This window comes from Patiria miniata, unplaced genomic scaffold (genome assembly GCF_015706575.1).
Source record: "Patiria miniata isolate m_02_andy unplaced genomic scaffold, ASM1570657v1 HiC_scaffold_2, whole genome shotgun sequence".
Taxonomy (NCBI): Eukaryota; Metazoa; Echinodermata; class Asteroidea; order Valvatida; family Asterinidae; genus Patiria; species Patiria miniata.
Genome location: NW_024037058.1, coordinates 9,690,278 through 9,805,626, shown reverse-complemented (window position 1 = coordinate 9,805,626; position 115,349 = coordinate 9,690,278). Strand labels below are relative to the sequence as shown.

The window sequence follows — 115,349 nt, the reverse complement described above, 5'->3', positions numbered from 1 at the left end:
TACAGAGAAGCGAGGTTTTGAAAAATTTCCCCAAACCACTTGTACGGCACGAGGAAGGATGGATGACTCATATTTCATCAAAAAAATGCAAGAAAAAAAATCTCTGACTGCGATTTCTGGCCTGAAAACAAGCCCTCTGTTTGCGGCTACCGTACTGTAGGGCGCCCCCAACGGGCTTTAATTGAGTTTTTGCTCTTTCCGACCCCAAATTACCCCCCCCCCCCCCCCTTGTTCGCTCGAAATTGCTGTGATCGGACGACGGTCCATCGGCCCTATTCAGATTTTGGGCGCATTTGTTGCGGAACCGCCATTGGTGACCCCTTTTGAAACGCTGCCCCCCCCCCCCAGGTTCCGCCCCCCTGAAAAAAAACACCCCGCAAACATTTGACAAACAAACGTGGAAGGCGCCATTTTGAAACTACAGGTAGCAGACCAGTAAATAAACTTCCATAGACCCCAATGGTAAATGCTCCCACTTCAAAAATTCGGGAAAAATACTCACAACTCTCCAAGGTGTTCGAGACGCACATCAAATTAAAGCTTATGTCATCATCTTTCATTTTCTTTTCAATTTTCGGGGGGTCAACTGATGACTTTTAGGGGAAATTTCCATCTGAAGATGATCACCCCTGAAAATAGTCCTGAAGCCCATCGCCATTTTGAAAAACGATGCCTACACTCCATTGCAAAATAGAGCGCTTTTAGGGTCCAAATTACATCAAAATTACACAGAATTGCAAGCTCCCAGTCCTGTGCACGGCTTCCACCCATATTGTTTACAAACCCTCAAGTTCATGGCCCAAAGCATGCCCAAATACCGAAGATTTTGAGGGCATGCAAATCGTGATTTGGCCGGCGCAGGCAATTTCGGACCGATTTACTGGTCTGCACCCTCATACAACTTTTTTACAAGGTTAAAAAGCGCAGTTTGTGTTCAAAATACCATAACTGGAAAAGAACATGAGCGATTTGAATAATTCTCTCCCTAGAAGAAAGCTTTTGATTGGGATTTCATATCCTAGATCTGGAAAGCGCTACATGCAGAACTTTTAATTAAAAAATATAGGGGGAACCATTTCGGGTTTTTTAATCGCCATGCATGTATTTAGCTAAAACAACATTGTAAATTTAGGTCGATTGCAGACTAAGACGGAATGGCAGAGTAAATGAGTTGCCCTTTTATGTGGTGCTATCATAGAGCTATTTTTGTATTCTACAAGAGTCAGGGCACTTATAGAAACTGGTTTTACATTTTTCTATATTGATGCGTTGCTTCTCTATCAGCGAAAAGGAATGGGAGGGGGTTATGGCCACGCCCCCTCCTATACAGGTTGTTCATGTCTGGCGGGCACCTTCCACCACTGAAAATGTCTGGCAGTGGCCATTCATGATACCTGGGACTAGGCCCAACATTCCAGTAGGTTTCACTGGGTTAACTCACCAGCTGATCTAGCTCAATTTTGTGGCCCCTTTCTCATGACCCTCCTGACCATACCCACCACAGTGTGCCCGGCAGACGTCCATTTCTTTACATTGGTATGCATGTGGATCATTGCTGCATACATGAAAATTGGTTAACTTTCCAGCTAGGCTGACCCCCCCCCCCCCCCCCGGCTCCCGCTCTACTATACGTCTTGGATGAAAAGTGAGCTCGTACAAAAGCCTCGAGGGCTGATCGTGACTGCTGTTCTATTCTGCTTTGAACAACCTGATTGAACAACTGGTCTTCATAATATAGGTTTTTCCGGCCATTTCGTGAAATGTTCATTCACTTCTGAAAATCGGTCATTCGTTTTCGTGTGAATTTGATGCAGGTGTTGAATCCCATTTCAATAAAATTCAACGAAAGTTCAATCGTTTTCATCGTCCGTGCATTCGGTTTTGAGAAACAGACGGCCAATCACGTTACCTGTGCATTCATTAATTTACGCAAGCATACCTTTTCTAAATTGATTTCAGGTTCAAATTTGATTGACGGTCACGGTGAAAAAGAAACCCCTAATTGTATCTGGTACGGTGCCGATGGCATTAAACTAAAAGTGAAATAGAATGGGGAATGTTTGAAATCGCCCTCTAAAAGCGAAAAAGAAGTCTTGTAAACGAATCTGAATGGACATAAACGAAAGGTGCTGCTCAATCACTAAATGGATTGAACTGAAATGGAATCGAATGCTCTGGTAGCGATAATGAAAAGCATATTCAGAGCGATTCTAGTCTCAAATTCAGACGAAAATGAATGACCGATTTTCAGAAGTGAATGAACATTTTAGGAAATTGGCCGGGAAAACCTATATAGCTTCTTGAAATCAAGTGCAGTTTAAAGGGCCAATGACATGTCTATCCTTAGAAAAGCACCTTTGTGTCCCATTAAACTTATTTTAAATTTTCGTTTTGCCATTTTCAAGGGGTAACTTGGCCCTTTTGGTATTTATGTATTGGTATTAAATATTTTACATCATGGGCCCTTAATTCGAGATTTAAACATACTCCAAAGTGGAGCAAACACATATATCAAAATATTCTTTGATTGGCCCCGCAACGACACTTGCAACATCCCGGCTGTGGGTATATAAGCAACCCTCATCATTGAAACGATGAAGCTATAACGAAGGGGGTTTATTTTTATAGCTCCATCATTAAAAAAAAAAGGACAGAAAGTCTTGTATTATTCACAGTGCAGCTTTTTTTTTTCTTTTTTTTTGACACCATGATGACTTTGACCCCAGTTTGGTCATGTGAAATATTGGGGCTGGGTCCGTCACTTTTGACAAAGTTTGGTTGAAACCGGTCAAATATGTAGGAGCAATAGACGATGTGAACTTTTGTTACCAATTAACTAACTAACTGACCTACAGACTAACAGAGAGACATGCGTACTTCTAGAGCTGCTATCCGAAGCTTAAAAAATGACAACCTCTTGTCTTGGGGGATCTCGATCAAGCCCTCCGGCCCCCCCTCCCCCCAAAAAAAACCCTTGTGCGCGCCAATTCTTTAAATGTGCAATGGAAAGACACCAATCTTTTATGTTGGCTTGGAAATTACAATTTGATGCTCCTTATTTTTATATTTTTCATTATTTTTTTAGTGGGAACGGTGGCTCATTCTTTGCCCCCAAATAAAACATCCAACTTATCATGACGGCAGTGCCTGTAGCCGAAGCGTGAACGAAACCGAGGTTACATAAATGTCCCTGGACGCAGAAAGTCAAGGGATGTCTCCTAGTCTGGTACCTCAAAATGTCAAAAATAAACCATCAACTTCAGTACACAGGTTTCTGGGAACCGCGTAGTGTAAAGCATGTGACGTTTATATGAAAACTCCCCATCTGGTTCTCGTAGTTCTGAGTTAAATTTAGCTTCTGCGATATTATTGTCCCGACTGTCATGAGGTAAGGAATTTCCATACATTTATGGTGACATTTTTCCAAGAAAATTAGTCAACTGTTAGCGTTAGGTTCATTATTGTTTATATTGTCGCCAATTTACGAATGGTCCAATTTTCGGACGCTCGATCGACTACGGTACCAAGGCCTCGTCCCCAGTGCTTACATTATTTCCAACGGTTACACCTCTATGTTCCGACACCCCTATGTTCCGACTGCACATATTCCTATTCCTATGCCTAACCCTAACCCTAACCCTAACCCTAACCCTGACCCTAACCGGGAGTACACAGTCTTATGTGAGTGTTGTCGGAACATAGGGGTGTCTAGCCCGACTGCGTCTGGCCGTACAGTACTATCGCAAGCTCTGTAGTACGGCCAGACGCTGAATGCTTCCAAAAAGACTGAATTTTTTTGGCCGCTGATGTAGCGATTTTGCTACATCTTTTGATCGAGATTATCTTTTCATCCAGGACAAACATTTCCACAGTTAAGGTTCTTAGTCGTAGAGCAACTCATACCTTTTCGAAAAAACGTTCTTTGGTCTCAATATTTTCATCCATCTGGCCAAAAGACGACTTTCAGTCATCATCTTCCACAAATATCGTCCCGAAAATGCTCCCCCATGCGATTTCAAAATGGCGGCCGCGCTGTAACTCATGAATATGCATGAAAAGTCTGTGACGTATGATCTCGTGTTTTTGGACGTGAGTGCGGCGGCGCCGTACGTACATGTACGTACATGTACATTACTTGTAGACAACAGCCCAGTACAACAGCCCAGTACGTGCATGCACCACAATGTACGTCCGCGCGGCGGTGTGCATGCACGTACTGGGCTGTTGTCTACAAGTAATGTACATGTACATATATGTACGTACGGCGCCGCCGCACGCACGTCCAAAAACACGAGGTCATACGTCACAGATTTTTCATGCATAATCATTAGTTACAGCGCGGCCGCCATTTTGAAATCGCATGGGGGAGCATTTTCGGGACGATATTTGTGGAAGATGATGACTGAAAGTCGTCTTTTGGCCAGATGGATGAAAATATTGAGACCAAAGAACGTTTTTTCGAAAAGGTATGAGTTGCTCTACGACTAAGAACCTTAACTGTGGAAATGTTTGTCCTGGATGAAAAGATAATCTCGATCAAAAGATGTAGCAAAATCGCTACTTCAGCGGCCAAAAAAATTCAGTCTTTTTGGAAGCATTCAGCGTCTGGCCGTACTACAGAGCTTGCGATAGTACTGTACGGCCAGACGCAGTCGGGCTAAGGGGTGTCGGAACATAGAGCAGTCACCTTTCCAACCGTGTTTCCAATAGTAAACCCTGGATAGTAAACTTTCTTCCTGTATCCTGATTTGATATCGCAATTGGCTAGTAATGGATTTTTATCATGTACTTGGTGTTGTTATTCACAACGTGCAGTACGTGTTTTCACGATCATTCGTCCATGCCTTCTCAAAAACATTCCTTTCCTTTTCCAATTTGTTCATATTAATATGAAATGTGATACTGCATGTTGTCTCGATAAGATCGTAACAGTTTAATTAAATAAATCGCGTTTTCGTAACTCACGCTGTGCTCGCGCTGCGACGAATTGACTCTGTTTTTACCCCAGACACCGCATACAAAAACGAACGATAATGTAACGCACATGCAGGCACCAGACTATTCCTCATTTGCATACGTGTTCAAAAATCTTGCACATGCAAATGATCCAATACCAGGGTGAGAGAGCAGGTAGTGATGGGCGCGTACTGCTCGACACCCTGGGGTCGAGGTTGCTATGGTACTGCTGGGCCTAGCCCCAATAAATGGCCAATTTACTGGACTACCTCCGTAAATAAAGGCCACACTTCCACCATGTACAAAAACATGACGAACTTTGTCAAATTTTGATTTTCACATTTAGGCTTAGTTTGTAGTTTATTTTTGATTGTGTACTAAAATAAAGCCTATTGGGCTTTTATAGTTTCATATCCTAGATTTTGAAAGTGCTACATGCAGAACTTCATTAATTAACAAAATGGTCCTAAAATTTGGGTTTCCTGTTTTTGACTCACCCTGTACATGTACACTACATATTAAGCCTCAACTGTTGTTGACGTCGTTATTGTGAACTGGAAAGAATGAGTGCCAAGCTTCATGAAGGAAAGGACTATTATTAAGAGAGCAGGCATACTGAGTTGAAAAGCCAGGTGGTGTTACTACATATGAATGAACCATGAGTTACTACGAGAATGATGCCGTGCAGACTCCTCTATTTGGAGAAAGACAAACCAGGGTAAGACCTTAAATCCAGCTCTTGGTTCCTTATGTGTGAACATTTTAGCAAATTTTGGCAAAGTTGGATTTTTGTGTCAAAAACTTACTCTCTTGAAGATGCCAGATATGGAAAATGGTTTACATTTGGAGGCAATCTTCATTTTGTCAAGTGCTACATTGGAGTGAGCTGAAATCTTCAGGGGATTCCTTCCTGGGCTCTTGAACTTTCGTGTGAACACTTCGGCAAACTTTGCAAGTTGGATTATTGGGTCAAAAGTTGAATTTTTTTATGATGCCTGATATAGAAAACGTTTTCAATTTGTTGGCATTTGGTTAATGACAACTTTTTTCACTGGATTAATTAATTTAACATTGAAACTGATATTGTAGTCAGCTGAACTCTTCAAGGGATTCATTTCTGGACTCTAGGCACATTTCATCAATTTTTGGGCAGATTTTGTGAAGTTGGATTTTGGGGTCAAAAATTGATGACCGCGTATATATGGAAAACTGTTTAAATTCGGGACATTTGGGTAAAAAATTGAAATGTTTGTTTTCTCCCCGGATCCTGACTGTAGTGAGCTGAAATCTCTCAGGAATTCATTTCTGGCCTCTACTCACCTTGTGTGAACATTTGACTGAATTTCGTGAAGTAGGATTTTTGGGCCAAAAATCAGTATTTTTGATGACCGCTGATATGGAAAACTTTTTTCGATTTGGGACATTTGGGTAAAAAACTAAATGGTTTTTTTTCTCCCTGGATCTTGACTGTAGTGAGCTGAAATCTCTCGGGAATTCATTTCTTGCCTCTCCTTACTCTGTGTGAACATTTGACTTAATTTCGTGAAGTTAGATTTTTGGGCCAAAAATCAACTTGTTTTTGATGACAGCGGATATGGAAAACTTTTCAGATTTGGGACATTTGGGTTAAAAACTAAAGTATTTGTTTCTCCCTGGATCCTGACTGTAGTGAGCTGAAATTTCTTGAAACTTCATTTCTGGCCTCCAACCACCTTGTGTGAACATTCGACTTAAACATCATTTTCGAGTTTGGAGTCATTAAATCAGCTATTCTGAGCTATAGAATCGTATACATGTAGGCTGCAATATTGATAAGGAGATGAAAAAGTGGGAGACAGTTCCGGGCACTCTGTGGTGTGATCTAATGCAATTTCTGACCAATTTAACCAATTTCTTTTAGCAAAAGATTACCATTTAAACATCATTTTCAAGTTTGGAGTCATTGAATCAGCTATTTTGAGCTATAGAATCATATATAGGCTACAATTTTTATTCGGAGGTAAGCAAAGGAGCAGGGTACAAACGATACATGACATCTCCCCACTTTAAAAAGTGGGTGAACTTGTATTTTGAATAATCAGCTTCTTTGGGTTGCCTTTGTTTAATAGTTTTTTTTTCTAAATTATAGGTGTCCTGGCTTTAAGTAGTCTCAGGGTAAGCAAGGAATGTACCCTAACCCAGCTCAATCCAACATGACCCATTTCTTTTACATATATGTCCATTTGGTCATGTTGGATGGAGCAGTAAACCTCAAGTATATATTTCTGTTGATCTGTCAACTGAATTAAAAAAAAATTCAGAGTGGGATTCTGTTGGGTCTGTTGGATCCAGCAGCAAACAGAAAGTAAGGCACAGTTGGATTCTGTTGGATTGAGTGTGCCAGTCATTATATTTTCAGGTAACCAACAACTTGGCTAGTTGGGTTGTGTTGGACTGTGTTGGATTGAGCAGGCAGTAACCGTTGGACTGTGTTGGATTGAGCAGGCAGTAACTGTCGGACTGTTGGATTTAGTAGTGTAGTCCTGGGAACTACTTTTGGGTTTATTAAAGACTGTTAAATCAAATTTTTGAATTTCGTGGGTTTTTTTTTCTTTCCTGCAGGACCGAGTCATAAATCTGTCACTAGGAGTCGTTACAGCTATTCTAGTAACAGTGAGTACAATTTAAAAAAAATTTTATTGGGGAATTTTATCGGTACCATCTGTCGATGGGGGTGCTGTATAAAACCGAAGGTAATGCACACCAACAGACAATATGTGGTGCTTTTCAGGGGATACATGCGTGAAATTAAAAAAAGGCACCCAGCACAGCCAATTTCACTAAAAAGGGCACAACTTCTTTTTAAAAAGGGTACTTGTTAAGGAAAAAAAAGGACACTTCTTATAAAAAAGGGCATTCTTTATAAAAAAAAATTGAGGGCGGGGGGTTTAAACGCTGGTGAAGAAGGGGATTTAAATGGAAAAGGGCAGTCTGTACCAAATATTGGGAGGGTAAATACCAAGTCGTCCTGGACAAGTTGTCCAGTCCTAATTAAAGTCACAAGTACTTCAATGAACTGTGTCACACATGTTCAGTCAGTGCAACTGTTCCAAATCATCGACAGTTCCGGATCACTTGATGAAATGAGAATTAATTCAAGGCCGGGTAACCAAACTTTTTTTTTTCGAGACATTGTCTTCACCAATTCGAAGGTCTATCATTTTGCAATTGTCGGGGAAAAGAAGTTTTGGAAATGGCTCAAAGATTACCCACGATCCAGTTCGGCAAATGCTTGTTTTGCTGACCTAAGAAAGGAAGTGCGTAAAGGCAAAAATCTGGGTTCCTCTAGAACGTACATGTATGGCCAGCATGTATCGTTTTTTTCCTAAACTGTATCAGGTTTTCTTGTTTTCTCTCTCAAAATAACCTTAGGTATCACTGAGTAATAATGCTTGTGGCATGTGAATTCAATCAAAAATGTTGCCGTAGTTGCCGAAACATTTGTATCCCTGCGTGCAACAGTTGCCTATCACCCATGCACACGATGAATTTTGTATACAATTTACATGCTACGGCGTGACACACATGTGTGATGAATTTGTACATGTACCACGTAGCACACAGTGTGAGTGATCTAGAAGTGTCGAGGGTTCAGTCCTGTACAAAAGCCGTGATTTCTTTCCCTCTATGTTGAGTCTGTGTGAACATATTTGTTTTAAACATATTTGTTTTAACTTGAAGAAGAGGAATTTTACTATGAAATGATGTCACTGGTACACAGAAACTCCAAACATTGACTGGTGTTCAGTGTTTGTATAAAACGTGATCCAGAACGGTCGCACTGACTGTAGTCAATCAGTGCGACAGTCACAACACTTGAAATCTTGTCCCTTGGTCACATAATACATGTAGACTGAATGACAAGGCATTTACCATTGCTGGCCTACCGGTACATTGTGGAATAATTCCTATTTTTGTTCATATTTCTTTTCTTCAGGTCACGCTTGTCAGTGCTTTCATTTTTCCTGACTGGCCTCCCTCCATTGTCAACATTGCCTTTGCGTTTGTAATCGTCTTAGTTTGTGGAGGAAATCTTCTATTGGTAATTATCTCTTGCTGTTAAGTAAATATGTGTTTTAAACAGTGATTTCAGTAATGGTTGAGTCTTTTGTTCTGGACCATCACTATTTATTTTGACATTGTGCCGCTCGTTCGTGAAGCGATACAGTGGAGAATGTTTCCCTGAAATTTTCAGCCGCCGGTGCACATCGCATGCACGTGGCTTGTTGCCGGCTACACAGAGCAGTCACGCACGCTATACCACATGATATGGACAGAATTGGCCAGTTTCCCGTCAAGACTAACGTTGTACATAGTGGTCAGCACGACTTAAATTCCCCATTATTTTTAAGAACCATTCACCTTAAAATATTTTTTTTACATTAAAGGGAATGTACATCATTGGCTTTTGTTGTAATTTTCAGAAATGAACTATTTGAGGGGTTAGTATAATAGATCAAATATTGTTACACTAACATGTTTGAAGTTTTGTGCTCGAAAATGCCGGAAAAACCAAGAAAAACAAAAATGTTCAAGCAGTCTGGTTCCCTGACTCCACTAAAGATGAAATAGATCAATATTTATAGATGCCGGAAAATTGTAAGGTAAGGGAACCTGTCTAGCCTGCCTGCACCCGTTCATGAACATGTAACCAATAGCAAACTAAATTTGGACTGAAAAAATGGTAAATTTGGATCAGTAGTTGAAAAATAGTTAGGTTTTTCCAACGGTGGTCGGCCGACCATCGTTGGAAATGTATACAAAAATACTATTTTCTAGAAAATGACTTCACACCAGGTGCCATAATTTTACAGGATGCTTCATACTCTCATTCACCAACATCCTAGTAAAGTATTTCGTAAAAACTTGGTAGTTTTATTTTTCGATGTTTACAAATGTTGTATATTCCCTTTAAGTAAGGCAAGTTTCTATTATTTTGGGGCCAGTTGTGAGAGCTTTCATGGCGCAAATGAAAACAATTCTGGCTGAAAATGGTTTGAACACTCTAGTCAATCAGCACTAAACAAATGTGCAAAATACACAAATCTTGTGACCTACAGACCCTATTTTTGAAAGGCTTGTAATCAGAAGCAGAGCTTTTTTTTTGGGGGGGGGGGGGCCTAATGTAATACTATTAGCAGATTGGCTGCCTTTGGAGAGAGACATGCATCAGTACATTTTGTATACATTTCTGGACATCATCATCAGAGCCAGAAAAACAATGCTTTACTCTTCGAATGATTGTCATTGCTTCAAGTTATGATTTTTTGTGTGTGTTCGGGGCTTAATCAATTTTCTATCTTAAATAAATTAATTACTAAAACGTAAAAAAAAAATAGAAAATATTTCTTATACACTTTATCAGTGTTACGGAACCATTTGCCCGACGGATCTTCCTGTTTTAATTTCTGTGAAGATTTCAAGGGCATTTTGCACCGCAGTTCTATAGAAGGGCAACAAAATTAACCTTTTAATGATCCAAAATGCCACAAAATGCCAAAATCATTTTGAAGCTTTATTCTGTATTTTATTGCAATTTAGTTTATTTCTGTTCAACAGTTCAGCTGACTTTTTTAAATTAAGGCCAAAAAAAAAAATAAGTCGGTCTCTGGTCAGCGCGCGCGTCGATTTTAAGCATGCGCGTCGATCTTTTTTTTTCCCAAAATGGTCCGCGGTAGCTCCAACAGTGCCCTCTATTTCCGCACCTCCTCAATTATTTTTACCAAAGAGCACCAAGGAATGGGAAATTGCACCAAGGCAAATGATCAAAGCACCAAGGCAAATTATGAAGGACACCAATGTACATGTGGACACCAAAAAAGCAAAATAGTACCCACCTTGTCTGTACAAGCCAAGCTTGAAGAAAAAAAAAAAAAAGCCGCGTGGCCGCGTCAATTCCGGAACTTTGGTCTGACCAGAGACCGAATATTTATTTTTTTTGGCCTAATAAGGATTAGTTGATAAGTACACCTGTCCGAGTCTGTCTGACAAAATGATGTTTAGAGCCAATTTCCTCTATAGCAGATAAGTAGTATTAATATAGGTTTTCCGGGCCAATTTTCAGTCTGAATTTGAGAATCGCTACCAGAGCATTCGATTCCATTTCAGTTCAATCAATTAAGTGATTGAGAAGCACATTTCGTTTAAGTCCATTCAGATTCGTGTACAAGACTTCTGTTTCGCTTTTAGAGGGCGATTTTTAAACATTCACCAATCAATTTCCCTTTTAGTTTAATGCCATCGGCACCAGATGCAATTAGGGGTTTCTGTTTCATTAACCGTCAATCAAATTAGCTGTACATGAAATCAATTTAGAAAAGGTATGCTTGCGTAAATAAATGCGCAGGTAACGTAATTGGCCGTCTGTTTCCAAGAACCGAATGCACGGACAATGAAAACGTTTAAACTTTCGTTGAATTGAAATAGGATTCAAGACGTTCAAATTCAGATGAAAATGAATCACCTATTTTCAGAAGTGAATGAACATTTCAGGAAATTGGCCAGGAAAACCTATATCTTTTTTGGAAATCATTGTAGTTACTACATGTAACTGGAATATTTTATAACAATTTAAATCCACTTTATGTTTATAACTTTTATTAGGCCACAAAAAAACAAATAGTTCTACTTCCGATTACACGCCATTTGAAAATAGGGTAAGTAAGTAAGGTATTTTTTTTCTTTTTTGTTATGTTGATCATATGCAGGTGTCTGCATATAGTCAAGGGTCAAATGTAATACTTGATGATTTTTTTTTTAAATTTTTCTCATTCCCCCCCCCCCCAATAAAAATAGGGTAGGGGCTGTCAAAATAGGGTAGGTAGGGTGCCCGGAAGTAGAACTATTAATTTATTTGGCCTGATGTACATGTACATGGTTGAATTGTCCAAACATATGTCTGACGCCATGGAACTGCCCAGATAATTTCGATCCGGTAAGTTCCATATTTTTATCGTCTGTTCTATTTTCCTGCAGATATACTGGTACAGAGAGGGGGACGTAGCACCCAAGTTCCGCGGTCTGATCTACTACAATGCTGCCACTGTCTTATTCCTGTGTGTCTGTGCGAACTTGTATATTCACGAAGTTGAAAAATCGCCAAAAACTCCCTCCACGACTTGCTAACTGACAATATTTGCGGTGAGTGGTATTGCATATTTGCTTGGTGTTTATTGCACTTTGCATTTATGTATTTGGGGAATGTCATATTTAAGTGTCATTGATGTGAGTGTTGTTGGATGAGCTAGTAAGGGCGTGCATGGGAGCCTGGTTCCCCGAATACCCATGCATAGCTGCCAACTAGTACGATTTTTTCGTAATTATTACGAATTGTTTGTTAAATTTCGAAAATACGATTTGCCACTAAAACATTACGAATTTCCCATTTTCTACCTAACAAAAAAAAAATACTTGTAAAGTATCGTTTTTGACCGAAAACTTCTGGCGAAATGTCCCGATAATGGATGGACTGGTGACAAGTCTAATAAGAATGCAGTCAAGCACCTGATAGACATCAATGCAGTGTGCGCAGTGGAGTACTTGAGGACCAGACTGAAAATATTTTTCAATGGTGTGTCATTTGTGTGCATCTCGTGGATGTGTGGTTGTGTGTACTGTATGTGAGTACTTTTCAGTGACGATCGTGAGCACATTTAGTCGCTTATTGCCGGGATGAGACCCATCAGTGCGAGATTTTAATCGTGGAATTTAATAAGAGTATGGTTGGAATAATTGGTAATAGAGTTTGAGTTTGTCACAACGGACAGAAAAGATAAATCAGCATGCGTTTGCAAGGTATGTTGGCGGCAGGGGGGGGCGGAAGGGGTAACGCCCTCAACGTTGAAATTGATCTCATTTCCCCCTCGCAACGTGGGCAGTTCGAAGCTCCGTCGTTAACGCACGTAGCTCCGTGCACATGTATTTACACGGAACCGGGTGCTCGCGAGGGGTCACGTACGTATACATCAACATCTGGTGCGCGTGCCGGTGCAGCGCTGAGTAAATGGCAGAAACCATTTTCTCAAACAAACCCTGGAAAAAACTGTCAAATATCTAGAGGATGTACGGAGCGATTTTTGTGAAACTTCCAGGAACAAAAGATCAATCCTTAAAAATTACGATCAGAGAAAAAAATCAGAGGATGAACGATACAATTTTTCAAATTATGTCGATATTTGTAGCCGTTTCAGGGGAGACATTTTGTAATGAATTTCCCACCTAGACACATTCAAAGCAGTTAAGCACGTTGATCCTGGCATTAATCAATCACAAATGTTCGCTAATGTTTTTACGCATTTTTATATAAATTAAGCAATCGTATCAATTGGAATTACTCGTTGAACCTATGCTGTCATGTTTTCAATGCTGAAAGAGAGAGCATTTCAACATTAAAAATGGTTTCCTTTTTTTTTAAACAACGCTCACCTGTTTTAAAAATGGAATGTATACAAAGAGAATAGTCCGCGATTTTTTGGTCTGGAACCCAGACCCCTTCCGCCCCCCCCCCCCCCCCCCCCCTGGTTGGCGGGATATTTCTATTGCAGACGTTGGCCCTAAATCATTGTGTGTAAAAACATGATACGAACTCGAAACTCCACATCGATAGCATGCATCTCCAAAAAAATATGCGCACATGTTATTGTTGGTATTATTTATTTGACTTCAACAAACAAATACAGACATTAAAACAAAATTAATTCAATTTTTTATTTTTTTTAATTTTTTTTATTTTTTATTTTTTTTTTAATTATCTTTTGGCCTACAGTACATTATTCAAGAACAAGAAGGGTATTAACATGTATGTGTACATGTAAACCATGTACCTGTACTCGATGTTGGTAAAGCTTTTGATAAAACGAGAAGTTGAAAATGACCGCGCGGGTTGATTACTAATTGGGATTTTGAAAAGTTGGCAGCTATGCCCATGCCCTGATGTCAGGAACCGGTTCCAGATTATGGGATAGGGCACCCGTAACTAACTTTACAAATCACTCAGGAACTTTTTAGAAAGTGACCAAAAAAAATCGTTTTGAATGCCATTCGTCTTTGTGGGGAATTTTCAAAATGAAAACAGGCTACATGGAAAACCAAAACAGATGTGATGGTTATGATGCATTTTAACACGCTCGTGAAAGTTGCACTTTGCACCATATAACATGTAATTAAAGCTGTAAAGCCCTTCAGACAATATCCAGGATTTGGTGTTGGTGTTAATCTCAATAGTGTACCTTGTTTCCGTACTACCTCTTAATGCACACCACTACAGGGCGAGTCCAAAAAAACCGAAACCCAAATGTTGGGACCATTGTTTTAGGGAAGTTCTGCATGTAGCATTTTCAAAATCTAGGATATGAAAGTCCAATTCATAAGCTTTCTTTTAATACAAGAATCATTCAAATCACTTATGTACTTTTCATGTTATGGAATTTTAAACACAACCACCATTTTAAGGTTCTGTCCACGGATCACCAAAAAGGTGTGCGCTCTTCTAGCAAAAAGAAAACAATTCACACACATCACTATGTGATTTGTTTTTCATTTTGCTGAAAGAACCCTGAACTTTTTTGGCGATCAGTGGACAGAACCTTAAAACGGTGCTTGTGATTAAAATTCCGTAACTTAAAAAGTACATGAGTGATTTGAATGATTCTTGTACTAAAAGAAAGCTTTGTTAATGTTGCTTGCATCGTGACTTTGGGCTTGATCCCTGGCTGTGGCATACAGGTTTATAGCTTCATAGTAGCGCCCCTTGAACTAAGACATTGACAAAAAGGGGAACCGCCAACACAAGGCTGGATAGCTCAGTTGGTTGAGCACCAGAACGGCAATCCGGAGGTCGCAGGTTCAAACTCAGCTCCAGCCAATTTCTTTGTTCAGTCAATTTAAAATTGGATGACATCATTCCCTAAAATATGTAAATTATGTCAAATTGATGACAAGGAGTTTCCTTCTGTTTTCTTTATCTTCAAACAGAAACTCGACAGAAGATACATGTAGGATCCAATGTGTTACACATATGAGCATTGATTGAGTTGATATCAGAACTCGCTTTGGTTCAAAGTCTATTCTTTTCTGATTTTTAGCAATGCGTGTAGGTACCATCATTGCTTACATCAATAAGATCAGGCAAGCCGAGTGAAGTTAGCCCCACACCAGTCTATGGGCCTCATGCATGAGTCGGCCATATTGAATTGAAAGTGAGGTCATATCTTCATTATTTGGAGCTTATGAAGAGAAGTTAAAGCAAGTAAATTACTAATTAATTCAAGTCTGCTTCAAGGAATCATTTAAAACTTGTAATTAAACATTCCCTAATGTTTTAAGCCAGATTTAACAAAAACAATGTCATTATTGAAACAAGGCTGCATAAATAGTCTGGCGCCATCCAATTCAACAGTTAAAAATTTATGAAGTACATTCAGGGAACTTGACAAAAATGGCCAGCTCGTGCATAAGGCCCATATAGCACGAGTGGCAGTCGGTCAATGAAATACATACAATGAGGACACTAGGCTATGCAGAGTGTACAAATTCTATTCAACTGCTTCAGTGCATCTGTCCATTGGAAGTCTTTCATGCATCTGGTCTACACAATGGGCTGGATGTAGCCCATTCGCTGGCATTATAATGGAGTAATCCTATACAATAACACTGCCCGGTTGCTTCATGTAACAGTCAGTCAGTGAGGAAGGTATGCTTGGGAACACTTGGCTGGACCTCTTCGACAAGCACAAAAACAAATCAATGATTCTAATATGTTTTTCCAAGGTTTTTCTGAGTTACATGTACTCTGCCTTAAAAACAATTGAGTGCTAATGAGAAGTGATAGGTGTGGGGTGAAGATAGGTGTGCTGTCCCCATCAATACTTCCACTGAACAATAGAAAATGGCCATTGATATTTTGGGGGCCAAAAATGCCGTACCCATCCTTCTCCCTGATTCACCCATAACATGTAGGACAAAGTGACCGTGGAAAGGTCATGTGCGGCAAGGATGTAAATTCTCCTACAATTGCCTGATTCAGGGTTATTTTCCCCGAAGTATCTCTAAAATATTCATTTATACCATACGTGTGTGTATGATTTTCTTTATACATGTATCTCAAATTTCAGGCAAAAATGTCATAGTCATTTACCTGCTGCTCCCTGCTTGTGTAGCAGTGGTTTTTGTGTAGCGATTGGTGGGTGGGGCATTATGGGTGCAACCCCCCCCCCCCAACTTTTCCCAAAAGTGAAGAAGAAAAACAAGACCAAAAGCAATTAAGGGATATGAAGTTTACATCAACATAAAAGTAGAAACTACCTCAAAGTGGCTTAAAAATAAACAGACATATCAATGTATGTTTGTGTCATGAACAGTGCCCCCTTTGGAAAATTACGGCAACCTCTCCCCCCCCCCCCCCCCTCATGTCTCCATGCTGTTATTGACAAAGGCTTGACAGACTGTTCTATGTGTATGCACCATTGCCAATCAAATTGGTACAGTGGCAATTTACATGTGACTTAATTACTTTAAAACCCTCCTACTATTTAAGAGGTCACAAACGGTCAACACTTTCTTCCTCACCTCCTGGCACACTGTGTACAAACCAATGGGGGTCTTGACCAATATTGACCCAAGTAATAACAAGACTGACAATGCATGTTTCCATAGGAGGGTTTTAATGAGAATTTGGCAGATGAGGCTCGGTGCCAAAATGTTTTTTTTTATTGTGGAGAAGAATTTTAAAAGGAGAATATTTATAGCAAGTTTTCCATGTTTTTTTCACTCAAAACTGTTACTTCCACATGGAAATTAAACACGCCTGAATTGTCAATGTTGGGAAATATTTCAAGTGCTCTTTTCAAAGATCCTTCTTTCAATTTGTATCAAATATGTTCACTTACATACTCTTTATTTCCATATCTTTGGTCTAAATGAAATCATGTTTTATGTTCAACTTTGTGTGTACTGTATGATGTATTAATACATACACAGTGGTTCATTCGTTTTTATGCAATGCCTTAATTTGCGGTCTATTATATTAAATTTCTTTGTAAATGTATATATTTCAGATATATTTTAATTTGCAAACTTTAAAATCACGTCTTATATTGTACTAAATGTGCATGTACATGCCAACTGTTGTTGTTTAACAAAAACAAATGCACACAACATATCCTTATGATTTTAAAAGTTTGAGCCTTGCAGTATTTGAAATTGATTTATGTAGCTTGAAAATTCAACCACGAAGTGTTTGAATACAAAGGGAATTTTCTTTGACAGAAATGTGCAATTTCTTTTATTGTTATGAGACGATATAATAGCCTAGAGTAGGAACTGCATATGTGCCATTCGTTGATAATAGAAAGTGTTAAAGTTAGAGGATCTAATCTTCAACCACTGGAGAGGTTTCCTCTTAAGGCAAAGACTTTGATGGGATAGAAATACCAGGTTCTCCCAATTGTATGGTTTATTTGTTTCAAGACACCCCGGACGATCAATATATTTGCAATATGGCAGCATTTATTTTGTATTTTAAAACAAATGATCCTTCAGGCAAGTTAAAAAATAATAATTTCTCGAAAGGAGGAGGCTGTTACAACTGATAATGATGATAACCAACGGATAACGTATCACCAACCGATAATGTAACAACAATTGACCGATACTGTATCACTAACAGATAATGTAACGCAAATAATACCGATAGTGTAGTAAATGTAATAAAGTATCGGTCAATTTGTGTTACAGTATCAGTAAACCGATAATGTGAAAAAAATTGACTGTTAGTGAAGTAAGATTTACTACACTTTCAGTCAATTTTTGTTACATTATGGGTTAGTGATACAGTATCGGTCATTTTTTGTTACATTATCGGTTGATGATAGTTATCCTTTTGTTATTATATTATCAGTTGTAACAGAGGCTTTTCTTCACAAAGATGGTGAATTTCCCTAGATGGCAGATGGATTCGTCCATTTCTCATTTTGCTGATACATGTACTTAGGTGTTCAAAGAGTTTTTACCCATTCTTCCAGATTTTGAAAACTGCATACCTAAGCTACAAATTTGCTGGAAACAAATAAAAAGACAAAAACCAGATACATGTACTTTGAATTACACATGGATGTTTGGACACATGGATGGAAATGTCCACAAAGATTTACGTAGCTGTAAGAAAAAAAGGTGATCATGTGTTACAAATATAATATACTTAGTAGAAAATCTCAGTGTGATGCCAAACTGTCCTGTCACTCCTAAGAGTCTTCGCTGTTCTATGAAGTGAAAAAAAAAAAAAAAAAATCTGGAATTTCTTTTTATTTTGAGTATTAATTTAGTGCATTATGAACTTCAGTACAGAGTCGACTCGTTCCTTAGGTGATTTTCGATACATTTATTTTTATTATTTTTTTTTTAAATTTATTTTTTAATGTTTGCATAAAAAGTTTAACATACTGATATTAAGATATGTGACAGAGGGGTACCCCCCAACCTCCTATACACACCTTACACCATTGTTACCTAACACATCCACGTATAGATCTCAAAAGAATTCGTGAGATTCTGGTAACACAATGACCAACACAAAAGAGGGGGGGGGGGTCCCTCTGTCACATATCGTGATATCAGAATACAATGCAGTGTCGTAAAAGTTACTGTAGTGAATGTGGATCAGACCTACATGAACGTTTCTTCCAGAACTAGGTTTGTGGTAGCACTGTATAAATCAGTTTGGTGCTAAAAGGTCCTTATACATGTACATCACTCCGAGGATTGCTGGCAAATGCCCACAGCTTAGATTTTAGGCCTTAAAAAATTAGTTTTTTTATGTCATTGTCAAAGCAGCTTCTGTTCATTGAAAAATTGCATCTAGTAAGTAAGAAGAGCGTTCTACTTTTGGCTGCTAAAGTTGACAATTCAAATAATTTTCTCTTAATAAATAAAGATCTTTTGGCTAAATTTTCCAATAAGGATCTGGATGTAATGAGACCTTGTGTCGGTTCCGATGGTTTGATATGATGTGTAGAACACATTTTGAATGTTCATTTTCATTTCAACCTCCGCGCTCTTAAAGCCTTCTTGAAGATAAATCCTTAGTGATCTTCGCTGGCGGCAATCGTGCATTTGCCCCAAGAAGGCGGAATTAATGGTCTGAACGTCGGTGGGGTCTTGAATCTTCTCAAAACCACTCAAGTCTAATTTCCACGGTGCTACCACAACCTCTTGTTGGAAACAGGTGCATGTATTACAATAATGGTAATTATGATTATACAAAGTCTAAAGACGATGTATAAAGTGAAAAAAAATGTATGTGAAATGCACGTTATGGTAAATCGTGGATTCAAAGTGATGTAAGTGGGGAACAGTTCGTCTGGCCAGCTGTGACCCGATCGCGACACGGTGGCTATCGGACATGGACCTCGACATATTTTGATTCGGTGTTGCACATACCATAGTGTCCCTTTCCCAATGCATATACAGAGTGGCAGTATGGCGCGTATTTACATCAAACCATGGCTTGTTCCCGAGACGTCAAACTCTCACCACTTCGCGCCGGTATTATTTTTGCCGAAAATTTCTATTTTTTGCAAAAGGCAAAATATTTGCCAGCCAACTTCTGATATGCAGCCAAACGCCAAAAATACTGATTCGCAAGAGTAATTTCAACAATATTTGTACGATATTTCTTGCCGAAACCTATACGTTTTAATACTCCGGGATGTGGACTGGAGCGTACATGGAAAAACAATAGGCCGTGCACGACGCCCAATAAAAGTTCAACACACTACCCGTCCCCACAGACTTCACAGACTTGGTGTGTTTGTGATGTGTACAAAAGACACGAGGGATTATTGTGTTCAGACGTCACCCGGAGGCGATTCGAGGCAATATTGACGTCTTAACCCGTCAGCCGTGCCTGTGATAACAAAAACCAAGCCAGTGCCTGTTATCACGTCCTCCGAAGCGAACTGGTTAATCGTGCCAAAATTCTTCACAAAGTATTGAGAAGAACGATTAAGAACTCGAATCCACCACTTACCGACGTGTCTATTTCTTCAACATAAGCACTGAAATGTATATGTACGATACATGTATACTCAAACTAAAGACGTATCGTGTAAAAGAAAAAAAAATATCTGTAAATTTGAAATGTAATGTGAAATGTACTATACGAATAAAATTATGAAAACACTTTTATTTGAAATGTTCCTTTTGATTTTGTAGATTTTGTAAAAAAATGAAGAATATACCCAAATATGGGAATAAATATATACTCGGCAGGGATTAACAAATTATGCAAATTACAATGTAAGGTATATTTGGGTCAAAATTAAGGGTGGCATGCACCTACATTTTCTTCTCCATCCTTTGACTGATGATCTGACATGGTTGCCTGCTATTACCAAAAATGCCATCCAAAGTGTAATACATGTATTCTACGTTGGCTGGTCTAGGAAGAGAAGGCCGTTTCCTCTTGAAGATTGCACCTTCGCAGAAGAACCTTAGTTTTGCATTCAAGATGCTCATTTGAAAACTGCATTATATTTAGCACCATATCCCGGAAGGAAGTGTGAACATTTAATGTGATTTTTTTGTGCCTTTTTTTTAATAGCAGAGAGCATTATGTTGGACATGCAAAAAAAATACAAAAATATACCATGTAAATTCTTTTTTTCATGTAAATAAATTTACATTAAGTACACTCGCAATTCCTTACCTCAGTGAGTACTGAATGACACATACTTTGAACTGAAAACAAAAACAGGAACAAAGGGGTATTATTGTTAGGCCCAGCGACCCTCAATCTTCGGGCGCCATTGACTTTCAATTTGTTGCTAGAACACCAATAACTTATCCTGCCGAAAGAAAGTAAACCGTATCAAAATATGCGTGACAGAAATACCGCAATGCATGGCCTCGTATAATAATGAAACCCTCTGTCACAGACATGCCTTGCGCCCGTGAATGGGCTCAAAATTACGCACTGAAGATATGAGAAATAATTATTTGGAGGAATTGTGCCTTTGATGATGAAGCATGAAATTTGGCATTGTTGTTAGAAGATACATGTTGTAGGATTTTGGCGGTGTAGGGCCTTCTCGGAAAATGCTGTTTTGTAAAATGGCGGCCATTTTTGTCACGGGGTTAATCTGCAATATGGCAAATGAGACGGATCCCCCCCCCCCCCCCCCCAAGTGCCCTGTGATTAGTCCGTGTCTGATGGATCATGCGCTGTCACGTGAATGTCACGTAAGACCAAAGAGTGACACGAAGCGAGGAAACAACTCAGAACAACTGGCTCAAATAATGTGAAATACTCACAAAGACTGCTCCAACAGCATCTACGCAGTAATATTTATTTATTTATTCCATTTCATGCCAGGCTGTTTTCCATTGTGGCCCTGCATGCATTCAAAACTATTTAAAAATGTAAGGTGAAGTTAAACTAAAAGTAAAAGGGAAAAGTATGTCGGGGGGCGCATGAAGTCATATGCTAATTATTTGTAATAGGGAAAATCCCGTACCCCTACAATAAGGATCTTTACAAACGCTCGCCTCATGTCAGCAGTGATACTGCGTTTTCTGTCTGTGTTGCCTTTGGGCGTATGGTCACCGTCTGAATTGAGCCTGGCCACTTTGCTTTGTTGTGTGTTCAATGAAGCGTGGAGTGACACATACCCAACAAAATCCACCTGCCCATTCAACCCCACACGTGAGTGTATAAAATCACGTAGGCCTTGTGGTGCACTTTCCCGGCCCGCTGATATACAAAACGTTGTTTTTTTTGGATTATTTTGTTGACCCGTACCGAGCCGGATTTCCCTGTATAAACGTCTGAGAGAAGTAGGGGGATATATACGCTTCGTTGCGGTACGTCATCCCAATCTACAGTTGGATTGGAATTCAGATGCTTGTTGGAAAAGTTGGGGAGTGGTTTAATACTTGGACGTATCCGTACCTTACGTGAACTATATAGCGGCCAGCAACACTGCCTCTGGTTGGTCAGCACCGTCATCACCAATATGGATAAACGTCACTCGGCACTACAGGCAAGTGTAAACAGTAAAACAAGCTGACATGCTGGTGTTTGCCATTTCATGTTTGTAAACGAATATTCAAAGTGTGTTACATAAAATATTACAACACAGTGCTAGCTATGCAAACAGCTGCCGAGTTGTGAAAGTTGATCATGCAAGTCCAGTCACTCCTTACTACCGAGTGAAAATAAATCATCAGAAAGTGTTTAAAAATTCCCACCTTAGGCCCCCCCCCAAAAAAAAATAAGTCGGTCTCTGGTCAGCGCGCGCGTCGATTTTAATCATGCGCGCCGATCTTTTTTTTTCCAAAATGTTTTTTACCAAAGAGCACCAAGGAATGGGAAATTGCACCAAGGCAAATGATCGAAAGCACCAAGGCAAATTATGGAGGACACCAATATACATGAGGACACCAACAAAGCAAAATAGTACCCACCTTGTATGTACAATTCAAGCTTGAAGAAAAAAACAGAAAGAAAGAAAAAAAAAGCCGCGTGGCCGCGCGTCAATTCCGGAACTTTGGTCTGACAAGAGACCGAATATTTTTTTTTTGGCCTTAGGTGGGTAAATATATACACCCTAGCTATTTCAACGGCCAAGTTGAAAGTTGGGACCTTGGGTGCTTAGGAACATGCAAAACGAAATCAGGCCAACTTTACTCACTCTTTAGCCAGCTCCCCCAAATTTTCATTGTGTAAAGTAAAGGTCCCAAGTGTTTCAACAACTTATATATAGTTTGAAGACTGAATTCAATTTAAAGGAGACCTTCTTCGATATTTTGCACATTGGAGGGAAGTCAAGTGATTTCAAAATGAGGCTAAAGACTAGACTGGTTAATGTCCAACCATGGTCCAACTGTTTGAAAAAGCTTACCTCTTAATTCAGTGTCATATACATGTAGTCTGGTGGCTGATTACGGCGATATGTGTAGAAATAGAGACTAGTACCAGACATGCCAGATGTTTCTTATGGCACAGTTGATTGCAGACTGGGACCTGGAGTGCTCTGAAACTTGCAAAACTAAATCAGACCAACTTTACTCACTCTTTAGCCAGCACAAAAATTCCATTGGGCAAAGAAAAGGTCCTCAGTGTTTCACCAACCAAGTTTGCAGACTCTATTAATTTTTTAAAGGAGACTTTTCTTCAATATTTTGCACATGAGAGGGAAGTCAAGTGTTTTCAAGATGAAGCTAAAAGACTAGATTGGTACATGTCCAACCATGCATGGTCCAACTGTTTGAAAAGGCTAACCTCTTCATTCAGTGTCTTTAGTCTGGTGGCTAACTATGAAAAAATATGTAGTACATGTAAATAGAGACTGGTTCCCGTTTCATGTCACATGTTTCTTTTTGGCACAGTTGATTGATGTAGTACTGAAGTGGTGTTGGACTGGTTGTTTCAGGTGCCAGTCTATCTTCTTGTATTGCATTTGAGTTTTGGGACTGTCATTCCTTCCTCCATACTCATAGTGAGAGTCCCACTTTTTCGGACTAGAGTCAACCTTAAACTTTTCTAAGAACACAGTAAGAGATTCAAGCCAATGACCTGAAATTCGAAACATGATATCATTATAGACCCCCGAATCAATGTATATCTTGACGTTACTTTAATGCTTGTATCCAAATTATAGGCGTCTTGAATAAGTAATTTCTAACTATTCATAAGATGGATGTTTTTGCATCGGGGTGATTGTAAATCAAATTACATGTAGGTTTTGCCCTTCACCGACGTTTAAACACTATACTCAGTGTGTTACCTCCTGAGTGAAAGTTGGAAACATCTTTTTTGGCGGGAACTCGAACCCACAACCTCCTGCTTTCTAGTGCAGACGGTCTTACCACTCAAACCGCCGAGCTAACGGGATCGGTTGGCTGGTTCAACTCTGATGTAGCAGCGGCTACCACATTAACTATTCATAAGATGGAATTTTTGCGTCGGGGTGATGAAAATCAAATTAGGTTTTGCCCATCACCGACGTATAAACACTGTATACTCAAAACATCAGTTGATACTCAATTCCCTCTTAATATAACGATTTGTAAAATATATATTATCAATTCCAATATCTTCCCAAATTGTCAAAACTGGATACTCTGGGACTATAAGAACTCCAAATCATTGATTATGGGGGAAATTCTTCCAAGGTTAGCGAAAAAAACACACTTAATTTTGACTTTGCACAGCGACGTTATGACCATTTCTGGTACACCGAGATATAACAGTTGAACATCCATAACTCAAGTATCTTCACTCCCAAATGGTTTAAAGGGAAAATACAACATTTGCAAACATCAAAAAATAAAACTACCAAATCATTTTGAAATACCTTGCTGGACTGTTAGTGAATGACAGTGTAAAGCATCCTGTAAAATCATGGCACCTGGTCATTTTCAAGAAAACTGGTATTTTTGTATCAATTTCCAACGCTGATCGGCCGATCAGCGTTGGAAAAAACTGGCTTTTTTTCCAAATACTGGCCCCAGTTGACCATCGCACTTGTTTGCAATCGATTACACACCTATGAACGGGTACAAGCCAGCTAGACTGGTTCCCTGACCTTACAATTCCCCAATATATGTAAACTGCTCTGTTTCTTCTTAAATGGAGTCAGGGAACCGGACTACAGGAAAATGATTGTTTTTCTTGGCTTTTATAGCATTTTCGAACCCAAAACCTCAAAAAAGTCAATGTAACTATATTTGCTATATATTTCCAACCCCCCAATTCCATCCATTTCTGAAAATTACAGCAAAAGCAAATGATGTATATTCCCTTTAAATTTTACATGTGATGTCACGTACAGCGCAAAGAAAACAAAAACTTTCATCTTAGCAGTTATTCTTAAATCTTTAACTTGAGTCTTAAGATGGTGGCCTATTTGATTTCTGGACCGAGGTCGTATTTATTGTGATTGTAGAATTTGGAGAGAAAAAAATCGTAATTTTAACACTTTTAACCTGATGAAATGAACGGCAGTTTGATCTCTGCACAGGAATTCAAATTAGGTTTTGCCCTTCACCGGCGACGTATAAACACTGTATACTCAGTGTGTTGCTATGTACGTAAATCAGATTCGAACCAGCCAACCGATCCCGTTAGCTCGGTGGTCGAGAGGTAAGACATCTGCACTAGAACGTGGGTTCGAGTCCCACCCGAGTGATTTTTTCCAACTTTCACTCAGGAGGTAACACACTGAGTATACAGTGTTTATACGTCGGTGAAGGGCAAAACGTAATTTGATTTACATCATTCCGACGCAAAAAAAATCCATCTTAATATGCGCAAGAATTAGAAGTAAGTCCGCCATCTCTGATAAAAGGAACCATTGAGCAGACTCAGGCTAAATTCAGACAGTCATCTGAAAGACTATTGCAAAGTCTGGGTGAGCACTCCCGGATACGGTTTACAAATTCCCGGATTCTGATTCTCCTTTATAGATAGATGAAAGAGTTGCATTATTCACGGTCGTCTAATGAGGATATATAGACCTATTCCTCCCTCTATTCAGTGTACTCTTGATCTTTGTGCGTTGCACAATCTCGACTCAACGGACCGTGGAAGTTGGCCTTTGAACAACTGAGTTGCGATCGGCTTCTGTGAAAACACTGTTCAAAGTGACTCAGTGTAGATTTATACTGACTATTGTGCTATTTTGAAGTTGTCTCTTTTTGTTGTACAACTACATGTATATGCAGGACGTAGAGCAAATATTTAACGGTGCGTAGGATCACTAAATTTTGCTCTTCTGACGTTCGTTATATATGGTGTGAAGGAATGGCTCCAACTTTTTTTAGTAGGGTGAACAACAACTCCAACCTGTTGAAGTTTTAGCTCAGTGGGGTCCATATATTTTGAGAAAATGGTGGAAATATGCAATTTTGTTCGTAACTGGATTTCGTACGTTGCTATTAAACGTACGTAAAAAGGTGCGCCCTCCTTCAGTTGTTTTTTATTCTTCACATGAGGCGTTCTGGCAAAATGTGACAGAGCTACATGAGCAGAGGTTAAAAATGAGGGTTTGTGGGTATCAAGAAAGAGAAGAAAATGCTCCTTACAATCCCTTGAGCTCGTTTTTATCGACATGTCTAAGGGGCGTTTAAAGTTTTGACTTTTTGTGTTTTCGTGAAAATGGAAGGCACGTTTTTCCCATGATTTTTATACTGTGTAGCAGACATAATCAAAGATCAAAAAATCTTAAAATTGAAAAAGAAAATATCCCCATTCGGTTTTTGCATTGTTCTTCACTATGCCTTGTACAATACATTAACAAATTTAAGAAAAATAGAAAGAAAAATATTAAAAACAAATATAAATGAAAAATATGTTTCCAAAACTTAATGAATAAATGAAATACATAAATTAAATATATGAATATATAAAATTACATAATTAAGTATTTGAATATATAAAAATACATATTGAATAATGGAGGACGAAAAACGGACATCCTGCTGTCCGAGTTGCAAAAAAGCAAATTAAACGTTTTCGAAGATTCCGGTTTTCAGCCTTAATTCCTTCTTTCTGCTGAAAGCATTTAGATTTTTGTCCTACATGCGCGGAGAAGAAGTGACAACTGCTCTTCGATCGAACGCTGATATGTACTTAGGCTATGTGCATTTCGGCTTGGCATTTAATCAGATTTTACTATAATCTGGCCATCTTTTTTTCTGCTTCGGTGATGCGTGTCACTTGAGGGACCTTTTCTTACTGCACCATTTCTTACTTTGCTTCGTGTTGGCTTCAATCCTGACGCATTAAAAATAAATCCACCTCAATGCACAATTCACGTTTAATGGAATGCCGTTCGAAAGCAGCCGTATAAAGCCTTTACAATTCAATCTGTTGGCTTTGTGATGCATGTAGGCCATCAACCTGGTAGGTTTGGTTGGTATTAAATGAGGGGAATAATGCTCATTGTGATTTTTGGCAAGGTATGCGCCCTTGTAGTTGGAAACTATGTGATAGCATTGCAGCGGTGGCGGCTTTTTGGGTGTTATCGCCTAAAAAAAAAATGGTGGCCAAAACATGCTTGTTACCCGCATATAATTAATCCGGTAACAAGCATATTGGCGGCCATTTTGCAAAAGAAAATCAAAAGTGATAACACCCAAAAAACTGCCACCGCTCACATTGCAAAGCTATCTCACATTTTCCAACTGGATGTGCATACCTTGACAAAAATCGCTAGTATGAGTATTACTCCTTTCGATCAAATGATACCGGTGGCCCAGTTTTTTGATCGAAGCTGACTTAATGCAGACAAGTAAAGACGCTGAGTTGACACAGACACCAATAAGTACCTGCACTTCGAAATATTTTCAGTATTTTCACTCTTCAGTGTGCCCATGACATGCCACCAAGACGAAATTAGAAATAAATAACATATAACAAAGATAAAACTTGATTTGTCGTTTTTCACTCTCTGTTTTTTTTTTTTTTTGTATTTTTTTTGGGGGGGGGGGGTGGGGTGGGGGTGGTATTATTAAACCAGCAATGATTTAACCAGGAGCGTTTTCAGGCGCGGTTCTATGGGGGGGGGGGGGGGGGGGAGGGGCTGGGGGGGGGGCTGTAGCCCCCCAAAATTTTGTCTAGCCCCCCAAAATAAATTCCGTAAAAAAAAAATTGCATTAGCAAAAAGAAGGATTGTGATGTACATGCGAACAGTCTCCCCCTAAAGAAGAAATAGCCGTGACAAGGGTGCATTAGTTAATATAGTGTAAATAATTTTAGGATTTTATTGGCGCTCCCCATTGAAAATATGGCAGGATCCCCCCCCCCCCCTGCCCCCCCCCCCTCCCCCCACCTATTGATTTTCGGAGGCCTAAGTGTCAGGAAAAAATAACCGGTCTACATTTCAGCACGCCTCCCTGAAAAAATCTGGATCCACCCCCCCCCCCCCCAAATATTTGTTTTAGAACCGCGCCTGAGCGTTTTCTCTTCGAAGATGATCCCTATATGGAGTTAGTTCTGAAGCTCATCGTCAATTTGAGAAATAACCCTCTCTCCATTTGAGTGGCTTTCTGGTTTATTATATTTAAAAAATATTTATTATTTCTGGTACTGGAACCAAGGATTCCTCAAAAGTGCCCAAGGCACTGTAGCTCGAAAGCCTGAGGAAACATGCAGAGAGAATGAAATGAGAAGATAGTGACAGTTTTAGAGGTGGGAGGAAAACCCCAGAAGAATATTCTGAGGAAATTTCACGGAATCAGGTAGGGACTGAAAACCCAATCCACATGTGGACCACGGCAGGAATCGCACCTGACCCCCGAAAGTACATTTTCATCCATATTATTTTCAGAAATACAAGTTCAAAGTCCCCTTCTGGGCTTTGAATCTTACCCGCTACATACCCCGAAGTGCAGACAGAAAAACACCTCATTAAAGATATAGTCCATCATTTGTAATTTGTGCATTTTGTTCGTTTGAAGCGACAAAAGTGTTCAAAATCTAATGAAGGATACTGAACAACAAACCTGATGAAGTTTCAGCTCAGCTTCAGTTGTATATTCCGAGAAAAACAGCATTCTAGGATCTCAATTCAAATCAAAAGTTGCTGAATCATGTTTTGAATTGGGCCTGAATTCAGCGTCCGAGACACGTTCTCACTGAGCCGGTTGCAGCTATACGCGATGTCGCGCACTGATCCGACGAATTATAGCAACCGCACGCGCGTGTGCGTCATGCCGATGCTTGCGCGCGCTTCGCCGAATAACAAAACGAACTACTAATTAAAATTTTCCTACGGTGCGTCTTAAGACGCACCATTGGAAAGGCCTTCCTTTGTTGATTGCTTCAAAATGACAGCTTGCCAGAAAGAATAATTTCACAGGGAGTTTAGTCCACTTTATCTTTCAACCAAGTATGTTTTTCAACAATAATTACGCCAGTTACTTTTCGGATGGATGCAAATGATGGACTATAGCTTTAAGAAAGGACCACTGCATGGGTTACAAACCATTGTTGTTGTTTTGTTGTCGGGTGAGGTAATTTTTGGCCTATTTACCGCTCTGTTACCTTCGGCGGTGGCGCTTCACAATGACCGCGGCGCTCTCAAACTACTTACGGTGGGAATACGGAGAGTATAGGCCTATTAAGTGTGCATAGGGTCCAATATTTTGACGGAACCTCAAGGGCAAAATAGGTCAACGGTTGTTTTGTGGACGCCTGACCTCAAGTATTCAATTTTGACGTTGTTGAAAAGCAGAAACGTATTAAAACGATTGTTAAAAAAAAAGATCGGTTATTTTTTTATGGTTCTTTGAAAGGAGAAAATCAGTATCTAAATTCCTCGGAAGCCTGTGGAAAATGTACTTTTCGGATAGCTTAGAAGAGCAGAAAAATAGAAACCTCGAAGGCCTTCGATCTGCGTGGATGTCTGCTGCTCTAAGAAGAAGAAAACAAGTACCAGTGCACAATAAGCTCTGGTGAGAAATGTGACGCCGATGGCACATTATGGAGCACTATATTTTAGTCTGGTTCCCAGACCAAAAGATTCTGACTATTCCTGATGAATCTTCAGTAATACATTGTATTACAATTTACGTCACATGACTAAAACGGGAGGAATTCCTTATTTTTCCGAAAATGTCCGAAGTTTGCCGAGTTCCGTCGACAATCGGATAGCGTCCGAGTATTTCCGAGTATAATATAGGCCTAGGTTTAATTAACTGCTAATTGCTGCTAATTGCTTATTAAAAACTTTTTAAAATGAGTCGATAATTAATATTCATTGCTTTTATTAAGAAAGCTTGAAATTCAACGACGATTTTGTGCATCAAGTACACTCGGATCGTACGGGCGAACTTTTTGCTGCGTCATGAACTATTTTGAATTTAACGATCGTAACCGAGATTTTCCAAAATTCGGTCTTCATTCGGCTCCGCCTGCTAACAGTGCTATTTGGGTGCCTAATTTTGAAGATTCCAGATCAACATCAGTCAATGTTATCTTACAGAAATATCAAACTGTATTATCATAACTGTATGATATTACGAAGCAAGTGTTTTGTTTACAAATTTGATCAGAACATTAAAAGCTTTAAGTGATAAAGCGAAATCGGAAACGAAGCCGAGCTTTGAAAAAGGGCCGTCAATGTCGTCATATTTATTTTTAGCCACGGAGGCTGCCTGACCTAAACGTGAGCGTCGGGAATAATTGTCAGGTCTAGGGAACCAGACTAACTATATTTTTGGTCAATTTTCATTTACTCCTTGTGGATACCGCGTCCATGCACTACAAAAAATACCACGTGACTATACCATTACTGCACATAATCTTGCCTTCGTTTACAAAAACGTACACATTTTCATAAACAACTTTACGAATTTTTACAAATAAATTTGTTTAGAGTGCATTTACTGACGACGGCATGACATTTGCTCAATTTCCGGTTAAATCGATTTCTCTGCGCATCGATCGAGACATAATAGGGCGTTTTCCCGATAACTTTTGTTAAGGGTGTACGACGGCATGGCATTAAATTCTTGGTCAAATATGTTTGGTCAATTTTCGGGGACTTACAGACCGACCGACTGGCCGACCGAACACCAAGTGACATGTAGATGCTCCTGCCAGAGCTATAGAAACGGAAGTCCACTTTTCATCCATAATATTCACAGCGTCACGGCACTCTTTGTGGATAGCTCATCTACAAGGCGGACACTTTTTTCCTTTGCTTTTATATACAAAACAATGGTTCCCATTTGGTCCATGATATGACTGCAGGAGTGAAAGAATGGTGGTACAACGACGACAAAACAACCTTTAAAAATGCAAGGCACAATACAATGTATGCATTTTTCAAGTTCATGCATTCATTCGGATGACCTTTTAATGAACGCTATATAAACTTGAAATACTCGCAAAGTTGATGAAAATATAATGGGAGTAATCTATTATACTTTCGTGCTTAAGGCCATTATTTTTTTTATGTGGAATGGCGTTCTATTTCTCTGATCGCCACACCAACATGGAACGCAGCAAATAATCGCCCTAAGGTAGATCCTTACTCACCTTGATAAAATCACGTCCTTCTTTGTACCAGTTCCATTCGAGAAAAAAAATTACTTCCTTGCTCAGGGGAAATCCTCTATAGTTCTGTCGGTCACATTATGTCAAGAACCCATATCCTTAATTGTGCTAAGAGAGAATTACATGCCCGACCTGCCCGTCTTTTTTTCGTCACTTCGATGTGTCCCGTTAACCCATAGCCCTACAAACAGGGCTGTAAATGGCTCTCGTTTTATAGCGTTGGTCTTATTACTGATGTTATTAATAAGACCAATGTCAAAAGACAGCCATCTACAGCCCTGTTTGAAGGGCTACCGTTGACCTTGCTTTATATTATATATTTGTGTGTGTGGAACAATATGATCTTAAAGACTGTTGAACATGACTGTTGACATGCATATAATTAAACGAAAAGCAACTTCGGCAGCCCTGCTACTGTTTGAATGGTTACACACCTATGTCCCGACACACATGTTCCGACATTATGTTCCGACCGATCGTGTTCCTTACCCTATCCCTAGCCCCAAACGGGCTAACACAATATTATGTGCGGGTTGGCGGAACATAGGAGTGTCGGAACATTGGGGTATCGGGACATAGAGTAGGCATCGTTTGAACAGTCTCAGACAGTCAAAAGTTCCATCGACTTCCCTGCCATGTCTTTATAGTCACAAACAGTCAGATCATATTTCAAGCAAGCACTCTGACTATTCAAATTCAGTCAGAACCAGTGGGAAGTATTGGCTTCCCCATTTGTACTAACGTGCTCTCCTTAATAATTTGAACAACAGAGACTAGGGAAGTTCAAAGGTTGACTGCGGAATGGGGATGTATTTCTGTGTCCTTGGATTGGCTTTTAGTAGCGATCTAAGGATCGCCAAAGCACCATGGAAGGTCGAAGTTGGGCCACTCACCATCATGCATGCAACCCCATTAAAAGTTGTCAAGTACGGTATTTGCTCCTCGGTATCTTTTGCCTGACCCGAAGGGCCAGCCAACTGTATCTAATTCTACCTCCATGGCACTACCGACTGACCGACTGATGACTGACTGACGGACTGACCGACGGACCGACTGACCGACTGACTGACCGAACCACACATCCACCCACATACACAACCACCACCCACATACCCACCCACCGACTGACCCACCCACTGTAAGTTTAATCACTACTATTTTTTCTCCCCAACAGGAATGGCGGCAAAACACCCTTTTGGTCATCCTCACAGTTGTCATGGCGACATCTCACCTGTCACGTGTTTCTGGATACCCAAGTGGTCCACCTATTGATTCTTATCCCGAACTCTGTTCAAACATGCTGCCATCTGGTCATTCGGGGTCACCGAGTGAACCTCCATCACCATATTTCGTGTCCTTCAACGAAACAGAATATACGCCTGGGCAGCTTTTAGAAGGTAAACACAATCACAGCATATTTCATTGCATGTATTTTGTTTTGATTAATCTACTAAAAAGACAGTGCTGTGAAGGGTTATAGGGGTGTTCGGGCGAATTTAGCGGGTGTGACGTGGTTGGGGACTTACGTTGGCTAACTACCCCCACTTTCGTCTGATGATTTACAGCTCTCTTAAAGGCCTGGAATGCGCCCAAGTGGGCCACAAAACGCGTTTTAAACGAAATGATATTAAATGAAAAGAGCATTTAAAAGTAGAATATAAACGTCCACACAATCATCCTTTGCAAACTGGGCGTTTTGTATTATTCTTGCGAGAACAAATTTTGGGGGTCAAAAGGCTCCGAAAACTCGAGCTTTTCTCGGAAACGGTAAGACATTAGGCTTTTTTCCGTTCAACCAGACCTTTAAAATAATATAAGTCTTGGACTTTGAATTTATTGACTTCAACCCCCCCCCCCCCCCCCACGGAATTCTTGTTATCTCGTAGTCCGGGATAACAACCGCTATAAATGACAGATTTCGGAAATACATTGCAGTAGGACATAATAATTACAATTTAGAGGTAAACTTTTGATCACAACTCTAGAGAATTTTGTACCTGTAATTTGCGACCGAAACTCCGGTCTTCAGCAGGATGACTCGGATTTTGCATCCTTGACCTTACGGACATGTAATCCCAACACCGAGCCATAGACTCCTGGGAGTTTGTACCGTCTCCCGACTCCCGTTCCGGTTTAGAGAAGGTTTGTATTGGCTCTGATGTAGGCTGCCTCCTTCGCCCTCCTTTCAAAGTATCGTGCGTCTATGTCTAAATGTTTACTTAGGAAACGTCAACGTGATGGCCTGGTGATTCTATATAGATAGGTTGAGAAACCTCCGAAGTGGACGAACTGGGGCGACGGTGCTCCGAAACCTAGTCTTGAGGGACCTCTCGGTCTCTCCAATGTAGGATTCTGTACACTGGCCTTGCCTGATCTGTCCGTGACAAGGGATTTGGTAGATCACTCCAGTGTGGTCGTAGCTGTTTTATCCTTTGGTGATACGAGAAGTGAAGGAGGCAGCCTACACCAGAGCCTACAAACCTTCTCTATTGGTGATACGAGAAGTGAAGGAGGCAGCCTACACCAGAGCCTACAAACCTTCTCTAAACCGGGACGCGCGGTAAAAACTCACAGGGGGCGATGTTGGGATCCAGGTGTCCGTAAGGTCAAGGATATGCAACGTCCTTGATTGTTTACCTCTGAATATATTACTAACACAGATGAAATGTCACGCTCATACCATAATAATTATTTGCATATACGGTTAGGCGGATCGGAGCTAAAGGCAATTAATTTACATTTCTCGGATTGCCGCGAGAAACTATTCTTTGCGTTGACTGTATGGAAAGTGGTTTCGTTTCTTCCCCTCTTATTATTTTGCCTTGAGAACGACACAGCTAGTGTCCCACTAATAGTGAGGTACATTAGTAACAAAAATGCTAAGGATCGTTACACAGTGGACAAAAGCACCATTTTTTCACCAAAGCATCTCCATGGTATACCTTTTCGAAAAAAAGACGGACGCAAAAAATTGGATGATGGAAAGGGCATGTATGACGTTATTATGACGTCATCAGCTAATTATTACATGAAAAAATATAAATTAATAATAATCTTCAGAACTGCAAGCATCTCAACAACAAATTTGGTATCAAATTAAAGGGGACAACAAGATCTTTCATTTGAGTGGTATGTCATTGGGATGGAATATAGTTGAGGGTGATTTTGTGGGTCAAAAAAACCTTTTTGGTCAAAAGACCTGTTTTTTCCGGCTAAAATCATGGATTTTGGGTAGTCACTTTGACACCTGGTTTTAACATGCAAACAGTATGTGGTATTGTGAGATGTTGTTTTTAAGTCAGAGAGAAAGGCTCAAATTCTATGCCAAAAGATTTTTTGTAATTGATTATTAGTATCTTAAATGTTTAAACTTGTTCCAAAGATAAGCGGAGAAGTGAGGTACCAATAGTGATAAAATCGTGACACGGGTGGACAAAAGCACCATTTTCACACCAAAGCATCTCCATTATTTACCTTTTCGAAAACAAGGTAGGATACAAAAATTGGATGATGGGAAGGGCCATTTATTACATCATTATGACGTCATCGGCTAATTATTACACACTTATACATTAAAATGGAGATATTAGTTAGGAATAAGCCATGGATCGTTTTTTTTCATTTAATATACGTTTCTGAGATCAAGGAAAGCTGTGCAGTTACCAATTTTGTTCTTAGTTCTTTAAAAGATTTAAATACAAATAGTTTGATAAAATGAGGGATGTTTTCTAATTTAATGTATTATATTAAACATGTATGTACATGTACATTTGACTCTCGCTCCTATCCCCTGTTGTGATCAATGATTCGTTAAAATGCAATGTCTTACGTCGTGATTATCTCATAAATGTTACCTCAGGAATGATGCCACAAGGCATTATTTTCCACAAAAGTTTCTACTTTCCCTTCGGCTCCGTATTCTACATCAACTGGCAATGCATTTATTGCCCTAAACCCTTCAACATTAGCCAGGAATTGAGCATATACTTCTCTGGCGTTACAATTTAAACCTTTTTGTGGACAACGTAGTATTTCTGGTGTAGTTTGCATGCAGATAATGCAAGCAGTCCAATCCATGATGACTGTCCTGAAATACGATAGTAACTGTTCACATAAGCAATAAAAAGGTAGAATGTTCAAACCAATTATACGTTCGAATGTTGCAAAATAATACGTTTTGTGGAAGTTTGTAAACTTGCAAAGGTATATTTTACGCAAGATGAATTATATCTACAATTTCTACGAAGACTTCTGTTCATTTTTACCAAAATCTCTAATAATTAATAAACAAGACTACAGATGAAGCTTATTTAAAGATTATTTATTTGCACGATCTCAGTCGCAATCCAGCTTTGTGTAAACAAGAAAGGATAAACTACTCACACAGTGGCCCTTCAGAGATGCTCTGCCCGTGTCACACAGAAGATGATGTCAGATGGATAGATGGATGGAATAGGATAGACGGTCCATCAACGACAAGGATAGTGTATTTAATCGAGAAACACACTATCGAACCTTCGGACTATTGAATCTTATTTTCAAGCCCGCTGGAACAAAGTTTTGCCAGGGGGTGCTGGAATTTCTAAAGGACGGACAAAATTAATGCTAACGCGGAGCACAAAGCCCTTACGGCGTGGCTTAAAGGGCCCCTAAAAGCTTTGGAATATGGATGCTCTGTGGTGCAATATGAGGCGATTCCTGGCCACTTTCATATGACTTTTTTAGCAAAGGTTTTTTTGAGATTATAAAGAAAATTAATTTTACTTTTTTGTTTAGAATATACTGTTGCTCTTATGACGTTTCTACTGTACTGAAAAGTCGAAAACCCTGTATTTTTTATCTCCATTTTTTGTTCCATTTAATTCTGGACAAAGAATTGTATCATTATGCATGACATCGCACGTAAATATAATGGTTGCTAGGCTGCTTTCTTACATTTAGTAAATTCCGTCGTGTATGTTTTTTTCCCCCGAGCCCTTACGGTGTGAGGCCACAGGGCCAGGGGCCTGCTTTAAGGCCCCTGAAAATGTTGGATTCTGGATGCACTGTGATGAAATATACTGAAGTATATACTTAAACTTATAAAACCCGAAAGGGTGTTTTTTGGTTCAAGTTAAAACAAAATGGTTCCACTGGAAGCGGGTGAATTTCTGTTCATAAAAATATTCACATAGGCCTAAACGATGTAGCTCTTGATATATTTGCAGTGTTATTTGTTTGTTACAGGGAATGGCAAATATAAAAGACTAACAGACCAAATGCATCTTTATGTTTATGATCGGTAGGTGGCAAGTTTGCGGCTAGGCAAGGATTTATCGGTCTACTGAGTTTTTATGAGGAAAAACTTGCAAAGGGTAACACATGAATAGCTTTTTTATTAAAACGAAACTACACTGGAACTAGTTTCAATGGAAGCCCGTCCCACTCCTATTAGGTTGGGATGTGTGTGAACCTTAATATTTGTTAATGTTGAGTACAGAATGCTAGCAACGTCAATGAAATTTTTAAATGAAAAGAAAAACCTTCAGGGGAAAGGTATGAACTTTGCCCCTATTGAAAGATTGAATGAAAAAAATTGTGACAAGCATAATCAACTTTGCCACCATTGTCATGGAAAAGGTTATTTTTTTCAGGTCAAAGCTTCCATAATGGCGGAAATATCATAGACATGTCATGATTTTAGATACATTGAGAGAAATATCGATTCTGCACTGCCTGAAAATTTAGAAAATACCTCCTCCTGATATTTTACAGTGTTACTTTGTGCTAGACGTTCGAAGCGCCGCGCTAAGCCGCGGCAAAACTAGAAACGAACAAAACGAGGGAGATATTTTTAGAGCAAGCATAATGTATAGCGCAGCGGCGCAATTTCAACGTCGTAGAACACTGCTGGCTGGAACACATTTTTGCCCGGGAGTAGGGGGTGCTTAAGCATATTTCAGCACCCCAATCCAAAAAGTTGGGGGTGTTGCAGCACCCACAGCACCCCCCGTTCCCGCGGGCTTGTTATTTTCGTCTCGGACTATTGAACCTTCGGACTGATTAACCTTATTCTAAATTCGGACTATCGAACCTTCGGATAAATAAACCTTCAGACTGATGAACCTTCGGATTAATGAACCTTCGGACTTTTGCATCAAATGTTCGGATTAACGAACCTTATTTCATTTTCGGACTAACGAACCCCCCTTATGGAAATTTTGTGCATTTGAACTATCGAACCTTCGGACTAAAGAACCTTCGGACTATTGGACCTTCGGACTATCGAGCCCCCGTTTGTAATACATTGTTAAAAGACGTATCATCACCATTTCCGGCCACTCTGTTAATCTATTTCAGGTTACCACGTTCCTTTCTGTCTGGCTCCTAACCCATACCTCATTACCCGTAATATACAACACATATAAGAATGTTACGTCTTCCAGCTATAGTAAATGGTCAAAACAAATGGACGTGGTAAAGACCAAATTCAAGGAGCCGCACAATGTCACACAATTTATTTTCTGCGTGACAAATACCGTCATTGTAGCACTTTTGTCCATAATAAAAAATGCTTAGATTTTTCAAGAAAATTTGAAAATAGTGACGTCACTGCAACAGCAAATCAGCTTATTGTTACTTTTAAGTAACAATAAGCTGATTTGCTGTTGCAGTGACGTCACTATTTTCAAATGTCACTGATTATATCACTCTTCAATTCCCTGACCCTCAAAATGTCAAATTAATTACTTGGAATCTCATCACAACGCTTTACGACCTTATTTTCTACAATTAATTACTGTACGAACTTGGTAGTATATTGTGACGTCATTATTACGTCATAAAGTACCCTTCCTGTCATCTGATTTTTTACATCCTACCCTATTTTTGATCGTAACACATTGCCAAAGCATTGGTGAAAAAATGGTGCTTTTAAATACCATGTAACGATCCTTAGCATTTTTGTTACAAATGTAGTTCGCTATAAGATGCCTCACTTTTCCGCTTATCTTTGGAACAAGTTTAAACATATTTATGATACTAATAATCAATTACAAAAACTCTGGCATAGAATTTGAACTTTTCTCTCTAACTTAAAAACAACATCTCACAATACCACATACTGTTTGCATGTTTAAACAAAGTGTCAATGTGACTACCCAAAATCCATGATTTTAGCCTAAAAACATGTCTTTTGACCAAAAAAGTTTTTTTTTGACCCACAAAATCACCCTCAACTATATTCCACCCCCATGACACACCACTCAAATGAAAGAGCTTGCTGTCCCCTTTAATTTGATACCACATTTGTTGTTGTAATGCTTGTAGTTCTGAAGATTATTATTAATTTATATTTTTTTCATGTAATTATTAGCTGATGACGTCATAATGACGTCATACATGCTCTTCCCATCATCCAATTTTTTGCGTCCGTCTTTTTTTCGAAAAGGTATACCATGGAGATGCTTTGGTGAAAAAATGGTGCTTTTGTCCACTGTGTCACGATTTTTTCACTAAGGTACCTCACTATAACATTTCGAAATTAATGACAAAGAACACACTCTGTGATATCTGCAACGCATATAGGACTGATGCTTGAGATTTGGGGGGCCCGTTGGCGACAATTGTATAAATTCGAGGAGCTTTTTTAAGTACCATTTATTTTATAAATTCCATCTTATGAATACCGGGTCATTGTCACGCGAACCCGGATACGAATACAATGCCAGCAGCATGCCTAATCCTTCAACTTGCCAAAATCCATTATCGGCACTGGCCATTGTTGATGATTTTGCCTGTATTTGCCTCGGCATTCTAGGTCGAAGGTTGTTTTGGGGGACACCCAGGCAAACTATGTCGTCTGCTTCACTTGTAAATATAGTTTTGTCACTGAAACCAGATCAGTAATGTTTGAAATCGGAGGATATGCTGTGATCGTTAGTCATTGGGAATATTTTGTGCCGCCAATCATTCCTCTGTACTTACTTCGTGTTCAAGTTTTTCACCATCTTTAATCTTCCTATAATATCAACGACACTGCCACTGACGTCACACTTGGACACTATCAAGATAGGGCAATCTCTGCGTTATGCACATTCATGATGTCCAGGACTTTAGAGAATTGGTTATAATATTATAACAAGGAATAATGGTTGGCAGCTCATTCGTGGACTGGTTGAAAGTGGTCCGGACTTCCAACCAGCTGATCTGAGTTCGAATCTCAGTGAGCGTTTTTCACTTCTTCTCATTTTACCTTTTAATTAACTAATGTGAGGAAGGAACATTACAAGACGTAGGCTAAAGCCTATGTTGGGTTTGTGTTGTGGAGAACGAGGCATTAGATATGCATGTGATGTACCAATCAGAAGATGGGAAGCGGATGTCGTTTGGGGGGAAAAAGATTCGCACCCGGGCAGCCACCATGCAGAGACCCGCTCACTAAAGCTGGGGCATTGGTGGTTGACACTGGGGCAGACACTAGTTTATGAAATAGACCATTGCGAATGCCATGGTCTACGATATGTGAACAGATTCGCTGATTAATTAGGCAAAACAACCGCCTCTTGACCTCTAAATTTTGACCAATAAGCGGGCCCTTTCTATATCGGGTCTTCGGTCATTCACATTGCGCGTCATAGACAGTGGATAACAAACAACCCGTGTAACGCACTCTGTATCATTTTACGCAATATGCGCCCGGCTGTTGTTGCATTACGAAACACTGCATTCGAATTGACCAATCAAACCATTTCGTCCTGATTTGGGAATGAAATGACGTCACAATTTAGTAAAGTCGACTCTGATTGGCTGGCGCGTGGCTTGCATAAATCTGCATGTCTAGACATATCAGACGTTATACTTGCTCGTACCCCCGCCCTGCAAACAGGACAGGGCGGGGGTACAAGCGAAACGTTATACAGGAGGATTGGCTCCGTGGATAACGGGCGATACTCAAACTAAGCAGACACGAGGATCACGTGATGGCTAATTGAACGCTCTCGTGATGCAAGTTTCGCTTACACACTCTAAAAACAACTTAGTCAAAATATTGACTAGTTTTCCCAGTTATTGGAAATTGAATAGGAATTTAGTTAAACATGCAAAGTTCAATACTATGACTAGAAACGTAGTTGGGTTCGACTCCAATTTCAGTTATTTGCCTAACTACTTTTCCAAAGTCAATAATACTGACTGGAAAAATCTAGTCAGATTGACTGATTTTCAGTTGCACCCAGCTGACCCTGAATGGCTAGTCCAATTTGACTGGTTTCTAGTCAAATCTGACTAATGCTTTTTTAGAGTGCACAATGTTTGAGGTAATCAAACGCACCCATTACAACATCGTTACGACTCCTACAAGCAATTTGATTGATGTAACGACATTACAGGATTTTCTGTCACCGAAGCATTATGTTGGTCCAATATGCCTACACTGAGGGGCGTTCATGATGAACTTGCTACGCTTTTAAAAGTGCGCTTGTTGTTTGTGCCCTTAGGGCCGCCACGTTGAACCAAAATCATCTAGTAACCTCCCAGGAGCAGAGAGTGCGGTGCGTCCAAAGCAGAGAATGCGGTGCTGCGCTCTTTGTTAACCGAACAAAGACGGGAAAGTGCAGCCGTGCAGTCACCAGCGCTATACCAATTTATTTGTTGCCTATAATAGTAGGCTATTATACCGTCCAAAAAGTTGTTCAAGACATACATCAAATAAAACTGTGCTTTTTGCTCTTTCACATACTTGGTTTTTTTTTCCCCGGGGGTTGGGGGAGGTTAACCGATGACTTATGGGTGATTTATCATTTCGCAGTCGATCAGCCACGAAAACAGTTCAAAAGCCCATCGCCGTGAATTTTGATCCCTCCATTCCATTGCAAGAAACAACGACTTTGGTCCCACTTCATCCCAAATCTCAACGAAATACAGGCTGAGTAAAAAAAAAAAAAAACGAAACCCAAATGTCGGGCCAATTGTTTTAGTGAAGTTCTGCATGTAGCACTTTTCAAATCTATAGGATATGAAAGCCACATTAATAAGCTTTCTTTTAGTACAAGAATTATTCAAATCACCTATGTACTTTTCAAGTTACGGAGTTTTAAACACATCCGCCGTTTTAAGGTTCTGCATGTCCACGGATCACAAAAAAAGGTCAGTGTTCTTTCAGCAAAACGAAACAAATCACATAAGGAGGTGTGTATTTTGTTTTCGTTTTGCTGAAAGAACACACCTTTTTTTGTGATCCGTGGACAGAACTTTAAAACGGTGTTTTTTATGGTTCTTGTACTAAAAGAAAGCTTAGAATTGGGCTTTCATATCCTAAAAGTGCTACATGCAGAACTTCACTAAAACAATGGGCCCGACATTTGGGTTTCGACATCAGTTTATAGTTTGGGCCCTTCAATTGTGTTTACAAACCCTTGAGCTTATTTAAACCTCGTGATGCAGTAATAACATGTTAGTTCGACGTGGTGGGTATGCATTTCTTTCTGATTTTTTCTTCCAATTCTCATATTGCGAAATCGACCATCCGTCATTACCCACACATGGAAATAAACTAAAATAATAAATCGGAATCCAATCACATTCAAACTGGCTACCTATCGCTGAATTAATGGTAAACTTTCCTATTGAAAGTACTTCAACTGAGAAAAAGGCAATATTGCATAGCTTTTTTTTTCACACGCTGCATATGTCGATTAGTCATGGTCAGGTCCTCCGTCTTTTTTGAAATTCGTTTTTCATGTTAATCCGGCCAGTAAACAACTTACAGTAACTTTATTCGTTTGTTCATCGTATAATTTTGTTCGAAACGATTTCACATTTCATTTTTTGTCCCCATGGATAGTAGGCCTACAGAAAGTTACCCAATTTGAAATATATTTTGAAAATATTTGGCTTGCTCAATTTCACAAAAAAACAACAACATAGGCCTAGGGATAAAGTACACCTTATTGATTTTCAAATGTGAAAATTTCACGTAATTTGCATACTCTATTCCCAAGTTATAACTATTTTAATAAACAAATCTGTAATCCTCATCCAGCTCAGTAGCTTCTAAAATGGTATTCCACGAACAGCTTTAAAAATTGTTTCTTTTAGCAAAACGTTTATTTAACCCTAAACGAGCGAATCCGCCCCCCCCCCAACTTTTTCTGCGTTACCCTTGAAAAAACAAATTCGCTACCCGAGCTGTTCTGAATTTCTAGCCTCGAGTCTTGCGCATCTTTTGATACCACAAACATAAAATTCGGACAACGAACAATTTTCCGGCGTGAAAACTGAATTTCTCCATATACGTTTAATATACAAAGCAGAATTACCATTCGTGCATTTGATTAATTAATTAGCCATAATTCCCAGACCCTTTGACCTATAGTCATGAGATGGTCAAAATAGCCCGGCCCTTTTAGGGTCAATACTCCCGATAGCATGGATCAATTTTAGGCTTTTTTGTTTTACATGAATGGAAGAAGATGCTCTTTTCAGATATGCTTCAATGGGGTTTCAAATTTGATTGCCTTTTAAGAAAAAAAAAAACCCGTTAATTTGATTAACTTTTTTTTTTTACTCGCTCTTTACAGTTACTCTTGAAGCGATTCTGCCAATCAGCGATTATTTCAAGGGTTTTCTTGTCATCGTGGATAACACGCCAAGAACAATAGGCCCTCAAGGAGAATTTTTTAACGTTAGTGAAGGAACTCAGGCCCTTGACTGCTCAAATAGCACACAGGTAAGCATCTATTATTTTCTTTTTCAGTTTAACGTACCAAACAAATTCCGTGCCTATATGGCAGGGCCAAGTTTTGCTTGTATATTTTCATGTACCTTTAGTGTATTAAATAGGAGTAGCTCCCCTTAGAAAACGAACATTATTTTAGTTTAAGTTTAGATCCCTCCCCCCTTCTTAGCGGTGTGCCCCTGGTATGGTTCTTTATTTAAGCCCAAGCTTCCCTTTGTAATGCTGCCACATGGTCAAGCCACCCTTTACTTTAGTTCAGCCAGCAGACCAGCGAGTCAACTTCATAGTACATGTATATTTCCCCCTACCTGGAGAGTGTCTTTCTGCTTGGGTTTGTCTGCTTGTAGAGTCAATTGATTTTCGTCAAAAGTGTATTCTAATAACCGAGATTCAATTTTGAATTGATTGTAATAACGTGAGATGGCATCACAATATTTTTGGCGAGCTGCGAAGCAGATGCGAGCCTATGTAATACCAATTTCCGTCCGTCTGTCCGGGCGCCCGTCCGCCCGGCCGTCCGTCCGTCCGTCCGGACGTCCGCCCGTTCTGACCATACCACCCTTGTGGGGTGATGTTCCTTTCAGGACACATCACCCCACTTTTTACACAATAGAAAAACATCACCCCAGAAGGGAATCTTTAGAAAAAGGGATAATGGGAACACAATGCTATCACCCCACTATTCCGTCTGGCTAGAATGTCCGTCCGTCCGTCCGGCCGGCCGGCCGCGTTCAGATAAAAATGTTGAAGTTTTTGGTTCTAGTTAACTTGGGGAAAAAATTAAATGCAGTTGTCATGTATCATCTCTATAACTTCAGTTAGGTTCATATCATTGCAGTAAATTTTACGATTTTATTGAGGAACTTTAATTCAAGGAAATGTTAAATTTTTTAATTGTTACATGTACATGTACACTGGTATAACATGTACATGTATGTATACAGGTATAACATGTACATTTACACTATGCATTTTGGGGATGTGCATGAGCTTCTGGTTTGATCTTTTAGTTTATGGGGTTGGAGTAGGGATGGGGTAGGGGAGGGTGGGTTGGGGGATAGGGTTGGAGATAGGGTTTGTGTGAGTAGGATGAGTAGGGGAGCTAGGATGGGTGAGGCAGGGTGGGTTGCGGTGGGTTGGGGTGGGGAGAGGGGTTGGAATACTGGGTTTGGGTGGGGTGGGGATTTGTAGGGGTGGGGTGGGAACAGGTAGGAAGAGACAGGTAGGGGGAGACAGGTAGGGAGAGGATGAGCATGGATATAGGGGTTGGGTTAGGAGGGGGTTGGGCAGGGGGCGGGATATAGGATCAGAGTAGGGGTTGGGTTGGGGATATGTAGGGATGGGTAGGGATGGGTTGTTGTAGGGGTTGGATAAGGGAAGGGGGCAGTATATAGGGATCAGAGTAGGGGTTGCATAGGGTCAGGTGGGGATGTATGGGTGGGGGAATGGGGTGGGCGGGATATTTGAATTCGAGTAAGGGTTAGGGTGGGGATGTGTAGGGTGGGTAAGGACAGATAGGGGAAGATAGGGTAGGTGGGTGTAGGGGGTTGTGGTAGGGGAGGGTACGGGTCAGGGGAGGGGGAAGGAGATAGGGATTGGAGTTTGGGTGGGGTTGGGATGTGTAGGTGATAGGGTGGGGATGGTTAGGGGAGGATGGAATGGGTGTGGGTAGGGGGTTGGGTGGGGGAGGGGGAGGGGGCGGGCTGGGGATGGGGTAAGGTTTTGGGATGGGGTAAGGTTTGGGGGGAGGTGGTGATGGTGCTGTGTCTACGTGTACATGTATACCCATTCTTGTTCTGCATTTGTGGCGACTATACACAAGAGTTTTCCCATGTTAATACAAGTATGGGGAGCAGAAGACACTGTTGGGGCTGCAAAAATCCACAACTGGGTCCTAATTACCCTAAAAATGGAAAACTCCCCCATAATACAGTGACGGCTAACCTATATACACATGTATTTATTAGGTTGTAGCGTTCTCTAAAGTGGACTTATGAACACTTCAGCAAATAAAACTGTTTGCACTGATTTTCTTGGGCCGTAGCCGGCCCAATGACTACCGTCGTCCTGACCGGAGCTCATCTCGTGATACCCCCGGAGAGTGTTGGTACCACTGGAAATTTGGTGCCAACGCACACAAATGCCAACAGCCATGTTCGTACACCGCAGGTGCCAACCAGGGAAACGACCAAGCCGGCAATTAGGGGCGACAAGTTTTGCTGGCCGACCATCAAGTCGCTTATTCTATGTCACAGACCGCACAACAAACCAACAATTTCTCGTCGATACGGGAGCGGAGGTGAGTGTCATTCCTCCTTCCTCTCATGAGCGCACTCATCGGTGTCATGGTCGGGATCTCCAGGCAGCAAATTCGTCGAGTATTGCTACCTACGGTGAAAGATCCTTGACACTTGACATTAGACTCCGGCGGCCTTGCCGCTGGGTGTTTGTTGTCGCCGATGTTCAGCATTATATCATAGGCGCTGATTTCCTCCGACACTTTCTGGTCGATGTTCGCAACCGCAGGCTAATTGATGCCACGACAAATTTAGGCATTAAAGGAACAGCCACTAATGCGCCGTCACTAAGTCCGGTCCTCGCGACACCAACCCCATCGCGTTTTGCGGATATTTTGAAGGACTACCCGGACATTATTCGACCTGTCTATAGTGAAACTCCGGTTAAGCATAATGTGACACACCACATTGTCACAACTGGACCGCCCATTGCAGCACGTCCACGTCGTCTCGCACCCGACCTCCTCAAAGTGGCTAAAGACGAATTTCAACATATGATGGACTTGGGCATCGTGCGCCCTTCAAGTAGTAACTACTCCTCCCCACTCCACATGGTCCCCCAAAAGCAACCTGGAGATTGGCGACCATGCGGGGACTATCGGGCACTGAACCAGTCCACTGTGCCAGACCGGTATCCAGTCCCCCACATCCAAGATTTCACAGCAACACTTCACGGTGGAACAATATTTTCCAAGATCGACCTTGTTCGAGCGTACCATCAAATTCCAATGGCGCAGGACGACATCGCGAAAACTGCCATCACCACTCCATTCGGACTCTTTGAATTTGTTCGTATGCCATTTGGACTACGCAACGCCGCTCAGACATTTCAACGTTTTATAGATGAGGTCACACGCAGACTTGACTTTTGTTACGCATACATTGACGACCTTTTAGTGGAACAACATGCACAGCATCTTCGTCTTCTGTTCGATCGCCTTAACCAGTACGGGGTGATCATCAACCCTGCGAAATGTCAATTTGGAGTGAACACACTTGAGTTCCTCGGACACCAAGTCGACAGCCACGGGGTACGTCCACTCGCAGAAAAGGTCAGTGCAATCTTGAACTTTCCACAACCCACTACACTGACAAAGCTAAGAGAGTTTCTTGGACTTGTTAATTTCTACCGCCGTTTCATCCCACGGTGCTCTCAGGTCCTCCATCCTCTCACAGCTCTGCTGGCTAACACTGGAAAAAAAGTCAGCACCAGTCACGTTCAATGATGCAGCTACAGCCTCATTTGAAGAAATCAAAGCTGCTCTCGCAAACGCTACCCTCCTCACACATCCCAAGCCAGATGCTCCACTGAGCGTCATGACGGATGCTTCGGATGTTGCAGTCGGAGCTGTTCTTCAACAATGGGTAGATGATTCATGGCAGCCAATCTCATTCTTCTCCAAAAAGCTCCAACCAGCTGAAACGCGCTACAGCACCTTTGGACGAGAACTCTTAGCTGTGTATCTCGCCATTCGCCATTTTCGCCACCAACTCGAGGGCCGTGTGTTCCACGTGCTAACGGACCACAAACCCCTCACCTACGCTCTCTCATCATCAACGGACAGACATTCCCCACGTGAAATTCGACACCTCGATTTCATTTCCCAATTCACTTGTGACATCCGATTCATAAAGGGGGTGGACAACCCTGCAGCAGATGCCTTGTCTCGCGTTGAACTTAACTCGATACACGGAGCAGTCAAACATCATAGATTTCCGCAGAATGGCAGAGTTACAGACCGCCAGTGAGGAACTCACGCGACTGCGCGCATCGCCATCCTCGCTCACATTCAAAGATGTTCCTATCCCATCATGTGACACAACATTAACCTGTGACATTTCTACTGGAAACCCACGCCCATTTGTTCCAGTGGAATTACGCCGGGAAGTGTTTGACTCGCTACATTCGTTGTCTCACCCTGGAATTCGAGCCACCCAACGCCTCATCACGGATCGCTATGTTTGGCGCAGTATTAACCGTGATGTGCGACATTGGGCAAAGTCATGCTTACAATGTCAGCGCGCAAAGGTCCATCGTCATACCTTTGCCCCTCTTTCTCAGTTTGCTGCACCAGATGCCAGATTTTCACATGTTCACATTGACATTGTGGGTCCATTACCACCTTCTAATGGATGCACATACATGCTGACCTGCATCGATCGCTTCACGTGTTGGCCAGAAGCCATTCCATTGACTGACATCACCGCAGAAACAGTTGCCCGTGCTTTTGTCACGCGATGGATTGCCATGTTTGGTGTTCCATCGACTATCACCACCGCTCGTGGAACTCAGTTTGAATCAGCACTTTTCCGTGCCTTGACCAACCTGCTTGGTACACAGCGCGTACGCACAACAGCTTATCACCCCATTGCAGATGGCCTAGTGGAACGTTTCCACAGGCAATTGAAATCGTCACTAAAGGCACAAATCAATCCAAACAAATGGACAGAGACTTCACCACTCGTCCTCCTTGGAATTCGGACTGCGGTCAAGTCAGATTTTGGTCACAGTGTTGCCGAGCGTGTTTACGGCACCACTCTTCGCTTGCCCGGCGAATTTTTCGACACGACCACGGAAGAGGCTCAGTTAGATCCCACCGCCTACGTCCATCGTTTGCAACGCATGATGCAACGTCTCCAACCACCTCCAAGCCGTTTTCAGCAACGAACTAACATTCATGTCCCCAACGATCTACAGACATGCACCCATGTTTTTGTTCGTCGTGATGCGGTCCGCAAACCTCTTCAACCCCCCTATGACGGCCCGTTCAAGGTGCTCAGTCGCTCGGCCAAACATTTTGTGGTTGAATTAGCAAATCGCAAGGACACGATTAGCATTGACCGCCTGAAAGTGCCCATTTGGATATCACGCGAGAGACAATCTCTGTTCCCGTCACACCCGAACCTCCACCGACAGATGCCGAACAAACTACCCCAGCATCAGTCCCAGCCCCTATCCGCCAAACGCGCTCTGGCCGGCGTGTTCATTGGCCTCAACGCTATGTGACTTTCGTTCGCTAAATTACCACAAACTCACTGGAAGGGGGCTCCTGTAGCCTTCTCTAAAGTGGACTTATGAACACTTCAGCAAATAAAACTGTTTGCACTGATTTTCTTGTGTAATACACTTTTGTAAATATTTAGTTATTTTTCCCCCATTTTTCAGTTATTTTCCCCCATGTCTCAATAACAGTCCATAATCATGATTCCAGATGTTAAACCTCTGAGATTCAGCAAACTATTCATTCATCACTTTCCTTTGCACCAAGGTCCAACCTATATACTTGAGTTGATTTAATTATACCAGACCAGCCATTTTGTCCTTCCAATTTCAGTTAATGGTTTTTGCTCAACCTTCATACCTCCATGATGAGGTTACCAAGTCCAGGGGGGCCTTTTCCCTTGGTGACATGTCTAGACAGTTGTTATTCTTTGTTCATATTTTAACCACTCTGTTTTCAGTCCTCATGCAAGCAACATCTCAAATTTACTCTTTCCAGTTGTACTTAATTCTTGCCCGATACTGTGAATTCTCGGTTCCTTGCTGAATAAAAATAAAACTACTTCAACGCAAATATCTAAATCTTAGTGTGTCCAGTTGTTTTAATTATCTATACACTAAAAGGTAATCTGTTGACTTTTTATGTTGACATTTAAAAACTGACCCCTACACCTAGGCACATCAACAAGAATCCTGATCCCCTTCCATCATGCCCATCCCCAACCCTACCTTCAGCCTCCCTTCCTGCCTTGGACAGCGAACCATGGCGGCTTCGCCGTTCTAGTTTAATTTGTGCTTAGTATAAAAAGGAAAATGTTTTAGTGAGACACAAAAATGTTGAAAATAAGTACAAACAAAAGAGGCACAAAGATTGAAGTTGTTTACACACTTGTGTGAGTGTACGGAGGGGATGATGTCATCCCTGTCTATTATTCGTTAAGTCGGCAAATTGGGGCCAGTTTCATGGGGCTAGGCTGCTAAGCACAAACATTTGCTTAGCATGAAAAGTCTTCTTTGGCAAAAACAGGATTACCAACCAGATTTCCATGTTTATATTGCTTGTGATTGGCATTCAGCTGTTGTTTGCTTAGCATGAAAATCACATGGAGTTTTGGCTGGTAACCTGCTTTTACTAAGCCAGACTATTTTGTGCTTAGCAAATTTTTGGGCTTAGCAGCTCCATGAAATTTGCCCCTGGTGTGTCTATCAGTATGTATTGCGCAAAGAATGTCACCTGTTGGGCCCGATATAATGTCCAGTTTCGTTCAGTTAGTGGTGTCCGGAAGGGGTAACCGCCTGACCGGGTAAAACAAATTCCGGCTAGCTTCCGTCCATGCAGCCGGAGTTTGGTCTTATTCCATGTACATGTTGAATAACTTCTGGCTACTTCTCAGACCCGCTTATATAGTTTCTTCATATTTAAATGTCCATGTAACGAATGACAACAGTATGAAACGGTTGATTTCCTAAGCAACAGACAATTATAGACTTTTCCCAATTAACAGAAAATATTCGATCTTTTAAAACTTTTATCAGAAAAGATGGCCTATGATGAATACAATTACCATGTTGTCATTTGTTTTTGTTTTTTGCAGAATGCCTGGGGCCATAGTAATAACACTATTAAACACACCGTGACTGCATTCTGGAAGCCGCCTGCGTATGACCAGGGCCCTCTTGTTGCCAGGTATGTTAAATTGCATAATAATTTGAATGTTTACATTATAGGCCATTGACTGTTTTAAATATTTTGCACATTTTTTTTGTTATATGGGCCTATTTAAAACATTTGTAATTGTTAATCTTCATTTCGCCTTTAATCCTTTAATTTAATCTCAAATGAATGTACCCAATGACACTCGATCAACCGAGCGACCGATCAACCAACCAGATTTTGAAGCAATCCAATCCGACATGGTTCGACCCGATCCCGGCAAGAGTCTGAAGCGACTCGATCCGACCGACCAGACCCAACCCAACCCGACCCGACCCGACCCGACCCAAGCTAACCTGACCCAACCCAATCCGACATGGGCCGAACCCATCCGACTAGACCAACCAGACAATAACTGTTATTTAGGCCATCAAGGGGTTCAGTCGGTATCAAATGAGGGGAATAATGCTCATTGTGATTTTTGCAAGGTATGCACCCCTGTAGTTGGTGACAGCATGTACATCTAGAGTTGCAAAATATGTGATAGCATTGCAGCAGTGGCAGCTTTTTGGATGCTATCACTTTTTTTGAACAAAATTTAAAGTGATAATGCCCAAAAACTGCCACCGCTCACACTGCAAAGCTATCACACATTTTGCAACTCTAGATGTACATGCCTTGCCAAAAATCGCTATGAACATTGCTCCTTTCAATCATTTGATACCGGTGGCCCAAGTTTTGGACCGAAGCTGATGGCCTAATTGAAAAAAACTCAGTTTAAAGATCAGGGTTAAGTCAGACTTTGTCATGAAGCATTCCCACCCCCCCCCTCTCATGTTCCAGGGCAACAGTCGTGAAGGAGTTCTCAGTCTTCTGGGTGCATATTTTATCTGATGTAATCCAATACTCACCTCCAGGTAAAACATTGTTTATTTTTGTTGTCATTAATGAATAGAATATTTTTATTTTTGTTGTAATTAGTGAGTAGAATGACACATAGGCCTAAAGATCAGTAATTTCCATGTAAAACAATATTTTAAACTACGCCTCGCCCAATGTTCAAAGTTAAGTAAAATTTGCGCACTGGTGTATTTTCTTGTTTGACTGATCGTTGGAGTATCCATCATTAATAAACCCGTGTTTAACATCTACATTATTTTGGCATTTGCTTTTTGCAAATTAATTGTGAAATATTCTTTCATTCCAGAGTCCTTAGGAATACCGACTCTCGTAGAAGTACGGCCCACAGGGTAAATGTGCCTGTTTGCATGTGCACGATAAACACATCTTAACGCAAGGACTATAATCAAACAATTTTACGCATGAGGTGTTTGGTTCATGTATCCTTAGCCCGTACATGTACAACGGATCTCTGTAAACTTTGTCTGTTGTGGTTTGCAGCCACATGGGTTTCGCTGTGCGCTGTCAAACCCTCAGCTGTCCACAATGCATGACTAACTCGCACGCATGTTGTATAATGTCGACCGAAAAATATTATTTTAACCCCCCCCAAAAAAAATTAAAAAGGTAAAATTCCATCACATTATCACTGAGGCTCACAGTGGTAAGCCATTGTATGACTTAAAAACTGTTAAATATATATTTCAAACCTCATTTAAAAAACAAACAAACAACTTTAGGTCCTACAGTTTCAATGCGAATTTCAAATTGGCATTTAAGGCTAGATACCTGACTCGCGTACTTTGAATATGAGATATATGGTCTTTTAGTACCTTTATTAAAGATATAGCTGTAGAATGTTTGCTCCTTTTGAATATTAATTCAAAGTGATTTGTGCCCTTTAAAAAACCCTTCAGAAAACCCTGTCAAAAATCCAACCTCAATGACAATAGAAAGCACTTTTGGGTTTGTATCAAGTAGGCCTATAGGCCAACTTTAATAGTGATTTGAATATGTCTGGTGCAAGAGTGCATAATGGATGTGAATATAACATGTGTAGCGTTTCTACTGCACCTGTCTTATCCGTAAAGCATTACTACATATGCGATATGTCCCAGAGGGCGCTATAGCCATTCGCTAAGATTTATATCCTTGTAAGGCTCATGTCAGTCAGACTCCACTATCCAAGCAGACATGCTAGGTTCTGCTCTCCGCTGTCTTGATGACTCCCTCTGGGTCACCCTTGGTCAATTCACTTGAGTATGCCGTTTTTCAATAGAAGCACTCCGTGCAGCAGTCCTTGATGTGGTGTTTCTCCCTTCAGATGGGGCACTCAATCGATTGGAGTCTCTGCCCTTCCTCGGACCCGACCTTTTTTTGCCAGCAAGTTCCAGGCCTAGATGCAAGCAGGGGCCGAACATCTTCCTGCCTGTGAGAGGGCCCGTCCACATCCAGTGTCCAGATCCCACAGGGACGCCCGGCCCTTCCCGACTACTTCAAACCGTCACTCCTTTAGGTTTGCCCAGACACCTGGCTGATCATAACGGGCACACCAAATGGCCCCTCGCCCGCAGTCAGGTGCACTGGATCCCCGGTTCCGTCCGCAGGCTGGCCGGCCGCAATGACTATACGCCCCCTGGCCCCTGACCACCACTCGTTCTGCCAATTTCGTGGGTCTCTGGCCCGCAGCTCACCAGAATATCTCTGTTGTGAAAACAGCCTTCCTCTCTTCGGCTGCCACAGCTCATCGCATAAGTGAACACCATGCTTTGACTGTCACTGAAGATCACATACGATGGGAGCCAGGTGGTGTATGTCTTATCCCCCATGGCTCCTTTCTCACGAAGAAGCTGTCGGAGACGTTTTCTCCACAGTGACTGAACGTCTTCGAGCCCAACCTGAAGTCAGTCTCCTCTGGTCTGGACAGCGGCTTATTAATCTAGGGTTTAGCATCTTAGGGGCACCTGCAGGGTGCACCAATTTTTTTGGGGTGCAATTTAAGATTTCAAAAGGGGAGGCACGGGGGGGGGGACAGGGTCAACTTGTGCCTTTCTTCAAGGTCAGTTCGGACAACTCACCGTAAAAAAAAAATCTGTTTGTGGCAAAATTAATAGATGGAAATTTGATGGACCTACATAAAACTAAATTAATAAAAAACTCTAAATTATTAAAACAAAATAAACACTATCAGACTGCTGACACATGTTTACCTATAATCTTCGTTACAGAGACAATGTTAACAACAACCCAACCACCCTCTACAGACCCAACTGAATCGTCTCAAGCTACATCAACAGAGTACCCCTTCGGAGGTAAGTCAATCATTTTATAAGTAGATAAATGTGATGCGATCAAGCTAAATGAGTTGTTAGTCGACCCTGGTCAATTTTTTTTGACGGATTTGAAAAGAGCACAATCTCAGCATTACAGCTGTGAAAACCACATGCTGATACCATCTTTAGTTCAAAAATATGGCAGTCGGAACACCAAGAGATGTGATGAAGTAATGTGATGAAGTGGCCCTATTTTGGCCTGAATCTCCAACTGAAAGTTCCCGACAAACAACTAATTTCGCTTGATTACTTCACAAATGATTGGTTTTAATTGACTTATTTCGAACACAAATGAGTATTCGTTCTATTGTTACTTGGTGCCTTTCTTCTGGTTATTTCGGACAACACACCTGGACACAGTTCTGTTTGTGACAGAATTATGCAGAAATAGATGGACCTTTGCCACCAATCCTGCCATTATTTATAACGAGACCTCATCGAACTGTGGAGCTACATAAATGTCAATTCGAAACCTCTACATATGACAACAAAATCAACAAAATTGGAGGCCTGACACATGTTGACCTGTAAATCTTTGTTACAGAGACGACGTTAACATCAACCCAACCACCTTCTACAGACACAACTGATACGCCTCAGGCTACATCAACAGAGAATCCCGTCGGAGGTAAGTCAATCATTTTATAAGTTGATATACGATTGGTTTTAAAGCTTATTTTAATTGACTTTTTTGTAATAAATTGAGTACACGTTGTATTCTTAATCGGTATGTCAAAATCAGGGTCAACTTTGTGTCTTTCGTCAGGTCACTTCTGAAAACTCACTTGGCACACGTTCTGTTTGTAACTAATCGATCAAAAAACAGATAAACCGTTTGCAATCAAAACCTCCATTATTTAAAACGAAACCTTGAAATAGGTTTGAAAAATACTTTTGAAATATTAAAATGAAATAAACAAAATTGGAGGCTGGGCTAAGACAATACTGTAATCTTTTTTGTTACAGAGACAATGTTAACAACGACCCAACCACCCTCTACAGACCCAACTGAGACGCCTCAAGCTACATCAACAGAGCCCTTCGGAGGTGAAGCATTATATATGTCCCTTAATGATTATTGTTTGTAAACCTTGTTTCAACTGAATAATTTTTCTACTCATTTGAGTAAACATTGTTTTAGTAATTTTTATGTTGAAATCAGGGTCAATGCGGACTACTCGTCCTGAAACAAGTGTTACTTGTGACGAAATCGCGCACAAACAGGTCGAATCTTTCTGCCCGTTTTTGGTTTGATATTAGAAGGAAGCCCGATCAAAGTATGGAGCTATGTAAAAAAAAAATTAAAAAAAATCTAAATATTAAAAAACAAATACAACAAACTCAGAGTGCAGACACCTTTTTTCTGTAATGTATTGTTTCCAGTTATTAGGTTTTTTTGCCGGTACCAAAGAGGCCACCCTCTTTGTACCAGACTAAGGCCGTGTCCGAAACGGGCTTCCAGAGCTACGGCTACGCCTATTGTCAGCGTGTCCCCGCATATTTTCAATGGACGCAGACCTAGACCTAGCTCTAGACAGCTGATTTGGATGCAGCCTAACTCACTGATGACTGTCACTTGGAAATTAGACTTGCCTAAGTGTCATGTTGGTCCAACACTTTGGAATAAGATTTCCCTGTCTAAAAAGAATTTGAGTGAGCTGTGGCACCAGTTTGGCTAAGCTAGCCTTGTTTTGTTTGCATTTCTTTAATTACAGAGTTAGCCTTCTCCACCGAGCTAGGAGTCTCTATAATTTTCACTGACACGCCTCAACCTCCATCTACATCGATTGCTGTCGACATCCCAGATATCCCAGGTTAGTGAATCATTTCATACGTTGATTTAACTGTTGATTAACAGCGTTGGTGATTGGGTATGACAGAAACAGGGTCACCTTTAATAGTGAAGGTGTGAAGTCAAATCCGATTACCTTTAAGTCTTATGACGACGTCATCATTATGTTATGTGACATTAACGTATATTGAATATCTATATTTCATAAACAAAACTTCACAAATATCTAAGACTCTCGGACCAATCTTCTTTTGGTGGATAAACCGTCATACAACTGCTACGTTATGAATCATGTATCTGGGCCTAAAAAAAAGCTGGCATGCAATCTCACAGGTTTTGCCCCTTTGAAGTCTAATTCTTGAGGATAAGAGTGGATCTCACGGGCCCTATATAGCTCTCTGATCTCATATGGTCTTGTTTCGTTTCCAGACGATGAGGCTCCAAGCATTACGTGCCCTGATCATGTCACCATGGAGACCGATGCATTCGAGTCCTATGCCACTGTCACCTTGCCTAATTTTCGGAATGCGACGGACAATGTCGTAATCAACGACACGTGGATCATTGCGTTGGGAGCTGAGTATGAAATAGGCAGTACTGCTCAGTTCGGATACTTGAACTCACCACACACCATCACGTACTACGCTGAGGATCTTGCCGGGAACCAGGCGAATTGTAGCATCACAATCACAGTACTGGGTGAGTATGGACTATAAAATTCCCTTACGTGAAAATACACTCATATGTGTACTTTGGAGGCCAGGTAGCATTGACCAGTTTGGAAGCATTAGCCACATTATACTTTTGAAGATTTACGCATAAAGTATGTGACTTTTTCGTCTACCTGGTAGTTTCGTGTTAGACAATGAGCCAGCTTTGCCTCAAAACCAGATTTGTGTCAATAATACTGACTGTACTGTATGTGTAGAAACTAAAGACATTTATTTAATGCATTAAATATTAATGCAGTATTTCCTATAAAAACGGTCCACATGAGACTTTCTTGAATACTACAGTGGACAAAGCGCCCTGAGTATTGTTGTTTCATTGGTCTAAAATGGTTATAAACGTACGCTCTATAGGTGCAGTGTCAAGCATAATTATACATGTAGATACACAATGCAGTGATACCCCTGCGTGCACGACTAGCATCAAATGGGAAGCCGCCATTTTGACTTACACCAATGGTCTAATTTACACAAAACGGCCACGCCCCCATTGCTGCAAGATTCCCAAGACCTTAGGGCGAGAAAGTAAACAAAAAAAATTGTGCAAGGGGCGCTCTGCAACAATGCAATCATCGTCATCGATCACTTGCGTCTGTGGCCGAGACTAATGTCAGGCTGGAAAGCTCACAGTTATCAAAAATGTACACTGCAGTTAATAAATTTATTTCTTGCATAGCAAGTAACAACCATTTATCTTTGGACTTATTGGCATGATGTAACAAAACAATTGTTGACTGCTGTAATGTTTGAGGGATATGGCAATTGTATCCCCCTCAGTTGGTGCATAGTTCGCTTTGAGTGCTATGCATCCCTCGCATGTAAAAAACACCATTACGTCCCACTTCACAGCAGTCAACAATTGCTGAAACAAACATAGATTGTGCCATTACTTAATTTAACATATCATTTTCTTTAAACATTTTTCTCTGCAGATCTTGAGCCCCCGGACATAACTTGTCCACAAAACGGAATGACCTTTGTATTTACGGACGAAGGGCAGTCATTCGCTACTGTAACACTTCCCACAGATCACGAGGTTAGCGACAATGTCCAAGTCGCTAATGTTATCGTCACTGGTAGCCCACCACCTACCCAAGCTCCAATGAGAAGACTGTTGACCACAGGCATCTTATATCCTGGCAACGAGACCACTTTTGAATATGGTTCTCGAAGTGTTTACTACATTGCTACAGATCTTGCGGGTAACGAGAATTTCTGCGAATTGGTCGTTCAAGTGAATGGTAAGTCCAAAAGCACAAGCCACTTGATCAAGTATATACAGTGTGTATAAAAAAAAATGCAAACAAAATAACAACGGAATGCCAGACGTAGAGTGTGTAACCAACGTAGATAATATAGGTAGAGTTTGAAAGATACGCCTTTCCACTTTAAAATGAGGCATCAAATGTCCCAGTTTGATAACTTTTGGCAGAGTTATTAGTAATTTTCCAAGAGAGTTCAAATTGACCATGGGACGAAGTTTTCAATGTTAGACATTGGGACAAAGGAAGCCTTATTGCCTCGGTCATGTCTGTATGGATATTTGCCGGGCCTACAACAATTCTAAACATTTTCGTGCCATCACCTGATGCTAAAAATGTTTAGTAGCATGTAAACATGTTTGCAAACTGATAGCAAGAAAGTGTTTAGAATTGTGTCTACTCCCTAAAAACATTTTTTATAGGCCAGACAAATATTCAAACGCAGGCAGTAATTTTACCTTTGTCCCAGTACCTTAATTTGAAAAACCTGGTCCCATGGAAACTTGGTCCAATGGTCAATTTGACCTCTCTTAAAAAAATACTCATAACTCTGTCAAAAATATCAGATTTGGACGTTTTATGTCTCATTTTAAAGTGGAAAGGCATATCTTTCAAACCATGCCTATAATATATATGTTGGTTACACATTGTGCATCTGGCATTCCGTTATATTTTATTTGCAGGTTTTTTGATACACACTGCACAATGGTCCTAAACGTGCAGGTTGCACTATTTAAACGTTTCTACAAAATTGTAAATTACAATGAAGCCATATGGAAAATCAAATTGTGTAGATCAAGTACAAAAACCACTGTGTGTCTCGCTGGCCATTCTCAGCTCAGAAGACTAGGCGATTTTGAGGTCACCCATTAATCATTTCATTGCTCTTAATTAGAATAATTTAGAGATTGAAGCAGGAAAAAAGGACTTTCGTGGGATGTGGTAAAGAGATACAAATTAAATGTGTATATTCAGAAAAGCTTTCAACCGTAAAGACATTACATCTTGGGTATGTCTGCTGTGCAAAAAAAGGAAATACATAGTCCAACTAGTATGAAGACCTTATGGTACTCAGAATGTAAAAGTGAGGACGCAAAACATTGCAACGTGAGTAACTGTTGAATTGCCCGACTGGAATGGCCAGCCGACCCTGGCAAGCTTGGTGGTCGAGTGGTGAGAGGTCTGCGCTGGTGCGCAGGGTGTCGTGGGTTCTGGTCCTGCCCAAATTGGCACGTAAATACTTTTATTCTTGGATAGCGCTGAGTCCATGTTTATACACAATAATTATAAACAAAATACGTAGGCCAAGGGCAAAACCAAGTATAAAATTGGTTCCATGACAGAAAAATTCCATTTTGTAGAAAAAAAAATATAAACATAAATAACAGTTGCAAAATTTAGCTCATTGAAACTTGACCTAAGCCTTCCACACCAGCAGGCTGTGTGATGGCTTCTGCTTCATTATGTCCTGCCAAACACTTCTGTGGGACGCCAGCCGACTTGCCTCTGACATTGAGATGTCTCTTGTTCTGCAGTCTGTTCTGAGACAGCCTATAGCCATCTCTTTGCTGGTCTTCCTCTAGATCTCGTCTCAAGGGTTTCCCCTTGCATGCTATTTTTGGGTTTTTGTGGTTTGAGACTGTTTTAACCTTATGTTTTTGTCCATAGCAATAACACTGAGCCCTGTATTTATTACTTGACTCTTTTCCTTGGGTTTCAGATCAAGAGCCTCCCACCATCGACTGTCCCTTCTCTGGGAATTTAATGCAGACAACTGACGAGGGACAGGACTTCGCCACTGTTGTGTTCCCATCAAACTACAATGCTTCTGACAATGTGCATATTTCCTCGGTCAGGATTAGTGAGGTTGACATCGAGGAATTTCCACAGCGCAGGAGGTTGCTTCAGTTTCCCCTCTACAGCCCCGGTGACAATCAGACGTACGGGATAGGCAATCACTCCGTTTACTACATAGCGGCTGATTTTGACGAGAACGAAGCTTCTTGTGTCCTAAATATAGTAGTTAAAGGTTGGTCTCCTGTAATATAACATTTCCAAAACAAAATTGAGGTTCTTGTAATTAAGCATTGTTAGAAATTAACCATTCATTTTTTTCATAGGGTTAGTTATCGTAAACTTTTTTCCTCTTTTTCTCTATTTTATAGCACTTATTCTCACATATTGGCTTACTTCACTTGCTTCTCTTATATTCATAGAATGGTGCACTGGTTGATTGTATATTGTACGCCTGCGGTTGACCAAAACCATCATCAATGAAGATGTCACTTACTTTATGACACAATTTGCCCATCCTTCTTTAAATAATTTTTCTTGCGTATGCTTGTTATTACTTTTAGACGACGAGCCTCCGATGATAATGTGTCCCTTTACAGCAAATGGCACTACCGATGCCGGCTTACCAACTGGCACGGCATACTTTCCAGATGCCATCGTCACAGACAATTCTGGGCTGTCTGTTGGACTCGTAGCAAATGCATCTTCATTGTTGTTTCCTTTTCCTATTGGTGAAACCATCGTGGAGTTTGTAGCCACAGATTCCAGTGGAAACAGTGCCAGATGTACCTTTATCGTCAGAATCACAGGTATGAGAATTGCTGATGTTTCTGATTAATCACTATTAGGTTTTGCCCTTCACTGACGAATAAGCACTATGCTCATTGTGTTTAACCCCCCCCCCAAGTGAAAGATGGAACAAATCACTCGGGTAACACACTGAGTGTACAGTGTTTTCACATTGGTGAAGGAAAAATATTGATTAACATCACCACGACGGAAAGTCCATCTTATGAATATTTCTGATTTATGTTTGTAAATTAAGTTTGTCCTGATGGGGATTCAGTAGATTTGTCTCCAACTCTCCTTCTTGTTAAAGATGGTCATGTAGGCCTACAGGTCTAAATGAGCTAGAGTGGCAAGTGGGCATCGTTTTCATCAGAGTAGGCTTCAAAGATTCTTTGTGATTTATTCTGTATTTCCTCTTGGTATAACCACGGTGGAAGTTAATGCAACTGACTCCAGCTCAAACCCTGCTTCTTGCTCCTTCACCATCGATGTTGGAGGTATAGGGTTTATTTTGAAATATTGTCTCTGCTCTTCTTTGTCCCCATTCCTGAACTGATCTCTCTTAGAAGCTGTAAAAATTCAGGAAATTTATTGATGATCTACAAAAAGGGAGCCAATGGGGGTATCAATAATACGTTTTACATTATGATATTGTGTAATTTTGCTGAACTTGTCATTTTTCCTCCTCTAAATTTCTTTTGCAGATGATGATCCTCCAATGATTACCTGCCCGGCCAATCAAACTGTAGCCACTAATTCCAGTTTAAGTACAGTCACAATTCTACTACCTCCTGTGTCATCTGCTTCTGACAACTCGGGAGCATATACCATCACCATTGATGTTGCTGGTGCTACACACAATGTCGGTGACCATGTTACCCTCGACCTTGCTACTGGTCAACATTTACTGCGATACATTATAACTGACAACGCCATGAATACTGAGACTTGTGATACGTACATCACTGTCATTGGTATGTTTACAGATAGAAACGATTGTAATATATTAAGTAATTTTACATACAAAACAATGAAGATTTCACTTAATTTATGACACAATTATTGGATGCTTCTTATTTCTTTTAGACGACGAGCCTCCAACGATAATGTGTCCCTTTACTGCAAATGGCACCACCGATGCCGGCTTACCAACTGGCACGGCATACTTTCCAGATGCCATTGTCACAGACAATTCTGGGCTGTTTGTTGGACTCGTAGCAAACGCATCTTCTTTGTCGACTCCTTTTCCTATTGGTGAAACTATTGTAGAGTTTGTAGCCACAGATTCCAGCGGAAACAGTGCCAGATGTACCTTTATCGTCAGAATCACAGGTATGAGAATTGCTGATGTTTCAGATTAATCAATAGTAGGTTTTGCCCTTCACCGAGGAATAAACGATGTGTACTAGACTCAGTGTGTTACGTCCTGAGCAAAAGTGGAACAAATCACTCGGGTTACACACTGATTGTACTGTGTTCACGTCGGTGAAGGGCAAAACCTTATAATTAAGTGCGTCCCAATGGAGATGCAATATTGATTTGTCTGCAACTCTCTTTTTTGTTAAAGATGTTCACTTACAGGTCTAAGTGAGCTGGGATATGTTTACGCCTGGATGATGTGGCAAGTGGGCATCGATTGCATCCGAGTAGGCATCACAGATACTTTGTGGTTGATTTTGTATTTTGCAATCGAATGAAGTTATGTATTTGAAAAAAGGGTTACAGTTTGAAATACTTTCGTTCCTCCGAAAAGATGATGAGACACCAGTGTTAGAATGTCCACTGAACATCGTCGCACCCACCGACCCTGGGCAGGACTTTGCTACAGTGACGTGGAATTCACCCAACGTGACAGACAACTCTGGGGAATTGATCTTTCCAACTCTAAGCCACGTGTCTGGTTCTACATTTCCTCTTGGTATAACCACGGTGGAAGTTAATGCAACTGACTCCAGCTCAAACGTCGCTTCTTGCTCCTTCATCATCGATGTTGGAGGTATAGGATTTTTTTTAAATATTGATTCTGCTATACTTTGTCCTCATTCCCTCTTAGATGCTGTTAATAAATCTGGAAATTTGTTGATGATCTACAAAAAGGGAGCCAATTAAGTATCAATAATGCGTTTTTACATTATGATATTGTGTAATTATACTGAACTTGTCATTTTTCCTCCTCTAAATTTCTTTTGCAGATGATGATCCTCCAATGATTACCTGCCCGGCCAATCAAACTGTAGCCACTAATTCCAGTTTAAGTACAGTCACAATTCTACTACCTCCTGTGTCATCTGCTTCTGACAACTCCGGAGCATATACCATCACCATTGATGTTGCTGGTGCTACACACAGTGTCGGTGACAATGTTACCCTCGACCTTGCTACTGGGCAACATTTACTGCTATACATTATAACTGACGACGCCATGAATACTGAGACTTGTGATACGTACATCACTGTCATTGGTATGTTTACAGATAGAAACGATTGTAATATATTAAGTAATTTTACATACAAAACAATGAAGATTTCACTTAATTTATGACACAATTATTGGATGCTTCTTATTTCTTTTAGACGACGAGCCTCCAACGATAATGTGTCCCTTTACTGCAAATGGCACCACCGATGCCGGCTTACCAACTGGCACGGCATACTTTCCAGATGCCATTGTCACAGACAATTCTGGGATGTTTGTTGGACTCGTAGCAAACGCATCTTCTTTGTCGACTCCTTTTCCTATTGGTGAAACTATTGTAGAGTTTGTAGCCACAGATTCCAGTGGAAACAGTGCCAGATGTACCTTTATCGTCAGAATCACAGGTATGAGAATTGCTGATGTTTCAGATTAATCAATAGTAGGTTTTGCCCTTCAACAACGAATAAACCCTGTATGATCAGTGTGTTACCTCCCGAGTGAAAGTTGGAACAAATCACTCGGGTAATACACTGAGTGTACAGTGTTTATATGTCAGTGATGGGTAAAACCTAATATTGATTAACGTCACCACAACGCAAATTCCATCTTATGAACATTTCTTATATATGTTTGTAAATTAAGTTTGTCCTGATGGAGATTTGGTAGAGATTGGTCTCTGACTCTCTATCTTGTTAAAGAAGGTTATGTACAGGTCTAAATGAGCTGGGATATGTCTTCGCCTGGATGATGTGGCAAGTGGGCATCGATTACATCCGAGTAGGCATCACAGATACTTTGTGGTTGATTTTGTATTTTGCAATCGAATGTATTTATCTATTTGAAACAAGGGGTAAAGTTTGAAAGTACTTTTTTTTTCCTCCAAAAAGATGATGAGGCTCCTGAGTTAGAATGCCCACTGAACATCGTCGCACCCACGAACCCTGGGCAGGACTCTGCTACAGTGACGTGGAATTTACCCAATGTGACAGACAACTCTGGGGAATTGATCTCTCCAACTCTAAGCCACATGTCAGGTTCTACATTTCCTCTTGGTATAACCACGGTGGAAGTTAATGCAACTGACTCCAGCTCAAACCTCGCTTCTTGCTCCTTCATCATCGATGTTGGAGGTATAGGATTTTTTTTGAAACATTGATTCTGCTATACTTTGTCCTCATTCCTGAACGAATCCCTCTTAGATGCTGTAAATAAATCTGGAAATTTGTTGATGATCTACGAAAAGGGAGCCAATTAAGTATCAATAATACGTTTTACATAATGATATTGTGTAATTATGCTGAAGTTGCCATTTTTCCTCCTCTAAATTTCTTTTGCAGATGATGATCCTCCAATGATTACCTGCCCGGCCAATCAAACTGTAGCCACTAATTCCAGTTTAAGTACAGTCACAATTCTACTACCTCCTGTGTCATCTGCTTCTGACAACTCGGGAGCATATACCATCACCATTGATGTTGCTGGTGCTACACACAATGTCGGTGACCATGTTACCCTCGACCTTGCTACTGGTCAACATTTACTGCGATACATTATAACTGACAACGCCATGAATACTGAGACTTGTGATACGTACATCACTGTCATTGGTATGTTTACAGATAGAAACGATTGTAATATATTAAGTAATTTTACATACAAAACAATGAAGATTTCACTTAATTTATGACACAATTATTGGATGCTTCTTATTTCTTTTAGACGACGAGCCTCCGATGATAACGTGTCCCTTTACTGCAAATGGCACCACCGATGCCGGCTTACCAACTGGCACGGCATACTTTCCAGATGCCATTGTCACAGACAATTCTGGGCTGTTTGTTGGACTCCTAGCAAACGCATCTTCATTGTCGACTCCTTTTCCTATTGGTGAAACCATCGTGGAGTTTGTAGCCACAGATTCCAGTGGAAACAGTGCCAGATGTACCTTTATCGTCAGAATCACAGGTATGAGAATTGCTGATGTTTCTGATTAATCAATAGTAGGTTTTGCCCTTCACCGAGGAATAAACGCTGTGTATTAGACTCAGTGTCTTACGTCCTGAGCGAAAGTGGAACAAATCACTCGGGTACACACTGATTGTACTGTGTTCACGTCGGTGAAGGGCAAAACCTTATATCGATTAACATCACCGCGACGCATATTACATCTTATGAATATTTCTGATTTATGTTTATAATTAAGTTTGTCCCAATGGAGATGCCGTATAGATTTGTCTGCAACTCTCTATTTTGTTAAAGATGGTCACGTTCAGGTCTATAAAGTGAGCTGGGATATGTCTTCGCCTGGATGATGTGGCAAGTGGGCATCGTTTGCATCCGAGTACGCATCACAAATACTTTGTGGTTGATTTTGCAATTGAATGAAGTTATGTATTTGAAAAAAGGGGTACAGTTTGAAATACCTTCGTTCCTGCAAAAAGATGATGAGACACCAGTGTTAGAATGCCCACTGGACATTGACAGACCCACCGACCCTGGGCATGAATATGCTACAGTGACGTGGAATTCACCCAACGTGACAGACAACTCTGGGGAATTGATCTCTCCAACTCTAAGCCACTTGTCTGGTTCTACATTTCCTCTTGGTATAACCACGGTGGAAGTTAATGCAACTGACTCAGGCTCAAACCTCGCTTCTTGTTCCTTCATCATCTATGTTTGAGGTACAGTGGAACGCCGCTATACCGAACACCGCTATACCAAAATCATTCGGCTATACTGAACATCATCCTTTGTACACAGTTTTTGTGTACAAAACATACCGAACATTTTTGTTAAAAAACATGGAACAGATTTGCAAAAAACCCACCAATTATTTTAAAATTTTGTTAATATTAATTCTGCTACACAAAACAAAACACTTCTAGATACAAAACAGTGAAGATGTCGCTTCATGACACAATATGCCGATTTTTCATTCTTCCAATATTCCTTTTGTTATTTCTTTTAGACGACGAGCCTCCGATGATAACGTGTCCCTTTACTGCAAATGGCACTACCGCTGCCGGCTTACCAACTGGCACGGCATACTTTCCAGATGCCATTGTCACAGACAATTCTGGGCTGTCTGTTGGACTCGTAGCAAACGCATCTTCCTTGTCGACTCCTTTTCCTACTGGTGAAACCATCGTGGAGTTTGTAGCCACAGATTCCAGTGGAAACAGTGCCAGATGTACCTTTATTGTCAGAATCACAGGTATGAGATTTGCTGATGTTTCAGATTAATCAATGTTAGGTTTTGCCCTTCAGCAACGAATAAACCCTGTATGATCAGTGTGTTACCTCCCGAGTGAAAGTTGGAACAAATCACTCGGGTAATACACTGAGTGTACAGTGTTTATAATTATGTCAGTGATGGGTAAAACCTAATATTGATTAACGTCACCACAACGCAAATTCCATCTTATGAATATTTCTTATATATGTTTGTAAATTAAGTTTGTCCTGATGGAGATTTGGTAGAGATTGGTCTCTGACTCTCTATCTTGTTAAAGAAGGTTATGTACAGGTCTAAATGAGCTGGGATATGTTTACGCCTGGATGATGTGGCAAGTGGGCATCGATTGCATCCGAGTAGGCATCTCAGATTCTTTGTGGTTGATTCTGTATTATACCATCGACTGAAATTATCTATTTGAAACAAGGGGTAAAGTTTGAAAATACTTTTTTTTCCTCCAAAAAGATGATGAGGCTCCTGTGGTAGAATGCCCACTGAACATCGTCGCACCCACCGACCCTGGGCAGGACTTTGCTACAGTGACGTGGAATTCACCCAACGTGACAGACAACTCTGGGGAATTGATCTCTCCAACTCTAAGCCACGTGTCTGGTTCTACATTTCCTCTTGGTATAACCACGGTGGAAGTTAATGCAACTGACTCCAGCTCAAACCCCGCTTCTTGCTCCTTCATCATCGATGTTGGAGGTATAGGATTTTTTTTGAAATATTGATTCTGCTATACTTTGTCCTCATTTCTGAACGAATCCCTCTTAGATGCTGTAAATAAATCTGGAAATTTGTTGATGATCTACAAAAAGGGAGCCAGTTAAGTATCAATAATATGTTTTTACATTATGATATTGTGTAATTATACTGAACTTGTCATTTTTCCTCCTCTAAATTTCTTTTGCAGATGATGATCCTCCAATGATTACCTGCCCGGCCAATCAAACTGTAGCCACTAATTCCAGTTTAAATACAGTCACAATTCTACTACCTCCTGTGTCATCTGCTTCTGACAACTCGGGAGCATATACCATCACCATTGATGTTGCTGGTACTACACACAATGTCGGTGACAATGTTACCCTCGACCTTGCTACTGGTCAACATTTACTGCAATACATTATAACTGACAACGCCATGAATACTGAGTTCTGTGATACGTACATCACTGTCATTGGTATGTTTACAGATAGAAATGATTTTAATATATATTAAGTAATTTTACATACAAAACAATGAAGATTTCACTTAATTTATGACACAATTATTGGATGCTTCTTATTTCTTTTAGATGACGAGCCTCCAATGATAATGTGTCCCTTTACTGCAAATGGCACCACCGATGCCGGCTTACCAACTGGCACGGCATACTTTCCAGATGCCATTGTCACAGACAATTCTGGGCTGTTTGTTGGACTCGTAGCAAATGCATCTTCTTTGTCGACTCCTTTTCCTATTGGTGAAACCATCGTGGAATTTGTAGCCACAGATTCCAGTGGAAACAGTGCCAGATGTACCTTTATCGTCAGAATCACAGGTATGAGAATTGCTGATGTTTCTGATTTATGTTTGTAAAATAAGTAAATGTAGGTTCAATTTGACGTGGTTGGGATTCATTGTAAACTTGTCTTCATCCTCTATCTTGTTGACATAATGAAAAGTAGCGCGCATCTGCTCAACCGGAAATGTCCACGCAAGATTTCGCGTGGGGAAATGGCCACAAAGATTGGCCACTATTTTAATTCCTTGTATCTTCAGAACTGACGGTCACACAAATCTGGGGGCTGCAGGTTATGAAAATTGAAGTCAATTTGGACGGTACTTCCAGGTGAAAATTACATGCAGGTCAGGTTTAACAGGTATTAAAACCAAAACATCACACTTTTGGACCCCGTATTTATAGAACGACCTATATGCATGGTTCTGAGCAGGCTTTAAATAACTGGGATATCCACGCCTGGATGATAGGGCCTGTGGAGATCACAGCTAAGCATCAGAGCAGGCGTCAAGGATACATTGTGCTTGACTTTGTATCATATACAATCAACTGATGTTATCTATTTTATACCAGGTGTGAACATTTGAAAGTAGTACCTTTTTTCAAATCAGATGATGAGGCCCCTGTGTTAGAATGCCCAATGAACATCGTCGCACCCACTGATCCTGGGCAGGACTTTGCCACAGTGATGTGGAATTCACCCAACGTGACAGACAACTCTGGGGAATTGATCTCACCAACTCTAAGCCATGTGTCTGGTTCTACATTTCCTCTTGGTATAACCACGGTGGATGTTAACGCAACTGACTCCAGCTCAAACATTGGTTCTTGCTTCTTCACCATCGATGTTCAAGGTAGTCTTGTCTTCTTCAGTTGTCATCTTTTGAAGTTGATGTGCATTGAAAACAGATAGTGCCTAGTTCTATATGCTCTTTTAACAACAGCCTGTCAAAACGTTTTGAGGAAACTTTGTGATTGTGGAGCGAACCTAAAACAGGTGATATTATCAGTTGTTCATGAATAGCCAGGACAGTTTACCCATTCTTATGCGGTTCATAAGTGTTTGTAAGAGGATATCCGCCTTCAGCTCGGGCCATTACCGCGACCAGGCCTCTGGCCGTTTTTTTTAAACATATACTTGTTTAAAAGCGGCCAAGTACATTCCCTTATAATATACACCACCAGCACTTACGTTCTCAAAGTCAAACTTTTTTTACCAGACTTGAATGAGATGTCTGCTTTTGAGTTCGTTCGTTATTTAAAGCTATAGTCCATCATTTGTAATTAGTGCATTTTGTTCGTTTGAAGCAACAAAAGTGTTCAAAATCTAATGAAAGATACTGAGCAACTAACCTGATTAAATTTCAGCTGAGCTTCAGCTGTACATTCCGAGAAAAGCAGCATTCTAAGATCTCAATTTCAAATCAAAAGTTACTGAGTCATGTTTTGAATTGTTTTTAATTGCAGCTATACGTGGTGTCGCGCACTGATGCGACGAATTATAACAACCGCGCATGCATGTGCGTCGTTCCAATACTTGTGCGCACTGCGCTGAATAACAAAACGAACTACTAATTAAAATGTTCCTACGGTGCTTCTTAAGAATCACCTTTGGAAATGCCTTCTTTCGTTGATTACTTTAAAATGACAGCTTCCCAGAAAGAATAATTTCACAGGGAGTTTAGTTCCCTTACTATCTTTCAACCAAGTTTGTTTTTCAACAGTAATTACGCCAGTTACTTTTCGGATGGCTGCAAATGATGGACTATAGCTTTAATTAATGATGTATAAAAGTACTTATAATGTGATATACCCGAAGTATTGTACTTCCAAGTAGTGATGCTGTTTTTACTTTCCTTTGTGCCATTGTAGACAGCCAAGCTCCCGTTGTAGAATGCCCAATGAATATCCTCACAGGCACAGACACAGGACAGGATTTTGCTACTGTGATGTGGTACGCACCCAACGTGACTGATAACTCCGGTGAATCAATTACTGCTAATCTAAGCCATGTATCAGGGTCGACATTTCCTCTTGGTATAACAACAGTGAGCGTTGATGCTACTGACTCTAGTGGAAGGACAGGGTCTTGTTCCTTCACTGTCACCGTTCTAGGTATGTTTATATAAATTGATGATGTGTAAATTAAATGTTATAATTCAACCTGGGAAACTAATAGAACTTTTATATATGACAAACGTTTAAAGTGACGTTGGAATATGATAACAAAAATAGTTCCGTAATTGCGGAAAGAAATATTGAAAGAAATTTCTAAGTAACACCTTGACATGTGCATGACGCTTCACTCATGGATGTATCCCTGGGCTGGAGAAGACCAAGAGGAAGGCTTTGCTCAACCTGGACGTCCCTTGTCTCTGCAGAACTACTGGAACTTGCGCAGGAAAGGACAGCTTTCAGCCGTTTAGTCACCACAGTCACCTGATAATCTTGAGGACATTTGTTGTTGTTATTGTTACTTTGTGACATATCTTAATATGTAACAAAAGCAAGAAGTACACAAATGACCCAAATGGTGAAAGAGGGGCAGAAAAAAAGGCAACTCAGCTCAAAATATCAAAAGAAATGTTACACTTCCAGACATTATTAAACATAGTTGACGTTGGAAATGTGGGTTAATTGCTGATTTGCTAGCTAGCATCTAATTCGTTGGTAACAGGAAGCGATGCAGCCTATCTGTCTTTAACTTAGAAACAAAGGAAGCGATCAGCCTGACAAAGTTAGGTGAACTGTACTTAAAGGGAATATACATCATTTGCTTTTGCTGTAATTTTCAGAAATGGATGAAATTGGGGGGTTGGAAATATAAAGCAAATATAGTTACACTGACTTTTTGGAGGTTTTGGGTTCGAAAATGCTATAAAAACCAAGAAAAACGATCATTTTCCTGTAGTCTGGTTCCCTGACTCCATATAAGAAGAAACAGAGCAGTTTACATACATTGGGGAATTGTAAGGTCAGGGAACCAGTCTAGCTGGCTCGTACCCGTTCATAGGTTTGTAATCGATTGCAAACAAGTGCAATGGTAAATTGGGGCCAGTATTTGAAAAAAAGCCAGTTGTTTCCAACGCTGATCGGCCGATCAGCGTTGGAAATTGATACAAAAATACCACTTTTCTTGAAAATGACAGTATACCAGGTGCCATAATTTTACAGGATGCTTTAGACTGTCATTTACCAACATCCTATAAAGGTATTTCGCAAAAACTTGGTAGTTTTATTTTTCGATGTTTGCAAATGTTGTATATTCCCTTTAACACTTACGCATTATCGAATGTCAATTTCTGTAGCTCATTAAGCCCATAGATATAAAAACATGTGTTATCTATTTTATACCAGGTGTGAACATTTGAAAGTAGTACCTTTTTTCCAAATCAGATGATGAGGCCCCTGTGTTAGAATGCCCAATGAACATCGTCGCACCCACTGATCCTGGGCAGGACTTTGCCACAGTGATGTGGAATTCACCCAACGTGACAGACAACTCTGGGGAATTGATCTCACCAACTCTAAGCCATGTGTCTGGTTCTACATTTCCTCTTGGTATAACCACGGTGGATGTTAACGCAACTGACTCCAGCTCAAACATTGGTTCTTGCTTCTTCACCATCGATGTTCAAGGTAGTCTTGTCTTTTTCAGTTGTCATCTTTTGAAGTTGATGTGCATTGAAAACAGACAGTGCCTTATTCTATATGCTCTTTTAACAACAGCCTGTCAAAACGTTTTGAGGAAACTTTGTGATTGTGGAGCGAACCTAAAACAGGTGATATTATCAGTTTACCCATTCTTATGCAGTTCATAAGTGTTTGTAAGAGGATATCCGCCTTCAGCTCGGGCCATTACCGCGACCAGGCCTCTGGCCGTTTTTCTTAAACATATACTTGTTTAAAAGCGGCCAAGTACATTCCCTTATAATATACACCACCAGCACTTATGTTCTCAAAGTCAAACCTTTTTTTCCAGACTTGAATGAGATGTCTGCTTTTGAGTTCGTTGGGGGGGGGGGGGTGTATTGGATACCGTTATTCAATTAATGATGTATACAATTACTTTTCATTTGATATAGTAGTACCCGAAATATTGTACTTCCAAGTAGTGATGCTGTTTTTACTTTCGTTTGTGCCATTGTAGACAGCCAAGCTCCCGTTGTAGAATGCCCAATGAATATCGTCACAGGCACAGACACAGGACAGGATTTTGCTACCGTGATGTGGTACGCACCCAACGTGACTGATAACTCCGGTGAATCAATTACTGCTAATCTAAGCCATGTATCAGGGTCGACATTTCCTCTTGGTATGACAACAGTGAGCGTTGATGCTACTGACTCCAGTGGAAGGTCAGGGTCTTGTTCCTTCACTGTCACCGTTCTAGGTATGTTTATAAATTGATGATGTGTAAATTAAATGTTATAATTCAACCTGGGGAACTAAAAGAACTTTTATATATGACAAATGTTTAAAGTGACGTTGGAATATGATAACAAAAATAGTTCCGTAATTGCCGAAAGAAATATTGAAACACCTTGACATGTGCATGACGCTTCACTCATGGATGTATCCCTGGGCTGGAGAAGACCAAGAGGAAGGCTTCGCTCAACCTGGACGTCCCTTGTCTCCGCAGAACTACTGGAACTTGCGCAGGAAAGGACAGCTTTCAGCAGTTTAGTCATCACAGTCACCTGATAATCTTGAGGACATTTGTTGTTGTTATTGTTACTTTGTGACATATCTTAATATGTAACAAAAGCAAGAAGTACACAAATGACCCAATTGGTAAAAGAGGGGCAGGAAAAAAGGGCAACTCGGCTCAAAATATCAAAAGAAATGTTACACTTCCTCACATTATTAACCATAGTTGACGTTGGAAATGTGGGTTAATTGCTGATTTGCTAGCTAGCATCTAATCCGTTGGTAGCAGGAAGCTATGCAGCCTATATGTCTTTAACTTAGAAACAAAGGAAGCGATCAGCCTGACAAAGTTGGGTGAACTGTACTTAACTCTCACGCATTATCGAATGTCAATTTCTGTAGCTCATTAGGCCCATAGATATAAAAACATGTGTTTCTTGCAAGGAGTCCTGATTAAGTTAAAAATAGTGTACAAGTCTTTATTTTTCTGTGGACTACTTTCAGATGGCGAATCTCCAAGCATTACTTGTCCAGCCAACCAGACAGTTGCCATGGATAGCGGCAAGAACTTCGCCACAGTTGTGTTACCATCCCCAGCCTCTTCCTCTGACAACTCCGGTGTATACACCGTCACCATTGATGTAGATAAGAGATTTTATTTCGTCAACGACACTGTCTCCTTTGACCTTGCAGCATCTCCACATTTAGTGCTGTATACTGCCACTGACGATGCTGGTAATAGCGCTACATGTGATATGTACATCATCGTGTTCGGTAAGTGGGCCTATACAATCAACTGATGTTATCTATTTTATACCAGGTGTGAACATTTGAAAGTAGTACCTTTTTTCCAAATCAGATGATGAGGCCCCTGTGTTAGAATGCCCAATGAACATCGTCGCACCCACTGATCCTGGGCAGGACTTTGCTACAGTGATGTGGAATTCACCCAACGTGACAGACAACTCTGGGGAATTGATCTCTCCAACTCTAAGCCACGTGTCAGGTTCTACATTTCCTCTTGGTATAACCACGGTGGATGTTAACGCAACTGACTCCAGCTCAAACATTGGTTCTTGCTTCTTCACCATCGATGTTCAAGGTACTCTTGTTTTTTTCAGTTGTCATCTTTTGAAGTTGATGTGCATTGAAAACAGACAGTGCCTAGTTCTATATGCTCTTTTAACAACAGCCTGTTAAAACGTTTTGAGGAAACTTTGTGATTGTGGAGCGAACCTAAAACAGGTGATATTATCAGTTGTTCATGGATAGCCAGGACAGTTTACCCATTCTTATGCGGTTCATAAGTGTTTGTAAGAGGATATCTGCCTTCAGCTCGGGCCATTACCGCGACCAGGCCTCTGGCCGTTTTTCTTAAACATATACTTGTTTAAAAGCGGCCAAGTACATTCCCTTATAATATACACCACCAGCACTTACGTTCTCAAAGTCAAACTTTTTTTACCAGACTTGAATGGGATGTCTGCTTTTGAATTCGTTGGGGGGGGGGGGGGGGGGGGTATTGGATACCGTTATTCAATTAATGATGTATACAATTACTTTTCATTAGATATAGTAGTACCCGAAGTATTGTACTTCCAAGTAGTGATGCTGTTTTTACTTTCGTTTGTGCCATTGTAGACAGCCAAGCTCCCGTTGTAGAATGCCCAATGAATATCGTCACAGGCACAGACACAGGACAGGATTTTGCTACCGTGATGTGGTATGCACCCAACGTGACTGATAACTCCGGTGAATCAATTACTGCTAATCTAAGCCATGTATCAGGGTCGACATTTCCTCTTGGTATGACAACAGTGAGCGTTGATGCTACTGACTCTAGTGGAAGGACAGGGTCTTGTTCCTTCACTGTCACCGTTCTAGGTATGTTTATGTAAAATTGATGATGTGTAAATTAAATGTTATAATTCAACCTGGGGAACTAAAAGAACTTTATACATGACAAACGTTTAAAGTGACGTTGGAATATGATAACAAAAATAGTTCCGTAATTGCCGAAAGAAATATTGAAACACCTTGACATGTGCATGACGCTTCACTCTTGGATGTATCCCTGGGCTGGAGAAGACCAAGAGGAAGGCTTCGCTCAACCTGGACGTCCCTTGTCTCCGCAGAACTACTGGAACTTGCGCAGGAAAGGACAGCTTTCAGCCGTTTAGTCACCACAGTCACCTGATAGTCTTGAGGACATTTGTTGTTGTTGTTATTGTTACTTTGTGACATATCTTAATATGTAACAAAAGTAAGAAGTACACAAATGACCCAATTGGTAAAAGAGGGGTAGAAAAAAAGGGCAACTCAGCTCAAAATATCAAAAGAAACATTGCACTTCCTCACATTATTAAAAATAGTTGACGTTGGAAATGTGGGTTAATTGCTGATGTGCTAGCTAGCATCTAATTCGTTGGTAGCAGGAAGCGATGCAGCCTATCTGTCTTTAACTTAGAAACAAAGGAAGCGATCAGCCTGACAAAGTTAGGTGAACTGTACTTAACACTTACGCATTATCAAATGTCAATTTCTGTAGCTCATTAGGCCCATAGATATAAAAACATGTGTTTCTTGCAAAGGAGTCCTGATTAGGCCCCCCAAAAAAGTCTCCGGTTTCTGGTATGCGCGCGCGTCGCCGTAGCCATGCGCGTCGGCAAAATGAACAAGTTTTTTTTTCAATAAAAGATGATGTCTCAAAACCGCCAAACTCACTGGTTTGACTGGAATCCTGCTGCTGCACAATTTTAACGTGTTTTTAGATGGGGTTATGATCGAGAATAAGCTTTATGTGGCGTCTCTGGACTCCCACATATTTGCACTAAGTTTAGTCGGGCACCTTTTGCAGTCATCAGCCGACAATTGAAGCCAAAAAACAGGTTAAAAAAAAAAAAGCCGCGTCGCCGCACCACTTTTTGGGCAAGCTCCATACCAGAAACCGGAGACTTTTTTTTTGGCCTTAAGTTAAAAATAGTGTACAAGTCTTTATTTTTCTGTGTTCTACTTTCAGATGGCGAATCTCCAAGCATTACTTGTCCAGCCAACCAGACAGTTGCCATGGATAGCGGCAAGAACTTCGCCGCAGTTGTGTTACCATCCCCAGCCTCTTCCTTTGACAACTCCGGTGTTTACACCGTCACCATTGATGTAGATAAGAGATTTTATTTCGTCAACGACACTGTCTTCTTTGACATTGCAGCATCTCCACATTTAGTGCAGTATACTGCCACTGACGATGCTGGTAATAGCGATACATGTGATATGTACATCACCGTGTTCGGTAAGTGGGCCTACATTACTTCCCAGTTTCTACATAAATTATGCAAACCAAACTTTGGAAGTAGAGCGACTGGATAGACATTATATGGTAACCACAAGGAATAGATCTTAATTTATTGGTTAGCCCTAGATATCACACACACCTCATGATGCACATGCAGGATAGTGTGCTGCTAGCCTGCTGGGAATGGTAATTGTACCATTTGTGTTTGTACCTGTGTTAGACCCACATTATTATCTAATATTTCAACATTGAGATAACATTGCCTATGTGTTCTAACCCAGATATCGATGATTGTGATCCCAACCCTTGTCTGAATGGAGGAACGTGTTCTGATGGCATTAATAGCTACACATGCACGTGTGCACCAGGATATACAGATAGCAACTGCACAACAGGTATATTTCCCTTCATTTCCATCTGCTTTATACTTTATTCAGAACAGCATGAGCCCCCTTTTTTTCTCAACTTATTTTGCCAAAATTGGTTTATAATATATTATTTGATTTTTGATATTCCAGACATTGATGACTGTTTCCCTGATCCCTGCTTGAACAACGGAACCTGCTCAGATGGTGTCAATGGCTTCACTTGTGAATGTGCTGAAGGATTCGAAGGACAAAATTGTTCAACAAGTAAGCTAATTAAACCTTGTATCAACTCTAAACAACCTTTTAGACTAATTTTGAAAAGTGAGAAAACAAAATAGCATTATTTTCACAAACCTTTTCTGTGTTATCTTGTTTACAGACACTGATGATTGTCATGCACAAGTTTTTTAGTGCATCCACATTTTAGTGCAGTATACTAGCTGCCACTGCCTGTTCTGGTAAAAGCGCTGCATGATTGTGTTTGTTATAAAGTGGGTCTATACCTCTCAATTTCTTGATTTTAAAAACCAAAATTTTGAAGGCAAAGTGACTGGATAGGCTTTTATGGTGATCACAAGTAGAAGATCTTACTGTGGTGGTAGGCCCCTAGATATTGCACACATTCCCTCTTTATATTAGGACCAAATGATGTGCATACAGTGACGTATGGTACTACGAATGATTATTGTATCATCATTTGTTTGTGTATTTTACTAGACTCCCATAATAAGCCAGTTCGGTATCTCGATGAAGTAGTCCATGTCAAAGGTCATTCGGGATAAAATCGATGACGTGATGATACGCGGACGCCCATTCTGCTTGTATTTAACACACGAGCGTCGTGTGCCCGTCTCCCTGCACGTTCATGCACCTTCGATGAGCGTTCGATTTTCCCGAATGACCCGTGACCCATATCATTGTGCGCATGCGAAGTTCAAATACTGAAGTGGCTTATTGTCGTCATCTAAATATTGAGACACCATCATTGCCCGTTAAGTGTGCCCGATGAATTGATCACACAAAATGGTGATTTAATAAGCAACTTCATTCCAAGGCTGATTCGTGACCATGTACCTATTCTTGATGCCCAGATATCGATGATTGTGATCCCCACCCTTGTCTGAATGGAGGGACGTGTTCTGATGCTCTTAATGGCTACACATGCACGTGTGCACCAGGATATACAGATATTAACTGCTCAAAAGGTAATCTATTTCATGATGATAAATGTAAAGAGCCATTTTTTTTTATCGTCAAATATGTTTTTTAATTTTTAGAGGACTTTATCCTCAGTGAAAATAAATATACATTGAGTACACCATCCATACAGTCCCATTTGTGAAATCCTTCAACCAACGAGGAGACTTAACATTCTGATTTGTCAACTTATAATAGAAACAAATTACGGATCAAATGTTAAAATTGTTGCATCTGTAGAAATTGACGAATGCAGTCCTAACCCCTGCATGAACGGAGGAGTGTGTACTGATGGCATCAATGACTACACATGCACCTGTGCCCCAGGATACACTGATGACAACTGCACAACAGGTAATTGATTTTTCAAAGGCATGTAGGATCGTTGTTAATTACCAGGGAACAGACTTACCAATTTACTTTAAAAAAAAACTCGCTCAAAGTGAAGATAAGGGTGGTACTAACTACTCTGTGAAATTGTTTCACCTGTGGTATCCTTCTGAAGAAAACAATTGAAGGTGGTTTTAAATAAGTGTGTACGCGGGCACACCCTGTTTGCAACGGAATCTAGTTACAAGACCCTAAAGAAGTGTGCATGTTTTCTCTGTTTTCTCAAAATACAGCCGATGAGCTAAAACTGCCACAGATTTAGTGTTTGTGCACTTTATTCAGATATTGAGCGAATGTGTTGCTTCAGACAAATTCATTGCACAAAAGCAAATGATCCTACTATGTACCTAATGTTGTATCATTTCTTTAGTACATGTAATCCCATATCTTTTTTTACATTATGTTTTCTTAGTTAAGGAAGTCCTTTTTAGCATAACTTTGCAGGAATTAATTACATATCCAGAATCATGATTTTATTAATGAGCATTCAGAATCATTTCTTTTGATATGCATGCAATCACACCTTTCGTGTGCAACTTGTTTTCCTTTTTGAGGGCCGTCATTTCTGCAGCATAACTTTACAGAAATATAACTTCAGAATTAAATAGTCAAAATGAAATATTTGCCGAATTAGGATTTTCGGGTATTGCCTAACAAAGTAGTTGACTAAGTTGATGTTGAATTTTGCATTTGACACTTAGACATCGATGACTGTGATCCCAACCCTTGTCTGAATGGAGGAACCTGTTCTGATGGCGTTGATAGCTACACATGCACATGTGCACCAGGATATACAGATAGCAACTGCACCACTGGTATATATCCCCTTCATTTCCATCTGCTTTATACTTTATTCAGAACATCATTTCTCAACTTATGTTGCCATGAATTGGTACATTATTTGATATTTGATATTCCAGACATTGATGACTGTTTCCCCGATCCCTGCTTGAACAACGGAACCTGCTCAGATGGTGTCAATGGCTTCACATGTAAATGTGCTGAAGGATTCGAAGGACAAAATTGTTCAACAAGTAAGCTAATTAAACCTTGTATTAACTCTAAACAACCCTTTAGACTGATTTTTGAAAAGTGAGAAAACAAAATAGCATTATTTTCACAAACCTTTTCTGTGTTATCTTGTTTACAGACACTGATGATTGTCATGCACAAGCTTGTTTTAACGAGGGAACCTGTATAGACGGTATCAACGGATACACCTGTGAATGTGTTGCAGGATTTGAAGGGGACGATTGCTCGACAAGTAAGTTAAAAGGAAATGAAATGAATAAATAAATAAATATTACCCGTCCAGCCAAATACAAAAAAAGGCCATGGATAGCGGCAAGAACTTCGCCATGTGTTACCCACCCCAGCCTCTTCCTCTGACAACACTGGTGTTTACACCATCACCTATGATGTAGATAAGATCACATAAATTGTCAACGACACTGCCTCCTTCGACCTTGCAACATCCCCATCCACATTTTAGTGCAGTATACTAGCTGCCACTGCCTGTTCTGGTAAAAGCGCTGCATGATTGTGTTTGGTATAAAGTGGGTCTACCTCTCAATTTCTTGATTTTAAAAACCAAAATTTTGAAGGCAGAGTGACTGGATAGGCTTTTATGGTGATCACAAGTAGAAGATCTTACTGTGGTGGTAGGCCCCTAGATATTGCACACATACCCTCTTTATATTAGGACCAAATGATGTGCATACAGTGACGTATGGTGCTAGGAATGATGTTTGTATCATCATTTGTGTGTGTATTTTACTATAGACCCCCATAATAAGCCAGTTCGGTATCTCGATGAAGTAGTCCATGTCAAAGGTCATTCGGGATAAAATCGCTGACATGATGATACACGATGTTACGTGGACGCCCATTCTGCTTGTATTTAACACGCGAGCGTCGTGTGCCCGTCTCCCTGCACGTTCATGCACCTTCGATGAGCGTTCGATTTTCCCGAATGACCCGTGACCCATATCATTGTGCGCATGCGAAGTTCAAATACTGAACTGGCTTATTGTCGTCATCTAAATATTGAGATACCATCATTGCACGTAAAGTGTGCCCAATGAATTGATCACACAAAATGGTGATTTAATAAGCAACTTCATTCCAAGGCTGATTCGTGACCATGTACCTATTCTTGATGCCCAGATATCGATGATTGTGATCCCCACCCTTGTTTGAATGGAGGGACGTGTTCTGATGCTCTTAATGGCTACACATGCACGTGTGCACCAGGATATACAGATATTAACTGCTCAAAAGGTAATCTATTTCATGATGATAAATGTAAAGAGCCATTTTTTTTATCATCAAATATGTTTTTTAATTTTTAGAGGACTTTATCCTCAGTGAAAATAAATATACATTGAGTACACCATCCATACAGTCCCATTTGTGAAATCCTTCAACCAACGAGGAGACTTAACATTCTGATTTGTCAACTTATAATAGAAACAAATTACGGATCAAATGTTAAAATTGTTGCATCTGTAGAAATTGACGAATGCAGTCCTAACCCCTGCATGAACGGAGGAGTGTGTACTGATGGCATCAATGACTACACATGCACCTGTGCCCCAGGATACACTGATGACAACTGCACAACAGGTAATTGATTTTTCAAAGGCATGTAGGATCGTTGTTAATTACCAGGGAACAGACTTACCAATTTAATTTAAAACAAAAACTCGCTCAAAGTGAAGATAAGGATGGTACTAACTACTCTGTGAATTTGTTTCACCTGTGGTATTCTTCTGAAGAAAACAGTTGAAGGTGGTTTAAAATAAGTGTGTACGCGGGCACACCCTGTTTGCATCTGTTAGCAACGGAATCTAGTTACAAGACCCTAAAGAAATGTGCATGTTTTCTCTATTTTCTCAAAATACAGCCGATGAGGTAAAACTGCCACAGATTTAGTGGTTGTGCACTTTATTCAGATATTGAGCGAATGTGTTGCTTCAGACAAATTCATTGCACAACTAGCAAATAATCCTAGTACAAACCTTAAATGTAGAATCATTTCTTTAGTACATGTAATCCCTTATCTTTTTTTACATTATGTTTTCTTAGTTTAGGAAGCCCCTTTTTAGCATAACCTTGCAGGAATGAATTACATATCCAGAATCATGATTTTATTAGTGAGCATTCAGAATCATTTCATTTGATAAACATGCAATTACACCTTTCATGTGCACCTTGTTTTCCTTTTTGAGGTCCGCCATTTCTGCAGCCTAACTTTACAGAAATATAACTTCAGAATTAAATAGTCAAAATAAAATATGCCAAATTGTGATTCTCGGGTAGTGCCTAACAAAGTAGTTGACTAAGTTGATGTTGAATTTTGCATTTGACACTTAGACATCGATGATTGTGATCCCAACCCTTGTCTGAATGGAGGAACCTGTTCTGATGGCGTTGATAGCTTCACATGCACATGTGCACCAGGATATACAGATAGCAACTGCACAACAGGTACATTTCCCTTCATTTCCATCTGCTTTATTCTTATATTCAGAACAGCATGAGCCCCCCTTTTTTTCTCAACTTATATTGCCATGAATTAGTAAAAATAATATATTATTTGATTTTTTGTTATTTCAGACATTGATGACTGTATCCCCGATCCCTGCTTGAACAACGGAACCTGCTCAGATGGTGTCAATGGCTTCACATGTGAATGTGCTGAAGGATTCGAAGGGCAAAATTGTTCAACAAGTAAGCTACTTAACTTTGAATCAACTTCAAACAACACTTTAGTCATTTTTTAATCGAATATAAGAAAATTGAGGGAGTTTTAAAGGTACATTATGATCATCTACATTTGATCATCTACATTTGTCGTTTGTGCAGTAAAATTGCTCAAAATATTAAGCAGGGAGCATTAACACTATGATTATAAACCTGTTGAAGTCAATCAGAATAAATGATTGTACACATTTTGAGAAAACAGGATGACATTTGCACATGTTTTGAGTCTCCTAAGTTGATTTTGTTGCTATAGCAGATGGGGGTTGGGGGGGGGGGGGGGGAGGGGGTGGTTCAACCCCCCGGCCGGCTCTGTCAATTTTTGTTTCATAGAAATTCATTAAAAAAATGCAACCCCCCCCCTGCTCTGACACCCAAAAATGCTTGCTGTTGATAATGTACGCCTGTTCAAAAAATGTGGTTAGAGCCACCTTGATTAGGGGGTATTTGTACAGTACAAGTATTCCGTAAAAATTATAGTGTTAATAATCATCGGTTTAAACAGTGCCCCCATTGAAAGTATGGCACGAGCCTGCCCCCCCCCCCCCCCCATTGATTTTCGGAGGCCAAGTGTCCGGAGAAAAAAAACCTGTATACATTTTGAGATTTTTTTTGCTGATGAACCCTCCCCCCCTGTGAAAATTCCTGGATCAATGGATCAATGGATCAATGGATCAATGGATTTATGTCCATTCCATGGACATAAATCTCATTCATACAGTTAGTGTACATGTTGATATCAAGGTCCATGTAGATGGGTAGTCCCAGTATTTAATGAATGAGGTCTATATTTAGAAAAAAACAAAACAATGTGTGCGGCTTCGTAAAACCAGTCCTTTATATTCACTAACCTTTCTTTGATGTCGATGTTGTTTACAGACACTGATGATTGTCATGCACAAGCTTGTTTTAACGAGGGAACCTGTATAGACGGTATCAGCGGATACACCTGTGAATGTGTTGCAGGATTTGAAGGGCGAGATTGCTTAACAAGTAAGTTAAAAGGACTAAAATTAAACAAGATAAATAAATGAATTAATAAACAAGCCAAGAATGAGGATCCTCGATACATATTTCATATACAGGGTGGCCCAAAAAAGGGGGAACCTCATACATCCACTTTCCTGAGCTATGAGACTCAAACTAAAATGGAAGCGCATTCATCCGCTACCTTGAGCTTCAAACCACCTGTACCAATTGATGGAGAATCCTTTCAGAAGGATTATGATACCAAAATATCCTGATTCGGGCCAGTAGTTTTTGCAGCAGAGCCCATATTTTGTGAAGCACACTTCTTCCACGTGGGTATTATTACACAACAATCCCTCTATCAATAACAATGTAAGTCAAATTCCCGGGCACGGTTTAGTTATTTATCAGGACAAAAATGTCCCCACGTACCTTGCTTCACAAAAAAGGCTCTAGAAGAAAAACTACTGTACCGAATCGGGTGATCTTGGTTTAATTTTTCTTCTAAACAAGATTCTCCATACATTGGTATATGTGGTTTGAGTCTAAGGGTAGTGGAAGTATGAGGTTCAGGGTTTTTTTAGCACCCTGTATATATATACAATGTAAATGTATCTTTTTCTTCTTTTGAAACATGTAACAGCAGTTTTTTTTTTTCAGATTAAGATGGAAACTCAAAACAATTTTTCGACATTCCCCCACTTACAACCTTCTTTAAGGAATTCCTTCTTGTAAAAAGTAAAAATAATTAATATAATACATTGTGTTGTCAATTTTTCCTCATTTCATGGATTCTTGGGAAACTTGGTTTTCCTGGCTCTCTAAAATGCAGAATGAGTCCTCTTTCTCGTTTGCATCACGTTGTATTTAATTCACCCTTGTTTATCTAATTTACTGAACTCAAATTGGTATCAACTGATATTGATAACAAAACGGGGCCCATTATATGTGATGCGATCAAGCTAAATGAGTTGTTTGTCATGAACTTTCATTTTTGGAGATTCAGGCCAAAATAGGGCCACTTCATCACATCACTTCATCACATCTCTTGGTATTCTGACTTCCATATTTTTTTTAACGAAAGATGGTATCAGCATGCAGTTTTCACAGCAGTAATGCTGAGATTGTGCTCTTTTCAAAACTGTGAAAAAAATGACCAGGGTCGACAAACGACTCATTTAGCTTGATTTCATCACATATGAATCAATAAGCCATTTGCGAGTTAAATTTGAATAAAATCTGGAACACTGACTTAATCCAGTGCTTTGCACGTTTTAAGTTTGCATTCTCCCGACCAAAGAGATTGTTACTATATCACGTGATTCGGGGCAAGCCTTACGCTAGCAACCCCCAGCTCCGGCATGGTCTGGTGTCTTTGTGCCATTCTCACCCATTGTGAACAATGTATTGGTGCTAAGCGTCTCTTACGTAACTATGCAAGAGCTTGCCCCGAATCATGTGATTAGCAGCAGTGTCTTTGATCTGGAGAATTCAAAGTTAAAATGTGCCACAGCATTCTGAGCAAGTCTGTGTACCAGATGTTTTTCAAATGTAGATCCCAAAGGGTATAGGTTACTCGCAAATGGCTTATTTAAACTTTTCGTGTTTCCTTGGGTGATTTTATCACAGACATTGACGACTGTGATCCAGATCCCTGTATGAATGATGCCACCTGTTTCGATGGCGTTAACAGGTTCACCTGTGCATGCGCTGAAGGATTCAGTGGAGAGAATTGCTCAATTAGTAAGTGCCAAACGTTAAAGAACAGTCCATTTCATTTTATTTTATTTAATATCTAGGACGATATAAAAATTACAAATACACAAATTAAAACTTAACAGGATATAAAGACATTAGGATTACTCTCTCACAATAATCATTATACAAAAAATACAGCTAGACCCCATTGACAAACGCTTTGCTGTAAAGTGAACCAAATCGCTATCTGAAAGCTCTGCTGGCATGTAATAAACACAAATGATAACGAACACATCACAAAAAATACATCACAACTTGTTAGGAATTATTATTCTTATTATTAATCATTCTGGTATAACCAAGGATTCCTCAAAAGCGCCCTATAGGCACTGTAGCTCGCAAGCCTGAAGAAACCTGTGGAGAGAAAACAGTGAAAAGTTACAGTTTTAGAGGTGGGAGGAAAAGCCCAGAAGAATATTTAGAGGAAAACCCACGGAATTAGGTAGGGACTGCATGAAAACCCAATCCATATATTGGCCCAGGCGGGATTCGAACCCGGGTCACAGCAGTGGAAGGCGAGGAAAGTACCTCTACGCCAACCTGACTCCCTATCATTGAGCCCCGCCAACTGGGCATGTGGGAAACAACACGTAGACCTTGTGCATGCATGTCACTTTGGTACGCGCATGTCAGCCATCAAGCATGGCTGTGATTGGTCAAATTAAACCCCAGGGGGCGGGTTTAATAGATCAGTTAATTCCAAGTTGAGTCTTGATATTCTTCAACCAAATCGGTGTAATCTACAATTGGTATTTCATATCTGACAATTTGCAGATCTTGATGACTGTTATCACAATCCGTGTATGAATAATGGAACCTGCATTGATGGTATCAGTAGCTATGTATGTGAATGTGCGGAAGGATTTGAGGGAAAGGACTGCGAAATAAGTAAGTTGAACCATAAAATATAATATGATTTTAAATATTTTTGAAGTAGTTTACCTTAAACCATACGAACCAATGACAAAAGAAGCTAAGTTTAACATAAGAAAATAACTTTTGGAAGTCAGAAAACATTCTGCAGGTTGTAACACAACAGAAGGATGAAATGGGTCCCTTTTACTTAATTTACCCTAAAATTTCGAAAACAAGAGATCATTAAAAACAACTAACATACCAGGGACAAACAAATAGATTAACCCATTAAGCCCTTGTATTACATTGTACTATACAGGGTGAGTAAACAAAAAAAAACGAATACAAATGTCAGGACTATTGTTTTAGTGAAGTTCTGCATGTAGCACTTTCAAATTCAAAATCTTTCTTAATAGTACAAGAATTATTCAAATCACTCATGTGCTTTTCAAGTTACGGAATTTTAAGCACAACCACCGTTTTAAAGTTCTGTGCACAGATCACAAAAAAAGGTGTACGTTCTTTCAGCAAAACGAAAATAGTTCACACATATCCTTTTGTGGTTTGTTTTCGTTTTGCTATAAGAATACTGAATTTGTTTGATCCGTGGACAGAACTTTAAAACGGTGGTTGTGTTTTAAATTCCGTAACTTGTAAATTACATAACTGATTTGAATTATTCTTGTACTAAAAGAAAGCAATATGAATTGTATCCTAGATTGTGAAAGTGCTACATGCAGAACTTCACTAAAACAATGGTCCCGACATTTGTTTTTTTTTTACTCACCTTGTACTGAATTATTTTACTCCTTGGTCAATCCAAGCAGCCATGCTGGGGCAGTTTGCAGTGGCATGAGTGGTGTATGGAGTGATGGTAACAGGTAGGGTACTCTGGGGCAGTACAGTTACAAAAAGACACACACTTCTTATTTTTTACTTGCAGATACTGATGACTGTAGTCCAGACACCTGTTTGAACAATGGAACATGTAGAGATGGAATTAATGGATACACCTGTGATTGTGTTGCCGGGTTCCAAGGAGTTAATTGCTCGACAAGTAAGCTATACAAAAGAGATGTAGAGGGGCTTAGGATCAATTGCATTTATCCCGAAACTAACATACCGAATTATTTAGCTTGATCGCATCACATGTGAATCAAATTAAACTTTTCGTGTTTCCTTGGGTGATTTTATCACAGACATTGACGACTGTGATCCAGCTCCCTGTATGAATGGCGCCACCTGTTTTGATGGCGTTAACAGGTTCACCTGTGCATGCGCTGAAGGATTCAGTGGAGAGAATTGCTCAATTAGTAAGTGCCAAACGTTGAAGAACAGTCCATTTCATTTTATTTTATTTAACATCTGGGACGATATAAAAATTACAATTACACAAATTAAAACTTAAAAAGATATAAAGACATTAGGATTACTCTCCAAAAAACCCCATTGACAAACACTTTGCTGTAAAGTGAACCAAATCGCTATCTGAAAGCTTTACTGGCATGGAATAAATCATAGAGCTAGGACCCAAGGAGTTCGAACTCCAAGACATCAAAAGTACAAGGATGATCGCCGACACTGCCCTGCGGCACAATCGCTCTGTTTCACGACCCTTATCTAAACACCAATTAGCCTAGCTGTATGAATAAACACAAATGATAACAACAAACACATCACAAAAATGCAACATCACAACTTGCCAGGAATAAACCGATATTGAGCCCCGCCAACTGGGCATGTGGGAAACAACACGTAGACCTTGTGCATGCATGTCACTTTGGTACGCGCATGTCAGCCATCAAGCATGGCTGTGATTGGTCAAATTAAACCCCAGGGGGCGGGTTTAATAGATCAGTTAATTCCAAGTTGAGTCTTGATATTCTTCAACCAAATCGGTGTAATCTACAATTGGTATTTCATATCTGACAATTTGCAGATCTTGATGACTGTTATCACAATCCGTGTATGAATAATGGAACCTGCATTGATGGTATCAGTAGCTATGTATGTGAATGTGCGGAAGGATTTGAGGGAAAGGACTGCGAAATAAGTAAGTTGAACCATAAAATATAATATGATTTTAAATATTTTTGAAGTAGGTTACCTTAAACCATACGAACCAATGACAAAAGAAGCAAAGTTTAACATAAGAAAATAACTTTTGGAAGTCAGAAATTATTCTGCAGGTTGTAACACAACAGAAATATGAATTGGGGCCCTTTTACTTAATTTACCCTAAAATTTCGAAAACAAGAAATTATTGAAAACAACTAACATACCAGGGACAAACAAATAGATTAACCAATTAAGCCCTTGTATTATACAGGGTGAGTAAACGAAAAAACGTATCCAAATGTCAGGACTATTGTTTTAGTGAAGTTCTGCATGTAGCACTTTCAAAATCTAGGATATGAAAGCCCAGTTTAAAAGCTTTCTTAATAGTACAAGAATTATTCAAATCACTCATGTGCTTTTCAAGTTACGGAATTTTAAGCACAACCACCATTTTAAAGTTCTGTGCACAGATCACAAAAAAGGTGTACGTTCTTTCAGCAAAACGAAAACAGTTCACACACATCCTTTTGTGGTTTGTTTTTGTTTTGCTATAAGAACACTGAATTTTTTTGATCCGTGGACAGAACTTTAAAACGATGGTTGTGTTTAATATTCCGTAACTTGTAAATTACATAAGTGATTTGAATTATTCTTGTACTAAAAGAAAGCAATATGAATTGGGCTTTCATATCCTAGATTGTGAAAGTGCTACATGAAGAACTTTTACTAAAACAATGGTCCCGACATTTGTTGTTTTTTACTCACCTTGTACTGAATTATTTTACTCCTTGGTCAATCCATAAAGCCATGCTGGGGCAGTTTGCAGCGGCATGAGTGGTGTATGGAGTGATGGTAACAGGTAGGGCACTCTGGGGCAGTACAGTTACAAAAACACACACATTTCTTATTTTTTACTTGCAGATATTGATGACTGTAGTCCAGACACCTGTTTGAACAATGGAACATGTAGAGATGGAATTAATGGATACACCTGTGATTGTGTTGCCGGGTTCCAAGGAGTTAATTGCTCGACAAGTAAGCTATACAAAAGAGATGTAGAGGGGCTTAGGATCAATTGCATTTATCCCGAAACTAACATACCGAATTATTTAGCTTGATCGCATCACATGTGAATCAAATTAAACTTTTTGTGTTTCCTTGGGTGATTTTATCACAGACATTGACGACTGTGATCCAGATCCCTGTATGAATGGCGCCACCTGTTTCGATGGCGTTAACAGGTTCACCTGTGCATGCGCTGAAGGATTCAGTGGAGAGAATTGCTCAATTAGTAAGTGCCAAACGTTAAAGAACAGTCCATTTCATTTTATTTTATTTAATATCTAGGACGATATAAAAATTACAAATACACAAATTAAAACTTAAAAGGATATAAAGACATTAAGATTACTCTCTCACAATAATCATTATACAAAAAACCCCATTGACAAACACTTTGCTGTAAAGTGAACCAAATCGCTATCTGAAAGCTTTACTGGCATGGAATAAACCATAGAGCTAGGACCCAAGGAGTTCGAACTCCAAGACATCAAAAGTACAAAGATGATCGCCGACACTGCCCTGCGGCACAATCGCTCTGTTTCACGACCCTTATCTTAACACCAATTAGCCTAGCTGTATGAATAAACACAAATGATAACAACAAACACATCACAAAAATGCAACATCACAACTTGCCAGGAATAAACCGATATTGAGCCCCGCCAACTGGGCATGTGGGAAACAACACGTAGACCTTGTGCATGCATGTCACTTTGGTACGCGCATGTCAGCCATCAAGCATGGCTGTGATTGGTCAAATTAAACCCCAGGGGTGGGTTTAATAGATCAGTCAATTCCAAGTTGAGTCTTGATATTCTTCAACCAAATCGGTGTAATCTACAATTGGTATTTCATATCTGACAATTTGCAGATCTTGATGACTGTTATCACAATCCATGTATGAATGATGGAACTTGCATTGATGGTATCAGTAGCTATGTATGTGAATGTGCGGAAGGATTTGAGGGAAAGGACTGCGAAATAAGTAAGTTGAACCATAAAATATCATATGATTTTAACATTTTTGAAGTAGGTTACCTGAAACCATATGAACCAATGACAAAAGGAGCTAAGTTTAACTTAAGAAAATAACTTTCGGAAGTCAGAAAACATTCTGCAGGTTATAACACAACAGAAATATGAATTGGGTCCCCTTTACCTAGTTTACCCCAAAATTTTGAAAACAAGAAATTTAACAAATAACATACCAGGGACAAACCAATAGATTAACCCTTGAAGCCCTTGTATTACATTGCACTATACAGGGTGAGTAAACAAAAAACGAAACCCAAATGTCGGGGCTATTGTTTTAGTGAAGTTCTGCATGTAGCACTTTCAAAATCTAGGATATGAAAGTCCAATTCATAAGCTTTTTTTTAGTACAAGAATCATTCAAATCACTTATGTTACTTTTCAAGATACGGAATTGTAAACACAACCACTGTTTAAAGTTCTGTCCACGGATCACAAAGAATGTGTGCGTTCTTTCAGCAAAACAAAAACAATTTACACACATCCCATTGTGGTTTGTTTTCGTTTCGCTGAAAGAATACTTACCTTTTTGTGATCCATGGACAGAACTTTAAACAGTGGTTATGTTTAAAATTCCGTAACTTGAAAAGTACATGAGTGATTTGAATGATCCTTGTTACTAAAAGAAAGCTTATGAATTGGGCTTTCATATCCTAGATTTTGAAAGTGCTACATGCAGAACTTCACTAAAATAATGGTCCCGACATTTGGGTTTCGTATTTTTTAACTCACCCTGTACTGTATTATTTTACTCCTTGGTCAATCCATAAAGCCGTGCTGGGGCAGTTTGCAGCGGCATGGGTGGTGTATGGAGTGATATAGTAACAGGTAGGGCACTCTGGGGCGGTACAGGGACTAATTGGTTACAAAGACACACACATTTCTTATTTTCTACTTGCAGATATTGATGACTGTAATCCAGACACCTGCATGAACAATGGAACATGTAGAGATGGAATTAATGGATACACCTGTGATTGTGTTGCCGGGTTCCAAGGAGTTAATTGCTCGATAAGTAAGCTATATACAAAACAGATATAAAGGGGCATAGGATCTTTTGCATTTATCCTTAAACTAACGTACCAAATTATTATCAAAAAAATCTTACTATTAACCCTACAAGGGCTGGGGGTTTATCCAACCACCCCCTCCAATTTTTCTGCGATATGTTTGCTTTCAGTTTCACCACCTTTCCTGACTTTTTACCCTCGAGTCTTGCACATCTTTTGATACCCAAAACATAAAATTCCGACCATGGGTCTTTGCACCGTGAAAACTGAATTTCACCATATGTATTGTACACAAAGCAGATTATGCATGGGTGCATATGAATAATGAATTAGCGAATAATTCCAAAACTCTTTAACCTATTATCATAAAATTTCTTGGGAATGCTCATATTAAGTTTTTCTATCCATGCACCAATTATCATAATTCTTTTGCTCTCAATGGCTGAGATCTGAGGGGGGGGGGGTGTGGAATTAGTCATTTCAAAGAAAGCAAGTCATGTAGGATTTCTAAAGATCAGTCAATTGACTAAGTTTTGGAACTAAAGAGTGCTAAGGACAAAATCGTGTTTTTCAGAACAAAAGGTTGTGCATAGTTTTTTTCACCGTTTTCTCAAAAAGTGTACAAATGTCAATAGGTTAGGTTTTGAACTTTCTTCTTGAGTGAGTGGTACATGTTAATATTGGAAATGAAAAAAATAAATAAACAGCAAATGAACCTACGTCTTTTATCATAATTTTTAAACTTGACAATAATTAGACCACGAGTGTCAGTGTTTTAGTAACAGAGGATCAATAATATAACAAAGGAATGCCTTTAATTGTCACAATTCATTTGAATAGCTTGACTTGCGGTTGGATTAATTTGACTTTTGATGAATTGTGAGGACTTGTTATGTATTGACCTCAACTCTGCAGGACACCAAGTCAGTTGTTGAAAACAATAAATCTTTTACAAATTTAGAAAAAGTACAGCATCGTATCTAGTTTTAAATTGATAGAGTGATAGAGTCGTAAGAGAGGAGATGTAGAAATTCATAACTTTGAAACCTTCATTGTTATGTCTGTTTTACCCAAGACATTGATGACTGTAGTCCTGATCCATGTTTCAACGATGGAAGCTGCACGGATGACATCAACGGCTTCACCTGCCATTGCCCAGAAGGATTTGAGGGAAATGTCTGCTTAATAAGTAAGGCCCGCTTCAAACGTCAAACTTCTGCTGTGTCTAATTCAAATAATGGCCCAAACTTTGAATTATATATCATCATTCATCATTCATTCGGCTGCGGAGCAGGCGACCACAAGTTTCCTCCAGTTGCTGCGATCCTGGGCTAAGGATGTAATTTGGTCCGGTTGCAGGTAACCCTCATGGTCTCCAAGAAGGCTCTTGATATATCTTGAATATAATGTTCGCTGTCGGCCAGGCTTTCTTTTACCATGCGGTGGAGTGTACAGTGCATAAACCTTCGCCGGCTCATCGTTGGGCATGCGCAGAACATGCCCCAGGAATTTCAGCTAATTTCAGAGACTATATATACACGGCAGAAAGTCGATGTTTGAAGCAATCTGCCGAAAGTTCGACAGTTCTTGCCACTCTGAGCTCTGTGAGCCCCCCTCCCAAAGCCAAATCCTGGGTGCGCCACTGAATTGAGTACATCTATGTAAACAATGATGTAACCTCAATCCTGCAAAATCCTCCAACTGCCACCATGTAAAAATAGCATACAGCCTCAATCCTGCAAAATTCTGCGTTTTTGGTGACCACTGCAAAATCCTCTGGCAAATATATTGAGGCAGAGCCAGTGACATCCTGGAGCAGGGCAAAGGATTTCAAGTGTAATATAGGCCTTTATGTATGCACAGCTCGACATAAACAGCTCAAGGTCCGGCCCAAGACCTTTATTGACAGAGTGCATCCTCCAAATCAGCAACACAAATTTGCCATGTAACCTCATTCCTCAATAAACGAAAAATGTGATTTAAAAACAGCTGTTATACTTGGTATGTCCTATATGTTTTCTTGATAAGTTGTTTTCTCAAATGGATATACCATGTTTTTGGATATAGACTTAAGGCCCGTTCTTCATTTACAGATATCGATGACTGTTCACCGCAATCCTGTTTGAACGATGCGACCTGTGTCGACGGTATAAATGACTTTACGTGTGAATGCGCTGACGGATTTGAAGGGCCGGACTGTGCAACAGGTAAGAGACTAATGAAAGTATTTTGTGATTTTATTTTGTGTTCACATTTTCAATTTGCAGTTGTTGAATGTGTATCCAAACAAGATCTTAATGTTGATACGTTTATTTATGTTGGCCTCCGTGGAGTTTTCTTTGAGCCATTGACATTTAATGTTTGATCTTGGTTGGGAAAAAACCTTGCTCGTTGCTTTCTGTAGGCTCTAAGCTTTATTTTTCTGATTTTCCTCAATGTTTCAGATGTGAGTTAGCAATTAGGATCAATAAAACAATTCGCTCATAATCGTGTCAATTAACCCTTTAGCACTTGTATATATTACATTGTATCACACTGTAAGCCGTAGATGGTTGGGGTGTTTTTGGGCGGTATAAGGAGTAACACGCAATCCGATTTGAGGCGGCAGCTTCAGGGCCTAATGGGTACAGCATTTATAAGTTCAATGTTGCATTCTTAATCCTAGATATTGATGACTGTAGTCCTAACCCCTGTATGAACAACGGAACATGCACAGATGGTATCAATGGATTCACGTGTGAATGTGTGGCAGGATATGATGGGAATATCTGCTCCACAGGTAAGTCCATGCCTCAGAAAACAAAGCAATGAATTTCTTGGACCGACCTTGATCATTTTGGCAATGATGACAAGCTTTTACGACAATCACATTCAGCTGTAAAATAGTCCACTTTTAGTCTGTACTCCCATGAAGGAATCCATGGTACTTCGCAACCTACACAAACTAAAAATGACTGCGTAATTTGTTGTTTAAATCACAGACTCATGCATTGTGAAACGTGTGAAATATGCCTTGCAAATGCTGTGAAACAGTGATTGTTGTGCAATTCATGCAATGAAATGTATGTGGGGATCTGCCATCGCGTGAAGTTTTGGGAAATCGGCTGCTGGTCATTTTAGCTGCAAACCTTGCCATCATACAAGAAACCTCCCCAATCATGTGCAATCCACTTATGTGCAGTTTTCTGTGCCTGAATGTTGTACAAAAAGCCCTTATATCTTTAATCCACCTTTTTTTTATTGGAAGGACTAATAGAGATGTAATATATATTTAGATGACAACAGGAAATAACTTTGAAAAAAAAATGTGCACAGGTTTTAGCTATCAATTATCACTGTAGTTTGATTTAGTGAAATAATTTTTTGGGGAAAATATAGGACTTAATTTTGCAATTGCTTGTGAGCTCAAATTTGCCACTTTCAAAGCCAACCAAAAGTCAAAGTATGTCATTTATCTGGAACTAATTTTTCAAACTTTAATATGCTGCAAACAAGTGGTATCCAAAAATAGCGTCAGCGTTACATGTCGTTATAATTAAGTAATTCTGTCACGATTCTTTGATACGCTTGTTTCCTTTCTAGACGTTGACGATTGTGATCCCAACCCTTGTCTGAATGGAGGGATGTGTTCTGATGGCGTAGTAAGCTATACATGTACATGTGCACCAGGATACGTGGATATCAACTGTACAACAAGTGAGTCTCAAACAGTAATACCGTATCACGAACCGGGAAAGTACTTCACAAAACTCTCCAAGAAAATGCATCTCTTTTCTTCATAAATTCCACCTCCATTACTCAAATCATTTTGTTTAAATTTTTGCATATACTCTCGGGTTTTCAGCCTGTTGTCTTCTCATTTACTTGTCTCTTGTAGACTAATGCATTCTTAAAGACAAAGAGCGTGATTTGTATTCGTGTAAGGAGCCAGGAGTGCTTGCATACTACTTGAGTACAAGTCTGGTTCCCCTTAAAAAATGGCTTCTAATTTTGTTGGATGAATTAGTCTTTAATGCACACACAGTATTAATACTGCACCAGAAATCTGAAAGGAACTTCACAAAACTCTCCAAGGATAGATTTTGCAACTTTTTTCTTCCCCAATTCCACCTCCAGGGTACTAGATCCAGGCTCAATCAAGGGTGGATCCAGAAACAGTTTTAATATTTTTGGGAGGGGGGATTTTTAGAAGTTTTAGAAGTACTTGGTCCCACTTCTCTGAAAACTACAAAAAAACAATAACCTCATCAAGACTTCAGAAATTGCAGATTTTACTGTAATTGCCTTCAGAAAACTTTACCTAATCATTTGGAGTTGTTTTGAATTAATGCAATAACCTTCTTTTGTCATTTGAATGCATTCAGATATCGATGATTGTGAACCCGACCCTTGTCTAAATGGAGGAACGTGTTCTGATGGTGTCGATAGCTACACTTGCACATGTGCACCAGGGTACACAGATAGTCGCTGTTCCTCTGGTAAGGGCACATATGAAATAACAATTTCCTTCCATTCATTTATACTTACACCTGTGAGTCGTAATGTTTAGAAATGGAATATTTTTCTGTTTATTTTCTTTGATCTATACATTTTGTTACTTTGGAAAGAATGTAGTATCCAGACGCCACTTCTTTGGTTGTGTACAAAGTCTATGGAGAGTTGAGTTCATTTTGAAGTGTATTCTAACAACATTGGAAATCTTTCTCAGTCCCAGGTTCATGTCTCTTTGACTGACTGACCTTCATTGAGGTGATGGAAAATGTGGCGTCGAGATGCAACATTAATTCCGTTACTTTTTTTTTATCCAACCTTGTTTGTTTTGCCTTTTTTTTTGTAAAGGATATATTTTTTAACATAAAACAAACATTTGTGCATATCCTGTTCAAATACAAAATACAAATACTCCTTAAATCCACATGAAGACCCCATAATTTGTCGTTTGCACCACGAACCTCCGTATCTCGATTTTTTTCCAAATTGAGTTTTTTGTCAGCAACGTTATTATTTCATCAAAGTGCTCATTCTCAGAAAGTTTTATTCCGAACTGAGTTCTAATTAACTAAGAACGCTAATTAGACTGTGCAGTGTATCTCTAAAAAATAGAAAATGCTGCACCACGAAGTGGCGTCGCCGCCCTACACGCTAATTCCCATAGTGCTATGACGTCACCAAGCAGCGTCGACATGAAAAGTGTGAATTTAACATTTCACGAACCGCATATCTCTGTATCTGGCACGCGGCCACTATTACGCGCATTGTATGACATACGATAAACGTGATAAAAATCTGTTTCACAAAGTGACGAGTATCTTAGGAACTGAATTTATCAAAAACTAAGCCACTCAGATGCACACGGATTGCATACAATAAAGTTCAATCTATAATTTAATCGCAAAAACGAAGCAGCTTGAATTCTTAAACATTTAGTATATGGAATGAGCCTACATAATAATGACCAGCTTTAAATCGGTTTTTCTCAAAACACAAAAAAATGTATACGTCGGTTCGTGGTGCAACTGACAAATTGATCATTCACTTGATCGATCTTTGTATCGGTTATGCAATAAAATTTCAGGTTTAACAAAAACATGACATAGCCATTAATCCAGTAATACTGCCCAAAACCGTGCTCTTAAAGCACTCTACGGTTTTCATAGATTCCTCAGGGGATAAATAAAATGTAATACATTGTAATACCTGCAAGATACTAATGGGCTAATTTCCTGAAACTTTGTCCTTTATTTTCCACCAGATGTAAATGAGTGCGAGGACTTATCGTCCTGCCCACCTGCCAACCGGCCTTGTATTAACTCCATCGGTGGGTTTGCCTGCACCTGCCCGAGTGGTTATGAGTGGAATTCAACACAATGCACAGGTCAGAACCAACACGGATTTAATTGTTTTGTTCTTTTTGCACATTTATTGCACATTTTGCTTTTAATTTAAAAATTCTCCAGGTTCAGTCTTTGGTCTTTGATCACTGTCAGCACGAGCATTATGGAGCATGAGCACTTGGAGGAAATCTTATTAGTTTACTGCAATACAACGAAGTAGGCCTTTAAACGGGAAGAATAGTTCTGGTTTTTGTTCTTCCTTTTTTCCTGGCTGGATTGCAGATCTTCAGTTGGATAAGCATGGAACTTACGCAAAGCACAACGTGATACTTCAGATAAAAGTTCTTTTTTTTTTTAGTCTCAAGTCAAGGAATGGATCCTCAAAAAAAAAACTTTTGAGAGAATATTCTGCAACAAATTTTAGCCATAACCCCCCCAAAAGAAATTGACAAGCTACTCAGCACAGTTTTCCTTGTAGGTTGTAGCCAGTGTCACCAGAGATGAAAGATTAGAAATGTACGATTGCAAATTGGACCTGAACTTAAAGGCTCAACACTTTGATCAATGTCAACAAATCCAATATGACATTTGTTCCCTTAATACACAGATGTGGATGAATGTTTAGCTGATGACGCTCCTTGCCCCGACACGGTGCCTTGTCAGAACACAGAGGGTAGTTTTACCTGTCTGTGCAACCAGGGCTTTGCCTGGGATGGTGGGAGCTGTTCAGGTAGGTTCAGTACCGGTTTTTCACGGCGGTCACTCATTTTCCGCACAATAAAAAAGTGGGGGGCGTGGCGGGGGGGGGGGGGGACTTAACATCATATCTTCCTATGAGATGCCCTTAAAGCGGTCCCAATTTCTGACAATAGGCGGCACTTAATTTTCATGGAGGCACAATTAAAGATGACGATCAAGTGACGTTGGAAAAGGGACTATCGTCGTGAAAAAGAACTACCAAAATTGTCAGGGGGAGGGGGAATGGGCACCATTTAAATATCGGAGGCGCTGTTCAAGCGGACAGTTTAAGACACCATTAGACAATTATTCACTGGCCAAGCTAATTCTGATCAAGGACTTCGTTTTAATTGTTCCCTGATTTTCTTAGATGTGGATGAGTGTTTAGATGCACTGTGTGCAGATACCGCAACTTGTGTCAATCAGCCTGGTGGTTATAGCTGCGTGTGCCCTGCTGGATATCTCTGGAATGGAACATCCTGTGAAGGTAAACATTGAAATCTTCTTTTTGAACTTAAAATCCTGAAGACAGTAGTTCTCAATTTCATTTAAGTGTCCCAAAACCATTTGCATTATGTGAGAGGACTCTGGGGGATGGGGTCGGGTATGTTCCAAGTATCCCCTCAGCTGTTACAAGAGAGAGTGAAGGATTTTTGGGATCGTTTGCATTTATCCCAAAAGTTATCTCTTTCCGAATTATATTTTGAAAATGTTACGTGTACTTAGATTAAAGAGTGAACCTGTACAAAACACCCTGTGAACTTATTCCGTCTGGCTTGCTGTCATTTAGAAGAAATCAAGAAATGCTGGCGATTTCCAACGATCAGACAGTTAACAGATATTTTTGAATAAAGAGTCATTACAACATTTCGTAATCAAAAGGTTGTGTATGGTTGCTCACTGTTTTGTACAATACAGTTATATCCCCTGAGCCGAAACAGGTTAGGTTTTGAAACACATTTCTTTGGGTGATGCGTGGTGTATTATTGGAAACAAACAAAATTCACAAACAGTAAATGACCTTATTAAACTTTTGCTATTGGCTCGTTACAAAATATTGGGTGGGGGGTTTTATGTAAATGACTTTTGAAGGATACCAAAGAAAATCCTGAAATTATGCAAATTTCATAAGAATAGCGATATGGCCGAGTGTCATTTTGTTTCCATTATTTTGAAGATATTGACGAGTGCGAACAGGAGAGCCCAGTCTGTCCATCCACGTCGCCTTGTCAGAACACGATGGGGAGCTATACTTGTATCTGCTCTGCAGGCTATGCATGGAATGGGACTCAGTGTACAGGTATATCGTTTGTTTGTTTGTCCACCAGTCTATGTTCAGTAATGGAAATTGTGTCTGTTCTGAAAGTGGGTTTAAATGGAATGGGGTTCTATCAGCGGGGGCGATTTCTTGTCAACCTTGGGGGTGGGGGACAGTGGACTAGTAACTAGGGAAATCGGAAAGTGGGGAGTGCATGTGGATGGGGACATGGCCATTGGTGTCAAACATTACTGGGGGTGGGTGGGGGACACATGTCCCCATACCCCCAATCATCATTGATTCTCTCCTGTGCCACAAGGGTTTTTCTCTGGGGTCTTCAGTTTACTTCCCTCTGCAAAAATCAACACTTGTGATCTTGACTGTGCTCTGTCTTGTAAGACATGGGTCGTTTGGCGGCTGCCTTAGCACCATTACATGCATTCGGCTCCACATTGTAGCAGCATCCTTTCGCAATTCAGCCTTTGCTAAAGGACAAATAGCCCCCAAATTTATATTCCCATTCAGTTCTATAATGTTAAGATGTTGCCTTTGTAACGCTGTTACAATTTTGAGTCTTTATATTTTATTTTTGGCAGATGTGGATGAATGTCAAAGTTCTGAGCCTGTGTGCCCGTCATTGGCTTCTTGTACCAACACTCAGGGCTCGTTCAGATGCCATTGTCAAGATGGATACACACTCACCGGACAGCCGGGATCCAGTTTGTATTTCTGCATGGATATTGATGAGTGTCAGGATGTAGCGTTGTATGATTGCCATAGCAACGCTACATGCATCAATGAGCCTGGTGCCTACCGTTGCATGTGCTCAGAGACGCAAGGTTACCGCGGCGATGGGACAGTCTGTACTCGTAAGTTGTTTTCCTTTTTGCAAACCATCTTAAGAGCAAGAAATTGGATTGGAGATCCTATGGACTCCATGTACCAACAAAAGGGCATGTTTTTACCACTTTTGAGAGCCCCGTCGACAAAGTACACAAGACTTCCTGGATGTTTAAAGCTATTAGCCACAGCATCTTCGCGTGAGCGTCAGGCATCGACGGCGCATGAATACGTTCAAATTTAACTTGCGATGGTTTCCCAGACTACTCCCCACCCCCAATAACTTTGGATCATTCAAAGTACGCAGTGAAACTGGAACCAGTCTAGGTCTTCCCCAACTTTCCTTTTCTGGCCATTGAAGGAGTATAGCCCCCCCCCCCTACTTGTGCACGGAGCCCATAGGGTGTTAGCGAATCTCCAACAGGGATTTTCCATCCATTTTGTTTCAAATGCTTGACAATCAGATGAGAACAGCACACCTTCCCCGCCCCCCCCCCCCCAAAAAAGATTATCCAGTTCGTAAGTGTGATCTCAGTTCATTTGAACCACGCCCACTTGCCATTAGGGAGCACTGGATCCATTGGAACTGGAAGCTAATGCAACTTGAGTGTTTATCAAAAGGGCACTAGTTATCAGTGGTGCGCGCGTGTGTATGACGTTTTTACTAACGAACCGGATAGTCAAGCCCAGTAAAGCCAGTCCCAAAATCCACAAAATTTATTTCAATTGATGCAAAATGGCTATTCAAGTCTTTTCATGCATCTGGTGTACATGCAGTGGGCCTGCCCAGTCATTGGTGTTATGGGGTGATCCTGTACAATGGCACTGCCCGGCAACCTTCACCAGTATACAACCAGTCTAAGTTACAAGTGAAAGTCAGTCAGTCTGTGAGTCAATCTCTCAGTCAGTGAGATAGATACAAAGCGGATAGTATGCTGGCTCTCTGGGATCAGCAAATGAGGATATTACCTTCAAGTATAAATCTAAAGCATCGTAATTGTAAAAAAAAAAGGTAAAGATGCCCCTGTGTTAACAGGGAACGGAGTGCCCATCTCTCTTTCTTTAGTGATTGGGCCAGACTCATATGCTGCTGCAGGGCATCGCCACACCTCCTCCACAGCGAGTCTGTTACCTTCCAAGCATTGAATAATGCCGGTACCCATTCAACACCTGGGTTGAGAGGAGTAATTGAGGTAAAACGCCTTACTCGAGGGCACAACACGCATGGCCACGGCGGGGTTCGAATCCATAAACTCGCGATCATGAATCCTGTGCTCAACCGCTAGACCACACTTGCCCATGTAATGGACTTTGCATATTATATTATTCTTTTTTGCAGCATTTGATCTGTGTGAGAGCGGACCTTGCTTGAATCAAGGCCAGTGCACCTCATCCGTAGGAAGTGGCAGCTATGAGTGTGTGTGTACAGAGGATTTTACAGGAGTCAACTGTGGCATCAGAGTAGTACTTCAAGGTATGTGCTCAGTTAGGGATGTAAAGTACATTTGCTATCCTACTTTTTTTTGGGTGGGAGCATTTCAACACAAACGTCTTGTTTAAGAATGTGATTCTAGGGCAGGGTATCTGAACCGTAGGATCAAGGGAGAATGGAGATGTTTTGGAAGGTACAAAGAATTACTAACCGACTAGAAAATTCCAATATCATTCAGAAGAAGGATTTACAACCAGTGTGTCCAAACGACGGTGACTTATGGGGCAGAGACATGGGCAACAACCAAAGATATGGAACACAAATTGATAACAACACAGAGAGCTATGGGAAGGAGAAAGCTCAATCTATCATTACGGGACAAAATCAGACATACCATGACAAAAAACAAAGGTCAAAGATATTATAGAGAAGATCAAGGAAATGAAAATGGAGATGGACAGGGCACCTTGCGAGAACACAAGACGACAGATGGACCAAGAGACTCACAAAATGGCAACCAAGGACAGTCACAAGAAGAAGAGGCAGACAAAAAAGGAGATGGAAAGATGAAATCACCACATACATGAACACGGCAACATGGAGTAGAATGACAAGTGACAGAAGAGAATGGAAACTGCTCGAGGAGGGCTTCATCCAACAATGGATGACCACAGCCTGATGATGATGATGATGATGATGATCTGAATCGGGTAGCCGACCACTAGTGTCAGGAACCAGTTCCAGAATATGGAATCGAGTACCCGTAGCCAATTTATATATAGTAATTTTTCAGACAACGAAAAAAAGGAATGTCATTTGTGGGAAATATTCAAGTCAAAAACCAGTCTACATGGAAAAACAAAAAAGATTTACCTTTAGGATATGCTTGCAAAAATGTAATTTATACCGTAGAGCTATAAGAGCTCGGTGCACACACTTGTCTCTTGCTGCATAGTGCACCGATGTGGTAGTATGAACTGGCGGACCTTTACAACAATCTAAACAGCAACTTCTGAGATTTAAATTTTGGGGTTGGGCTTCTTTGACCTTAACAAGTTTGGCTATAAAGCCTTAAAAGGATCATGAGAAGTATGCAAAATAGTCAATTATTCAAGATGTAATTTACGCCACCTAAAATGACTGTAAGTTAAATGCTATTATAATTATTATTGCCTAATAGACACTGTGAAACTTTCGTGTAACAAATCGTAATTGAAATGCTACGCAAAATGTTTTATTGCACCACTCTGGCATGAAAATGTGGTGTTACATTTCGTAAAATTGGCTGCTTAAGGGCCCTGTCACACTTCTGCGTATCCCAATTCCTTATGAGTTGCGCATTGACATTTTTTTCATACGCAGTCGTACGCACAATACGCACCTCATATGCATCTCTATCGTTTTGTGTAAGTTTTATGTACGCAGGCATACGCATGGTACGGCCCAGTGCGCTGGACAGTTTTGGGCATGCACAAAACTACGCTGCGTACGCTGTTACGCAGGTCATAAGTTATAAATACGCAGCGCATCGGTCCCGCATCTGTCGAGCACGGTACGAGTACGCTATGGGTTCGTGGGGGATAAGCGGTTCATACGCAGTAATACGCTGACCTCCCGGCACGCACCCCGTCAGCATATGAGCCGCCTATAATTGGACGTATACATAGCGTACTTGCAGCGCACGCTGAACGAACTCATAGCGAATGCCGACGTATTGCGTCAGGCGTGCGGTCGGCATAAGTCGGGTGCGTCCGGAATACGCTCAGCATGTGCACTGCATACTGACCTATTCGCAGCCCGAAAAATAATGTTGTGCACTGCATACGCAACTCATACGCATCTCATACGCAATTGATGCGCTGAATTTGTTACTTGTACGCTAGATGTGCGTCGCACATAAGTCAAAGTATTCAAAAAAATTAGGCGTTTTGAGCGTACGGCTGCGTATTGAAAATTTTTGATAAGGAACTCATAAGGAATTAGGATACGCAAAGGTGTGACAGGGGCTTTACCATTTTCTATTTAAAAAATCACTTCACGTGCTGTTTTGGCAAACTTTTTTCAACATTGTACTCTAAGCCATCCAAAGACTCAAATTATATTTCCAATCGTTTTTTTGTTGCTTTTGTGTTCTGGCACAGGTCCAATCTCTGTCCTGAAGCACCCTGAGCCTAGCCTCATCACAGCATCGCTGTACGACACAGTCACGTTAGAGTGTCAGTTTGAGAATGCCAACAGGTTTGCTTGGTACAGAAACGGAGTGGTGCTGCCCGGTACAAGAGACGTGTCATTTCTTACAATCGCTGGAGTCACTTCGACTGACCGAGGGTACTACTGGTGTGAGGGGAGTGGCTTGCAGGGAGTTACACTACAGACAAATGCTTCCTTGCTGCTGATTGATGGTAACAATTTGCATAAAATTAGCATATTATGTAAACTTGCGAAGTTTATCAAGCATAAATATTTTTTGTCATGCCGTTGCACTTAAAGTTCTCTAGGTTCATTTGCAAATAGTCAAAAATGAAGCTGCCCAAATATATGGAAATCATACTGCTTGATTGTAAGTAATACGATCAAGATCCAGTGAAATTGTTTCGCCGAGTATGATGTCATTTTCAAGAATAGAAAAATAATAATCATTTCCCCGTGATAGTTAGGGCCTATAGCCATAGAGAAAGTGCACTGTCAATAGAAAGGGGGTCCGCTCATAAGTTTGACGCCTCATAGGTCCGACGCCTCAAAAGTCAAAAATTTCGGCCTTTGAGGCGTCAGACTTATGAGAAGTCGGAATTATGAGGCATAAAATTGATTTATTCCGCCTCATAGGTCCGACGCCACATAAGTCCGACGCCTCACAAGCCCGAAACAGCGTTTGTAAATTGTCAGACTTATGAGACGTTGGACCTATGAGGCGTCGGACCTATGAGGCGGAATTTATGCCTCATGAGTCCGACGCCTCATGAGTTGTCGGACCTATGAGTTGTCGGACCTATGAGGCGTCTTACTTACGATATGGCCCCATATAAATGTGTGCATTTTCCAAGTGTTCTCAAAAAGTGTTAACATCCACTGAACTGAAAGTGTAACAGGTTTAATAGTTTTGAACCTTCTTCTTTGGAGTTTGAGTGGTGTTATAATTGTAAATTCAAGAAAACTATATGATCCTATATATGTGCCTAAGTTTAAGCATTGGTGTAGGGCTAGTTATGATACTGACTGTTTGCTTATTTGTTTTCCGTAATTCTTGTATAAATTTGATTTTCTGATTGATCTTGAAATGTAGGTGTTTCTGCCTTCACCTCCGAGGCCAGGTTTCCAACATTGACGTTTGTCGATGAGTTGAGAAACAAAAGCTCGCCAATCTTTAAACAAATATCGGCTGAAATAATAACCTTTGTAAGTATCATAACATTGTTCCACTAGGCAAGAAATACAGATCTACCGTTTCATTTGTAGACAGCATAAAGAAATCCATGCCAAACCATATTTTGTATAAGCAACACAAATATATTCTTTAATGTCCATGAATTGTAACAAATAAACTGTAAAAAAAAAAAAAAAAAAAAAAAAAAAATCAGTGCCATCCCAAATCTCCAGGGAAGATCCTTGCCACAATTGGATGCATAACTTTTTCAAGTCAGTTTTACACTTTTCTCGGCATAAAAAAAATGCACTTTCAGATTGCCATCTTTATCTCTCCTTCTAAGTTAGTCATAAATGTCTTTAGATTAAAAAAACCCATTCTGTTGAATTTAATTCAGTTTAATTTGACCAATTGATGACATGTTATTTGACTTTTTTGCGTCCTACCTATGTAATGTACTTGTAAATCCTCTCCTTAAAGACAATTTCCCAATATTCCAGACAGAAAAAACGGAAAACGGTTTTTCCAGCATGTGCATAACCCCTAAAACAGATTGGTTTCTTCTTTTCTTCCTAAGCTCTCGGAGGGTTTACAATCTGAGGGGGTTCAGGCAAACATTGCTGTCAAAGAGCTGAACAGTGGAAGTGTAGTGGCAACGACTGAAATCCTAACCAATGCCGGAGGGACAAACAGTGATGACTCCGAGTTATTGAGCATTGTCCAGGATGCACTGGTTGGCATAGCAACCGCCTCAGATGGATACATGGATCCATCTTCTATCACACTTGAGAGCAGCGGTAAGAAACCGTGGAACACTGAAATCCCAGGATGGTATCTGATGCGATTTTTATATCATGTAATAAATTTATATCACATAGAATTGATTTACTGAGTACATTGCACAATCGTAACTTCTTTATGTGGGATTTTACATCGGTAGTCTGAGTATCACCCGTTGTCCAAAGGAGTAGTGGCGCACCCAGGAATTGGCTTTTTTTTGGGGGGGGGGCTCACAATTTGTTTTTAATTTTTTGGGGGGGGGAACGGACTATTGTGACGTTTTTGGCGCCATTTACACCCCTATTATATTACTCGAAAATAGGCCGTATCACTACGGTCAAATCATGGAACTAAAAAAAAATGACAAAATTTTTTTTAAAAATGACAACCTCTTGGGGGGGGGGGGGGGCTCAAGCCACCCGAGCCCCCCTTGGGCGCACCACTGCAAAGGAGCCGTCTCCATAACCAACGTCCGATATTATTTGAGCAATGCAAATGTTATGCGAGCCCGCTCGCCAGCCAATCGCAGTCGACTTTAGAAGTTGTGACGTCGTTCAATCAGAAATGAGGACTACGCTGTTGATTGGTCAATTTTTTGGCTGCCATGTTTTTGTATAACACTAATGGGTTACCGAAGACCCGATAGAAGGCGCCTGCAGTTTTGCTTTACATACTTAATCACCGAATCTGCTCGCATATTATAGATCCTTCTTGTGAAAGGGGATATGCCATAGACTGGTGGTCGTTTTGGTAAGACTAAAATGAAATATTGGTTTTGCCCTTTAAAGCTATAGTCCATCATTTGTAATTTGTGCATTTTGTTCGTTTGAAGCAACAAAAGGGTTCAAAATCTAATGAAGGATACTGAACAACTAACCTGATGAAGTTTTAGCTATAGCTTCAGCTGTACATATCGAGAAAAACAGCATTCTAAGATCTCAATTTCAAATCAAAAGTTACTGAATCATGTTTTGAATTGTTTTGAATTGCAGCCATACGCGACATAGCGCACTGATCCGACGAATTATAACAACCGCGCGCGCGTGTGCGTCGTTCCAATACTTGTGCGCGCTGCGCTGAATAACAAAACGAACTACTTATTTAAATTTTCCTACGGTGCTTCTTAAGAATCACCGTTGGAAATGCCTTCTTTCGTTGATTACTTCAAAATGACAGCTTCCCAGAAGGAATAATTTCACAGGGAGTTTAGTTCCCTTACTATCTTTCAACCAAGTTTGTTTTTCAACAATAATTACGCCAGTTACTTTTCAGATGGCTGCAAATGATGGACTATAGCTTTAAGGATTTCATTCTATAACTCCAGCATATACCAGTGGCCTATGCAGGTTTTTGATCAGGAGGCGGCAAATGGGTGATATTTGAAGACTCTCTTTCACAGTTTTAAAAACAAATATAAATCGCAAATATAGAAACATATTTAGAGAGTATAGTTCATTAGCTTTTTTTGCTAGCCATGAAAAAATCTTTTTAATCAACTAGATATTGTATTGAGTTTTATAATATGACTATTTGAAATCAAGTGCCGCTTTTCATTTTGTCCACGGCGACTGATATTTGACTTCACCATGTGCCGAAACTGGAGATTCCGAGTCGAGTTCAACAAACAGTCCTTTTCAGACTTCTACTTCTTCAAAAAGACCATTGGAAAATGACCATTGTTGCAAATTTGCAACAACGTTCATTTATAGGAAAGAAAAAAAGAACCAAGTAATGAAAGAAGGATTATAACGTTAAAGAAAGCAAGTCTACCTCACTGCAAATCCATTACATTCCTAACAAATGACAATTGAGACTGTGGACAAAATGAAAAATTGGTACTTTGCCCATAACTCAATAAATAATTTAAAAATATTTACCCGATGGGAAAGATTGTTCCTATTTGAAAAGCTAATGAACTATCTCTTCAAATATGTATAGATGATTGCGATGTATTTGAAAAGCTATGAAGAAGAGGACACTTTTAGGGTCCATCTTTTTTTTGGGGGGGGGACACCCTGTATTTCAGCATGGAATAAATCTTGCATACTTCGCACCATACGAATAAGAAACATAAGCACCAGCTACTGTTCATGGATTTTAAAATTACTTTTTTTTGCGATAGAATATAAAATCAACTTCTGGCAGCTAATTTTCATCATAATATCATTTGCAGGGAGTTGTGTCGAGACTAGGTGGCCCACCATCTATGGCACCATTACTCTCCCAGCTGTACCCCTCGGTGAGGACACAGTATCCAACTCGGATCGTGTGTGCCCTGATTATACCATCAATAGTAAGTTCCTGACCTTTGAATCCTACAATTAATATTCACATTGTATAGCTATTTTACATATATGCAGTGATGTGGCAGCGTGGTTAAGGGCATTGGATTTGTATTCTACGGGTAAAGCTGCAGGTTGTGGGTTTGAGTCCTGCCTGGGGTCATGGTGCGTGTGTCCTTGGGCAAGGCACTTTGTCACTCATGGCTTCTCTCCACCCAGGAGTGAATGGGTACCTGTGAGGGCAGAGATGGTTAAAAGCTTCCTTGCGCCTAACAGGCAGCATCGAGCTTTATACTCCCCAGGGAGCTGAGATGGTGTTGGGAATGTTTCATGGGCCTAATGAGCAGGGGCAATAATAATAATGTAGTGCCTTGAGCACCAGTCCTGGTGGACTCATGCGCTTTATAAATACCCACAAAATGGTAATTTAGGTTCAGTAGTGTCATTCACTGACAAAAATAATACGGGAAAGGAATTCAACAGCAGATTTTTTTTTTTACCTGCAATTTCATTTCAAGAAAAACAACTTGAATCTGCATCAGTATATGCTTTTTGGGAACATGCTCTCACGAACAGTTAATCTCGAGAACATTTCCTAATCTTTTACTAATCATCTATGTTTGCCCATTGCAACTTCCAATTACAGCAAATTAATATGTACACTCCATTCTTCACTCAATCCAAGGTGGTCAGCCCATAGCCTATGCTGTTTGTGTTGGAGATGGCTTCTCTCCGGCACAGTGGCTGGTTGAGTTGCAGTGCGGCCGAAACTTGACAGTTGATGAAAAGCTAGCTCTCTTGAACAGGGTGAGGCCATCGTCCAGTAGCGTAGTAAGAACAATTTCATGGGGGGGGGGGGTTACCAAAATATTTTTCCTGATATTTTGATATTTTGATATGTCAGACAGCTGTGTTGATGGTTTCAACCACATCCGCATACATTGTACAGTGTGTACAGTGGTGCACCTGGGGGGCACAATTTTACCTTTGGTGATATGTATGTGGCCTATTTTCGAGTAGTATAATAGGGGTGCAAGTGGCGCCACCAAACGTCAAAATAGTCTGCCCTCCGAAAAAAACTCCAATGTTTTTCTGCGGCCAAAAATTTTGGGCAACATTTTTTGAAAAAAATTTGAGCCCCCCCTCCCCAAAATGCTGAGTGCGCATATGAAGAGAAAATATAGAGAATATTTTCATATCTCAGGGCCCTTAACTTATCATACAGAATGAATATTAATGTGGGACCATCGTGACGAAATTCCAGAAGTTCAAAGGGGAAGAATTCTCCTTTAATATTTTTAGTTGTTATTCTTAATCTTAAAATATCCCTCAACTTCATTGAATAGGTGGAAGTTAACGATGAAAATGTGATGGTGGTGGCGTTGCAAGTCATGGCCCTGACTGAAGATGCCGAGATGCTGAGTGATGCAGGAGTCGCATCAACCGCCGACATCATGACGAAAATTGCTGACGTGAACTCATCTACTTCACAGGTACAAATTATTCTGGTTGTTTGGGTCTTATTAGGCCGATGCACTGCTGGGAGTGGGGTTGGGTTGGGGCTATGGCACCCCAGCGAAAATGCCTAGAAAATGATAGTAGGTACTACAGGGTGAGTAAAAAAACAAACGAACCCAAATGTCGGAACTATTGTTTTATTGAAGTTCTGCATGTAGCACTTTCAAAATCTAGGATATAAAAGCCCAATTCATAAGCTTTCTTTTAGTCTAAGAATCGTTCAAATCACTCATGTACTTTTCAAGTTACAGAATTCTAAACACAACCACCGTTTTAATTTTCTGTCCACGGATCACAAAAAAAAGGTGTGCGTTCTTTCAGCAAAACGAAAACAATTCACACACATCCCTATGTGATTTCTTTTCGTTTCGCTGAAAGAACACTGAACTTTTTTGTGATCCATGGACAGAACCTAAAAGTGGTGGTTGTGTTTAAAATTCCGTAACTTGAAAAGTACATGAGTGATTTAAATGATTCTTGTACTAAATAAAAGCTTATGAATTGAGCTTTCATATCCTTGATTTTAAGAGTGCTATATGCAGAACTTCTCTAAAACAATGGTCCCAACATTTGGGTTTCGTTACTTTGGACTCACCCTGTATTAGAAATGATACGCAAACGGGACATGTTTGCGGCTCAGAAAAAACTAGCTTGTTATGTCACCATTTTGTGTGGTTATTTGACCAGATTCACACACATACAAAACATGCAACATGGTAAATTAACAACCAACTTTTTCCAAACCGCATACGCATTGTAATTGACAATAGTAGTTTTTTTTTGGGCAAATCCTTGGTTTTAATTATTCTTTGGTAATGAGCCAATGACTTTTTTTAAAGTGCATATAGGCACTGTTACACTTGAAGCCATAAGATGCCTGAGGAAGAAGACAATTAAAAAAAAACTGCACAGTTTAAACGGTGGGAGGAAAACCCTGGACAAATAATTTTAAAAAACCCATTGAGTCAGTTTGAGACTGAAAACCTAATTCACATGTGGGCCTATGAGGGATTTGAAATAGAGGTGGAAGACTATAGGCAAGGGAAGGGCCGCTGTACAAAACTGACTCTTGCTTGCAAAAAAAAACCACACAAAAATTGCCTGGTTAGTGGTGACACTGTCCATCATTCACTTTGAAAAGGGTCTTGGCTACACGTGGCTTCAACTGCTTCTCATATATGCACATGTGTCATTGCTAGCCATTGGAATGACACAAGTAATTTGGACGGGGTCTAAGATGATGTCCGTGCAGCCCCCTCCCTGACTGCTTTTCGTTTCTGCGATGGCCGGGTAACAGGGCAAATAGTTCTGGCCACATTATACTGCCCTGAGTGATCTGTCAGTTAGTTTGACCACGAACTCGTTTCAATTTGTTCTGGCAACATTTGTTGTCGTCATGTATCTCTGATCCCAATTGATTCACTTATGTGTTAAAAGTCAGGTTTGTGCAGTGGTCCTTTCCTCGCCTTCCAACTCTATGGTCCGGGTACGATTCCTGCCCTGGTCCACACGTGGATTGGGTTTTTCAGTCCCTAGTTCTGTGGGTTTTCCCCAGAATGTTTTTTTTGGGTTAAATTTCTTTCACTAGACCATATCATTTCTTCATTATGTTCGTTTGACAGGAATCTTCCTTCAGGCTTGTGAGCCACGTCAGTGCCAGGGGGGGTGTTTTTAAAGCTTCCAATAGTAACAATAAGACTCGGCAGGTTATAATGGTAGCCTTTTCGTCTTGAAAACATTGTTTTCTAGGTAACAGAGACCGTGGTAGACACTGTCGGCAACCTGATGTTTATCAGCGATGAAGTCTTGCAAGAAGCCGAAGTCCGAGAGAACGCTCCAAGCAGAATTGTCAGAGTATTAGAGCGACAACTTGGCGAGGTCTCGCTGGCAGGAGATGTGTCGTTTCGGGAAGTCCACCCTAACATTGCTGTGGAGGTCCGCGGAGTGACCGAATCCACCCTCTTGAATGGGCTGGGGTTTGCGTCTGCTAATTCCTCGTCGTCGGGGTTATTTGGAGAGTCCAGCCTGATGGTGATGGAAGGAGAAGACGAGCTGTTCCAAGGAGCTTCAGAGAGTGAGATGCCTAGTGCTGTACTTATGCTGCCTCCGGAAGTCAACATCCTTGCAAGACGTATGTATCATATATGTGAGGCGTTCTGGCAAATGCGAGCAGAGGTCGAAATGAGGGTTTGCTTGTATTAGGAAAGAGAACGAAATTCTCCTACGATACTGTTTGTTGCACTCCGATCCGATATTCCGTTGACAACTTATGTAAAAAAAAAAGGGCCCGTAAAGTTTTGGCTGTGTTGTAGTCATGAAAATGAAAGATGCCAATTGTTTTTCTATAAAAACACTCTTTATTTCACGATCTTTATACTATTTCCTTTAAACAGGCCTATGTGTAGTAGACATATCAAAGATTACAAATATCAATAAATCGGAAATTGTCTCATTTTGCCAGAAACCTCCACAAAATTGATCAGAATTGTCTGATTCTCTAAGGAATAGCTTTCAGCAAGATTTGAACACGCAACCTTCAAAAGTGAGCATGATGACTTTGAATATTTTTGATGACATTTGTTATCAGGAGAAGTCGGCGGTGGCATCCGCGTGAGTTTCTCCGTCTTCAGAAAACGGAATCTCTTCCAGTCGCCGTCGCTGGCAGACTTTAACAAGGGAGAGGACCGATTCAACCGGACCATCAACACGCGTGTCATGTCTGCCACCGTGGGTAGCCAACCAATCACAAACCTGAATGAGCCTGTTACGATACTACTCAGCAGACTTGATGTGAGTCTGTTTATTGTGGAATTTCCATGCACTGAAGGTTAAAGGTACAGGGAGGACGAACCTGTGTTCACAGGAACGGAGTGTCCATCTCTCTTTCAAAGCGATTGGGCCAGACTCGAGTCCATGAAATGCTGTTGTGGGGGGATTGCCACACCTCCTCAACAGCGAGTCTGTTACCTTATTACCTTATGCTGGTACCCATTTAACACCTGGGTTGAGAGGAGTAATTGAGGTAAAGCGTGCCTCACTCAATGGCACAACACGCATGGCCACGGCGGGGCTCGAACCCACAATCTCACGATTATAAATCCTGTGCTCCATCGTTAGACCACACGTGCCCACTGACATCTACATTGCACTGACACCTAGGGGGCGGGGTGGGGGGGGGGGGGGGGGCAAGGGGGCGTCCCCCCCCCCCAAAAAAAGACGAAGACGAGGTGCGAAGTCATATTGATGTTCAGTAAAATGCACATTTAACATTTTGGACATCCGCAGGGTGTCAATGGGAGTGGGGTGGGCAAATGTCCCCCCAACCACCGTCGAAAAAAAAGAGATAAATTGAGAATATGTTAGAGAAAGTACAAGGACTTTGAGAGCTTTGCCCCCCCCCCCCCGCGCCCTCTAGAAAAACTCCTGGCGACGCGCACCCATGACCATATAGTCCTTCAGTCTCAAGTCAAGTCACTAGCTGTTCAAATGAACTGTTACAAAAGCATCCCTTTGTCATTGTTCATCCCGTTACTTGCGACTGGACTTGCGACTGGACTTGTGACTGGACTTAACTTGTGATAGACTCCACTTCAACACTGCAATGTTCACACTCTAAGTGTACGCAAACTTATTTACGTGAACACAGATGTAGCGGCAGCACCGTTGAGTCCCTCTAAATGGTCCCCCAACTCACTCTCTCTTTGTAACTGGGATGGGGGTGCGTGTGCACGAGTTAAGCAAAGATCTTAATACCTTATGTGCCTGATCTATACGTACAAGAAGCATATTTTCTTTTTTTTCTGCTGTAGAATGATTCCTATGTGGACAACACGAGTTGTGTGTTTTGGGAATTTGTCAATGCAAGCTGGTCAAGTGAAGGATGTCGTTTACGTGAAGAGTATATCACTGATCAGTACATTGCTTGTCAGTGTGATCATCTGACCAACTTTGCAGCTCTAATGGTGAGTATAATTCAGATGTGTTGGCTTGGTTTCAATAAACACCAGTCTGCTATTTTTCATCAACAATTTTTTTCCACTTTAAATTTAAATTTCTTAATTTTTTTTGAGTGGATAGAATCCCACTTCGTCAATTTCTTTGTTTATCCTCCTTTACAAATTCTCTCAGAAATCATTTATTAGTCCCTGGCCAGGAGGTCCCCTTGACAAAAACAGTTTAAATTAAATTTCTAGTTGCCTTGCCCATTCAAATACCTTGCTGCTTGTTTTTTTTCTCAATTTTATAGTGCCTTTTGCATTATAATTCACTCGAATCTCTCTTTTATCGAATCTGTATTTTTTAATGCCCATTTGTGCTTTTAAAGTTTTAACTGCTTGTATAGTTCTATATTCTTATACTGTAAGCCATGTTTTAATAATGTCCATTTGTAATGTCTTTTTGTATTGTCTCTTCTTAAATTGTGGCATCAGGAGATTAACTCGATAGTAATTTAGTTTACTTTTTTAAAATCCATCAGGGGTGCTACTTTTTTTTCTCTCTTTTTCTTGTTCTCTCTCCTAACTGTATGTGCATGTTTTTGTTTTCTTTACTGTTCTTATTGTCTGTACTGAATTTTTACCTGTGAAATTAATAAATGAAATGAAATGAAATGAAAAACTATAGGGTTCAGCCTGTTCTCCATCAAACGTGAAATGGGTCAGGTGCTTTGTGGTTCATGTGATGACCAAACTCTGAGTGATTCCCTTTTGCTATTTCCTGCGTTTGCAGCATTACTAATATTGCTGGCACCGTGACCTTTGGGCGTGATCCCAGGCTACATGTCACAGACGAGTTTATGGCTTCTGACAAGTGCCCTTGAACAAAGAGATTGACAACTGGGCTACCACTTAATGTATAGGGCAGGACCACTCAGTTGGGAGAGTTCCTCTCAAGTGTTACGGAGGTCGTATATTCAAACCTTGTATTAATGTACAATTTTTTTTCTGACTAGGACATCTATCCCGAGTCACCTTTGACCGAGACTCAGGAGTTCATCCTCAAGTTGCTGAGTCTGGTTGGATGCGGGATGTCTATCCTAGGACTGGCCGTTACCATGGTTACCTACCTCAGTCACAAGTATGCATTGGCAGTTCTTATATAGAACACCCAGATAGCTTCAATAAAGATTTCCTGAAGTTTTCACTGTATACCCAAGATCTATCCAAGAGTGGAATCAAATTCCAAAAGATATCCACTCCACTCCAGACCAGAATGTCTTCAAGCTTTGGACGGCATCCATTAGCCTGTTGTCTCTGTACGCAAAGTCCCCCCCTCACTCAGTTGCAGTGAGAGAGTTCAGACGGACTAGAATGCTTTACCACTTTCTGCCTGGTGCTCAAGCAAAGACCATTCGGGTTTGTTGGCATGCAGAATAAAATTGTGTGTAGTTGTCACCATATATGGGCCTGAACCTGGACAGGCAGTGCAGTCACTGTGTGGTCCTCTGAACAAAAGATTTCCACACACTGCAGGTAGTGAAGATGTGTGGACTTGCATGCCCATGTCCACACAAAGTTTCCGTCTCTCTGAGAAACAGTTTTAGGGGCATATTTGGCTGGGGGTTATTCATCGCAAAATGAAGAGGAAAGTTCAAGGTAATCATGGTACAACATTTGGGCTGAAAGAGTGTTCACAGCGCAAGTAAAATAGTTTTTCCTCCAGTTTTTCTTAACTACACGAAAACAAAGGGATGTCCACGCTTGGTATGTAAAGTAAACGTGTGCGCACATGCAGCGCATCCGTCCGACAGGGATTCAACAAGTGGTTATCTACTGTTCATACATAATAGGTAATCCACAATGTGAGCAGTATTTTTAAACAAAGTTCAAATGTTCTGTGTTCCCCTTTTATCAGGAAACTTCGCAAGACCCGTCCAAACCGCATCCTGCTGAGTCTGTGCGCCTCTTTGCTGTGTCTCTACATCACCTTTGTGGTTGCCACGGCTCTGGATTCAGAGCGAGGTGTTGCAGAGTTGGATGTGTTGCCGTGCTGCGTCCTGGCCGGCTTCCTGCATTACTTCACGCTGACGTCGCTCTGTTGGATGGGCGTGGAGGGCTTCAACATGTATCTGCTGTTTGTTAGAGTGGTCAATGTGTATGTGCCGAAATTCATGCTGAAAGCATCACTGGCTGCTTGGGGTGAGTGTATCATAGGTCCTTTACTCAGACTTGAAATGAAGGACAAGGGAAACAAATCATTGTGTTTATGCCACAGCCACAGAGGAGTGTTTTATTCCGGATACCAGTGATAGGGCAAACCGGTTGAATTGTCAATTGTAATTGTTTTGTAAAAATAATGGGCAACACCAGGCCCGACCAGAAATGGGCAACACCAGAGGCCCAAAGCCACAGTGGCATACACGATATACTTGACAATAATGAAATACATGTATGAAAATGAGATATATGGCCATTAAAGAAAAATTAAACTTGAATAATAAAAATTAGCTTCCTACTGATGTTACATTCAGTCAGGAAAACGTAGCCTCGGGAAAATTGAGAGCGCTATGGCAAGTATCACATTTGCCTAACAAAATAAAAAAACAAGGGATTTAACTGGTTTCATTTGCCCCATAATCTGAGGAGTAAAATGAAAAAATCTTACTGAAGAACTCTATGTTGTACCACTGTCTTTTGATTACATCATAGTGAGGCATGCTGGGGATTTCCCAGGGGCCAGTGCCAATATTCCCAAGACTTAATATGATTCATCTTGTTGTTAGTGGGCTCTTCTTTTCTTTGTAAACAGAGAGAACTTTTTTGAAGTGTATGTCTTTTCTTTCTTCCACAATTTCTCCTGAGTTTATCCTGTCCTGGAACTCTTGCCTTGGATCGGTCAGACTCGCCGTTTGTCCTAACTACTCATCCTTTCTCATTTTATCTGTGGTTTTCGTTTTCAAGTTGGCAAGCTCTACGGTCGTGACAGAGCAAACTTGTGAACCATTTTGAGTCGTACAGATAGCTTCATGATGGCTCCTTTTTATATTTGCTTTTTTTTTTTAGGAATACCTGCATTGATTGTTGCAATAACTGCTGGGGCTACCAGGGAGGATTACGTTGGAACAGACTTGTGAGTTAATTACCTCCAATTTATGGAGAGAGTTATATTGAATTGTATTTAAATTTTGAATAGTTCAATATCATGTTAGGCAGTTGTATTTGAACGTTTGGTTGATGCTCATATGATGACTTTTGGGGTTTTTTTTGTTACAGTTGTTTCTTGAAGCAGATTCCACTGATAGCTGGTCTCCTAGCCCCGATCGGCCTCATCCTACTCTTCAACATTGTTGTCTTTACGCTGGTAATCCGCCAGTTCATCAAGACATCCAACAACGACCTCCGTAGGAACAGGGACGAAATGTCCAAACGGAAGCTGCACAAGCAGCGTCTGCAGAACGCCCTGACTGTCATGACCCTGATGGGGCTAACCTGGTCCATCGGCTACCTGAATCTCGTCCAAGCAATATCATTCCCCGTCCAGCTAGTCTTCTGTCTGCTGAATACGCTTCAAGGATATTTTATCTTCATGTTGTATGGTGTTCGTCGGGCCGAGGTCAGGAAGCATTGGAGACGCTGCTGCGTCTTCCAAAAAGCCACTTTTTCTTCAGTGCCGACATCCTCCCAGACCCAGAGCTCTACAAATAAACCACAGGCACAGAGGCCATTCAATCCTAACATGATCCCCAGACCTCCATCACAGATCTATCGCCATCGACCTGATTCGATGATGCCCTCAATGTAACATTTTGAGTTTAATTTGAACCAAGTTATGGTTAAGATTCCTCTTGCATGTTCAGTGGCAACGCCAGACTCTAATTTGTATTTTTGTTTGGGGGGGGAGGGAATGGGGGGGGGGGGGAGGGGAAAGGAAATATTGGGAGGGGGGCAGTCAAATAAAATCTTAAGCCCATTGTGTAAGCGCCTGCAGGCCAATTGTCAATGGTCCGGAAATAAGCCACTAGAGCAACTTATAAGTGTAGTCGTTTTTATGAATGAGAAATGTATCAAACCGCAGAATGGTGTATAAAAAATGAATAATAAATGTACAAAGACGTTGGCTGCACACTATCTATAGCTGTATAAATGCATGTGTGGCGTGTTTTGTCTGAAGTACCAATGTTTATAATGCTTTCATTGGCCCAAAATGTGTCCATATTTTATGAATCTTATCAGCGAAGAAAATGACCATAATGAATCTATTTGTTGATAAATTGTTGGGAGAAAACTGGAGGGGGGGGGGGGTTGGCAAATTCCCCCCCCCCCAGCCCCGCCACTGCGCATGTTCGAAAGCAAAGTTTGCATTGCCTCTTGGGCCCCAAAAAGTCTCCGGTTTCTGGTACGGAGCTTGCCCAAAAGTGGTGCGGCGACGCGGCTTTTTTTGCCGTTTTTTTTCCCTTCAAATGTCGGCGGCTGATGACTGCAAA

General features: G+C 40.4%; 2 protein-coding genes across 35 annotated transcripts; both read left to right on the top strand.

Moving 5' to 3' along the window:
• The first annotated feature begins 3,236 nt into the window (after positions 1-3,236).
• Positions 3,237-20,175, top strand: LOC119726455 (transmembrane protein 243-like). The gene is made up of 6 exons (XM_038198158.1): positions 3,237-3,388; positions 5,480-5,674; positions 7,558-7,608; positions 8,933-9,037; positions 11,971-12,135; positions 14,968-20,175. The coding sequence occupies exons 2-5, from the start codon at positions 5,615-5,617 to the stop codon at positions 12,118-12,120; spliced, it is 366 nt and encodes a 121-aa protein (XP_038054086.1). The 5' UTR covers positions 3,237-3,388; positions 5,480-5,614; the 3' UTR covers positions 12,121-12,135; positions 14,968-20,175.
• A 1,728-nt stretch (positions 20,176-21,903) lies between these two features.
• On the top strand, positions 21,904-114,758 carry LOC119726452. Of its 34 annotated transcripts, XM_038198122.1 has the most exons (78): positions 21,904-22,028; positions 32,226-32,448; positions 42,610-42,758; positions 49,661-49,752; positions 50,563-50,636; positions 52,848-52,931; positions 53,497-53,580; positions 53,919-53,999; positions 54,668-54,766; positions 55,174-55,443; positions 56,405-56,713; positions 58,455-58,763; positions 59,092-59,337; positions 60,022-60,291; positions 60,404-60,649; positions 61,071-61,313; positions 61,510-61,779; positions 61,892-62,137; positions 62,621-62,863; positions 63,071-63,340; positions 63,453-63,698; positions 64,705-64,950; positions 65,437-65,679; positions 65,888-66,157; positions 66,272-66,517; positions 67,090-67,332; positions 68,351-68,593; positions 69,875-70,117; positions 70,629-70,871; positions 71,633-71,902; positions 71,988-72,230; positions 72,770-73,012; positions 74,148-74,417; positions 74,702-74,815; positions 74,939-75,052; positions 75,880-75,993; positions 76,226-76,339; positions 77,077-77,190; positions 77,296-77,409; positions 77,526-77,639; positions 78,542-78,655; positions 78,887-79,000; positions 79,751-79,864; positions 79,994-80,107; positions 81,017-81,130; positions 82,736-82,849; positions 83,639-83,752; positions 84,663-84,776; positions 84,919-85,032; positions 85,659-85,772; positions 86,699-86,812; positions 86,955-87,068; positions 87,711-87,824; positions 88,773-88,886; positions 89,957-90,070; positions 90,975-91,088; positions 91,547-91,660; positions 92,464-92,577; positions 93,246-93,359; positions 94,634-94,756; positions 95,323-95,445; positions 95,824-95,940; positions 96,631-96,753; positions 97,308-97,580; positions 98,891-99,025; positions 101,125-101,385; positions 102,267-102,379; positions 102,925-103,144; positions 105,301-105,420; positions 106,095-106,216; positions 106,756-106,902; positions 108,677-109,058; positions 109,515-109,717; positions 110,737-110,889; positions 111,879-112,003; positions 112,781-113,064; positions 113,929-113,995; positions 114,139-114,758. In XM_038198122.1, the coding sequence occupies exons 1-78, from the start codon at positions 22,002-22,004 to the stop codon at positions 114,665-114,667; spliced, it is 13,668 nt and encodes a 4,555-aa protein (XP_038054050.1). In that variant the 5' UTR covers positions 21,904-22,001; the 3' UTR covers positions 114,668-114,758. The 34 variants fall into 34 exon arrangements, with proteins under 34 accessions (XP_038054050.1, XP_038054051.1, XP_038054061.1 ...); XM_038198123.1 differs by lacking the exon at positions 52,848-52,931 and having other exon boundaries at positions 114,139-114,667; XM_038198133.1 differs by lacking the exon at positions 60,022-60,291 and having other exon boundaries at positions 114,139-114,667.
• Positions 114,759-115,349: the final 591 nt, after the last annotated feature.

What these genes read in the sequence shown, in the direction of transcription:
- LOC119726452 (XM_038198122.1), top strand. Translation starts at nt 22,002, where the DNA reads ATGGATAAACGTCACTCGGCACTACAG. An exon ending in TATGTACATCACCGTGTTCG is followed by an intron (nt 74,418 to 74,701) that starts GTAAGTGGGCCT and finishes GTTCTAACCCAG; the next exon opens with ATATCGATGATTGTGATCCC. An exon ending in AGCTAGCTCTCTTGAACAGG is followed by an intron (nt 106,217 to 106,755) that starts GTGAGGCCATCG and finishes TTCATTGAATAG; the next exon opens with GTGGAAGTTAACGATGAAAA.
- LOC119726455 (XM_038198158.1), top strand. Translation starts at nt 5,615, where the DNA reads ATGAGTTACTACGAGAATGATGCCGTGCAGACTCCTCTATTTGGAGAA. An exon ending in TTGGAGAAAGACAAACCAGG is followed by an intron (nt 5,675 to 7,557) that starts GTAAGACCTTAA and finishes TCTTTCCTGCAG; the next exon opens with GACCGAGTCATAAATCTGTC. An exon ending in TTACAGCTATTCTAGTAACA is followed by an intron (nt 7,609 to 8,932) that starts GTGAGTACAATT and finishes TCTTTTCTTCAG; the next exon opens with GTCACGCTTGTCAGTGCTTT.